This window comes from Haliotis asinina, chromosome 12, assembly GCF_037392515.1.
Source record: "Haliotis asinina isolate JCU_RB_2024 chromosome 12, JCU_Hal_asi_v2, whole genome shotgun sequence".
NCBI classification, from domain to species: Eukaryota; Metazoa; Mollusca; class Gastropoda; order Lepetellida; family Haliotidae; genus Haliotis; species Haliotis asinina.
The window spans coordinates 42,801,235-42,945,413 of NC_090291.1; positions in this window are offsets into that span (position 1 = coordinate 42,801,235).

The following is a 144,179-nucleotide window of genomic DNA, read 5'->3' on the forward strand; positions in this document are numbered from 1 at the left end:
TAAAGGATAAATGCATAACAAAAAGCTTATTAGAGGAAGCAGAGGTAGAACGAGTATATTGAATTTCCTGTGTTGGGCGTATCAGATGATCATTAGTTTCACTCACTCCACAATGCTGTATCTCGGTGGAACTGGGCCCCGTCACGATTGTCGTAAGTCAGTGTTAAAGTGTGGGAGTTACGACTGTCGTAAGTCAATGTTAAAGTGTGGGAGTTACGATTGTCGTAAGTCAGTGTTAAAGTGTGGGAGTTACGATTGTCATAAGTCAATGTTAAAGTGTGGGAGTTACGATTGTCATAAGTCAGCGTTAAAGTGTGGGAGTTACGATTGTCGTAAGTCAGTGTTAAAGTGTGGGAGTTACGATTGTCGTAAGTCAATGTTAAAGTGTGGGAGTTACGATTGTCGTACGTCAATGCGAAAGTGTGGGAGTTACGACTGTCGTAAGTCAATGTTAAAGTGTGGGAGTTACGATTGTCGTAAGTCAATGATAAAGTGTGAGAGTCACGATTGTCGTAAGTCAATGTTAAAGTGTGGGAGTCACGATTGTTGTAAGTCAATGTTAAAGTGTGGGAGTTACGATTGTTGTAAGTCAGTGTTAAAGTGTGGGAGTCACGATTGTTGTAAGTCAATGTTAAAGTGTGGGAGTTACGATTGTCGTAAGTCAATGTTAAAGTTTGGGAGTCACGATTGTTGTAAGTCAATGTTACAGTTTGGGAGTTACGATTGTTGTACCTCAATGTTAAAGTGTGGGGGTAGGAACGGGTTCCTTGAGGAACGGGACCCTGGTTCCATGTCTTTGCTTCTAATAACCTGTATTTGAAAGAGTTACACCTCTTCTTCCTGCATTGTGTCCTTTGAACATCTGAACCCAGTTGCATTCCAGTCACTTCATCATGTTCTTCCCAAACAACAACGTGGCGGATCAATGGAATGCAGTGGTTTACTTTAATATCAGGATAATCTTTTCTCGTTATTTATACAGGGTGGTGTCTTCAGTATCAAATGTAAGTCGTGGTCTTTCAAGACTTCAAAGCACGATTTGATAGAAAGTAGACACTTGAAAACCTTTCCTCACCGTGCTGCAACGCGCCGATTGTGAGTTAGAATCGTAACACGCGTGTCGATACAGATCAAAGGCATATTTAATTTTAATAACAATTTGCAGCCTGATCATGAGAGAAAGACTGAAATACATTTTCAGACGTAGCAATCTGCACATGTATACTGGACAAAAGTAGTTAGGGACATTTGAAAATTCTAGCTTATCGGGATAAGCAACCCGTTAGTGGTCTGACAGAGGAGCTTTTCTTTGCCTTGGCTAAGAAAGATTGAATTCTTGAAACACATTATTGCATCATAACATGCTGTGTAAATAACACAATTATTATGAATGTCAAAAATGCTAATACTAATTAGCCATTCATTTCTTTGTTGACAGTAAACACATTAACATTAATGACAACATATTTTGAGATGGGAGTGTGTCAGTATTAACATCTTACGTCACTCACTCACTCTTGATATCAGTCACTGGTTTCCTTGGATTAGATTTGATTTGTAAAGGTCATGCTTGTCTGCCACAGTAGTAGACTGTTGCATTGGTGAAAATGAACCAATCAACTAAATACATATGAAGCAAGCAAACAACGAACAACGAACCACATTCACTGCTGAAACAGTGTAACTATGTTGTTTATTATGCCACAAATTTAACGAAACGATTTCTTAAGTGTAATTTTGAGATTGTTTATCGTATCATCATCAAACATGTACTGTGTTGAATTCTCCATCATAAGGGATAACTATTTCAATGTAAAAACACTTTCGGATCTTTTTAACACAGTCAATACTCATTTAATTATTGGATTTTTAAGGGAAACTGATTTCCTTGTTGAATTATAATTGATATGTCCTGTAGATAGTTGTATTTTAATGGTTGGTAGTATAGATTAGGAACATTGATCATTAGTGGCTGTACCCTCAACGGGGGTTGAAGTATTGTAAAATAATTGTCCTCCTGAGAGGGTACGTAAGTCCCAAAATTTTCATAGTAAATTTATACTTTCCAGGACTTTTAAGTGTAGTATTTGTGTTATTTTAATTTTGGCTACAAATTCTTACAATCGCCAGCGGCTGAGGGGATGGTGTAAATCCAACTAGGGACCATGCAGGTAGCAAAGGTACTGTAAGTCCCCATGGTCCCTAGTGTGGTGATCTACCTTCTGTTGTTGGCGATCTATAGCCTGTTTTATACTGTTTTGTCCATATAATGATATCAGTTTTACCTTTCCACACTTGTTTTAATGCTAATTGTGATATCCTAGTTGTTTTACTGTCCTTCGTTGACAGGTTTTATGATGGACACAATAGTTGTTTTTATTGCTGAGTGTTCTCGTCACGATATGGCCGAAATAGTGCCGATGTGACGTTAAATAGTAACTCACTCACTCACTCATCAACCATGTAGCTATACGTGGTGATCCTTCCCTAGATTTATATTTCAGGTTTCGCCAGGTACAATAAAGATAGACTTCCTTTATCTTGCAAATATTTCTTCTCTCTGCGAGTGAAATGTCACGCACCTAAATAATCTTCACTTGCCAAACGCGTTTGCATTTATGTTTGCACTGTTAATGATGAACCTTACTTCAGATATTTGATAGGCTTAATTTCACTGGAATTGTCAAGGATGTCATAATGGATGTGAGAATATGTGTGCGGTTACGTTTGTACAGGCGATGAGTTTGTGACATATCTATATTTGTCAAGATCCAGTAACACAAGACGCAGTGGATGGAGAAAAAGACGTGAATTACGAGAAGGTAAGGATTTGTGAAAAATGTTGATAAATTGACATTCCTGCAGAGAATATTTAGCATGTGATATGTTTGGAGAAGACTTTCTCTATAAAGCACAGACTGATGTACGTTTGTGTTTATATTACCACTCTCTGAAAGGCAATGCGTATTCAAAGATTTAGCAACACAAACTTAATCTCAATAAGCTGTAAATCTCCACAAACCATTAGCTTTGATTCGTTTGCTTTACAAATTCAACCACGCAGCCAAATGTATGTCAACACTGCGAAATTACCTAATTACTTGTTTAAACAAAGAGATGCTGATTAGAAACTGAAACTTTAAACATCATAGGAAAAAGATTATTTTCAAAACGGTGTGCTCATCTGCTTACAAAATAGAGAGACTGAAAGACATTTTATTTTTTCCTTTTAGCAATAATCCAGCGATATGACGACGGTTTCTGAACAACCAAACCTGGAGATGAGCACCTATCTAAGTAATTGTGACACGATAACGAGCACTGTCCAATGAAGGAGTCTGATAATCTGCTAGAATAGACCAGCAATATGATGACTACCAAAAACAAATGATCAATATCCAATATAGGACTATAGGAAACCTATATGTAGCCTCGAACTCTATAATTCTACACAGCATTTTCTTGCAAAGTGGGACGAGATTAAGCTGGAGACCTTCTGGAATTCGAACCTGCAGGAACATGTTTAACTTAGCCAGACTGTTAGCGTTGAAAGGTTAAAGGTTTCATATAAGTGACAAAAGTTTGGTTCTACCTGAAATAAGCAATGAAAACCCAATTTTAAAAGGAATTAGACATGTTTGATCACCTTGCAACTGTACCAGTGACACGAGCATATGTCCAAATACACATGTACACATTTCAGTATTAATATTAGTATTGCGTTTGCTTCGGCTGTAAAAATAGAGCTGTTATCCAGTAATCTAGATGATATTGTTTTGGATCCAATGACAGTGTCACATGCAACTGTGCACCATCCTTGGATCCATCAGTAAATGAGGATGTGTATGTACTGTATTTACTTTCTTTAATTTATTATATTGTAATTCGTTAGTTTCTAAACTTTGTGTTAGGTCAACTTGTGACCTCTCTTATTGCCAGGGAGGAGATTCTTCTGAAGAAAGAAGACGGAAAAGGAGATATATTCTCCAACTCAATCCCAGTAGCAGAAATGTATTGTGGGATTGTTATCGCAAGAGAAGGAACAAGTAAAGTTATATCATTATACAAATCCTCATAAAGAGGATTAAAAACGCAGTTTTGAGCAGGATTGGATTCATTTGAATATAACTTTGTAATATAATTTGATACGGCGAAGTTTCAAAGATGGCTCATCGGCCTCGGCGTCTGTCAATGTCAATGGGAGATGTTCTGAAAGATGCAAGACATAGCCTCAGACCTTGGTGATGCACAGAATCTAATAGCTTTAGGTTGCTTTTGAAGGCTCTCCCATGCATGATGGAACCGTAATCAAGTTTCGATCGAACCAGGGATCTATATAAGTGAAAGAGGGTAGTTTGGTCCCCTCCCCACTTTGAATTAGAAACAATTTTTAACAAATCGAGTTCCTCCAGGCATTTGGCTTTGAGGTACTTAATATGTGGCAGAAAAGTCACATGCGAGTCAAAGATGGGACCAAGAAATTTAGCTTCCTTCACAACTTTGATGGGTGGGCTTTGTATTGGCTACAAACATGTATACAGTTAGTTTTACTTTTAGAAAATAATTTAAACCCGTTTTCCAGACACCATTTATGAATTGTGTTTAGACAAATTTGTCTCTTAATAGTTCGCATACCTTTACCACGAGAAGAAGTATTAAAAGCATCCACAAATAATGATCCATCAATTGAATCACTTAAAACCTTCAAAGACTATTTGTTTTAATACTAAATAGCGTGACCGACAAAATACTGCCTTGTGGAACACCCTGATCCTGATTATAATGAGCAGACAGGATTGAACCCATGCTGACTCGAAATTGCCTGTCGGTTAAAAAACGGTGATACAAAGAGAGGCAACATGTTGATATAAGTGATACCAGTAAACGCCTGGGTGAGATTCTCTATGTATCACGGCTACCTGTAAATCAAGTCCAGTGACGACAGTATACTACATCATCGCTGTCGAGGGAGCGATGCCCCATCAGTCATGTCATCATTCTGACCACACTATCCTTCTTTCGAGAAGCATGACCTGCCAGTTAGTCTGCACAGGTCGCCCGGAATTGGAATTGTTAGTGGCGCAACCATACATCATTGCCATCAGTGACCCAACACGTGTACATCAGACACGCGACGTATGATTTAGTTGCGGTTTCTTGTGATATGGTGTAGCTGTCTAGTAGCTGTCTGAGTTTTGACACATCTGATACCAAACTCAGACAACTCCCACGCCTTTGCACATCAATTATGTATTTTGGACGGTCTGATTACATTTGCTCATTGAGAACGCGATTTTAGGCGTTACAACTACATGTAGATAAATGTTACATAATTACATGTGTCAGGGAGACCTGATCAAGATCAGTTAGTAAATTAAGTGTTATAGTAATTGACCAATTTGTAAAACCATTCTACATAGAGCTGTTTTTTTAAAAGTATGTCTTCAACATTAAAGTGCTCAGTTTAACTTTACTTTTTGTAATGAACAGTTTAACATTTTTAATCTAATACAATCTGTATTTTGTCTTGATGTTTCTTGGGTTTTTTGAAGCACGCAATCACTTTGACTGTGCATGTGCTAATGACGGATTGTACCGGTTGTGCCGGAACACGCCTACCTTCTTTCACGAAGCCATGTTATCATCTCCATTCGGTAATGATCCATCACCACATGGCCTCGGTACAGTCAGATTTCTGCATTAAATTTCATTTTGAGAAATTCTTCGTATGCCGTTTACTGTCTGTTTTTGTGCTATTTTAGAAATGTTTTGGGGTTGTGTTTGGAGTGGTTTATAAAACGTTAGTGCAAAAATATATCCAGTCGTGACAGCACTTAGAAGAAAACCTGACTGAGAAGGTAGGGAATAAATGATACGTGTCACTTTTAAAACTTTTTCGATTTTAATTAATAACTGAAGCGTTATATTTCCCTTTAAGCGTTTACAAAAGTAACAACACCAAATATGGTTTGATTAAATGGTAAACAACGTCTTCATAGGTCATTTACTGTGTGAAAGGAGACATTTACATTTTCTGGGGACAGGTGTTATTATTGATGTTGATCCATTTTGTCTCTGTTCTCCTAATGTCGAGAGTCTACACATTCTCCTGACTGTCCACAACAACTCTCATCGTCAGCTGCGCTGTTTTCCATGGTATATTTGTATGAATTTACACTTTCTGAGAAGTGGTGTAGAAGTGAGAAGAAACGTAGTTAATCATTCGATTCAAGATGTTTGCTTTAATGTAGAGACATGTGTGCGTAGGCGTGTGTAGGTATGTGTCTTTCTAGAAGCCCGGACAGATGCTGGATTTCCGAAGCTAACTTAGACCAATAACTTACATTTGAGCATGAATACCCTCTTATAGACAATATACTGACCCCCAAGACGACAGTCCATGGTGTTGATGGTCAGGAAGAGTAACAAGTATCGTCTTTGTACCCTCTTGTGTAGATTCCTTTCGTGTTTTTGCACATATCCAAGACTCAGTATGTCAGATATTCATCTTCATACGTAATATACACTTCAACAATAAAGACTAAGCGACATAAGCAATAGTGTGGAGTGTGATGGCACCTTCATAATGATCCGCCCTTGTATGTCGAATCCATGTTCGAGTGAAGGAACACGTGCACAATGTTTTATAACAACTAGCACTTCATGACTACCTGAACTAAGAGAATGGTACACAGAACAATCACTGAGAAAAAATTGATTTATATATAACATTGACCACAACCGATCTAAGCACGAGCTGGATATGTTCATTCTATAATATACTAAATTATATCAAATTGAACGAGTGAGTGAGTTAATATTTAACGTCACATCGGCAATATTGCTGCCATATCATGACCAAAACAAATTGCATTGCATACCCAAAACATCAGAAACTAAAACCCTGTTGACGAAGAACAGTGAAGTATACCACAGACATCCCATTAAAACTAGTAATTAAATACAGTTTAACTGTAGAGGACAATACAAAATAAAACCGAGCTGTAGATTTCCAACAAGTGAAGGTAGATCACCATACTAGGGACCAGGGGGACTTACAATTCATTTGCTTCCTGCATGGGTCTCAATTTGAAGGACATACAGTTGCCCTGACAACATTCGAATGAGCATTAGTTTGAGCAGATATTGCGTTGAACAATATTCTAGGAATACAACACCCAATGGCATGTCCTTTACAGATGTCGGACGCGATGATCGACCGCTTACACAATTGAGCACACAAGATTCGTTCCAAGATAATTTCTGAAATGGTTTACCATCAGAGTTTTCTTAAGTTAAAATCTTTTAAAACAGTCAGGATCAAGTTCAACTTAATATGTTTGAAATTGTACACGTTGTCGATAGCGATATGTGATATTTTGTAATTCGAAACGACACTAAGACGGCGACTGCATGAACCTATGGTCTCTAGATCATCAGCTGGAAAGCTGGAAGACAGTTGTATTGATAAGCTTTACGGTGCAGAAATTGCACAATCATCTTGTACCAAACGTGTCAAAGATTCCATCAATATTCCATTTACTGCTTCCACAGCATTTTACGGGTGAAATATTCAAAAGCATCACCGTAATATGTCAGGTCTCATCGGTGATTTGGGGGCACCTTCGCTGCGAAGAGCGTAGGACTGAACGTCACAAGTGAGATTACCAGAACGTATGAATCCCAGATAAATATCTTCTTCCACAATGTAGCTGTCGTCAACAAAATTATTGTTTATTCTCTGAATGTGGCGGATTAATCAGAAAGCGAGGTTCTGAAAATACTAAAGTGTCATAACACAACCACGCTGATAGCGAATATGGGCGATGTTCTTCTCGTGCTTGTAGCATAATTTATATACGCTTTCTTCATGGCTCTCCGTAGACAGAATAAATAGGAGTGCCTACTGTGGCTCTGAAGATACAGTTGACTCCCCACTAATGATAGAGTTGACAAAATGTCAGTTTTTTTCCTTGCCAGGCATTTTTAGATTGCCTGTGGTAAATTTGATTCACGTTTGAAACCGATCACAGGGCAGAACGATATCCATCACATTTTGTTATGGTTGTATTTGTATTGATCGACATCGTTCAACGCTTCAGAAAATAACACAATTCTATGACGCTGCCTCACAACTTAAACAACTTGAACAGTTTATAAACTTTAACAAAGACAACACTATTTGTTACAATGACAGACATAAATCATCGCAAGCTGTGTCGTGACGTCATCCGTCCCACAAATATACCTACGTTCTCTGAACGATGGGTATCTTCCCAAAAGGCAGACCGCTTAAACAATTAAAACAACACATTTTATGGTTGGTTGAATAGGGCTCAATGAAGCTTTGCCCTTGATAATAATGGTACGCCACGTATGTTCCCAGAAAAAAAACCCAATAGTATTACGATTATTTATTTAATACTTCATGTTCTGAATTATGATTTTTAAAATTAGGACACATTGGATCAACACAAACGCGCGCACAAACACACACAAACAAACACACACGCACAGACACACACACACACACACACACACACATATATATATATATATATATAAACGGCTTTAAATTGTATACACTTTTGTAGAAAATATAAGCCGCATAAAGACCCTGAACTATCTTTAAATGGCACTACAACTACAAGTTGTAAAGGAGGCCAAGTTCTTGGGCTTAATTTTCGATTCTCATTAACCTTCTTACTGCACATTAAATCCCTTGAAGCTAAATGCCTCAAAAGCACTAGATTTGTTGAAAGTTGTTCTAATTCAAAGTGGGGAGGGGATCAAACTACCCTCTTACCCCTCTATCGATCACTGGTCCTTTGAAAACTCGATTATGACTCCATCGTATATGGTGGAGCCTGCAAAAGCCACCTTACACTTCTTGATTCTGTCCACCATCAATGCTTAAGACTTTGTCTTGGGTTTTTCAGAACTTCACCTAGTGACAGCCTATACGTTGAGGCCGATGAATCATCTCTTACACAACGTCGTATAAAACTGTCTTTACAACACATTACTTAATTATATTTTAATGAATCTTATCCCTGCCTATAACTGTGTGTTCAATCCGCTTTTGAGGATTTATATAACAAATCTTGTTCCGCCTCTAGGGCACAGAATTAAGCCATTTATTTCTTCTGCCGGCATTCAGCTGGAAAGTACATCGCCTTCCCGTCTTCTTTCTTCTCCTCCTCGGCAATTGCTTAGGCCACAAGATGACCTAACATTAACATCATTCAAAAAATAAGAAACAAATGATGACTTGCAATATAAACAAGAATATCACCAATTGAAAAACAAATGTAACAGTTACAAATCCTTATTCACAGACGGGTCCAAGGACGATGGTACCGTAGCTTGTGCCACAGTCATTGGATCCAGAACAATGGCTTCTAGACTACCGGATAGCAGCTCTATTTTCACAGCGGAAGCTAACGCCATATTAACGGTTCTTGAATATATTCAAAGACTCCCTAAACATAAACAATACATAACCTATTCAGATGCTCTTTCTTGTCTTCAGGTGAATAAAAAATTATCATGTAAACATGCACTTTTAATGGAAACTATTGAACTATATAATGATCTTGCTACTGGCCAATACGACATTGGCTTTTGTTGGTTACCCAGCCATGTGGGCATTTCTGGTAACACGATGGCCGACCTTGCTGCCAAGGCAGCACTCAACAAATCTGGGACACCACTTCTTATTCCATACTCTGATTCAAAGCTAGCATTAGAACTTACATCCATGATCCGATGCAGAAAAAGTGGGACACCCTGGCAGGTATAAATAAATTACATGAAATATAACCGTATATTGGTTACACCTACTTGGGTTGTCAGTCCATAAAATCTAGTCATAATTCTGGCTCAAAGCAGCTATAAAATGGAAAGAGTTAAGTGTCACGCAAGTGCATTAGTGCAATAAGTGTTCTTTTTAAATGCGGCTTTCCTATAACCCAGGAGAAAGCAGTGTGTTGTTACTTTTCTCTGAAGTGACTCTGGGTCAGTTCACTAAATAGGGTGGACAGCATGGCGGATCTAAATAGTGTACTCATTGAGTCTGTCTTATGTGAGGTCTGTCTTTTGGGAGTGAGCGTAAGGTCCAAGTCCAAGTTACAGATTCACTTATGATCACTATGGTCATATATAGTGTTCCAGTGGAACATCGTGAGGTGATGTAATTTGAATCTTCGGAAATGTCTTGATTATGTAATCTTTAATGTGTTTTTCTGCGTTATATCTTAAACCTGAATGCACCGCAAGCACCGGACGGCAGGGGATATACATTTGGTGTCATTATTACGAATCAAATATTGCATCCAGTGCAATTTCATTCCTGTCAGATAATTACTTTATGAACAACAACTGGTGCAACATGTAAAATCTTTTCATATGTGGGTACTTACAACCAACAAGTCACTGGAAATCGGTGAGCAGAATTGTGTCCCTTAAATGTGTACGGAACATATGTTCCCTATTCATCATAATTAGTATGTAATGACCCTGTCCTGCTGATTATGTCAAACTGGTAAACGTAACGACTGATATGTATGGTTGCCAGTGAAACGCGATCACCATGGGATACAATGACAATCAATTTGGCACACACTGAAATAGATTATCCAATCCATTGCCGTCTTTCTATATACAACCGCTAGGTAACGTGGACCTATTTTGACCCGGGCACCCAACGGGATACGAGAGAGATGACATATGCATTATGTATGTCTCTAGGTACACAATGTTTCAAGTAAGTCCGTCTCAGTTACATAGCTGTAGACCGTCCGTTAGGCACTATGTGTCCCAAGGGAGATATTTCGTGTGTGCTTTCAAGCTTTTGTGATGAACTATAGGTCAGTTAACATAAGTTTGATCCCACTTGTCACACACATGAAGAGCATGTTAACATGAAAGACCATGTCTTTCTCATACAGTCTACAGAGATAGCTGATTAAGTGTTTGAGTGAGTTAATATTTAACGTTTAATATTTAATAACACATCGGCAAAATATTTCAGCCATATCGTGACGAGAAGATGTTTGACAGTGAAATGTAATATATGTTTTATTATAAACAATCTGTGAAGTAAAAGTCTATCAAAACAATTAGAATATCACAATTATAATTAAAACTAGCGTGGGAAGTTAAAGCTCATAGCAGTGTTTGGACAAAACAATATAAAAGCGGCTATAGATGGACAACAACAAAAGACAGACCACCATACTTCATGGGGACTTGGCTACCTGCATGGACTCTAGGTGTATTTACACCATCCCTGCAGCCGCTGGCGATGGTAGGACACATTCAACAGAACATACTGCGTTTTAAATACTACTTTCCAAAGTTTGGGATTTACGTATCCTCTCAGGTGGGTGTTGGCAGATTGAGGTCGTGACACATGTTTATTTGTTCGAACAGCAGGATACTCAGCCAGATACCCTTACACGCTGTTTGTGTGTTAAATGAGCAAGTGCTACATATATCGAGTTCGCATTACTTCCATATTTATTCAGGAACACCAACTGGATGAGAGGTTCATTGGTACACACCTACAGAGACAAATATCAAATAGTGGGTCGCGAGTTATCGCAGGTCTCGAGGCTATTCATGGTAATATCTATGTACACAGACATGGAGTCAACAGAAGCTGATGATCTGTGACACCCTTTCCTCCATAGGCCTCCGAGATCTGCGCATGCAGATTTATAGGAGACGTGCCTACGCATACGCATACGCATATTGGGTCTTAAATGAGTGAGCGAGCGAGTAAATACTTAACGTCACATCGGCAATATTACAGCCATATCGTTGCGAGAACATACGTGGCATAAAAAGGAATACGTATGCCTATTATGCCTATTATGAAGAGCATATATACATCATAAAAACCTGTCAACGAAGGACAGTAAAACAACTAGACTATCACAGTTAGTATTAAAACTAGCATGGAGACTTAACAATTAATAGCATCACTATTTGGACAATACAGTATATATACAGGCCATAGATCGCCAACAATAGAGGGTAGATCACGATACTATGAACCATGGGGACTTAATGGGGGTACCTCTGCTGCCTGCATGGTCCCTAGCTGGATTTACACCATCCCCTCAGCTGCTGGCGACTGTATGCAAGATTAGGCACAAATTAAGATGACACATATTCTACAGCTAAAAAGTGGAAGATTAAATCTGACTTGAACTGTTTTGGGACTTCCCTCTCAGGAAGACAATAATACTTCAAACCCCTTCAAGGATACAGCCATTAATAATCTTAGTTGCTAATTAACGTCCAATCATAAAATATGTATCTATTTACAAGTCATGTAACAGATCTAATTCTTTTTAAAACGCAATGATTAAATGATACCTAACCTAACTAAAAGATCCTTCATAGTTCGTAATTTAAAATAGTTTTCCCGTGTGATGGAATATTCAACACAGTCCAGCAAAACATGCTTGACTGTGATTCTATCATCACAAGGAATACAAAATGGATATTGGATCTTTAATACTACAAGATTAACTCTTAATTTATACTTCCAATCATAAAGTATTTGTCTAAATACAAATCAGTTAACACATTCAATTCGTTAAAAATGCAATAATTACATGACAACTAATAACATTGACATGCTTGGCTGTGATTCTATCATCACAAGGGATACAAAATGGATATTGGATCTTTAATACTACAAGATTAATTCTTAATTTATACTTCCAATCATAAAGTATTTGTCTAAATACAAATCAGTTAACACATTCAATTCGTTAAAAATGCAATAATTACATGACAACTAATAACATTGACATGATTGACTGTGATTCTTTCATCACAAGGGATACAAAATGGATATTGGATCTTAAAAACTACAAGATTAGCTAAGGATAGCAACCATTTTCCCTACAGATGAAAACTGGTAACAACTGTTTGAGGACCGATTAAGCTACAACAGCTTTGTTTGTATATCAACGGTTTTGATATTGCCAGCAATCGCTTTATTAACAATCAAGGAATTAAAAACAAATGCAGTTAGAAAGTGTCTCCCTTTTCCCCAATTCAACGTGGAGACTTCACATAATTTGGCGAAGATGGACGAAGTGATTTTAGAGTTATACTCCGGATATAAACCCCACCCTTCAAAAAGACCAAGTCCAAATTTGTTGTCATTGACACAGAAAAATAGAAAATTTGACTCAAACTCATGCCCCAAAAAGACGCATGTACATGATCTGGAAAGGCAGTATAACAACTTTGTAAATATAGTTCAATTAGTTTAAGAACTATGCTCCGGACGCGAGCGTCCAAATTGTTGCCATAAAGACAGAAAAAATGAACTGGGTGGGAAGATAGATATAATCAAAATGATTGTAACGACTCTTGTTGTATAAACGTGTTTACTGTTTTCAGAGCTTGCTATTTGACAGACACTGTCACATGACATTGTTGATGTTCTTTCCACTAAATGTACAACGCTCTGTTCAGTGCTGATGTGTGGAATAGTGGCCTGCACTCGACAACCCAGTGGTTAATAACATGAAGCTCGATCTGGGTAAAAGGGATACTATGCAATACATCAATGAAGGAAGGGCTGAGGTTCACTCTTGTTACTTCTCTTAGGCCAAGCATAAGGGTTGTTGAGGACGGCTACTACTCCAGTTACGTAACAATTACTCCGCTCTTTGGATCAGTACGCATTAGTATTTTAGTTTGCCGATCCCCGGAAAGTACACATTCTGTCTAATTGTTTTTCGAAAACAATCAAAGTTGAAATCTAATCACCTTGTTGTTGCAATGCATTATCAAACAGACGTTGTTACAGGAATACGACGATTTAATTTAAATGAGTAGTTTTCTACAACAGAGACCTTTTACTTGACCAAATCTACAGGCTCTGATACGGTGTTTTCGAGGGAGTTCCTGGTCAAATGAACAGTTCATTCTTTGGAAAAGAAAACATTCCAGAAGTTCCTAGAAGTCTTCATGTGACGTTATCTTCAGGCGATCCTGTTCTTAATTGCAACAAGCAATATTGGGCGATTTGCTGAGATTCAGTTCCGGTTATAACTGTATGTTTTGTGCTACATTTTAGTCAGTGTGTTCGGTAACACCTGGGGGCACGACAACCATACAGAGACAAATATTTGAAATGAACTTAAACATTTGTAGGGTAAGGGGAAAGATCTTTATATAAAAAACTGTTAGTGGACTTTAAACATGTAACAGACTCCCATTCTAATTGTGTGTGTGTGTGTGTGTGTGTGTGTGTGTGTGTATATATATATATATATATATTCTGATTCTGATTCTGATTAAAGAGTTTTACACCTAACCAATTCCATTTGTGCTGTGCTTTCCTAGATGAATATCATTGCTGAACGTGAAACACACTTACTCCCTTTGGGTGCAGAAAGGAATAGTCCGAACAAGGTCACATGCATGAGAGAGTACTGGATGTAGAAAATAATCCTCTTTAGTCCGACGACTGTTTTAGCAGTAATGTGGTTTGATTATGAGATGACGATAACGCCTTGATTGAGATCTATGTGGTATACATTCGGTTCCAAACCAACACAAGTGAATGTTCATCCATTTTTCACGTATGCATAAAACACTGATTCATTTATTAGTTAAAACAATTTACGGATTCTAATTCTGAAGGAACAATTGCGACAAAACCATTTCCTTTACCAAAAGACAGCCATGTATTCATAATGCGTGCGAGGTTGGTGCTTCCTGCTTTATCGATACCATTGATTGATTGATTGTTACCATAGTGATTGTTCACCTGAACGCATACACGTCTACCGTCAAACATTGTGAAACGTTGTAGGACATTACAGCACAGCGACCGAAAACTTCACAATCAACCCAACCTGTGCGTAGGATAGGAGGAAGTGTCTTGCATCTCAATCTAGTTATATTACTATGCTTCGTTGATAGGTTTTATAACTTACCATGAATAATTGTGTACAAAATGAATTGTTCTGGTCACGATATGGCTGAAGTATTGCCGACGTGACGAAACATTCCAGCTCGCTCACTCAGTCAGTCAGTCACTCATGATCACTCACTCACTCACTCACTCCACCTCAGGTATCATTGTATTACAGACAGTATTAGATACACTCCGTAATGGCTTCACCGGGGTTGACCTGTCGTGTTTGGACTCGTTGCTTTTAATAATTGTTCAGCAATAACACGGCTACTTATTGCAGAATTTGGTGGAATGTTCCCAAAGTGGCATAAAACACGATTGCTCGATACATCCAGGTGCAATACTGCCATTGTCCAAACGACACAATGTGATGACTTTAACCAAGGTAGTTCTTTTTTCATCACGATCCTGGCGTTGATTGTTATTAGACGATTGCTTTATTCGCTGAATTGATAAACAGAATCATGAAAATACCAATTTCTGAAAAATAAATTACGCTCAATTTATTCCAAATACAATCAAGCCACATCAGCTGCATAACTCTTACCTTGTGACAGTCTTGTCCATGTGCAATAATTTCTGTTACTTGCCCGTCTGCAACTTTGACATTTCTCTCTAGGAGCAGTGTGTCAGTAAATAAGAAATGAGTAAATAGTAATTGAAAACCTCGTTAAAGTTTTATAACTCTGTTATCAACATATATTCGTATCAACAGAAAACACAATAATGTTAAAAAGTTAAATTAACCCCCACAGTTATAGCTAATGCACTTTAGGCACACACACTGATTATCTAAACTATTCCAATACTATAACTGAAGTCACACGGGAGTGCTAATCACCAGTCTTATGAGAGTATAGCCTTGACTGGTATAAGTCGCATGATATTAACACTCATCGTGAGCACAACGTCAGACAAAAAACGACTGAATAGCAAACTACAGACAAATGACCTAGTAAATACTGACATAATTTGTTTTGTACACACAGCTGTGACGCCTACTTTTTTTCTTAATTGTCCGTTGACGACATGCCTTTAACAATAGCTAACTTGTCATCATGGCATACCTTCGATATTGTCGATGCGATTTTAACTCACTCACGGAAAATAACTGGAAACGAAAATGCTAAACCATCTATCAATAAGAAGTTTCTTGACCTATCTAGACTCTACACTGTTCAATAACAATCACTGGAAAACTTATCTGACCAAAAGTTAATTTGATTCCTAATAGTCAATTGGCATTAAACCAAACAATCAAGGGAAATTAATTGGGTAAGAAAAACAGTTGCTAAACCGTCGGCTCAAAACTAAGCACCCTTGAGAAAACCGCCCCATAACAATTTACTAACGTAGGAAGGCATAGAGACGCCTGAAGGTAAATATATGTGATTTTGAGAACTACTTCTACAATGTGTAAGATGTAACTATTATGAGGCAGAGTTGAACTCAACAAAGCAAATGTTCCACTAGTGTTGCATTCAGATGGATCTATTTCGAGGACGCCAAAATGACCTCGAATGCATGAGATATATCTTGATACTTTTGAATGTCAATAAAAACAAAACAAAACAAAAAACAACAAAAATAAAAACAAAAAAACAAACAAAAACAAAACAAAACAAAACAAAGCAAAACAAAAACAAAACAAAAGAAACAACAAAACAAAAACAACCACAAGATAACATATGGCAACTAAAATAAGAAAAAGGTATGTATTTATACAGTTTGAGAATAGAATTCTCTGGCAATGTATGTGGCTATACCAAGACGGAGAATTTAAACTCATTTGACTGTGAATGAACTGGTGCTTTTAACCATCGACAGTTATCACCAGCAGAATGATATTGTATTAAGTGAGTGAGTTCAGCTTTACGCCACACTCAGCAATATTCCACCTGTCCGCCGGTCTCTAAATTACGGATTCTGGACCAGACAATCCAGTGATCAACACCATGAGCATCGATCTACGCTACTGGGAACCGACGCTAGAGCCAACCAAGTCAGCAAGCCTGTTAGTCGTCTTTTATGGCAAGCACGGGTTGCTGAAGACCTATTAAATACCGGATCTTCACGGGTTTGTATCGTATTATCGTGAAACTACATCTTATAGTGCTTTTTATAACCACAGACAATAATAGCGGATTGCTGTACTGTAATCAGGTCTTCTGCATGCAGTCGTGACTAGATAGCAATTATATGCTACTTCTTGATGGAAGAGACGACAGCTCTGGTGGGTGCACGTCTTCATCACGGTACCACCGATCGACAGTAGATGATTCTCTACAGCATAACCATGCTAAATCATGCAGTCATGCGGATTCATTACATGGGTGTGACAACTGTACGATTTTTCTTCTTAATACCGTGTCTACGGTAGTAATTGTTAATCATCATAACACCTTCCCATGGAAATTACAGGTATGGATTAAGTGTCAGCTGTGATGGAACAAAGATGGAACAAAGATTCAACAGCAACAATGGTGAAAGTTCTTAAAGAACAGGATGCCTCAGATACTATTGGTCTCTGTCTGGACCCTGTCGACCTCTATAAAACACGATGACGTGGGAGACATAGACGGTCGTGCTACTATGAACCAACCCTGTTGATGATAGTCGCTGCAAATTACTCTTCGTGTACAAACACAGTGCTTGTAAATGTTAGCGTCACATTGTACTTGAGAAGTAACGATCAGAGAGTACAATTTGTCTCTGACGAATAACGCCTTCTTTGATGTTACCCTCACAAACTGATGATACAGACATATTGATACGAAACCTTCCCTGAGTATTTAACGTGTGATTAGTTTTGGTGTGAATATTGTTTATTTTTATATACGTGAGTCATCTAACATGTTTGCCGCCGTCTGACGTCATTTTAATCAAACCAATCTTTTTTGAAAAATTACATTTGTCTGAGCTCAGGATGTTTTGCCCGTACCCTCATAGACAAAGAGTTTTATCTCTTCTAGATCCAGTTGGTATATTATACATAATTTGAATATTTTTCAAGCGTGTAATCAGATGAGATGTCGCCCTTGTCATGCAGTTTTGAAATGTAGTTTGACTGTGTATACAAAACGTTTGACTAATTGCCATTCTAATTGCCATTGTACAGTTTTAGATGTGTCCAAACATACATCCCTGCCATTGTCTTTCCTGTCAAAGCTAGCATGGACTTATCCATCTATTTCGACGAGTTTCATGCCGAATGTTTGTAGATGCGTGGACATTCCTTTCGAAAGGTTCTACAAACATCCCTATGTTTGGTACCGTGTAGATTGTTTGCCCGGGAACTGGAGAGCACACGTTGTGCTGCAAGGAAAGGGATGCTGGGGGTTTAAAACGTTCTAATGAGATTGGATCAGGTATCACTTCCAGGAAGAAGTTCCAATCGCTGTCTGGGCTGCATGTAGAGGGACAAAGGCCCTAAGCTGCTTATAAACATAATCCGCCTGACTGATCATCTGAAGTACTCGGTATATGTGTATTTGGCTAATGCCAGTAACACACTCCTGAATATTGCACTGCCATATACATGTTTAAAATAGAAAACATACTGTACATGTCGTACATTTGCCTTTGGCGAATCTTTGTTCTTTTGCGAGATTATAAGAAAGGATATGAAGTAACGTCCTTGTCAGACTGAACAGTTCGACACGTCAAGAGATGTTTTGCATTATATTTGAAAACAGCAACATCATCATCAACAACAAGAAGAACAAGACAGCCCTTCCCATATTAATGTATGCATGTGGTAATGTTTCATGTTAATAACAAACAGTGGTCTTTTACAAATAGTTGTTGGGATTTGTGACACTATACAACATACACGGTAAGATTTAACATGTGCATCATGTTACGATAACAACGAAATAGACTTTTGAAATGCTTAGTGCATTAAATGATGATATGTTTTCAAAACGCTTTGGCTTAGTGTAACGTGAATCGGACCAGATATGTATTAAACTCAATCAGTTATTTTGAATTTCTGAAATTTTGCCATGTGTGAGTGAGTTAAAATTTAGCCTCGCATCGGCAATATTGCAGCCATATCGTGATGAGAACAATTTCATTCATGCCAATATTAAAAGTTATAAATTGGGAACGATAAAAATACTACATTATCACAGATATGAACATGAAACTAAAACAGTGTAATTAAAGAAAGCAATAGAATATAATATACGGGTTATAGATCACCAACAACGGAAGAAGTTTACCAAGTACGGTGTCTTTTGTTGACTGCACTGAAAATAAATCGTAAGTTACAGCTGGACACAAGTACTGTTCTCCTCCCATATCAGCTTGGCCAGCCTGAAATGGAACAGCTGGAATCTCTTGCACGTCGCATGCCACCGTAGCCCTAGTAGAAACAGTCTTCAGTAAAGGGTGCTAAAGTTATAAATCGGTTGGATGAAATGACCAATGCCAGAGGACCAATCACTCAGCGGACTACAGAACAGACAAAACTTTTTTCTGAAAGTACAAACCAATATAAGTTTCAGACGTATGATTAGCAGTATCTGTCGGAGCAGTTTTGTGGGATACTTTTTTCGCCTTGACTATATGATTGATGAAATGATTTACGAGAGAACAATGGCATATTTGAAACTAGAAAGGTAATATAGATCTGTGAGGCCAGCTGACGAGTATCAGCTGACCTTTGAGATTACCCGAGCTATTATTTACCGTCTCGCCAAGCCTTCACCCATAGCCTTTCGGTAAGAAGAACCAATTATTGTCTGAAGTATTAGCAGGGAATACGGAAGGTAAATGGCAACCAATAACAATTTCGCAACTTTTATTCAACCAGGTTAGTTGGCATATGTATCATTTAACGAATGATAACAGTGTCTGAGCGTTTCTATTTGTGTCCGTCATGTAACATTTACTTGACAGGTTCCCTGATCAATGGGAGTTTAATGAAATAGCGTTGCCAGAATAGAACACACAATTCGCACTGACTGATATCGCTCGACCAAATTTGTTTCTTAAACATAGTCTTTTCCCGCAGCACGTATTTTATATACATACAATGAAACTGTCTGGTATTGCATTTTCTGATTAGGAATAAACAACGAAATATTGATCCAAGAATGCCGAAAAAAACTTTGGTGCCTCGTGATCTCTTGGTGTAGAGTGTCCAGAATCTCCACCAAAAGCACCTTCTGACACTCTAGGTAGTGCAGAAGACTGCTGTGTTAGTGAGTCGACATGTTCTCCGGAAAGGTCTTGGTGGGTTCGACTAGGTAGCGTTTCTTGCGCTGTTTGGGTAACATGTGCCAGGATTTCCCAAACCCTCTCTCTGCCGCATTTTTATCTTAATCTGTAAAACATAATGAGTGAGTGAGGTAATATTTAACGTAACATCGGCAATATTACACATAATGATAACGGCCGTTTATACAGTGCCTGTGACCGCACATTTGTTCACGCTGAAAGCACTGACGCAGTATTACCCCTGAAACTCAGAAAGGTTAACAGTCATACGACGGATGCCGGATGAACAGGAACAATTCATGAACAAACTGAACTGCTTACGATGAGACCACGTGTCGCGCGTGCTTCAGTATGGGCAGTACAGAAGCCAGAGAGACTATCAGGAGTCAGCCTGGCAAGCACGGTCACCCATCCAAGGACTGTCCTCGACCAACTGTTAGCTTCAACTAATTCGTTGCCTGCTCTCTAAGAATAGGGCCACACACCACACATATGTTACATGTTTCTGTGCTATTTCGACAAGAACATTGCTTCGCTATAGACAAACCATATGTAGTGTTAAACTATATCGGTGATACTCTAGTTATTATACAGTCTGTCATTTGTTGACAGATGTACAAACTCTGGTGCATGTCTTCGCAATTTGCACTGTAGTTACAGTCCCAATATGGCCTAGATATTGCCAAACTCATAATATCGACTTACACCCTCACTATTTATTTCGCCATAAGAGCACAAACGCCTTGTTTAATAATTCAGGGACACAGTTCATTGACGAATATAGTGAAGATTTGAAACAGCTATGTCTAGCTCATAGGCATATTGATAACCAACATGAAGGCCACGGATATCTACTTGCGGAAAAGCAGCACAGGAACGGTACTCACTCAAGGAGGCTCAAAGATGGCATGATATCCATAATAAATCTGACACCTTATAACGTCAAAGAGTTTTCACAGATACTCTGAAGTCATGATCTTTCTTAAAAAACCTAGTTCTGCTTATCACACTCTGTAAGGCATCATGAAATAAGAATGGCATGATCGGTTGTTAGAAATACCGGTACCAAACAGAAAATCCAATTAATGTAGACCAGGTGAGCTGAAGTTTAGAGATCATCGGCACACAGCTAACTGACATGTTCCACAACCATTATTTAAAAGAAACTTTCTAGCCACATAGTGTTTCTTAGACAGGAAGTTGGAGAATTTTCGTTGGTGCCGGATACGGCTTTCAAAACAAGTCCAGACTCCTCCTGGAGTTTCTGCTGAGAGTCAGATCGTCTGAAAAACGAACACTCTGCATAGGGCAAGACAGATCTGGACAACAAATATCTGCATAATGAAGGTTGACCATTGACAGCAGAAACGTGTACATCGGTACGTGTTCGCTAACATGAAAGGTCATCCCTCACCTCTGAAGACTTGTACTGTGTGTTGCAAAAGCACCAAAAATGACAACTTCAAATGGTCATTAAGAGATTGATACAGATCACAACTAACCATGTGAACCATTGATCAGTTACTACCTCTGTAGTATATACTCCCTTACAATACTCCATGAAACAGGTATCACACCTAATACACTGAAGGCACATCCTCACAACTTGGTATATGCGGGATGTATGGGGACTCGATGTATAGAGACGCATGCTCCTCAACTTGGGCATTCCTATATCTAGTGTGTTCTAGAGCTCCAAACACATTCTTCGCCTCTACAAATGACACACTCTGACAAGACATGATGTCGTTAAACATTTGATGGAATGATGAATATATCTACATTACTTGTTTGCATGTCTTGCAACTTTGACAATACCTCACTCATTCTAGCGTGTCTTTGGTATTGAATGCTATTCCCGTTGTCTTACTCTGAGTTGCATATGTATATGTTACCCCCCTGTATCTTCACTGCACGAAACATTACCGATGACCAACGTTTCCTACGTGGAAGCTAAGACTAAACTGTCAACTCGCTAAACATGTAATTGTGTTTGTGAAAGACATTGAACAGGTTGTAACGTTCACTCGGACAACACTTGAGACACATAGTTTGTATTGAGTGATAGTTATTATGGGTCATATTTCGTATCATCGGTAATAGTGTTTTAGCGGCACGCCTTTACGGTAGCGCTTTAGAGTTACCTCCCTTTGGTGTGTGTTTGATAGCTGCCGATCGTGTAGTTTCCATGCTTTGCTGGAATGCACAAGAATCAGTAACTGTGTGTATATATAAAGCTGGTTGTGTTGAGGGTGGTACGACAGGGATACAAGGTCTCTTATTGTAGGTATTGTAGATGTGCATCTGTGATAGAAATGATCGTGACGTCTGACACTCTTCCATATTCTGAGTTACCACTACAAGTAGCCTTTGTATGTGTTTACCACGGTTGTCACAAGAGAGACAATTTCAGCTGAGGTTCTGCCACCATTGCGAACTGCATGAAATATAATTAAGAAATACAGTTCGTTCTACCACCATGTATAGTGCAATAAAGCACACTTTCGCCGTGAACTATTATATCGTTAAAGCACTCCTCGTGCAAGCCTCCTCGTGCTTTAACTATAATGTGCGAAAGTGTGCTTTATTACACTATACATGGTGGTAGAACGAACCGTATTTCTTAATGGCAACTGACATCCATCGTTACGTCGGTTACATTGTGACGTAATGCAAAATAGTTCGATTACGAGGGAGAAACTGGAATGGCGCAATGACACATTGTGACGTAGTGCAAAAAGTGCACATTATCGTCTGATAAAGTATTGTCGGCGCCTTTGATCTTTCACCGAAGCATGTTAGAACATATTTTTCTTGTTATATATGTACAGTACGATATTCATTTGGAGGTTTATTCATCTTTCAGGAGTCTAACTAGGAACAGGAGAGATGAAAGGAGGAGGGAGGCAAGAAAAACCGGAAGGGTGCCCCCACCATCAAGCGTGTACATTATAAATAGAAAGCTTATGAAGTTTACGGCTTGACTTTGTAGGGTTCTGTGTCGGATGAGATGTATGGTAGTTTATAGTAAGTACATCTCTCACAACATAAGAAATGTCGAAAATAGCTATAGCATGTAATGACTATTATGATTATTATGGTCTCACTAAAGTAGTTAAGTGACTTGATAGTCCTGTCTGCATGTGTGTTTATGCTTTTTATTGGAAGAGAAGCCTGTGGTATAGATTATAAAATATTTTCCGAGTCTCTGGTTCCTGTGAATATTTTTTTTCAAGACCACAATCACCTTCCTAAATGAAATGACGTGCATGTTTAATGCAGGTGACGCCGCTGCAAATTTGACTTCAAAGGTATGTAGTGTCTTTCATGAAATGTCCATACGTGAATAAGTGGAAACTCTATTCTACTCAATCACTTGTTCAGTTGTATTTGCCATACTGAATGATACGAGATATTTCTTGCTGTGAAACGTGCGCTGCATAGTATGACATTTTCGTTCTGATAAGGATACCGTTGCAATGACAGGGAGGAGAAAACTATACGTCATTTGAAAGCTGCTTGAAGACTTAGTGTAAAAGAAGATGTTACACACTGAAGGTTAGAAACTGGCCTACATTACCTGCGGGGCCCAACCGTTTACTTAATTCAAGATCTGTTTGCAAAACTGAACTATATACAGTCCCACTTTCTTTAGCTTTGGGTTTCCTTCATCACCAATTTCCAAACGTTATTTGTCTTAATGACATCAATAAGCATTTCTTGCGTGCCCATTGTGATAATGCGGGAACACCGCTTGTTATTTCCTTTGCACATCTAAAAATACATGCACCAATCTAAATAAATGATACGTTGTGGATTAAGCAACATTCATCCGGCGAACTCAAATATTTCTTCACATAACAGCAAATTGCTCAACTGCGTCTGCACTCTGTTTACTTATAACCCAAATAAGGGAATCAGTAAGAGGAAAAAGGTTATGTGCCCCGTATTGATTATATTGATTATGTACAGTAACTGGAAGCCTAAATTGAGCTTCATGATCAAAATCATGTTTTTACTTCTTGGAATGTGATCTGTCAGGATCCATCATTTCACGAACTGTTTTCTAAGTAAACCTCAGATGAAATTTGTTTTCCTGGCTGACAAAGTGTTCTGTGCGTTTGATGATACCTATGAGTTTGTGTGACAATTGACCTATGGCTGATGATAATAGGTTTTAAAACATGTCAACCACGACGTATGGATATGAAGATAAGAAAGTCAGATCTTTTTAAACATAATGTTTTATTAAAGTTATTAAATGCAGCAGTCTTCGATAAAGGGACCTTGTGGTAAATTTAAATGGACCCAGCAAAATAGGCCTTATTGATATGAAAAAATCAAGCAAATCTGTTGAGGTTTTTGAACACATTTTGTATTAAATGCTCCTGTCTCAAATAATTTCTTTGAAATGATGGAAAGTCTTCCCATGGTTGTTTCAGTGATTATGGTGAAAATGTTCCTTACACAACGGTAATGTATGGGTGGACTGTGACCCCGTGTCATGTAGAATAATCTGACTCTTTGTATGACCGCTGGTTAGACCAGACTGTGTTAATTGGTGTACGGACAATTCTCCATCAGGACAATTCCCCTCTAGGACAATTCCCCACATGGCATCTCCCCATCTTGACATTTCCCCACACCTGTCTTTTAACCAGTAGCACGATTCCCTACATAAAATTGTAGTACAACAGATGCGATGGAATCAATCAGTCTGTGTATTATGTGGATTAGAATCGTGTGACTTTTTGATCGATTTGAGAATTCCACCAGTGAGAGAATCATCTACAAATCTACTGCTCTCTGAATTACATATTTATTCACTTAGGTTTGCATGCTGAACACACCGGACGTACTGGTCCGAATATTTCGTCTCACTGCTAGCAGCACAGGAATCACGTGATCGGAGCTTTAAGGTTGAGACAATTAACCGCTTTATCTTCAGCATTGTGTGCGCAGGCCATTTTCCATACCACAGCAACGGTAATTAGAATTACCAGAAAAGGCCATTCTTTGAGTTCAAACAAGTCTGTTTGAAATAGTACAGGATTTTCTGAAATTTGATCATCACAAGAAATACTTACAAAAAGTTTACATTAAAATGAACATAAGTATATTTGCCAACAATTACAAGTACATACATGAAAAACGAAACAATTCAATATGGAATAAGTAACAAAACATCCAATGTCAACCAAAAGCATTCCAAGTTTCCCAGATGTATATTATGAAGTAAGTCCTGATTGGATCGACGTTGTCATCTTGATTTGACACAAAGCAAAATTGTGTTAATTATTAATTCTTACAGTTTCTGTACACCATTTTTGCTTCCATGCGAATAAGCATGTGCATGACTTAATAGCTACCACCATTTTTCTGTATGGATAGGAATCTCTCTGACATATATAAATAGACATAGTTTATCGACTGAACTGAAAGTTCGCCCAGGTTATCCACAATTAGAAGGCACAGCTGTACCAAGGTTGTCCGTGTCATGACAAGAGTTATTCATTGACATGCAAGATGGCCGGTAAGTTGGTGTCGTTTTGAGAGGGGGACAGGGTGAATGTGTCTCACTTAATCGGCATGTCATCTTAGAACAAACTGTTTCCACATAACTGTTTCCTCCTAATAAACGCAAAACAACCAAGATTAGCTGACAGCAAACGCACTGCAAACAGATGACGTTAAGAGACTTAAAACGTAAGACTCCATACAGCAGACACATCAAACTCCACCGTCGGTAGTGCTTCATTATCTACTCTGTAATAGCAGTGAAGTCGCTCTAGAGCTTCAGTATAGTTAATTTCCTTTGTCATCAACACTTACGCTTCATCTTTCTGCTCAAGCTTAGTTGCAGTAACATGGTGACTGCATCGTCACTATTGTGATGAAATGCTATTGGTTTGCGCTAGTAGTTAATGTGTAAGATTTAAAGACAGTATAGTCGTACAATGTACATGTATTGTACATCATGATTTATTGTTTGTCATGATGAGGATTAAACACTGCCAATGTGCTTTAAAATACGAGTTTGTTGAGGTTTTACACACGTTTCAGTACATAAAATATGTTACTATGTGTTAGTTCCCAGGTTTCATAAAAAACGAATCTTCAGGGTATCGAGTCATAACAGCAACTGAAATTGTAGTTCACTGCCAGACCACCAAAAGTGAAGTTTCCAGTGGAAGGTTTCCTTTCCATCTATCCACTGTCATATTGTCATGCCTTCTTGGATATCCGAAATATTTTATTTCAAAGTGTCTTCTGGGACTGCAAATATCTGTAGAATATTTAAAGCTAGTGAATATTCCAGTTCACAGCTATATGTTGTAGGTTGACTGTCGGATGATGTGATCAACTTTGAGGGACATCTTGCTTATTGTCTTCATCATCCTTCTGGCAAAGTACAAGTGACTGATACCAGTATCAGGAGAAACGGGACGAGTAACTCATATCTTTCACTTAAACGGCTTCACTTACTTCATGGTATATTGTACACACACATCGAGTTGATGTTTATCTCTGCAACCACTGGTTTGTAGTTCATTGATCTTAAAACTGAAGAATAACGCAGATTCCTGTATAACTGTATTGTTAGTATTAGCTGTCAAATGGTTCAGACAAATATGTGTTGTGTGAGCTAAAATGTTTTCAGAAGGCTTAGAAATTTTATAATAACGAATGCCACAAGAACCCTCGACTGCATATGGTTTACAGATTGTGTATATGTTATCAAGTTGATTGGTGAAAAGATGAAATATATAATAATGAGAGCCACATGCTCTGCAGATTTCGACAGCCCTGTCAAACACGTACATCCAAAGGGGTACGTTTGCATATATACTTTCTATCATAAAATATAGGGTACGTCTGATACATGTGACTAAAATATCACGGTCTTCATGTATTTTGGTTCCAGGTGGACACCTGACGTCCCCTGACACCTGACGTACATGTGACAGCGGTGGGACAATGCTATGTTACGACTACTGCAATGCACATTGCGATACTGGACATTTGATTGTAATGTGTAATATTGTAATGTTTTAGATGAGAAATGATGGCACAATAATACACCGTAATAGGAACGAGAACGGCTTTCATGTAACTGTGGAAGTGTACCAGCAAAAGAGTCACACATGATTGTGGCTAAACTTGGAACGAACGCTTGGCTACAGCACGACGAGGCAACCTACAACACTCTTTGAATACGCAATAGAATCTTGGATGTGGTCAAACGTAAAATAGGTTGTATTTAGGATTACACTTTCTAGGTGGAGTACCGATGCTGACAATGTATCCATGTGCGGAATCGAACCCGGGCCTTCTGCGAGTCGAAATAGCCAGGCTACTCAGCCACCTCCTCAAAGAGTTAATGTGTTTGGTGAATGAATCTGCTTAACTCTGTATTATTTTGCTGCTTATCACTCAGACATATCCGCCTACATACCGAACCAGTATGTTTTACAAGTTCATCTTTGAGGTAACATTAGGCTCAGATTCCAGTCTGTAATGTATTATTGCCATGAAGCTTTAAACATGTGCTTCCATAAGCATAAACCTTTGCTAAGTTTAAAAGCCCACGATTCCAACAATACTACCCGTCAAAAGTTTAGCCTCACGTGAAGCACAGAAAATAAATGTGTCCACTAACTTTGGGAAACCAACTGCAAACCTTATGCAGATGAATTGCACGAGGAGCATGTGCCAAATTGCTAAAAGCATGTGCAAATATCATGTATGTGAACAGCTGCGTTTTGTTGACAATAATGTTTTCAACGTTATTAATTTGTTTTACAATGCGTCAGTTCATGTGCAAAGAGTACCTTTAAACGGAATGGAATATGTTGCAAAATCTAGCTTAGAACAGTTGGCTGAAGTAAGTGGCTGCATAGTAGTAGGTCTAAACTTTTGATGGGTAGTATATATCATTAACGTTGTTTAAGGATTAGGATAAATTGTGACTGATATCGGCAGTTCGTGAGGAGCTTATTTTGCCCAATGAAATCACCAATCATATATGCACGCTGACAAAGGCAAGTCAAGTTTGAACATCAATGACCAATAAAGCAAACAAATGGCACACTCAGCAAAGGGATTTTGGACAGAGTATTCTTGTATGACATTTGCATCAACATACAAGCATTTGTCATTGTCATTGGCTTTGACATTTGCACTTGGCTACGGATATAGGTTTGAGAAAGAATGCAATCATTCACGTCTTTCCGACAAAAATGCGTTATTGATTAACTGAACAAGAGCATGAGAGACCAAACGTTATCATATCTAAATATGTTCATAACAGCTAAATCATATTTTCAAAATAGCTCATCGATTAATTTTGTCGGTTGGCATAATTATTTTAAGGGCTCATTCAATGACTTCCTCATTCCCAAAGTTCATATCCACATGTTTCTGTTCTTTCAGTGATCGGATCTCCTTTGGTGTTACTGAAGTAATATTCTTCTTCACCCCACCTAACACTATGCTTGGTGCCAGCACCTCATGTTGAAGGAGACGTTCGCATTATTCGCATTGAAGGACGTCTTTAACATTGTGCCGGAATGGTCGCATGGCATTGTGCATTAATGACAAATGTTATAGATAACAGATCCTATTTCTAAAACTACAGTATTTGTTTTGCATTAAATGTGCCGTTATTACTTTTCCACAACATGTTGGCCTGAATGATATTTTTTCTAGTTTTAGCTTTGATGAATACATCATTGTGAGGTATTTGGGCATTTTTGCATTACTATATGAACAGATATTTCATTGTTCGCTGATAGTACTGATACATTCAAGAATGTGGCACTGTTGATTGGTCTACTGTTTATCGCTCTGGGAATGGGGATCGATTCCCGAATTGCGACGAGTGTGTTAAATGCATTGTTGGTGTTCTCCGCCGGGATGTTCCATGAATATTGCTGAAACCATTCCAACTAACTGTATGATATAACTAATTCTATTGCTCAACAGATCAAGGTTGCCCATACCGCCGGTGGCATTAGTATAACTTCTTCCGAACCTTTAGTTCCCTCTGTGAACAATAAACGTAACGTAGGCGTTAACATTAAGAGCATGATGAATATAGTTCTTGTTTGTTATCATTTATTCAACCTTTAGCATTCCCCGTTGAAAGGAAGGAACTGTCTTTCTCAAAGCAGAGATGATTACTTTGAATACACTAACAGTGTCCATGGGAAGTCACAATGCATTCAATTTGGCTAAGAAGGAAATACAATTTCCGTCGAAGAACTGTGAAGTTTGACTGGATTCTTGACATGGGGAAATATGATTGCAAGATGTGGGAGTATTGACATTAGAACCCTTGTCTGGGTCATTGAAAGGTACACGATTTATACTTGGGGATATTGCAGATGCAATTAGTCCTTTTAATGTGATTATTTAATATCGTTAAAATGTTTCAAGACGCATATACATTATAAGGTCAAAGGATTGAACAGACTGCAAATGTTGGCGTTTGCTAAGTCAGGTGTATGGAAGTGATAATTATATGTATGAATTAATAACTTCAGCTATTATAAAATGCAATGAAGGTTTAATAATAGTTCCGGAATTGAATTGACATTATTACGCTTATACTTTCACAGAACTCATATTTGCAATATAGATATCACAGTAACTCTGACATTTTAATGTTGATATCACCCATGACAGGCCACCTGATTTGGTTTTTGTGAAATGTTTACGAACGTTTGTGTCCTGCCATTGTTAGCTTCAGTACGTGTTTTAACAATGTCAGACTTAACTGTCAATGAATCAGTGTGCGCAATACGTTTTGTGCGAGTGCGTGCATTAATAAAATTATAACATGTAGTCTAATCTTTTACTCGTGAAATCTTTTACCATTCTGAATAATTTCCAACTTTATTGTTTGTTTTTATGTTGTTTTTTTTAGTTCTTTTAAAGTTAAACAGATCAGAATCTATGCGTCCAAAATATGTTTTGCGTGTTTTATTATTATTTTTAGCGTGAAAAACGCAGATTTCTGCGTTAACGCAAACATTGGTGCATTGTCTCCGAAGAGAAGGAAAGAGGCCATTTGGCTTGTCCGTTGAGTCCATTGACAAGTACACAATAGAACATCAGTGTTCACGTAAGGTGTGTACAACAAAAAGCAGCAGTGAGATAACGTGGCCCTAATAACATATCGGTTGTAGGTGTAGACAATATCAAGGCAACACACACACAAATTAATCGACAGAATGTCGTGCATGTATCGCCCCAACATGCAGGATCAACACACCCGAAATTAATATTCGACACATAATGTCATTACGCCTTCACTACGATCACATCCGTATGTTTTGTACGTAGTATGAGAAGATGACTGAATATGTTTGATGAAACCATGTTTCCAAAACACATAAGAATACCCTGCTTTACCGAAAGAAGATTAACTCCACCAAAAGAGGTAACGCATGGGCAACACACTGAAAGCACATTTCACTTCACTGATAACAAGTCGTGAAAATGTGATTCTTTAAAGGCATTTAGAAGTTGGCGTACTCGTCCAGGACAAATTTTATGGATAGCAAAATATACTCAAGAAGTTATATATATCATAACATTTGTCCTGTATGTCGTGAAAATACTGAAAACTGCTTGCATCATAATGACGTAATAGCGCATTGCAAGTGTGTGTAATGACTGACCACTGTGATATGACAAGGATTGGTTACAGGTAAGGAAAACATTCACAAGCAGTTACTAATATACAAAGCCAGTTTCTGTTTCATCACCAGTTTGAAACCAATGTTCCATATACAGAATAACATATCACTAATATGACCTTAGTGTTTGAAAAGGGTAACTGTTCGTTTGGGATGAAGAAATGAGATAAGGAGCTAAAACATCACAATTGACTTCAGTCTTGACAATCAACGGCGCACCGGCCAAGCGCTAAATGTTGTGCTTTGTCTCTTCACTGGTATGTTCAAATAAACGTCATTATTTACTAGCAACATATGGCTCATTCAATAGTAAAAGCTCTTCCAAATGAAAGGTAATGTAAGTCTCCATGGTTCCACATATGGTGATCTACCATCAATTGTTGGCGATCTATAGCCCGTGTTTCATACTATATTGTCTTCCTCAGTTTGAATGATTTAGCTGTGCTCGCTAGTTTTATATTCTTAGCTGTGATTCCTTAGTATTTTCACTGCCCATAGTCCACAGGTTTTAATCTTCGAAATGTATTCACTTTTATTGTATAAACTCTTTTCCACACGATATAGGAGAGATATTGCATATATGACGTTACATATATAGTAACTCACTCACTCGCACACATGAAGGGGTATAATATTCCTCATGTGGGAATCACAAGACTTTCATCCTAGGTAACTATGCTTGGATTGTGCTTTGCTGCAGCTATTTTACTAGTACAAATAAGAAGTTCTTGAAAGAAATTGCTAAAAGTCAAAATTGCTAATATGACATTTGCGAGGAGACATGTAAAGAGCGTGTACACTGTAGATATGGACATGAACATTTTAGTGGCTTCTTAATAGACCCTGATTTCTTGGGGGGAAACATTGTAGACAACTATATTTGATGACCGCCATTACTACCAAGACTGGTTCAATCTATACACAACATGTGGACCCATATCGATAAGGGTGATCCATATCGGTGTTCTCAATTAACTTGCTTTGTTCAAGTTACAACAATACGATACGATATGCCATGCCACTCTGAAAATTACCGTAATATGAAAACAAAAACCCACAATATTTGTTTCTCAATTTCAGGGAACTTGTTAGCAATATACTCTGGGGCACTTTGGAAAGGGCATAGATGACAGTTCATGTGTAGCTTTGGTTTATACAGCAGATACTCTTGCTTCAAGTAAAAATGATTTTTGTGCAGCTCGGTGATGTTCATATGGCATCAAGCCATGATTGTGATTTTTGAAATATCTATAGTTGGCCTCAAAGAACAATCAGGGATAACATCAAATTCTTAAAGAAGACTGAAGGGTACAGATGCCGCCAAGGGTACAGATTTACCGCCTAGAGTTGGACTTCCCTGTCCGTATTGAACTGAGTTCCTGTCACTCATTTGAGCTAGCTCATATGCACAAAATGCTTTTAGACGACTAAAGAGTACCGATTTGGAGTAGAATGTGATATGCCTGATGAAATTAAACTGGCCGCTCAGTCGAATCTAATACCACACTGTCAAGACCGTTTAGCCTTAAACAATTTTCGGTGGATGAAAGACTTGTATAAATTTACAGTATGTCTTTATGACAATCTCCCCTCATCAGAGTGTGGCAAACCTTTGTGCACTTACGTATGGTATGTGAGCGCTGGTTTCAACGAAGCGTCAGCTGGTCAGGAGTCCATCATCTGTCATCTTGTAAGAACGTGCTTAATGAATGGACTGAACTAACGCTAATTGTGTGTCCGTATTTGTCGTACCAGAGCCAAGTGTGCAAATGAATGACCCGGAGAACCAAGAACGGTAACTAAAATACTGTCTTTGATTGTGATTTTCTAAATCTGACCTCCTCAGAAACTCCCAAGACGGGAAAGATCATTCATATGAAAAAATATATGAGTCATATATGTCAGATTTGAATTTGTTGTTCCCATGATAATGCAAAAGCCTAGTTTGTACAATTTGGGAAAAGTGTTTTGAGTGTGTTTGAATGTTGATTTCGTATGGACGTTTTGCTCCCAGTTGACAGTATTGATTGAAACATTATTGCAGTGCCTCGTTGATGGAGACCAACGAGGTTAACATCTTTTCAGTTGAATTACCTTCGGTTGTAACCGTTTGTCGGACATTCAGTTTAGGAAAATATGTGAGCGATTTATTTATAAAGAGATCTTATACTAGATCACTTTGTGGGGGCAAACATCCATAGTCAGGCGTTTACGCAAAATTTAGACTGCTTTTCAATGTTATCGATTTAATACTGTTTATGGTTGGCTTCTTGCCTTGGTTGTGTCGGAGCTATTGAAGTGATTTAATGGCGTTCTATGTACAAATATGATGAATAAGTGTACCCTTGCCAACGTCAGAGCAAATTCTCAGATGGAATTAGGAAAAAAATATTTTTCTCAATACTGGAATCAATGGCGCCGTTTAAGTTAAGAACATTCAATGATTGTGCGTTGATTTTCTGGTTTCCTTATAATATCTTTCACGTATTTTTCAGGACCTTGTTCGAGGATATACAGGTGCTAGGTAAAGGAATAATGCTTACTATTGCATTTAACAGGAGTCACATAAAGTAGCGAAGTTTGCATTCAACGTTCGCCAGCTTAAGATATAACCTAGGTTATACGTTTGTGTATCATCCCAGGTGGCAATTCGTCACCGGGCCACCACTGGCCCAGTGCTGTACTAAATGCTGGCCCAGTGCTGCATGCCATCAACGGGCCAGTACCGTTTATCAACGCTGGGTCAGCAATGGGCCATTCATGACATTTCAGTACTGGGCCAGCACTGGGCCAGCACCGGGCCAGCACCGGGCGAGCACCGGGCCAGCACTAAACCAGCACCATGCCTGTACTGAAACTACCGGCTGTACGTAGCTTTTCTGTTACACTATATCGTTTTTCAGCCCCTAACATGCCAAGCTATTGTTCACATTAATGTAATTACCAATACAACAAAGTCAGTGAAAAATGGGCTCTCTCAGTCGTCAATTGAACCAAACGCACTCCGTCGTTTTTATAAAACACGAGTAGTGGAATTGAGCATATCCAAATTGCTGGAAATTGTCTAGAATGCTTAAAATACATGAAAACGAGGTTGAGTGTTGGTATGGACTTATCATCGTTCTCCGCAGTATTAGTTATTTCATGGTGGTAATGACAATGAAGTCGTTAAATGATTTCAATGGTTTATATACAAAAATATACATTGGTATTACATGAATGCTTCCTGAAAGGACTTTCATTTACAATGTGTTATAGAGTGGCGTCACAGCATTCTACTAGGCTTTGCATTCAAGTGATATTGATGAATTAACATCACAATGTGTCGTCATTGGGTGCCGTTACAGTGCTTGCTGCAGTCTTTTTCTTTTCTCGTTCCTTTCTGCCACCATCTCTGTCTGCAGCATTGCGGAACCACAGCTTTATAAAGCTTTCGATTTCAATGTTTGATGCCTTTTGGGTCACCGGACTTTTCCTTGTAGCCTCTGAAATTCCACAAAACGCGCTTTATTAGACAACAATAAAACTCATAGTGACATTATATTAAATGTTGCTGTTGTGTTCATTAACAATAAGAGTAAATGTTGTTTTTGTTTTCTTGGTAAATAGTCGTGTCAGTGAGCAAATGAAAACTGGTACAGCACTTTTATTGCAAAGCAACAGCTGACATCATTCTCTCGTGAATTTTTGGTCTGTTGAAGGAGTAACTTCCCCTCGGCATATTACGAGCGCTTTTTCACTTTCTTTACATCTTGAACTAAATTCTCTTGCACTTTTTATAAATGATAATTTCATTCGAGAGATCCCTTCTGTCTGCAATGTCTTCATTTCACTTACAAAATCTTGTAGATATTGATCTAAATTTTGTGGCTTTGAGTCACCATAAAATAGACCGATCATAAAGGGTTCTCGTGCCTTGGGCCCTTCAATTCTACCCAGTATTGGCCAAAACTGCATTGAAGTGCTTTTAAATACGGGTAGGCCATCTATATTCACTTGTATGGCAATGGATTCTCGCATATCAACATCTTCAATATCACCGATTCGTTGCAAAATTCCATTTGCAATTCCAAAATGGTAGTATTTTCCACCAACAATGTTTTTTATATCATAACTTACAGAGGTACATAATAATGTCCTTGGATCTTTCGGTAGTGACGTATAATCTTTCCGGAGTATTTCCAATAGAGCAGAAAGGGCGGCATGTGGAACTTGATATTTCACTGCCCATTCTGACAGTTTAACACGCATTATGTCATCATCTGTCTCTTTGCTATCATTTGAACTGATATCACTTTGTATGTCAAGTAGTATATCAGGTTCATCTGTATCCTCTACCGGTAGAGGGAACATGTTGGTATCCTTTTCATCTTCACCAAATGAATTATGGATTTGACTAGTTGACTGAACTGCTGAGCTTGAGTCATCATCAAATATACGTGAACCTTCGTCAGCAGTCAGATCCTCAGATCTGTTTTTCTTGTTGTGAATATGTTCATGTGGAGTCGCATAAGAATCACAACTGTTTGCTGCAATAGCTTCTAAATGTTTAGTAACTCTTTCTCTGATTTTACGACGCCTTGTCCAGTTAGAATCGTTCATGGTCGCTTTATATAACCAGTCTATTATGTGTTTCTTAATACTATTGATGTATCATTAATTTCCCGAACTTATTTCATACTACAGTTGATACATGTTTCTATTTATAAATACTCCTATGAGATGAATGATGAATTCAGGATCAAAAGCATGCAATTTTTTTTCCCCAGTACAATTTCGTTATACCGGCCATAATTAGCATAATTAGCATCTGTACATCATTTAAAAGGTTTGTTAGAAATCCAGCTGATGCTTATTATAAAGCTAACATTTATTTAATGCTTAATTATTGGTATGAATTTATATTTATTCTGTACTAATAATTCATAAAGATTAAACAGAACTTGAAGTATGCAAACTGATACAAGAATGTCAAATAACATTCAGAAGAAATGTTGTTCAAACTAGATCTGTCTGTATGAGAGAGACGGTTGAGAAAATGGCACTGAGATATCAAATTACTGAAACAATGTTTTCAAAAGTTAGAAGGTCAATTTCTTGCAGATTTAAAGACTGTGATAAGTAAGAATGGAAGAATAGTTACCTTGTAAGTATAACACTGTTGTTGGTAGACTTTTTCAGTAGTATTACTGACAGGACTTAAATTCTGAGACAAAGAAATACACAACGTGGAGGGAGCACTGAGCGGTCAGAATGGCTGTAGGTGGCAAGCATGGCCAGTTATATTTAGATACACATGGATACAAGGGATATCGCATTTCAATCTCTGCTAGCTAGCTGGGCAAACTGTAGGACACTGGCAGCCAGGCACTGGCACAGTGCTGGACCTGTACTGTATATCCCCTGCCGGCACTGACGGTAGCGGCCAGCATGAAACCGGCAACGGGCCATTACCGTCATGCTGCCTGGGATATCATTCTTTCAGGGCATCAAAATATCTTCTTTCAGGAAGGGTGCGACATTAATTTTGACTCATTCACTCTTTCAGGTAGGATATATTTTTTCGGTATATTTTTACCGTCGATCAGTGACTTTCATTTACCAATTTCATTTTTGCAATTTTGTCCATTTCTGTGCAAATTATCTAGTGTTTGAAGCCAGTGTCTTCATTGGAATAGTGTAAGAATGGTACCAAAGAATGTGTTGCATACGTTACAGCCGTTCGGCGTTAAGTAAAATAAACAAGCATTGTCACTTGAAGTCTTTAATCCGTTTCTTTGGGGTTTTTTTATTACAAAAGGCATGCATTTTGTACCGCTATTATGCATGTCACATTAGGCGCTGATTGGTTTGCTGGAGCTATTTTGAGCGTCACACAACACTGTGCACACATAGAGCACACATACCATAACGCCTGAACTTAATAGATAGACTGGGGAGTTCTTTGGGAAATCAAATGTACATGTATCAGTAAACTTTAGTCACCAGACAGCCACCCTTTGTTCCCTGGATCTTACATCAATGACCAAATGAGATTATAACTGAGATCACTGAAACAATACGATATGCCGTGGTTATATTTCACAGCTTGACAAGCGGAATGTCACATTTAGATTGTGTTAATGGTGGAAGTGGTAGTTTGAAATATCACAGCACGGAGGTAAAAGACTAAAGCAGGTCATGATTGAAGATGAAAAACGCTGGAATTGGTCTTAATGGTCAACAATACAGACCTACTATAGATACGGCTGCGACGTTTGACAAGCTGTATGTTTTTTCATGTGAGTTTGGTTAGTAAAACCAGACGCAAATAAAGGACATAATATTCAGTTTGTATAAAAACCTCAACAAAACTGAAAAGTTACCTTTGACACAAACGTCATTTTACATGTACAGTCAACTTTAAATCTTCGCGAACTCTTTTATATCAAACTTCCGGTGTTTTTCGAAACAGACAGTTGGAAGCTATGTATTCCTTCAATACTCCTGAATCGGTGAGTCGAACATCTGATATATCGAAGCATTCAGGTAGGTGTCTTCGCCTTCGACACATCGGTGTTTAGTTGTATTTTAAGTTTCATTGGAAAGGAAAACATCATTGAAAACATAGAGTGAGTTTATATTTAAATATTCCATTATTTCTAGAAACATCCGGTATAGCAGTTTTCGGAATTCCACTGTACAGCAGTTTAGAGTGCGACCTGCAGTGTCCATTGTAGTTAACCAGACTTATGGATGAGGTAATGAATTAATATATCAAACGCGATGCCAAAGTCACATTTAGCGTGTTCACCTATAACAGTCCATCTAAGTGTGAGACACATAAGTCTGATAACAATGGACCGTGGGTAAAACGTCGACTCGTCATTCTGAAAATATAAATCACATTCTCGGGCAAAACGTTGTTGGCATTAGTTAGTGAGTGAGTTGAATCTTACGCCGATTTAGCAATATCAGGGCTAGACTAGAAATAGGTTTAACAAACTGTACTAATGCGGGGAATCGAACTCGGGTTTTCGGCGTGACGAGGGTTAAAGCACGTGGCTACCCATGAGCCCCTGGTAAGATATGATGGACAATTCGAATTACATATTCATCACTGAAGGATATGTTTGGCGGCAAACGAGAGCTTGGCGAGAGAATATGGGTGAGTGAGTGAGTGAGTTAAAATTTATAGTCACCGAGAGAATATGGAAACCTGTCAGCAGACCATTAATACTATCACGTTACCCAACATTCAACGTTCAGTCAAACAGTGTTTGCAAGGAAGAAGCACTGTGCATGCACGTCTTTCCATTTATCAATAACCAGTTCTCGTTTCTATCCCACTACGTTTCCTCTTCGTCCATTGATTCTAGTTAGATCACCCAACACGCTGTCATGTGTATCCTAGATATACAAGTATAAATGTTGATCCCAAAGATACGGCCATTTCTGCTGAGAGCTACTACTTTGCCAGAGGAAAACTCAATTGTTCAAACATGCCTTGATATAGATTGAAGCCGTAATATTGCTATTTCTAGTTTAAATAACACCCAGTTACTTATTTTGGATGTAAAGTGTGTCACCTTCGTGTTACTGTGGTTTAGGAGGTAAACACTTATGAGACTACTGCTAGATCGATCTTAGATCCGATCGTCGATATATAGACACTGTGAACTGTTTCTGCCTATGTTACTAATGTACCACTTGACACAACTTCAGTGAAATTGCGATTGGAGAATCTGGGTCTCATCTCGAGATGACATATCTTACCCTCCCATCTGTGAATGCCATGTGAAGTCTGTTGGATCATTGCATTTCCATTTTCTTATTAATTCTTTTAAATATCCCAATAGATAACGGACTGACTCGTCAAGCTAAACGCACGGATCTGATACTGTGTATGGACACAGTGTGCAGAGCCCGTTCTTAGAGAGCGTTATTTGATATTGCTGGAATGGAATCGTATCAGTGCAACAGTGTAAAAACGTCTTATCATTTACGTCGATGCCACTCTCATGTTCCCAGAGGATTCTTCATCTACTTAAAAGATATGGAAATAATATCCACTTTGGAAATGGTATAAGTATCGACTTTGCAATCACATTTCGTTATGCAACCCTTAGTAACGTTATGCAACCCTTAGTTTAATTAAAGATACGCAATTTGGTCGACTTTACGCTTGGTGTCTTTCTTGAGGAACTATCAAAACAATCATCTGTAATACTTACAAGGAAAGTACTTATGTGTAGAAGACAGTGCAATCTACGCCGACGTCTTTCAGACTCTGGTTCTGTCACGCTTCCGTGGTCAGGAGTAGTGTTTCGTTCACTTGTCCAACAATTTGTTAGATGAAGGAGAGAATGGCAGATGATTGATCTTCTCGAAGACACCTGGTATCTTTGATGGTGATTTCCAACTGATGCTCGTGATACAAGTCAATACCTTATCAGTATTTCTTATAAACATGGGAAAGGTTTTGTAGCCTGTGGTCACTTAAAGTGGAGACTTAAATGGATCAAAGTGTCTGGGACATAACTTTTTCCGTGCCTAGAATGGCTTTGTTATCCAAAGTGGTATGTACAGCAGAATGACCAGGGCGCTAAACAGCCATCACCGACATGGAAATTACTCCTGTATGAAAAAAACAACTGTTATTCCAGTCAAGCTGTGGTGTCAAGCAGCCATTATTCCTATGAAACGCAATTCAACTGTATTGGATCCAAGTACAAGAGCATAACTACACAAAATTACAACGCTTCAGATGATTGAAAATTTGATCAATAAATAGAAGTGAAAAAAATGACAGCCAGAGGTTTCATGTGTGAAACTGTCTATAATACTCCAGATTACCAAACGTAATATGTTTATTAAAACTTTATTGGTATAGTGTGACAAACCTCTTTCTCCAGGTGGTATCAGACTAGACGTTCCACCCACATGCAATTAACACACAGACTGCACGTATTCTTATGGTTGTTATGGAGCTGGCATACCGTATTGTTCCTAAAGTCTGTCCTACTGACCATTGCTGTTACGCTATTGAACTACGTCATTGTTACTAAAGAATGCAAAGAGAATGCACCAGTTCCTATAGCTGCTGGCATACAGTATTGCTCCCTAAAACTGCACAAAGAATGCACCACTTATTATATCTGTTCTGCTATTGACATACCGTATTGTTACTAAAGACTGCTCAGATACCGCACTACTGAATGTTACTGTTACGTAGTGGAATTCCTTGATGTCCCTCATGACTGCACAGAGACTGTACTGCTTACTGAGGCTGTTACTACCACTGGAAACTGTTTTGGTAGTTCACATTTCCGTGGCGCTGGCGTGTTTAATTGGCAGGCAGTTTCGGGATGACGTAAGCTGTCTTATAAAAAGGTCAACCTGCCAACCACTACAAGTCAGTATCTTACTACTCTCTCACTAGCTGTCAAAACTGTAAGTGCATAGTTTTACATTGACGAATGATTTAAAGAATCGGCCCGACATTTCTAGACAAGGTGGTATTGCCTTCGCGGAATTAATTGGCCCCCCTGACCCACAATAAATTGATAGATGTAACAGAATCGGCACTGAAACGAGAATAGACATATTCGTTCCCATAAAATGAATTTTATAGATCACCAGTACCTCTCATTGACCAGTCCGTCGATGGTTTTAGGCTCTGAAGGTACATACGTGGAACTCTTCCTCTGGAAACTGAACATTCATGTGTCGATGAGGACCGAGTTACAATCTGCTGAAATTTCAAACTGGTATGTAATTAGTGGCTTTGAAATTGCTCAACTAACATTGATTATTCAATGGAAATATACACACGCCAGACCTCCAGACACGGTAATGGAAAAATCGTTCTAGTTAACTGTCGAATGATGTCACGTTATAGGAGAGAAGGTCCAAAGTGTTACTCTCAAACCAAAGGTTGGTGAGTCGTTGTCGTATATGTGTTAACTTTAGCAGTACATAACGAATACATGTATACATGGAAAAATGTTATACTAGGGATGGCCTACCTACATCATATTGACTTTGAGGCGGTCACTGACTGCGGATCTCTAGTTGCGTGGATATTGTATCATGGCTCAACACACCCGCAAGTTCATTCCTGTCAAAACGCTCCTTCTTCCTTTATCATTACACTGTCCCCTACGACAAACATCATTTGTCGTAAACATGGTGACCAAAGATATATTGATAACTCTGCCCACAAATGTTCAACACAATTTTAAGAAAAATGGAGGCAAATATCATGCAGAGAAAATGATAGGTGAAATTCAAGACTTTTAGGCAATGCCAGGTATCCCACAGCGCCACACAGATTAACGACAATAAGCATACGTAAATGCGACCAACCTATGCCTGCTTTTCAAAAGCCTCCCAGCGTTGACGTCTGGTGCACATTATAAGGCCGATTTAATAAACCTTAAGTATAGTGACGTCAAGAGTAATAACTGGCTATTAAGCTGGACATAATGAATCTATTACATAAGTCCCTCATATGTCAATACTTCTTTGGTGTAATCATTACATGAACCTTGATTCTTCCTTGGAGTATTAACTCGCGCCTACCAAAGTACATATGATCTTTTAAATGTAGTGGATCTGAAAATGAGACAGTGTCGGGTTTAAGATCAAGAGAACCACACAGTATATCTTGTCATATCATTCCGACAAGGCAATGATCCTGTTGTGCGAGACGAGTAGCAAAATCACAATGACAAATGGAAACTGTTATCGTAATGTATGTGAGTGAGTGAGTGAGTTTAGTTTTACGCCGCACTCAGCAATATTCCAGCTATATGGCGGCGGTCTGTAAATAATCGAGTCTGAACCAAACAATCCAGTGATCAACAACATGAGCATCGATCTGCGCAATTGGGAACCGATGACGTGTGTCAACCATGTCAGCGAGCCTGACCACCCGATCCCATTAGTCGCCTCTTACGACGAGCAAAGTCGCCTTTTATGGCAAGCATGGGTTGCTGAAGGCCTATTCTACCCCGAGACCTTCACGGGTCGGTAATGTATGTATGTTTTTAAGCATGTTTCAGGCTTAAATAATTTTATTACATTCCTTTTAAGAAACGTCCATCTGCCTCACATCCCAGTGGCTTTGTGATTCTTACAACACCGACTGAATTGCATCCTAACGCTACTACAGATATACCTCGTTCTGATGGAGCATTCAATCGACAATTTCCAGAACTAGTCAAACTATTAGAGAGGTAGGGGCAAAAACAACATGGATATAAATATCGTGTATAGATATCGTCATTGTGATGAATGAGGTATAGCTCTGCAGAATCTGCTATTGCTTGGAGCATGACGTCAACTGTTCCACTAGAGTGAGAGGCAGAAACAATATCGATACAACTTTAGAACTATGGACATGCTTGATTCAACGAATGCCGTCATTGTGATGAGTGAGGTATAGCTCTGTAAAATCCTGCATTGCTCAAAGCATAACATAAACATGTCCCAATACTAGTCAAAGTGTCAGGGAGAGATAGGAAACAACAGCGATGTAGAGTTATAACGAATTGCTGCTACGTGTTTCAGCGAACGGTGATGAATGGGGTAAACATCTGCAGATTCCTCAATAGCTGGGTCCGCATGAAAACGTCTCTCACTTCCTTGAAGGTTTAGACACAAAATACTGAACTTAAACTGATCACGATCACTAAGGACGAACGTTATATGTTACATACAAAAGTCTCATCTAATGGGTGAGTTAATATTTATCGTCACATGGGCAATATTGCAGCCATATCGCTACGAGAACAAGTGATAATGACGTTGTAGATAAATGATATTAGGAACTAAAACCCTATTGACGAAGAACAGTACAACAACTAGCATATATATCACAGATATCCATTTAAGACTATTAACTAATTAAAAACAGTTTAACAATAGAGGACAATACAATGTAAAAATGGGCTATAGATTGCCAACAGCTGAAGGAAGACCACCATACTAGGGACCATGGGGACCTCCATTACTTTTGCTACCTGCATGGACCCTAGCTGGATTTACAAAAATCTCATCTAAGCTATTAAATGAAAAACGCATGTATATTTAGTGTGCACCATCAATTCTCCATTTCCGAGGATAATAACTTTCATAACTCAGGATGAGATTGTGATAACCAGGTAAATAATTTTTCATGTAATTGGATTTTTCTTTCTCGTTTATGCTGTACCATAAAACGAGGATCCTTTGTGAACTCAGTAGAACCAAATCTTATAACATTGGCCAATATTTCCTTGACGTAAACTTAGCACCATCTTTGGTATTTTAAATACTCAGCATCAAACTGAAGTAAAAATGTACAATCTTGAAAATTGAAATTTGTGTTTAAGAAGTCTCATATTCCTCCTTTAAAAGGGATTAGTTGTGTTTGTTCAATCAATGTGAAACACTAGGACATCAATATGCCAAATGAGCCAAATATCTTGAGGGACACGGTGTGTTTTAAAAGTAACGTTAGTCGATAATACGTTATATTGTTATATTTACATTCCTTGTTGTGCTTATCTATACTATTTGGCTGCCAAAATAGGTAGAAGTAGGAGATAATACACGCTTGTTGTTACAGTGAATGAAAGGGTAGGTTTTGCACAGCTTTATTAGCGATATTCCAGTTATATTACGGCGAGGCCCAAGAAAAATAGGCATGACACATTTTTACAATGTGAGAAGTCGAAAATGGGTCTCTGATCACAAGACTATCCCAGTACCATCTTGTTCTTGTAATGCAAATTGGTACGGTTGGGGGTGCTACGGGTGAGGTAGGAAACACATAAGATTTTCGAGAACGCCGAGTGTTTATTGATGTTGATACATATCGTCTTCATAGCTTTGTTGCCTAATAAGTGGATATATATTGCAAAGTCTACTGACAATAAATTGACAATTCAGTAATGGGCCTGGAGTACATTCGTGGTACGTTGCTTTAACATACACGTTGAAAGAACGATACAGCGAATTTTGATACAATGTAAAACATGACGCAATGACTTATGGCCCAATGAATCATTCATCTTGGTACACAAGGTACGATGCGTAAGTATGTACCTATGGAGTTCATATTTGGATTTTTGTGAGTTATTGAGGTAATATGTATCCTCACATAGGCAATATTTCAGCCATATGGTGACGAAAAAAATTTGTCAGTATAGATTAATAACAAAAGAAGTTATAGAACTCTTAATGGCATGCATAAGGTAGCTGTCCTGCTACAGTCCGTCCCCGGTCGAAAAAGCTTTTCCACAAACCTCAAAGCAATAATGTCACCACTATTTGCCTTTTACGTTCGATAGAATCTTTTCCAGCAGACAAACGAGACTGATAATTTGAGATTTCTTTTTTTATTCACTCAAACATTCACAGTTAATGGTCAGCTAGTTTCCGTCCAATTTGAGTGCTGGTCTGAAACTGGCGAGGTACAGAGACTGAAGAAAGCATTGATCATATTAAAGGAAACTAATTTTCGTATTTCTACATTTCGGATATCAATACAGTGCAATGAGCAGCGGGTCTAATGTAACACAAGTAGGTTGATGCATTATGTAAACTCGATTTTAGAACGAAAGGTGTGTAAATATCTTTGAAGAACATTGATAGTGTCAACATAAATGCAAAGTTGATCGATGAAAATCTCAGTTAAAAGTTTTCATCACCAGGTGCATTGTCTCTCTAGCTTAGCTTGTTGGAAGGGACGACTAAAAGGATGGAAGGACCATCTTGGTTCATGCATGTATCCCAAATGCACAGATCAATGCTCATAGTTTAACTCACTTGATTATATTATCTACACCTGATTATAGGCAGACCGCGTTTACAAAGTGTGGTGTTAAACAACAAAGATATATTCTTTTTACCTACTCACTAAGTTAATGAATGACTGGGTTTCCTAAAGACTTGGGCATAGTTGATACTGCTGCCCTGATGTTTGTCATGATTTCACTAATCGGGTACCCTGGTCCAGACAATAGTAGTTTCAGACAACTACACAATAACGCCATAAATCCAGCCTTTTAAAGGAATTATTCCACCATTTATTATCAAATCTAACACCCTGTGTCAATCTGAGTAACGTATTCTCGAGACAAAGTCTACGATCAAAGGAAACAAAACATGCATAACCCCAAGAAAATCTACTCCTATACACTCCTATAAACATCGTCTGATTTATGGCTGCAAAAAAAAAACGGTCGCGCTGGCAGATTCCATTCTGGAATTTATCACCGAAGTGGACGTTATGACAGTCATAGCAGCAAAGAGAGGCAGTTGTCTTTCATCTTTTATTCAATACCTCTTCTCAGACGTATATTTTCTAACTGACTGGCAACTAACAATACTGCACTCTTCAGAAGAACGTCTGTTGTGTTTGCTTTATATCGAAACATATGAATTGGTGTCCTTCAAACAATAGTATTCATGTGGCCAGAAGGCCTCCATCAATATCATAAATATGATCGCATAGACGCTCACCGATGTAAATATGTGAGAAACATTTGGCAGTAGTGGAAGTTTCCGTTAGTAGGATCAGTTGCACATTCCGCCTCGCCGCTGTAGCTTTCTGGTGTTTACAGTCATATTTTGATGATATCCGTTATCATTAAGGAAAGTGAACCTAATCCGATCTTCCTAAAAATCGTATTCTTGTGTGAAAAAAATTTCAACCTTGTGAAATTTAAAGCAGTTTAAAATGCTCTTTTATCTTGTATAATAACTTTACTTTCGACTTCTAATAGAAATACGATCTGCCAGGTTAAGAGTAAAGGAGCGAGTTGTTGAGTTACTGTGTGAGGTGTGACTTAGCGATTCACACGTCACGTAGACGTATGACATTTGTTTCGTATATTGCAGGGATGATTTGATATTGGCGGAACCGAACAACCCACTCTGCTCTTGGCGGAGACATCTTATAAATATGGAAAGGGTTGTGTTGATTTTATTAGATACTGGAGTATAATAAATTCTCAAGTATGAATCTGAATACACTGGTTTGCTCAGCAGTAGGGGCGACTCTCCGATGCATATTTATGTTCATGATAACCACAGGGAAATAAGTGACGAAACAGATCCATTGTCTTGTCTGGGAGTCAGGAAGGCAGAGTGGTCTGATTCCATGGTGATGGAATGGCTAGTCATGAATGTTTTTTAGGTGGAGGAACCTACTTTCAGAAGATCAATGAAAACGTTTCCATGATGATGTGAACATATTTATTAATCACAGTCAAAGAAGTCGTCAAGTCGTTCGCAAAATTGTGAACGTATGTTCTTCCGCTGTGTCCCGTTACAAACAAATGCTGTGGCAAGACATGAAGTGACGTTACGAAATACATTATCCAGGTCCAACCGTTCTGAAGTTCATTTAGAGAAGAAACAGAACACTGGGTGAATGTCAGTCATGCTCCATGATGAAAATCCCGATTTCCTTTGTAACGGGGGCATGTGTTATAACAAAGTTAATATATCCATGTCGTACATGTTGATGACACGAAAATACTGTCGCCAGCAAAATATATTACGTCGTAAAACAAAAAAAGCTTAAAATGAAAGCTATGAGTTCTTTCCATAGCGAAAAGAAATCTCGACTGAGAGGAGAGTGTGCACACGCAAAGTTAATTTTACTTTTTTTCAGCTGACGAGAACTAAGTGCTTAATATGCTATGCTATTACTTAACTTTCTAGATAATCAGAATATACACTGAGAATCTCTTCCGCGTAAACGTTTCTTCAAATCAGTTTCATGGTTTGAAGTGTTGCCTGTCAAGAAGTGAGTGAGTTAAAACTTTAAGTCACTTTGGCAGTAGGCCAGTCATATCGCGACTCAAACTATATTTAAATTAACAATAATGAGCGATAGATTATACAATCCTGTCAACGAAGGACAGTAAAATAACTAGAATATCACAGATATGCATGTATACCTATAAAAGAAATCTAGAACATTTTAGCTGCAAGCGACAACACAACGTAAAGGAAACGGTAGTTAGTGAGTTAAAACTTAAATTCACTTTGGTAATATTTCAGCGATATCCTGACTAAAACTATATATAGATTAACAATATTCAAACATAGATCAAGCAATCCTGTCAACGAGGGGCAATAAGATAACTAGAATATCACAGATATATATGTAAGACTAGGAATGAAATCTAAAACATTATATAATGGAAACAGCATATATTAAGTTGCGAAGTGAACGAAGAAAACGAAGTGTAGATACTTCGAAAATAAAATGCGGTTCCCATCCTTCCCGTTGATATACCTCAAGTGAGTATGTAATTATAACTGGCTTTAGTCGAGTTCATACTGCATTCGTAAGAATAACCGCAGAACATAATTTATACATATTCATCTTTAACTGTCGTTGATACCAAAGATGGTCCGACATGGCATGTTCCCACTGGACATGTTAACGCTCGTTAGTAAGTGTATAAACACATCACACATATTAAAATTCACAGTTTGAAGGAGCTGAAAACATCGTGTGAATATCCTCTCCACCGAAATTACTATGATTGATGGACCTGAACTAGGTAAGAGGCAATGACCTTGTCCTCGACAAAACGTCCCCAGCCTCTGAAGATAGAGATATAGCCGTCTCTATGGTGAACGCGTGCAATGGCAAGTACCAATCTCGGATTGAAGCACATGGTGAACGCGTACAAAAGGCAAGCACCAATCTCGGTTTGAAACGCATGACCTTTGAGGTGGCTTCTCATAAACTACACATCGAATCTAAAGTGGATCTGTCAGTCTAATTAAAGGAACCATAACACATTCCCCGTCATCATAAGAAATCTCCGAGAAAATGTAAAAGAACCCACGGAAAACATTTCCATAATCAAAAGTAATTTCTGCAAAAGAACCAACTATCTTAGAATTCAGACACAACTTCGAAACGATGATCAAAAGGGATGCTGATTGATTTTTACAACCATACATCGTCCACGTTCATATTTCATCTCGCATTGTCTACAGCGCCAAGCATGACTACATACTGTGTACACAGTGTAAGATGTGTTGTATTTTTCAACATACATGTACGTCCCTTTCCAATTCATTTAACATATTCAGTACACGTTGGCCTCATTTCTGGTAGCAGGAAAATTGATATCTCAAAGTTTGAGTGGCACCACGTTAATGAACAGATCGGACGACTTCGTGGTATAACGGAATGTCTGTGAATGACGGGTACAACCGATTTGACAGGGTGCGTTTAACCTTCCTCGAACACCAACCGTCGTCTTTGTATGATGGTGATTCATAATACGTTTTTACAATTGTTGTAGTTGTAAAATTTATGTTTTTAATGTTAGGGCTCGTATTTGTTACACATCTGTTTTCGTCCAACTAGTCCTCTGGAACAGGGCTAGGTCACAGCCGTTCGTTCACCGTTCGATCATGGTTGTACAAAGTTTCATAATGCCTACAGAAAGTCAATCGAGACATCTTGAATGAATTTCGTCTTGATCTACACGGTTTAGGTAACCCAGTACCGATGTAGATATATACCGTGGTGTAGGCCTGGCGAATTTGGCTCTACATGTATGTCGGTAAGCTAACATGCATGTTTGCCTTGGTGTTGGGTTTACCTTTCATTCGCCATTTTATAGGAACCTTAAACTGCTCCGTTAAAATCTCTCTTTTCAGTACAGTTAAACAAAAAAGTTAAATTAAATTCTGAGTTAGAAGTGGTACAGTGTACAGCAAATGCATTGCGGTGGTGGCTTTAGTATTAACGTCAAACAAAAACATTTCTTACGTTTTCAAAATGACTCAGAACAACCCTATTAATCACGCGTTTTCGAATCACAGATCATGTGGCCTCAAATATCAGGCCACAAATAAAAGAATCATGAAGAGTATTCATTATACTAAGGTTTTCGAAGAAGAAACATTTTGCAAAATGAATACGTTTCTGTTCTCTGAAGATTGTGAGAGTCAGTGTTACATCAAAGAAACACAGTCTTGGACAGATGATCTTTTTGGGTTCTTCGTTTTATAGTGACAGACTGCTGACGGCTGAGGGGATGATGTAAATCCAGCTAGGGTCCATGCAGGTAGCCAAAGTATTGTATGTCCCCATGGTTCCTAATAGGGTGATCTACCTTCAGATGTTAGCAATTTATAACCCATTTTTATATTGTATTGTCCTCTATAGATAAATTGTTTTAGGTATAGTTACTAGTTTTACATTCTTGTCTGTGATATTCTAGTTGTTTTACTGTCCTTTGTTGACAGGTTTTTGTAATACACATGTATTCCATTTCAGCGTTTTTTCCCGTCACGATATGTCTGAGATATTGCCGATGTGACGTTAAATATTAACTCACTCACTCACTCACTCACTCACTGGAAATACACTACGGTAATACATTCAGAGCAGATTCGAAATCGAGGCAATCTGTTTGAAATTTCGACTGCAGTGCCACACAACTATATTAATTACGGTCTTGCAGTTCTACAAATATTTAATGTGGAAACTCGGGTGCGAGGTTTGATATGAACTACCGTGCAGGACTGACACATTTGGTTTTTTTTCTAATATTTCATCAAGAACAAGTCTTTGACCGAAGTGGGGTGCATGGATTATTAATAGGAGCTCTTATAATGTTTGTTTCTGTTACCTTTGTTTCTGTTACACAGCTTAAAGAACGGTCGACCCTATGAGTTAAGAAAGTTTAAACAAGGTATAATCCATAGATTGTTTATTACAAACAGGTCTCATTATATCGATCTAAAATTGCAACTATGTATGCATTTCATTGCAGCTGTTTTGGGCCTGTATATGTTTATGGTTTTAGGTGTTCAGTTTTCAGTGTTCAGAGTTAGGTGCGCCAGAAAGATGATGTGTTGGAATCAGAATCTATTATGTTATTCATTAACCACCACTGTTGATATGGTCTGCTCGGAGTCAGTTTGAAGTGTCCGAGTTTGGTATTCGTGCTTAACTGCGGCATGGTATCTCAGTGAGCTTGCATTACAAAACCGGTTTATGTCTAGATTAATTCAAGCAGTCACGCAAAAACATTCGTGCCCGTCGTCATATGAGCGAAACGTTCTTAAGTGTAAAACCATTTCACCTCAGATGACCTCATCTCTTGCTCGGATTCATAATATGCATTTCTACTTGCCCATCTAACTTACCCAGTTAGCGCTAATTAACTAATGACTTTCCTTGTTATCGTATTGTTAACATGTGTTTCAAAATCTATGTTTCCTTGTTTTTCATTTATTTGATGGAGTAGAAGTGTATTCTTAAACGCCATGTTCCTCACACATAGTGAGTGAGTTTAGGTTTACGCCGCACTCAGCAATATTCCAGCTATATGGCAGCGGTCTGTAATAAGCGGGTCTGGACCTCACAATCCATTGATCAACAACTTGAGCATCGATCTGGGAACCGATGACATGTGTCGACCAAGTCAGCGAGCATGACCACCCGATCCCGTGAGTCGACTCTTACGACAAGCATAGTCGCCTTTTATGGCAAGCATGGGTTGCTGAAGGCCTATTCTACCCCGGGACCTTCACAGGTCTCCTCATATATAGCAATTGACGACCAAATATATATTCTCGCCTTTATGAACATCTCTTCTAAACGCCGTTCAAAGACTCAACAAGGTAAAATGTCAGTGACCTAGAAGACTTGGCGTTTTCCTCAGAGACAAAGCTGACACGTCTAGATATATCTGGAATACCTATAAGAGCGGTGTTGACGGTAAATGACTGATACAGGGCTACCTCGGCTATATCCACGACTGTAACCTCTAACTTGGCAAATATCACCTACAGCGGGAGAATAACAGGACGCTTTTCTGTACGGAGACCTAAGCTCATCAAAGCACACACTGTTTAATCAGTTCCTCGGTACCGTAACAATAATCTGCCACTTGGTGACAGCGTGCAAACACAGTGACGTCCGCCTCTACTCTTAAACTGGTCGTGTATGTGTGTTAAACATAGTGAGCAGGAAACCACTCTGTGTCAATGATACAACACTAAGGCTAAATAAAAAATGTGAAATGTTTCTCGGTCATCGGTCACTTTTATTTGTGCGCGTAACAATTTTTTATTGCCATTTAAAAAATGATTTTGACTTTTCTGCTCCCCGATTATGCATTCATCCACTATAAGATGAGCGTCTGTAAGAAGGAGTGTGACTGACTCTACAACTCATTAACACGTGCTAAACTTCCCAAGCTGTATTTCTTAGAGAAAATAATGTGTTACTCCCTCGTCACACAGTCTTACAGGTCTTGTAACTTCTGAAAAAATGCGCTCGAGAAACATTTAATTTTTTTATACAGCCTAATGTAATATCAGCGTGACAGTTCGAACTAGCAGGGCAATACAGGGATGTCTCTACTATTTATACGATTAAAGACTTTAACCTGGCAAGTATAAAATTCGCTAGGGGACTAACATAATGCACTTGCTCCACGCTGATCCTAACGCATGAGGCAGCCAGATAGCTTAATCGACATTGAATGGCTGAATTGTGAATTCTTGCTAATGTACTTTTACATACAAAATATAACCCATACCGTTATTTTGTTTCAGTCACTTTAGACACAGACATGAGTAATCGACGTCAAGATTAATGATTTATCATTACTTTAACAATGACTATATATCTCAATTTTGTATATCTAGAGTGTCGGGCTAATCTTGAAACGTTCCTTCTATGTTGAGTATATGTTCATCTTTCATGAAACATTGTGAATTTTGAAGCTAAAGGGGTTATACTCAGGATGAATCGTATATTCTAACCAACATGCATATCCCGGTACGACAAAGTATACTGATCGCATTAAGATGATAATAATTGTTCGCCAATGACAGTCTGACTTTGAAGCCATGTAAGTGCATACATGTTGGTAGATCAATGTTCACGAGCCGTCTTTCGAACCCACAACCCCAGGCAGAAGCCGTGCTTAAGGGACGCAATATTTTGGCAACTTCGTCATCTGTGTTACGAAAGCAATATCACAGTGGCGTTCTTGCAAACTGTTGCAGATCTTGTAAACCATTGACCACATAGTGAAAAACCCGAGTTTGACGAGTGTACGAATTTCTGTGTACAAGGAAAGAGGAACTAGTGGAAACTATATAATTGACACATGTACCTTGCTGCTGTAAAAATAACATGTCAAAAGCCTATTTACTTACGGTTTGGTTTTATGCGAATGACCTTCAAATAATATTGGCTGGGATTTCCCCTGAGGGTACCATTAAAACAAGAAAGACCTTTCTTTGGAAATCGCTCCGAACCCCATCACTTTAGGTTTGGTTTTACCCTTCCAGTCAAATGGCATTCTTGTATTTGTCGTGACAGCTGCTAGACGGGAGTACTTACGTTGACTATTAAAGTTAAAAGCTACCGACCAGAACGGGGAAATGCACGTCGGAACATCTACTAGTTGCGTGTTTGGACTGATAGTGACAGTCACGGTAGTAACATTAATGTGACGGTGATGTATGACTATTACCTAAACACACAGACGCGTACGCACGCACGCACGCAGGCACACACACATTCATACATACATACATATATACATACATACAGCGGGATGGTGTAATTCGAGCTGGGGAGCAAGGGACCATGCAGGTAGCAGAGGCGCTGTACGTCCCCAATGCCCCTAGTATGATGATCTACCATCACTTGTTATTGACCAATGGCCCATTTGTACATGGTAATGTCTAAATGGTCTCTTTTTGAAAATACATTTTAGCTAGTTTTAACTTTTTTGTGACACCCTAGATATTTTACACTCCGTCGATGACTGCTTCGTTGACTACTTATGTTTATTGTGCATCTACATTTCTTGTTACTACATGGCTGCAATATAGCCGATGTGACGTTAAATTGTAACGCAAGCACTCACTCACTCACTCACTCACTATATTTACATACAACTCGTATCTGTACATTTATATGTATATTGGTGTGTAATTTGCTAACAGCCGAAGGGATGGTGTAAACCCAGCTGAGAACCATACAGGAAGCCTATGTACTGTAAGTCCCTATGCTCCATAGTATGGTGATCTACCTTCACTTGTTGGCAATCTATCGTCGGTTTTCACCTTGTTTCGTTATTTCTAGTTAGCAAGCATTGGATATAATGACTAGTTTTAAATGGAGATCTGTGATACAGTGGTGGTTTTACAGTTTTAATTCTATTTTCCATTAGGTAATTATCAATTTTCTCAATATGGCTGCAATATTGCCTATGTGACGAAAATGAATATCAACTCATTCAAGCATACATCGAAACCAGCTACATGTATTAAAATGTCCCTGGGCTCCTATGTAGCAACCTTTACCTAGGTTAACCTTAACTCCAATTCGTTAACATTGCACTAAATTAACCTTCGTGTTCTTTGAAATAAAATCCTGTACGTATTGTGGCCAATTTCAGGCACATCTTGGGGAACGTCTTAGACCTATGCTGTATTTTGAAAAAGTAGACACTTATCAGATAAAAACATAGACTATCGTGTCAAAACCTTTCAGTCAGCACCAAACGCTGTCTACAGCCATTGCAACGGATCAAAGTTCAATGCCCTGGTGCTAGCTCTTGAAGCACGTAAAAAGAAGAGCCTACTCGACTAATGGGAAGCTCACAATAACCCGTGTTAGTGTACACTACTGTGAAGTTGCAGTGAGACCTTGACAGAACGTACATGACAAAAGCATACCCGGACACATACACATACATGCCTTACACTCAAATCCACTTCCTTTATAGGACAGTTCCATACAATAACAGACAGCCCAAGGTCTACATGCAACATTTCCAAGGCTTCGTATGAAGGGGCTCCCCATCCCCAACACACAGCCTTGTGTGGCTAAGATTGCAGTGGTGCCTTCAGGAGGGATGTGCGTCAGTGGCGTCATGCTCGAGCTCTGCTCACAGATAAATACAAGTTTTAGCCCGATTTATTGCGGTACATATGTTTGAATAAGCTTTTGGCGATGCAGCAGCGTACTGATACAAGAAGGCAGTTTGCAGTAGGTGTTCTACTTAATGGTTATCCTTGACGTGCCAAATAGCGACAGACTACTGTGTCAAATCACCAGACACATCCCTAACTGAGCATCCCTTCAGAAGACAGTGTTCCCGGACCGAAAGTAAAGCCCATATGTCAACAGCCACCTACGTGGTCCAGTTTGGACAGCACTCAATTCGGAATGGAGAACAAAACAAAAGACATGCGCACACAGGAGGATGTACAATATCCGTGGCCAAATATTGAAAATACTTTTTCGGACATTTATCGTTATTACATCTTTACTATCATTTTCTGAGTTCCCTTCAGGATATTCTTAGTTGACGTTTTGTTTTGTTGAAAAATACGCTGACGAGTGCACTAATAGAAATTATTCTTCCTCTTTCACTTAATGGTCACAGAAGAGTCTTCATTCCTAAAACTAAACATATGCATTTCTCAAAACTTGTCACATAAAAGCTTTCCCTTGTTGTGCAAACAGACTGCTCGAAGCTAAATTAACAAAAGTCTCATCACCAAAAGTCAAGGCAGCGTTATGTGATATTTCGTCACTGTCAGTGAGTTTCAAAATGATACGCCACTGTTAGAAACATATCGGATTAACGTTGCGGGAAACAATTGCATGCCCTCAGGTCTCAAATGAAGATTGCTTTAAAGCTACTTTTAACAAATACTTCTCTGAAAAAAACGATTGCACATTATCAAATACAGCTTGGTCAATATCAAATACTGCATGGTCAACTAATCCTTTCTAACTTGTTACAACGCATGCTTCGAACGGATCGTTTTGGACACATAATATCGACTTTCAAAACTGTGATAATTGAAAGTTGTTGTGTTTTGGAGTTATAGTCATCATGTCCCAGACAATATGCATTATACTGAGCATAAATATATCTTTGGTGTACCGATCATAAAGACAAATATTTCATATTTGTACCGAGTATCGTCTACATCCCGTTGTATGGCTTTTATGTCACTTTATCAAAGTCCACGTTTACTATGAACACATGTGGTAATGTGTTCAAATGTAACACATTCATCACCATGGCTGCGTTTGTGGGAAATATGAGAATGCTACAGTTAAGCAATGAGTCAGTGCCTCCCAGTGACAATTTCCTATGCATTACTGGTCAAAGAAGAAAGTTCATGAATACTTCATTGTCAATTCAGTGTCATGGTGTTTTCAGAGCAGAACAGAGTCAGTATGAGGAACAATCACCACGTATAATAAGATAAGTTTGTTATACACAGTACTAAATAAAGCATTTGCTGGTGCAGATACAGATTATTGAGAAAGGGGTGGGGGTGCACGCTACTGAGAAAGGGTGTGTGTGTGAACCGCCCTATACCCCACCCCACCCCTGGATCCGCCCACGTGGGAATCGAACCCGTATTTGCGCCTTACATTTGCATTTATAAAATAGACACAAACACATGACGAGTGAAATAAGTACTGCACCGATGCACGTGATGTAAGGATTGTCGTGGTAGTGGATCAAGAGACAATAATCCCCTGCAGCGGAAGCTAACAAAGAGAGTTATAGATACCACATAGACCGAGATATTTTTCTATCATAGAATTAATGACATTTGTGAAATGACCCACAGATATAGACAGACAGACAGACATACAGATAGATAGACAGACAGACAGACAGACAGACAGACAGACAGACACACACACACACACACACACACACACTTTAACCCTGCCCTGAGTCTTCTGAAATCCCATCTCAGTGCATCACTATAATGAATTAGATTGTTCTTGGGATGTCATATCAGTATCAAATCAACAGTTTCTGTCTCGCAATCATATTATACGTGGGGGAAAATTCATACTCCACAAGTAATTTATGCAAGGTTCAGATGTTTACACCCACAAACGTGTAACATTGTAGAATTAAGATCAAGGTATGGAAATCACCGTAAAATTGTGTAGTTACAGTATTATCGCGTTACGGTAATTTCAATATATAGTGATTAGAAGCAGTGTTTATTGTTATGTATAGGGAAACGGCTTTAACATTTCTAATATCCTACTGTTACCACGACTTAAGATTACCAATTTGAATTATACACATAAAACACTTCGAAAGTAGATTATATTTGCAACAAACAGAGAGCTTAAATTGAATTACATCTTTTCCTCCAAAATTTCTTATTCTTCGTGTTGCTTGACAAATATAATAGCGGACAATGCACAACACATCAATAATGCACAAGACTGCAAAATTATCCTCAAACCAGTCAGTGTTTGAAATCGGCAAACAAAAACATAAATATAATCCTTGAATTCAGCTCGACATGCCGGAGTTCAACAGTGATGTTAATAATACGATGTCATCATGGATTCATGGAAGGATTGTCTTTTTCCTGTGTGAGTTGAAGTAAATCCTTAAACTTAGCTTTGAAAAGAATACCCCTCGGAAATTACAGGGATATTTCCCTGCAAGGATCTTCGAAGAAACTAAGCTTGCAGTAAGGCACAGACCCAGATGTCAAAGTGACATGATGGATATATGTCACTGCATCTCGAGATGCCCTTGACCACGTATTGGTGAATCATTGCTTTGTGTAAGAGTCAAGGCGTTTCCATGTTTTGCCAATTGAACAGTTGACTTACCTTTCATTGGTTTGTGACCGAAAGAGAATTATACACTCGCCCGTTCTCGAACGCCTTATTATTAATAAACACAAACTCTTGATATAGTCATGGTCTTACACTTTAGCAAAGATTGTTCATGGGGTTGTAAATGGTTTTGTAGCTCATATTTCATATACATATATCTGTGGTTGACATTGTCTGTTTTCTCTATAGATCTGGAAACCTTTGTCCCTACGTCTTGCTTCATTTTGACGTGTGTTCATTATAGACGTGAACTTTAATCGTAATATCTCATCGTATCATAGATGACCTTTAATCTTCCATTAATCCAAACCAGAAGGTACACTGACAGAAAGATTACACTGTTAAACATATTTATCATGTCACATGACTCTTGTAGTTCTAGTCATGCGAAGGACCTTTGGGATCGTAAATAAATCATTTAGATGTTCGTCAAGGAATATTATAGATAAAATGTCAACCCAAATCAGATTTGCAGTTTGGTGATTGGCAGAGACTCCGTTTGTTTTACTATCGAAGAACAATGTTTGTCATCAGAGTGTAATACCAGTGTAATACTATGCACTCAAAATAAAGTGTCAAAGTATATGTTGCAACAATGACATTGAGCGCTTTAAAACGTTTCTTCAATTGGTCACAAAATTACCTACAGGGAAATTCAAGGTCGTGTTTCCTTAATCAATGATAACATTGTAATGTGAGTGAAGTACGTTCACCAACCGTTCATGTTTAAGCTGACGTTGTTTAACGTATTCTCAGATTGTGTAACAAAAACGCAAACAGTTGAACTGATGATTAGTTTAAATAATAAGTGTACAAAATAGAAAATCAAGGTAGTGACAGCCTCAGACAAAATGACCTGTACGATCCTACCGCCCCTATCTACATGGACGTGTTCCTTGACAGGACGCTTTTTCGTGTTTGTTTGTATAATTTTTTTTATTAACTAATGATCCTGACGCGACGTACTCAAAACTGTCAAAATGAAAACTGTTCACCAGAGTGTAGGAGATAATCTCACAGTCAATGTTGACTGATGGTTTTGTGCTAGTGGACTATACATAAATGAGTATCAACAAAGCAAATTATCTACAAAAGTGGCACTGGCTCGGTCTTTCGTAAGAGGTCCTTCTGAAAGGCCACATGTTGCGTCTTATTTTCACTTCACTGAGATCAGCAGCCTCTGGCCTCGATAGATAGCAGAAGACCCTTTGTTTCCTGCTCAGAACCACTAAACCCAAAGCGAAGTGGTCAATGTGTAATTTTGCATGAAGATGAAGATTATACGATGAATCTGTTTGGATTGTATGACGCCATGCCAGTGCGTACCCACGATGCCGTTATTCATGACTTGATCCTTCCTTTCAGATGGGAGAATACTGTAGCTGCTTCTCCTGTGATTACCAAAAAGTGATGCCGCCCATCAATCTGAATGTGGAATATTCCTAAAATATAAGCATCTGTCTCTCTATTTCGAATGAAGATTCCCCATTATTCAAGCTTGCACATACACATAATTTTATTCGACCTTAATGAGACCATTATTATTTAGCTGCAATTTTCTTTCTTTTAGCATAAAAAACAAGAAAGCGGTCGTTTGACCCGGCAAGTATAATGCACATTTAGATAGTACCCCCATGCTACGCGTTTACGTGAAAATACGCGTAATAATGTCTGCATGTTTCATTCTGTGATCAGAACACATCAGTTCGTTTGAGACGTTTTTCAGTGTATAATGAACTTCTTTAATGGCCACTCTAGAAGTTGGTGAGTCAAAACTGAAACATACAGGTTTATGGATTACAACTTCTTGTTTATTACTTTGAGCGACGTTTCGATGTAGATTCTTACATCGTTTTCAAGCTAAATGTGAATACAACCAAATAATGAGAAGCTTAACATATACATGGTATGTTGTGACAAACAGCGGATTAACATTAACAATAGCATTTGTGAAGTCCTGGTTTTTGGTTGACAGGACTTCGAATTCGTCGAACTTGATGCGATGACTGGGGAATTTTTGTTGACGATCTGAGAGGGCTGATTTGCTGCCTGCCTTGGCTGTAGAGGATTTGTGTTCTTTTATGCGGGTGTCAACAGGGCTGGAGGTTTCACCTATGTATGAATCACCACATTCACATTTAGCTTGAAAACGATGTAAGAATCTACATCGAAATAAACAAGAAATTGTAATCCATAAAGACGAATGTTTCAATAGTGTATAATGAATGATGTTTCGTCCTTTTAGACATTACGTTATTGATCCATCAATGTTTTTAACTGATTAACGCAAACGTCCAAGTGTATTCTCTTCAAAGTATGCAGACAGCATCAATTTGTAGGATTTGTGGAACATGGCTCAATCACTTGTCCTTCATGAACTTTACTTAAAGGTCAAATGTACGGGTGCAACATTACATCCGAAAATACACAATGACATTACACACCAGTACACACTGGCCCTTGTCATGGTAGCATGAAAATTTATATCTCCAGGTTTGAGGATCAACATGTTTCATGATCAAGCCTTTAACCAGTGCGTGATGTATGGATTTCTAAAATGAATTATGATAAAGCATTTTGGTTTGTAGCACATGGTTTAAACATTGGTTTAAATTATGTGTTACAGCCTAGATTATAACCATTGGAGGGAGTGAGTGAGTTAATATTTACCGTCACATCGGCAGTATTTCAGCCATATCGTGACGAGAACCAATAATATTATACATAACTGTCCATGGTAAAATATCTGTCAACAAAGGACATTACAACTAGTTTATCACAGATAGACATTTGAAACTAGTAATTAACTCTAAAACAGTTTAACTATAGGGGACGATACGTTACGAAAACATGCTTTTCGTGACGAGAAACAATAATAGTATACATAATAGTGAATGGTAAAATATCTGTCAACAAAGGACAGTAAAACAACTAGATTATCACAGATGATATTTGAAAGTAGTAATTAACTCTAAAACACTTTAAGCATAGAGGACGATACAATACAAAAACAGGCTATAACCGCCAACAACTGATGATTATTGGGAAAACGTATGTATATTGCATTAATCATATACAAATAATTATGCATTGTTTATATCTTTGAAGAGCCATGCGTGAGTAAATTACGTCTACAGACTAATCATGCTTTCAACAATACTCAATCTTGGAGGGCACCCGTTTAGTCGTCTTTATGGGAATACCAAATTCGTGGCTAAGTAAATGCATATACAGTGATCAAATGTTATTTCTGTATTGGCACAATTCGTAAATATTATCATCCGAAAGGTCCAAAGTGAATGCCATTATTCATGCCTGGTGGATCTGGATGATTTTGAGGCGGATGTAGTTATTAGAAGTATCATAGCGTTTGAGTGAGTGAGTGCGCACTCAACGCTGCTTTTCATAAGTATTGCAGCTATATGATAATGTTGAGACTCAGTTTGCCGGGCAAACCTAGATGGCAGCCGTTCACCTCTTTTGTTGGGTGCAGGTGGTCAGTCCACATATAAACATGACCCACCTTTCTAACCCACAATCCAAAGTTTTTGCCTTCCAAAGGGGACACTTATCGTGGCATTCTCGCAATCTGGACTCTCCCTGCATTATCACAGTGGTGTCATTACAAACTACATGCATTACAGCTTTTGTTAGGCCACTGACCATACGGACTCCCAAACCATATTTTGACAAGTGCATGATATCTTTGTACAACGTCAATCACAAAGTGGAACTAAGTAGGAACTATATAATGGACTCATGTACTTTTGTTGCTGTACAAATAACAAGTCAAAAGCCAATGTACTAACGTTTCTCCTGGGTGGGAATGACCTTCAAATTACAGAGACTGGGATTTCCCTTGAGAGCACCGTTACAAAACGAAAGACATATTCCTAGGAATCAGCAGACAGAAGTTCTTAAGCAGACTATTAAAGTTAAAAACTACTTTGTGGACAAAAATCCTGGGCCCCGTTTCACAAAACTCTCGTAAGCCTAAGGTCTCGTAACTTTTCCCGTAGCCTTTGCACCTCCTATGTTACAGTATGCCAGGTACAAATGCTACGAGAGAAGTTACGAGACCTTACGCTTACGAGAGTTTTGTGAAACGGGGCCCTGCATGGTACCCAACGCCAAAGTAGTAGAGTTTGCATTTTACTCAAAAAGTGTAATCCTAGTATAATATATGTTTAAACAAAAAAAAAACACGCAACGCCTGACGGTACATGTTATTTCATACGCCATATTTTAGCATGCCTATCACCTAAAAGAAACTAATTCTATTTCCAGAAATACATATCAAACCATAACGTACTGTGGCTAATTTCAGGAACATCTCTTGAGACCCTTAGCTGGATGTTGAAAAATCGCTAATCAGACAAAAGATGGACTTTGATTTCAAGACCTTTCACACAGTATCGAACGCTGTCTAAAGCCGTCTCGACGGATTACAGTTCAATGATGCCTGATGAACCCTGTTGCAAGCGCCGGATTCATCCACAGAGTACGTACTTCATTGCATCACTGCAAGCAGAAATAGGAAATCACCCAGAGGAGTGACAGACCATATCATCGTACCGGAGACAAACAGCAATCTCTTTAATTAAAAAATCCATAAGACAAAAAGATGAAGTCCAGCTAAAAGTATCTCTCTGAAGCCATCTGGGATATTAGTACGTGAACGTTTTTGTGGTAATAGTTGTGATGTCGGCCCATGCAGGAAACAAATGTACTGTTAGTCCCAGTGGTCCCTAGTATGGTGATGTACCATCAGTTGTTGGCGATCGATAGCCTACTTTAACACTGTGTTGTCCGCATTTGAAACGAAATTTTAGAGATTTGAAAGCTGATCTTGATAAACATCAGAAGATCTTTGAAGAAACTGCAGCAATAGTACGCGCAGGTAACTAAACATACCGAAGGGTGGAGAAGGAGTGTGCTTCAATCTATATCTGTTGGAATAAGATTGATAATTCACGTTAGTCTCACCCTTTCTGATCACATACCGTAATCAGGATCAGAACTGACACGGGACTGTAATATGTCTATCACGGCGTTTATTTTTCAGACAATAAGTTTCTAAAAAGTGTAAATTATTCATAAACCATTTTCTTGTGCAGTGGCAGGTTGTCCACAATACTGCGTGACAAGTGAGATTACTTAGAGTTTGGCCTTTAACGCTCAATATCAACCTGGACATGTTCTTTCTTAGAATATGTCAAAAAGTCTTTTCTGCTCTGGGATTGATTATAGTTATCAACTTATCATACACAACGCCAAAGCTAGGAGGGTATCATCCACCTAGTTAGACTCATCATGCCTGAATCTAATTCTCTTTCATTCACAAGTAACATGGCATTGTCGTGCATTGTTCGGGTGAAGGATTGAATTGCACTACATCTGTGAGTGAGGTTTTTTTTACGCCGCACTCAGCAATATTCCAGCTATGCGGTCTGTAAATAATGGAGTCTGGACCAGACAATCCAGTGATCGACAACATGACCATCGATGTTCGCAACTGGGAATCGATGACATGTGTCAAACAAGTCAGCAGGCCTGACCACCCGATCCCATTAGTCACGTCTTACCACAAGCATAGACACCTTTTATGGCAAGCATGGGTTACTGAAGGCCTATTCTACCCCGGGACCTTCACGGGTTGCACTACATCTATGGTGGTGGCTTATGCATGAGATAGCTCTAATCCGCTCATCTCCAGAATACATGTTCACGTCACTCTGACATTAATACTGTATCGAACTAAACGTCTCTCTTTTCCAGCTCTTGGGTCAAGCATGAAATCTGCCATTTATTCTGATATTTATTTTGAATCGAATTGCCTTTGCTGTTTGTGAAGATCATACAGAATAATATCGTCACGGGTATCAGGAACATATATGAGTGAGTGAGTGAGTGAGTTAATATTTAACGTCACATCGGCAATATTTCAACCATTTCAACCATTTCAACCAGGAGAACATTCAACAATGGAAAAGACCATATGTACATTATAAAACCTGTCAACGAAGGACAGTAAACCAACTAGAATATCACAATTGGATGTTTTTTTATAACTAACATGGAAAGGTAAAACTAATATCACTATTTAGACAATACAATATAAAAACAGGCTATAGATCGCCAACAACAGAAAGTGGATCACCATACTAAGGACCATGGGGACTTACAGTACCATTGCTACCTACATGGACCCTAGTTGGATTTACACCATCGCTTCAACTGGCGATTGTTGGAAAAGTTAGCCAAAATTAAAACAACACGAATTCTACGTTTAAAAAGCCTGGTAAGTTCACAAAGACCAGCAAAGGAACATATATGAAATGAGCTCTGAAGATTATACACAGATAATTCGAAATATAATTTCAGATCGTGATACACAAGCATACCAAAAATATGGCCGAATAGAGTCCACTCTGCTGTGATGCTGCATTGAGACGTGGTTGTGACAATCGAGACAAACTATATGTAGACACGACCGTTTCATTACACATTACTGTACCAATGCCTTAGAAACAAAGTCTGAAACGTTTGTACAATAACAGGCAGTAGATTACCTCACAGCTATTTTCCCTTCGCAAAGCGTCATATGAAGAGGTGACACCCTAACATGGGATCTGAGTGGTTAGTATTGCAGTAGCCCGTTCTAACACGGGGGGGGGGGGGGGGGGTGTGGGTGTGCTGGCTTTGCGCACAGCTTACAGGCAAATCCAAATCTTAACCTGTTTTATAGATGTTTGAACAAGCTGTTGGCAATGCAGCAGCGAACCGTATGCAAGGGAAGCAGATGTACAGCATGGGCTGTATGGGGCCAATAATGACATGTTTGACAGGCTGTTTACGAGAAAACAAATGTCACTGTGTACGTTCACGCACTTTTGCAAACTGTCGTCGTTCTCCTATACAGACTAATGACAGACTGGCCTGCCAAATCACCATACATACCCAACACAGAGCATCCCTCCAGCAGAGTGTGTTCTCGGGTGGAAGTTAGAGGCCCGCATAGAGCCAACACCTGCCAGTTTCGAGCAGGTCTCCATACGGAATGGAGGACAAAACCAAAGGTAGAAACACGCAAGTTCTTCATCAATATATGTCACCAAATGTTGAAAATACTTTTGCAGACAACGTGCTTACTTTCATTTCATCAGTTCCCTGTCGTCGCCTTGTTGGTTTGTTTGTTGAATAATAAAATGATGAGAGGACTGGTTGCAAAAGTAATGTAAGTCCCCATGGTTACATGGTGATCTACCTTCGGTTGTTGGCGATCTATAGCCCGTATTTTATACTGTATTGTCTTAATCGATGTCCACTGTCGACAAGTTTTAATCTTCAAAATGTTTTCACTCTTTCGTGTGGAAATTGTTTTCATCACAATATGGCCGAGATGTTGTGGCCGATTTGATGTTTAACACTAACTCACTCACTCATTTTCGAATGGAATCCTATACGCTTGCATAAGCACAACTTAAGTAACTCTGCATAGACTCGTCCGCTATTAATGACCTGTAATGTTGTTACTTTGGCATACTAGAACAAAAAAAACATCTGTGATTTGTGAGTAAGGAGTCAGTTGCTTTGACCAAAGAGCCCTCGGCCTTGAACCCTTTGACACACCAAGTTGATTATTCACACATATTCTCGCTGCACATCAGTAAGAAATAGGCAACAGTCTTCTTTTCATAACATACATACATCAAAGCAAAGCACATGAAAATAAGTGTATAACTTATATTTGTTTCTTTGTGTGGAACAAATCTTTTCATGATGGGTTTGATACGTAACCTCGGCGACTAATGAATGTTGTTTCGGGTTGAAACACTGACATACTGTTCCATCAGTGGTCTTGACGCAAACGTCCCATCTCGGAGATAACTAAGAGTAATTTCTTCCAAGTCTGTAGAAATACCACCTTGATAACGGATTTGTTGAACCTGGCTTAATCATTTGTCCTTTGTAAAACTGTACCTCTACAAACATTTGTGTGTAACGCTTCTCCCTAAAATGAAGAGCTGATGAACATACCACAGCACTCCAATGATGTTTCCCTTGAAGTAAGACACACACAACGGCAACCCAGGTTACACAACGACCCGTCAGAAAGGGACGTCAACTTCTGATATATATTGCAATATTGCAAAGACATCTGACATCAATTTACCATCTCTTGAGATTTAAAAATATGTTTTTGTCCCATGACTGTTAAGCTACGCTCGACCTTGAATATCCACATAATGGTTTTTAGATTAATGACGCTCAAATCACAATTCATCTCACTTGCTGCAATTCATATCCATTTGAAGATAACGCATTAGTGAATCAAGTCATTGAGAAAGTCACTGAAAGAACATGAAAGAAAAAGTGAAACAAAGGCTGCGTCAAAGTCACCCAATAAATTTCAGATCGCAGCAACGAATAAGAATACAATGTTATATATAGTATTTTATGTTTCCAGGAAGGGGTCATTTACTTTCGTATAATCAAATCGCTGACAGAAAACATTGAGGGACAATGTTTCTTAAAGTATGGGAATTAAGGGAAAATAGGCTAGCCTGTAATATACTTCCCTCTGTTACCTCGATCCAGGCTCATGGACACTGTATTTGGCTATCCACCATATGTTTTCATAATGACCACCTGAAGACATTTAGACGTTACTTATTACAGAATGAAGAATAAGGAGTGAATGAGTAAGTTAAAATTTAACGTCACATCGGCAATATTGCAGTCATATAGTGACGTGAAGTGTTGTAGATACACAGTAAACACAAGTAATTAAACAACCAGTCATAGACGGACTGTAAAATAACTAGAGCATAACAAAACAGTCAAAACAAGCCAGAATGTATTTTTAAAAGCAGAAACGTATGTTAAACAATACTATGTAAATATATGTGAAGAACAAAGAGCAAGTCGCAGGCAAGCGTGGTTTAAACTCTGAGAAACATTAAAGGAAAATGAGAAAAGATGAATGAATTGTATGTGTGAAGTGGTCAAGTTGTGACACGAAGCCCAAGGTGATCCTAATGTAATCATGATATTTATGTCAGTTAACTGGAACGGGTTTACTTACATCTATCTTTTCCTGTCTGACAGAAGGACAGAAAGACCGTTTGTCTCAATCTATATCCCTATTTGACAAAGACTAATCGTTCCACCGGAGCATCATTTCGGATTAGTACATTCAGGAGCATGAATGATATAAGACAACACTTATCTGTCACGTAGTTCTAATTCAAAATCGGCGGGGATTGGACTAGACATTGGACCTATCATCAAGTCTACAAAGGTGTAATACACTCCCGTCAAACGAAATGTGAACCTATCATTAGCTATGTTTTAAGAGCAACTTTACGCAGCCTAGACGTTTAGTTACAACACTCTGTGATGTGATAGTATTTTCACTGTCCATCGTCGACGGGTATTTATCGTGTACATATACTCCAGTTTAGTGTTAAATGTTCTCGTCACGACATGGCTGAAATATTGCCGACATGACGTTAAATATAAACTCACTGACTCACTCACTTACTCAGTTACGACACATCTGATCAAGATGGACTTTGCATCTTGTATGGAAAACACGTGGTGCACACAGACCAAAAAGCCATGATGTGACAGGACTAACGAAACATCAACTGCACACGACGTTCTCTCTATATTTATTTTACAAACATTTTCGGATTCGTCCCTACAAGTTCATTGATCAGTTTCCTTAAGACATCCAAGGTTTCACTGTTTTAGTAATAAACATTTTTTTCACAGGTCCTTAAACAACATCTTCTCATCTGCAATTGTAACATGTTTCGGTGAAAGATCAAATGCGCCGAAAGTGCTTTTTATCAGAACACAATGTGCACTTTTTGCATTATGTCTCAAAGTGTTGACGTCACTAGACCATTCTAGTCTGCCCCGTCCTAATCGAACACTTTTACATTACGTCACAATGTAACCAACGTCACGATGCACGTCAGTTGTAATCGCCTCGTACAGCCCGCTACAGTAAACTCCGTTGCATCCCGTTTCTTTGTTTGCAGTTGCGTCACTCAGCTAACATCAGTGGCGGAAACATATCGTTTACGCTTTCGGACGGACAAAATGTCTGATAGTTCAACTCACAATTTTACAGCGACACGGTAACGTTCGCCATGTTTAAATTCCCACAATGCAATCGTGGATTGTCGCTTGACTGGTCAGTTTCATCTGGTGATGATCTAAATCTACTTTAGCAGTAGAAACACGACGTTCACATTGCCCAATACCGTCTACGTTAATCGCAGATGTAACTCAAATAATTTAGAGATGATATTTAATCCGAACGTAAACCGTCACTAAACTGTTATCGTCTAACGTATGGGTCAGACACGTCACAAGAACAGCGAGTCGATTAGCCATCTGCGAGGATTCTTAATTTAGAGAAACTATTTAATCCGAACATAGATTCAAACAGTCATGAAACTGTTTATTGTCTTAACGTAGGGGCAGGCATGTCATAGCAACAGCGCGTCAGCTAGTCCTGTGCAAGCCTATAGAAAAGCCAGTCTTTTGCCATTCACATCCATCGACATTATTTCAGCAATACTGTGACAAAAACAGTTAAAATAATCACATTCAAATTATAAAAATAGCTGACACACAGACACACACAGACAGACACTGAGAGGGTACGTAAGTCCGAAAACATGTTATGTAAATTTAAGTCTTCCAGGTTTTCAATCGTCGTATTCATGGTATTTTAATTTTGGCTAGCATTTCGTACACTCTCCAGCGGCTGAGGGGATGATGTAAACCCAACTAGGGTCCATGCAGGTAGCAAAGGTACTGTAAGACCCCAGGGTCCCTAGTACGGTGATCTGCCTTCAATCGTTGACGGTCTATAGCCCGTGTTTTATATTGTATTGTCTGCCTTAATTACTAGAATGTTTTACTTTTCCATGCTAGTTTTATACCCATATCTGTGATACCTTAGTATGTTTACTATCCATCGTGACAGGTTTCATTCTTCAAAATGTTTTCATGTTTCTCACATGAATTGTTTTCGTCACGATATGACAGAAATATTGCCGAGGTGACGTTAAATTTTGACTCACTCACTAAGAACGACGGGGACTAGTTTTGCTTCCTGCATGGACCTCAGGGTCCCGTTTCGCAAAACGCTCGTAGGCCTAAGATCTCGCAGCCTTTCTCGTAGCATTTGCTCCTCTTATGTTACAGTATACCAGGTACAAATGCTACGAGAAAAGTTACGAGATCTTATGCTTACGACAGTTTTGTGAAACGGGGCCCAGCTTGACCGAAATGTGACTCAGTGGGACAATCATTTTAAGCTGCTGCAACCCATTTGGAGGTGTAGTCACAAAACATTCTGACAAATCACAATTGATTTACTAAAACTACGATGCATCAAGATAATGAATGTGGTCACTTTTGGGGACGTTTTGCGGATGTTTGATTCACAGTGAAATCAGTATTGTCAGTTTCATAGAGTAAGAAGTCTTCTTCTAAGAAAGAGGAAACAGTTTTAACCCGGAAAAACTGAATCGAAACTTTGTCTAAGAATAAATGCTGACTTTCAAGAGACACTCCCGTTACTGCAGATTGAAACATGATACATTGCAAGTTTGTGCAATGGAACTGGGAACCTGGTTTTGTAAGATAAATTCACTATACAGAGCGAGGTAGCACCATTTAATTTCACAAACTCTGAAACTGGTTTTAATGTGTGATGTACCTCAGTCAACTACTTTATCGCTACATGGGCGTTGGGTAGCATAGTGGGTAAAACTATATTGAATCACTCACGTTACCCTTAGCTTACTACTACTTATGTACGCGTGACTGAATTTCATACATAAAATGCATAAACAATTAAGTAATTTGAATGAACTATCCTAGGTGTGTTCTTTAGTTTCCTTATCATGAACTTCACCAAACAATAATACACACATGACAAAACCATTGATCATGGCCACTGCACACCATTCACGACACATCTTTCCTCCCTTTGAGACCAATTATTCATTGACACGTTTGTTTGAAAGGGCATATTACAAAACCGTGCTTTTGAATTTTAATGACGTGAATTAAAAATGAAAAACGTCAAAGTCAGTAATATCGAGATTATGTCTCCGTGGAATATTGGATCCAATTTTGACTACCTGTTTTCCAATTTCAGAAACCCGCTGGCTTTAGACAAAACCTTGCTCGAATTGTTTCCCTGTGCAGCGGAATTACAGTTACGTGGGGCATTCACTTAAGATTACGTGATAGAATGCTTAAGTGGAATAACATCCCTTGTTTCAGAGTGAAGGGATTATTTGTTTTTCCTAGTCCTGTAGCACACAAGGAGAAAATAAAAGTTATTCCTAGTCCTGTAGCACACAAGAAGAATATAAAAGCATCACAAGCCAGATAATCCACAACAAGTAACACGTTGCTCCTTAATTCAAGGCAACGTGCTTGTAAACGGTACCTTTGCAAAACACAGGTATTATATGAATTCAGTGAGAAAAAAATGATCGTCTTCAACAGTGATGTTAAGCATTTCGATGACTAAGGTGAAGGATTGTCTTTTTTCTGAATGACGCGGAGTTTAAAGAATCCCTCAACATTACATTGGAAATGATATCATTTGGATATTACAAGGATGTTTCCCTTCAGGGATAACTGTAAGACTGTGTCTTCAAGAAACCAAGCCATAAGGCAGAGGCACGGGTGGTCCAGTTGGAAAGTTCTAAGTCAATCAGTTGTGACTTGTGGAACATAATCGAAATGTTGATTTTGTTAATGGTTCTGTACTCAAGGATGATACAACAGTGTCATCGAAGCAAATGTTCTCACTAACGATTGGCACTAGCTCGGTTTTTAAGCGAAGTCTGAACAACCACTACATCATGTTTATGCGCAGTATGTGGTGATCAGCCAGGTTCTCAGTGTTCTTCAGTTAGATGGTCTGATATAAGTGAAACACAAGGCATTTTTGCAGGCCAGTACAAGTTTCCAACACGAACCAGTCACTGTGTAATTTTGCATGAAAATGTCAATTATGCAATAAATGTATTTAGTCTGCCTGACACCTTGACTTTCTTGACACGATGTCGTGAGTCATGACTCAATGCTCTCATTTTCATCTTCGTCACACCTGTGTTAGACTCTGAGGTAGGTGCATTTAAGATCACGAATATGTGGAGAGTGTCATGTAAACGCATGATTCAAGCAAGACTTTAGTTTAGAATTTCACATTAAAATGACCCTGTAATCAACATATGGTAGTTACAATATTCCGTTCTTCTTTCTAGGGTCACCAATAAAGCATGGTTGGTTAGACACGTTGTACAGCGACTGGTGAATAATGTTTTCGTCTTGAGGCACTGACATATTGATCTATCAGTATGTTTAACTAACTTAATTTAACTAATTAACGCAAACGTCCAATTGTTGATATAACCAAGAGAAATCCCTTCCAAATACATACAAAAGAGCACCATATAACGGATGAGTGGAATAAGGTTGGATCAGTTGTTTTGGTGCAAATGATTTGCTTGCAGCATTTCACTCACAACTGAAGCACGTATGAAGTAACCAAGGTAGTATACAAGCATAGATGTACGTAGTCCAAAATACACGTTTACACTTACGCACTTAAGTAAAAAAGACATAGCCAAAGCCATACTAAGATTTGAATGCATGCATGAACCATCCCCGAGTAGAAACATTCACATATCTTCACACCAACCCCTGACATGCTTGGCACTATGGCATTTGACTGTAAGTATAAATCTGCCCCAACAGGAATGGTTCCTGTGAATGTATCACAAAACATGGTCATAAATTATAATGATATCGATGAACCATGGCAGACAGTTAACGACTGTTATTTTCGATGAGGTGATTTTGAGTATAGGAGTATAGATTATGGGTACCACAGTAATGGTAACAGTGTATTTCTGTTGGTGAAGGTGATGATGTTGTTCGTCCATCGTTGCTCCCAAATTGTTATGAGAATACTAAAGCTGTTTATTTGAAGAATAAACGAAAAACACCTGTTTTGAAATGATCAGAATCGGAAGTTACTGACAAAAAAAGTTCATATCATCACTATAATGGGGAAAGGTAAATATATAACGTGACACCGGCTCTATTTCAGCCATATGACGTCAGGAGAACACACACACACGCACACACACACGCACACACACACACCATTCCATTTTGTGTGTTACAATATGCAGCACCGGATGCAGCAAGATTAAAATTTTAATATATTTTTAGACCATAATACTTTAAAACACGGAGTATAAGTCCAAATTTAGAAACATGCCATTACTTTTACACGTACATATTTGCAGTTTATGATGCAGAGGAAATAGTTCCATATAATAGTTCCTGAGAGGTCAGGTCACACTGGTAAAGAGATGTGCCAGCTTTAGAGCATGGTATCGCGAATTTTCAAAAGTCCTCACAGTCACGGAAATAGTGTTTGACGGTGAGATATCATTACAGGGAATACAATATACAATCAGGAGGCCCGCCCGTATCTGTTTCAAGCAAGTACTTGTGACGTTCCTTGGTTTCCATTCATCATGTTGATTGGTTACCTGGATGTTCAACGTGGGTAACTTTACGGGATACTTGTCATTGAACAGGTGTTTTTTATTTAATGCTATGTTTTGCAATAATCCAATAATAGATGAAATCACGTCTATCGACACCAAGATTTGGGCCCATGCCGGTATTGTGTGGAAACCGTAGGAGAGCTGTTACTGACCAACTCCTTCCATGTGTGTGTTTTTTATCACTAAGCGTCAGTGTGTATTCTCCCAATGTCGCGTACTTATGGATATGGTAAAACCGTTATATCATCCTTGTCCTGTCCTCATCTCATGCTATTTCAAAAACATTTGTTGGAATAACACGACTTGTCATGCAGGCAAACGCTATGTCAAATTTCACCATTTCATTCTCATTCTGGAAATTCCAGCAAATATGAAAACACACATTATTTATCGGCATTGCCACTTATATACGTTTTCCGCCACTGTGTGAATATGTTCTAGCTACTTGAGATAAACATCATGGATCAAACTCCAGTGGCGTCACATGCTTCGGTAATGACTGCGCGCATGGTTTATAAAAGTACACAAAAGACAACTATGCCGTTGATTAAATTGATTTTAATCAGGTTTGCAATAAATGATGTCGAATAGTACGTTTGGTTAAGTCTGGAGTAAAAGAAGCAACATTTATTAAGATATCACAGGCAGTGATTATGCGTAGTGGATGGTCCATGACATTTGGGGTTCGAATCCCGAATCGTTACATATTTCAACCGTTCAGCATGAGTTGAGTTTGCACTTTTTACTATGTTCTTCATGTGTGAGTACAGATGTTTTGCTAAGTTATGTGCTTTATCATGTTGTTAACACAAAATAACTTCTTTTTCATGCATCGTGTTACAATATATCACTTTCGGTGAAATGGAGAAAAATGGTATTCATGCTCAATAATAGACAGTTTCTGCTAAATGCCAACCTATTTCAATTCAAACCTATCTAGCTCATTTCACGGGCCATGGAGCTAGTGTCATTTAAGTGGATGGAATTGGTGGATCCGTGTTTAAGTGTTTATTTTTGACAATACTGGCATAACTTCACGATGATACAAATGGGGGTATGTTGACTGTAATGTGCATTTTGACATTCTTATTACACAGTGAACTCACATACAGTATAATATTTTCTGGAATCAAATGTCAAAATGTCAAACCAAATCTTGACGCCGTTGTACTGTGAGAAAACTTGTCATCTATGCGTTAGCGAACCTGTCAAAAAGCAATGTAAGTTACCACATTTACACATAACTCCTGGACCACCTTCCACCATTTGGTTTGCAATAGAAAACAAATGTCACTTGTTTGACGTGTGTTTTGTTCCTACATGACCCCAGAACACGAATCCACTGGAAAAATAGATTTTTTTATATATTTTGTTTGATTGTTCCTTGTATTTTTTGTCACTGACGCAAGAAGCAAATAATGTAATGATAAACTAACGTGTAGGTCAGAACATCACGCAGCAAAACTCGAAACAAGAAAACCACCACAAGAACATCTGCACAATTATTATAATTCTTTCATTCCTATCACAAACTCGATGCATATTGGTTTATGTTTTCTTCCTTAAAAAATATCACCAGAAATGTACATTGGTTTTTCTTCAAGATATAAAAGAATGGGTTATCAACTTTGATATCGATTCCCTTGACCATCTGCAAGGTGACACAAATAATACGTCCTTATATTACCCGAATGTAGTACTGTCATCTACGTCCTCCGTTCACGTTGCACTCGTCGAGCCTCACAGGTTTGATGTTTGAAGCACATTCTTCGTGCTTCCAAATGTTAGGTCACTTACAGTCGCTCAAAGAACCAAGCCTATTGGCAAGAACCTTCCAACCTCACTTTTATTTTTAATTGTTTGCCAAGAATTGCCTCCACTTACATTATATTATCCTCGACATGTGGAAGTGCAACTATGGATATACTGTGGTAAGTGTCGTCTTCGTTGAAGAGCTCTTGATGTGGATTCTTTTCATCGCCCTAAACCGGGTTCCACTTAGTGATATAAAGTGATATCTACTTGGAAATATCGCTCGGAATATCGCTTGGAATAACGCGGCAATGAAATAACGTCAAAACGATTTGTAGACCATTACTATGACGTCAGGGCAAAACGACATCATTCTGTCGTACATTGTGAGTTACGTGGGTCTCGCAGAAGTCTTTAAGGGCGGAGTAGGTCATGCGATCGACAATAAATAGTTGGTTTGAATTAAGTGAATTGAATTCATGGAAGAACAGAGATAGGCGCGTGGCACTCGTAGAAGTCTGCACGATCTGTCGGACTCTAAACAAGCCGCACCGGGGCGATAAGATGGCTTCCACATGTCACAGTCCATGGCCTTGCTTGTGGCTCTAATTATCAGCAAAACGAAGCCTATGGCCGTGGTGACTACGGAAAACGCTATTATTTTCTCCCGGCAATGTAATAATGCCACTGGCAACTTAAACCATGTCCTTCACCAGGCGAATCCAGTGATAGCAGGTGGCTCTTGATCCTTCATGGTCTCAATTCCGATGAACCCATGCAAAGTGAAGGTCATTTCTTATATAATGTGTATATCCCTATTTATCTCAGCAAGTGTGACAGCAAGTGCCACGTTTACACTGGTTTCCAATGTACAATACAACTACCATTTGAAACTTTAGGTCCTTAGAACAAGAGGTGATAGGAACGAAATTCTATGAAATTCTATAGTTTACCTTTAACATATATGTTTACTTGCCAGTCTGTGGGGGGCTAGAACAGCCTGTAAGTTAGTCACACTGTTTTAACCTAAAGGACGAGGTGATGCCAAAAATGAGTCGACAAACGCCGCATCCAGCAATATTAAAGCTATATGGCGACGTGATTACACAATGTCGTTTAGAGAGCGGTCAAATGTGACATGTGTTATATTTGGGATTACACTTTCTTAATAAAATATAGCTTCTAGTACATTTGGGTTGAGTCCCATCCGGGATTCGAACACACACCCTCAGACTCAGGCACCTAATCGCAAACACACAAAGTCTAAAGTTATATATATGACTGCGGACTGTAGGTTTGGGCCAGACATTCCACAGTTGGGATGAAATGACGCGTGTAAATCAAGTCAGCGATCCTGACAACTAGATCCCGTTAGCTGCCTCTCACGACGCGCATCTTCACGATATATATTTGTTCACAAGGTAGGGACGGAGAAGACATTGTAAGCAAATGCTATGGGCTGATGTGAATCAAAAGAAAATACGCTCTTTTGTTTGTAAATGGAACGCATATGATCATGTATGCTTGAACGTAGGTATTGTGATCCAAATGGTTCTTCCGTTTCGTGCGAGTGAGTTAATATGTAACGTCACATCGGCAGTGTTTGGTGTGATGACGTGGTGGTACACTAGGTACGAGAGCATGATTCCACATTTGCATTTTGCGGACAGCGGCATCACTATTGGATATTACTGCCGATTGCTCACAGTGAAACTGACACGAATTCTTCTAGACATGGTTCTGATAAATCGTCCAGTCTCAAACTTTTGACTCGTGACGTTCCAGTCATCAGTGAGGGCACCGCGGCGTTTATGGAGTGTCATGGATGGATTTTGACATTGACGTAGAACTCTGCCAAATAAGTGATCAATGGTACAAATGTCATGACCGAGTGGTGGCCATCACTTTCAGTGGATGGTTTCCTGTTGGGGAACCTGATCGACAATCGTGTCATGATGAGCACATGGATTATCATCTTGAAATATCAAACGTTGCCCAATGTGATCTGCAAATGACTGAGGTATTCACCTGGAACTCCAGCTACCATGTTCGTTTTTCAACACTACACAAGCCCTCCACCACCACCACAGCGTACGACACGACATGCTAGGATGTGGCACAGCGCTAGACCTGGTGTCAAATCCCATATAAAATACACCAGGCAGCCGTGTCTTGGGAGAAATATCATATCTTGCTCCCTTTATCTTTTTCTTCCTGATATTTCTTACAATAACGTGTGAAAGTAACAGACTGAATAAGAAATGAATTTTGACAAAAAAAAAACTTTCTAATGCCTTGGACACAGTATTCAGTTAGAATTATCAAAGTACCTTGTAGAATGTCCTAAAATTCTATATACTATCTGATAAATATATAACAATATCTTAAACTGATAAATATATAACAATATAACAACAATCGATGCATTTTAATTTGTGCTGTTTCCTTGAGTTCAAATATCACCAGAAATGTAGATTAGTTTTTCTTCCAGATATAAAAGAATGGGTTATCAAATTTGATATCGATTCCCTTGAAAAAATAGAAAATAGATTATTACAAGATAGTACATTTTCACGGAATTTGCATTCTGGGGGGAGAAATTAGCGTTAGGAATGAATTAGTTTATGTAGAATTAGAAATTAGTGTAGGGAATGTGTTATTTCTGTTAGAGTGCTACTTATATTCAGTTTTTGTTATTATTTGTTTTGCTTATTTTTCGTACTTTTTACTTAACATAATAAAGTATTCTCACTTTATTGCCTTGTGTCATATTATTTTGAAAGAGTTGACCAGTGCCACTGAACCGAAGAAGATTGTGCACAAAAGTTTTCCATCATTTAATAAAAGTACACAACGCAAAGTCCATAATGAAACCATGAACAGGGAAACGCCAAGGTACATTCTATATTAAACTCCTGGGCTGTCAGTGGGCGCCAATTACATATATTAACATTTACCTCCCTTTGGCAGAAAACATATAAGTAACAACAGAAGAAAAAACCCCAAAAAACTACAGATAACAATATATGAGACAATATACACATTTGCCATTACACTCACTCATTGAGTAATCATCAGCGTAATTATCGGGTACTAAGAATGGTTCCAGGCTACCTTTTCGCGCGGACACATAGAATAAATGACACGGGGCCCGCCACTTCCGGTGCCAGATCATTTGTGAGTGATGTCGCGTTTCGTAAACCTGTGGAGCATTTGTTTGAGGTAAACTGATGCGCTCACCTGGAGCTTGATAGTTTAGTCACAAAGCACATGGCGGCCATCGCCGAGTGGAACATCACGTGGAACGTAGTTTGATTCTTGTGTCAAAATACTGGACTATCATCGACAGCTTTTTTAATCCGATTTATATGTGATGAAAACAAGCACAAAGACTGGGTAGAAATAATTCATCAACCTTTCAGATATGCTAATGACAGCTTACTGTATCCCGCAGCGTGAATCGTTTGCCTTAATTTGTCTCAATTTTACACCTCAACGAAGACAGGGTCACATGGCTTGAAAAATGCACACAGTAACGTGAAGGTCTATTCACAAATCTATTTACTCTGTCAAAAGGAATGCGTATAACGCTGCAGTAGTGATATTTAGAAACGCGTCGTAAAACGTCGGCAAGGCTCAAATTTAATGGTGTTATGCAATTGGAAAAATCTTCATTCTGAGTGTAAAATATATATATTCTGCTCATGATATCTGTCACGGCTTTGGTTGGCCTGAGGCGATCTGTTGTTGGCCGCGCTGAAGATGGAATGCATTTCACATTTATGCGTCCTGTGTCATGTTTTGATTTGAATTTGAATAATGTTAGTAAATATAAATAGTTCGGGTGTAGATATGGCTGAAATATACTGACGCTATAGTATGAAGTCACATGCTTGATGTCAAAAGAATCAACATAACCAAAACATGCGAGGAGGGCGTCTTGTTATAACAAACTTAACTACAAACATATTTTCCAGATCATAAATTGTCCTAAATATGTAAAAAACCACAATAATAACGAGTATCAAAATCGTTACTCCACATCAATAACTGTATTAATATGTCTGCGTCCTTTGAATATATGTCCGTCCATGGGCCTTTGACATCCAGTACAGAAAGATAAACCGGTAGACCGCCGTAGTAATGCCGGATCTGTGCAGACTGTGACCTTACACTGTGACCAATTGGCGAAGATAAATCTTAGCACGCTTAATAAGAGTGGGTTCAATATGGTATAAGGGTTTAGACAGTATTGTTTATGAGCCTCTGCCTGCTCAATCAGATCGTGACCGACTCTGGGCTGTCACAGGAAGCCATAGGCGAAGGGTACTGGATGTTTGGCACACTAGGCAGGGATCAGCGTATATTTATCACTGCCTGTTGTCGACACAAAGTAAGAACGAATGGAATTGTGTCATGCACCAAATTCCATTCTTTTCATTTTCCAGTCTTTCAAACAATTGCTCACAATCAATCTGGCGTCTGTGTGACCGGACGTTCCTAAAATGATGTATGCCACTAGTGTTGGCTCGATATTGTCACGGATGAGTGCACTGACGTTAAGAACGTTTGACAAGACGATTAATATCTTCTGTAACACAAAGGAGTTGAATTATTTCTGTTATGTAGAATGCTGTGGTATAACATGCGAATGAGTGAGTTTAGTGTTACGCCGCACTCAGCAATATTCCAGCTATATTGCGGCGGTCTGTAATTAATTGAGACTGGACCGGACAATCCAGTGATCAACAACATGAGCATCGATCTGCACAACTGGGAACAGATGACATGTGCCAACCAAGTCAGCAAGCCTGAATCCCCGATCCCGTTAGTCGCCTCTTACGACAAGCATAGTCGCCTTTTATGGCAATCATGGGTTGCTGAAGGACTATTCTACCCCGGGACCTTCACGGGTCACTTACGAATGAAAGGTGAAAATTTAAAAATAACAAAATATACAGTATGCGTCTGACATTAATACTGACCCAGCAACAAATGGGAACAACGGATTTGGTAGCATCACTCGTTTATGCATCCCCGATATATCCAGGGTATACGTTCCGATAAGTCTCCACTATACCCTGGATGCATCTACGGCTCAGCCCGATAAATTTATTACCTCCCTTGGCTGGCTTTTTATCTAATCAGGTGTATACGCTGGGAAGTTGAGCGAACCAATCACAACTCCCTTTCGCTTTTTAAATTATCTAACTTGGCAAACAAACCATGAAGAGGTTCTCTGAAAGAGGTAGATAGGGTTCTTGCATATATATTTAAAAAGGTTTCTGACCTATAAATTTGTCTGTATGATTTCCCCAAATTGTGAGTCACACGGCGAGCAAACCTTCGCAGTTGTGACTGCTACCTTTGTTGACACTGGCAAGCTCGGTTATAACGGCAGTCTAGCTGATTGGCTACTGTGAGAATGCAGAACCAGCAAAGGGAGAAAATAAAATTATCGGGCTGATCCGTAAATGCGTCCAGGGTATAGTGGAGACTTTGCGGAACGTATACCCTGGAGATATCGAGGATGTCTTTTTTGGGGCTTCTTAAGATGTTTAGAACAGACACCTTTTCCTGCATGTAATCATCATTCTTTTCTGGTGGCACCGTAAGATTTTGTGGAAGAGATAACTTTCTTGTATGTCATAATTATTTTAACATTTTAGCAGCAGTCGGTTGCCTGGTGGTCGGTTGCCTGACCATGGGGACTTCCAGTACCTTTGATGCAATCACCTGACATAAGTGCACCCCTCCACAATAATAAACCCAACCAGTTGTGACACGGTCAGGCAATATATTAGTATTCACTTGATCGGGTCAAGCTGAACAACCTGTGATGCTCTATCTACCATCCAAACTCACTTTGCTACCATGCTACAGTTTAACATGTATACCTACTCATACTTCGAGGCAATCCATCCTTGTTTTGGCCCCTCAACTGAAAGCGCCACGCAGGGTGAAAAACGTTCGTTTGATTTAGTATATCCGTATGGCACTACATGGCCCTTTGGCTCTCTGACAGACACTCCATCCACCGAACAATGGAAGGAGTTGAATGTTTAAACCCTGATGAATGCGCTGATGAATGGATTTATACCGTACGTTCTTAAATTCTAGATTATCATAAAATGAGTTAACCTAGCTAGCATATATCTTTAAAAGTAGAACACTATTTTTGGACAGTACAATATGGGCAAACTGGGCCATAGTTCGCCAGAAACTTAAGATAGATGTCCGGGGACTCACGGTGCCATTGCTACCAACATGGACCTTAACTGGATATACACCAGCTCTTGAGCCACTAGCGTTTGTAGTCAAATCTAGTCATAACTTAAAAAATCCACACTACATTTAATAAATCTGATAGGTATAAATTTACCTTTTAAGATTGTTTTGGGGCTCCTTTTCTGCATCACGAAGACGTCCTGTATCATCTTGAACTGATTGACTTCGTTTCGGTTCAGCACCTAAGTAAGCTCTAAAAATGCACTGCAGACAGATGTAGGATCGATTTTAATGCGCTTAGAAAAGGAACGTCGTGTGTTTTACAGCAGCTGTTATAGCTCAACGTTCCTCGCAGTGTAAAAAGACTACTTACGAAAACGTTTTAACATTTTAGCTAGTATTTCAAAGACGAAATAGTTGGTGTCCCAATTCCTACCAGTTTTGATCCTTATAAGACTACAGAGAGGTAACTTAAAGTGAAATGAAAACCGCGTGTGCTTGTCAGGTTTGACTGACAGTGATGGCAAAGTTCCCTCTCAAACTTTCCACAGCTTCAAAACATCCTAGGGGGTATTAACATGTGGCTTCCCGCAAACATGTATCTATAGCTAAAGCTTTTAATGTAATGCTTTCCTAGAGATGTCTTTCAAGAAATCCCTATTAATATATGATGACCATTCAAGTTGTCCAACCAGCTTGATGCCACGTCCTAAAAAATGGCATGTCGTACTTTCAGTAGATGAGTCTTGCTTTCGGAGTGATAGCGATTTAAAACATTTAAACATATTACAGCCTGGGGTCGAACTTTTCTGTCAGTTGCTCCATCAAAAAATATGAAAGACGAAATTTCTTGAAAGCTGGCGTTTTAAACGAAGCCAACTTGTAGCGCTAATGGTTGTGTGGTTGAAATAATGAGACGACTCTTACACTCCCTCGGGGCACTCATTACACGATGAGCTCGGCGTTTGGGTGCCATGATATTCTTTTGGCGTGAATGAGGGAGTCTCGGCGGAAGACGGCAGCCAATAAGTCACACGCTCAAGGCAGCAAGGAGTTATGCTGTAAGACGATCGCTTATTCAAAACCAGATTACACAGAACACAGACAATGGCAGTGTCACCAGTCAGAACGGATACTTCAAGACAGGAAATGAGCACATTTTATGCCAAATATATGCAATACGATATGACCCTGTCGACTAAAAAGCTCATCAAAACTTTTGCTTTATGTTTCAACGTTAATGATTTATCAATCACGGTACTTTGTACGAAAAATGATTAAATAGCAAATCATGACATGAAAATTTTGCATTGAATAAATATCTGCAGTTTTAAAGGGCATCATCGTTTGCAGTTTGTTTACATGCTAAGTTACGAAGAGGGGTGTTGTGGTGAAATGACTCCTAAAATCACCTTTTCGCTGATTTTAAATGTATTTAAGCGGGAAAGATACATACCGTCCATTGTTCATTGAAAAGACGTGATATTCAAGAACACAAGGGGTGCCATTGGTGAAAGTTCGACTAGGTCGTGGAAATACAACCTCTGATTGTAAACATCATGCCCAAGACCGCTCCTTCTACCAAGAGTAAAATCATGATCCGATCCATTCCTGCACAGATGCCAGTGTGTCCTTTCCGGTATACAGATGTACACGAGTAATGTATTTTTTCTTGTTTTTTCTCTGTTATGAGTGAGTCGAGTTTTACGCCGCACTCAGCAATATTCCAGCTATATGGCGGCGAACTGTACATAATCGCGTTTCGACCAGAAAAGCCAATGATCGACCTGCGCACCTGCGAAAGATGACATGTGTCAACTAAATCCTGACCACCCGATCCCGTTATTCGCCTCTGGCGACATGCATAATCGCCTTTTGTGTCCTGCACGGGTTGCTGAAGACCTATTCTACCCCGGATATTCACAGTTCTTATCTACTATGATGCAATTGTACGACCAAGGAAACACGACTACACAAAACGGCTATTTCTGTAATCAGATAATGAAGCATACGCCTTCACTGGTAAGAACGGCTTCGTTATTGATTCAACTTCTGCAAGACCGTAGAGTGAACACGGAATTTCAGTTGGAATTTCAGATAAAACTTGAGTCAGAGTAAACCTTTGTACATTTTGAATAGCTGAACACAACATCACCAAAACTGCTTCAGCTGACGTGATGGCGTGCCAACAGTGACGTGGTCTACAACATTGAAGGTTCGATTCAGAACGGCCAAAATACTTTCCGCAGAGAAGTGATGATATGGTCACTGAGCAACTTGGTACGTTTTAGAAATTTGAAGATGAAGGTTTCAGATAAACCCGAGGGTGCAAAGAGCAAGGTGTTGCGTTGGTTGGTAACGATTCCGTTGTTCTGCTACCTTTGCCAGACTAATTGTTTGTGTAGCAATTTCACTTTTGCTGTTGCTGTAGAAACAGTTGTCACGAATAATGCAGCCACATCCTGGTTCTTGTGAGCAGGCGAATCTGGGACACACAACCTCCAAGGATACTGTTTTGGTGTTTTACTTTATTCAGTTAGAAGGCATCGTATTGTGTATTCCTTTTCGCCGATCCTTCGCTTTCTGCTAAAAAAATCTCATTGTCAGATTAAAGCAGGATATATTATATATTTTACTTTTACCTTCACTGCTCTTTGACAGCGAGTCCAAATGATCATATAACATACACACTAGTAAGGCCATGTTCTCTGATAACTGAAATCTATGAATGAGGTTTTTATCTCCAACGTGGTTATTTTTTTCAGAAATACGCGATATGGCGACTGAATATCTGTAAGCCAACTGTATTCCTATCATATTTCAAACAATTGACTTTTTAAAGGACGTTTTCACATATCCGTTTCAACAAAATTGCTGAAAGTAATCGAACCTTCTTTCAAATCAGGAAGCGACGTCAAAGCCAGACCTTAATGCGAGTCTCCAATTAAACCAGTTTCAATAATCTCAGTCTGCGTCTTTTAGAAATCTCAACATCTGTTGTCGAGCATCCCAGACAGCGGGTTTCAAAGCGATAACATACACCCAGACCACAAAACCATGAAGCGGAAGGTCTATTATGATAGGATTGATTTTTAAATAGCTGCATCGTTTAAATTCTTATTAGGCGCGTTCAAACGAACGATGTCGAATTACCATGAGACAAAACAGTAACGGGCAAGGTAATGTAATCAGGGTAAATCAAATCTAAATGACCGAATTGCGTCAGAGGTCTGGTGTCGGTTTAATGGATACGTATTTGATGCTCCTACTAACTCGCAGAATTTGCTTTTTCATTAGTTGACCGACAGCAGAGTCTTCTTTTTGTTTCCATTTTAAGTGTCTTCACTACGCACGCTTATACCCACGCTATTCATTTTACGGTTATCCAACACATAACATACGACGCTTCCATTACAGATGGTTGCTCGCCGTACTAACTTAAAACGTCAGCTATTTTGTTTTGAAATAATTCATACCAGACTTATCGGCCCTTTGGAATAGATTACTATGCAAATGAGGGCTCAAATCACACATCAAAACTGAATGTAATTATCTGCAACATCATAAAGTTCGGTGTTATCTGATAAAAGGTCCCGTTGAGATGTCTGAATGTAGAGACTGTCCGTGTTTAGTGGAGTATTAACAACTCTAGCTAAGACCTTTGTCTGCTACATTGTTACAAACCAGTGGGGCGGTGGGTAAAGTGTTAACTCGTCGAACCTGTGTTCGATTCCCCACATGGGTACAATGTCTGAAGCCGAGTCTAATGTCCCTGCCGTGATGCTACTGGAAAATTGCTAAAATTGCTAAATATCACTACGACACAGTGAGTAACATCATCTGGTATTCACAACTACCCCTACATTTTCTCGTCACATTGCAATGACTGTCGTGTTCTAGTTTACGTTCTATTTGGTAACGGTAATTCTGAATATCAAGTTGTATAGTGATTTCATTGGCAATGATACTATTCAGTGTCAGTATACTGAGGTATAGTGAGGCATTACATGTATGTTTCTTTCTGGATCCACCGGTTGGATCCGGGTTGGATTTGCAACCCATGCTTATCGTAAGATCGGGGTTCCGTACATAGCGGACATTGTATCTCAATTGCGAGTGAGTGAGTGAGTGAGTGCGTTAATATTTAACGTCACATCGGCAATATTTCAATCATATCGTGGCGAGAGAACATTTACTGCTGAAATGGAAGATACGTACATCATAAAAACCCGTCATCAATGGACAGGAAAACGGCTAGAATATCACAGTTACAATTTACAACTAGTGTTGTAAGTTTAAACTAATGTCACTATTTGGACAAGACAATATAAAATATGAGCTATACATCACCAACAACTGAAGGTAGATCACCATACTAGGGACCATGGGGACCATGGGGACTTCCTGCATGGACCCTAGCTGGATTTACATCATCCCTTCAGCCGTTAGTAATGTAGGAAATCTAGCCATACATAAAACATCCGTATCTAATAATACCCCTTGGTAAGGATTGATCTTCAGTGATGCATTATATCCTTTGATGCGACTAAGGGGATCGGTTGGTCAAGCTCCCTTAGTGAGTTCATGCATGACACCTTACTCCGACTCAAGTCCGAGATGACAGTCACTGGGTTGTCTGGACCACACACCATTGTTATAAGACCGCCATAATATAGCAATGAATATTCTCAGTGCAGCGGTGACTGCTGATGCCATTGAAAGACGTAATCACCAGCGGCTGAGGGGATGGTGTAAATCCAACTAGGGTCCTTGCAGGAAGGAAAGGTACTTTATGTCCCCACGGTCTCTAGAATGGTGATATACCTTTAGCTGTTGACGTTCTATAACACGTGTTTTATTGTTTTATATTGTATTGTCCAAATAGTGATATTAGTTTGAGCTTTCCACACTAGCTTTATTTCAAATTGTGATATTCTAGTTGTTTTACTATCCTTCGTCGACAGTTTTTTTATAATATACATATAATCCTTTTCATTGTTAACTGTTCTCGTCACGATATGGCTGCAAAATTGAGGAGGTGACGTTAAATATTAATTCTCACTCAGAGACGTAATAAACAAACATGATTTTATTATGGTGCGACGTCTCGGTATGAATCCTTAAACCATTATTAGACCCCCCCCCCCAAAAAAAAAAAATGAAAAAAATATGAAAAAGTAGAAAGCTGCGACGCTTTACCTCATATGATGCAAGGCATTTTATTAGCGCCTCTGTCAACAAGAGGCCAGATGCCGCAATATCAACATCAACACTGTTATTTTATATTTACGTCAAATCCAACAGTTGAATTGTGAATATGTGTCCGAATAATGTAACACCAAGAAATTTAGATGAGACGTCCCAGTGGTTGTTTTATTCAATATGCAAATTAACGGAGGACAAATTAATAGAACTCACATTATTATTACAGTATACTATAACAATTACAGGATATTTACATAGACAACATATCCATGCATCTAGTGCTTGCTCAAGGCGTTGGTATATGGTTCCCTTGATCATTGGATGTCAGTCTCAATGTCACATCGTATTCTCAATCTCAACTCCCTGGGGAGTATTCGTGAAATGCAGTAAGTTAATGCGGTGGCTTGTCACTGTGTGTTTCATAGTGGTATTTCTATCGGGATAAAGGAAGCGCTAATTTCATCTCCTCGATATGCAAAATTCATGGAGTTATGTGCTCCATCAACACTGGCATATATAAATACATTCACTGAATGATATATAATTAAACGTCACATCGGCATCATTGAACTATTTGCTGACGAGACCAAGCTCACATGGTCATACTCGAAAGCATGGTTTTGTACATACATTTTGACAACACAATGCTATTTGCAATATACAACACGGGCTGAAACAGTATTATTCCAGATACAGCGACATATCAGTAAAATATTTGTCCCGGCCGTGCATTTCGAAAGGAGTGATAAATGTATTCCGAGCTGGGTGCTGAAAGAGTTAATGACCTACTCATGGATTGTGGCCATGTTATTGAGGGAGCATTGTACTGAATAGGGGTAATGTGATGTCCCTGCTCAAAACGTTTCATAGTGTTATTCTAAGTCTTAATTGACTAAACATGTTAGCTTTAACATGCTAGTGGTTTTCCCTGGTTTCTTGTTAGATATGCTACGTTTGCATTACTAGTTCAATGCGGTCTTGGTGATTGCCAGATGCACCCATCGTTTATATTGTTCTTTGAATGTGACGGGCCATGTTTCATCCGTGGTCGCAAACCGTTGCAAGAACCCTTCAGGGTAATAGTCAAGACCCACACATCTTTAGATCCACAACTTATGTACAATAACATGTGGGTGCATGCGTGCGTACGCACATGAATGTGTGTGTCTGCATTAATAAGTCATGTGGGTGGTACAACTAGTCATGTGCCTGTGTGTAATAGTACTGCACGTCATGTCTGTATTAATAATTCATGTGGATGGGACAATTATTCATGTGTCTGTATGTAAATAGTACTTCGCGTCCACGAACGAATGTCAAATGGATTTTGAGCATACCTCTTAATGACGAATGCTAAATCACGACATTATAATTGATGTCTGACTCGCAAAGGTTACAAGCATACTTTTAGCCCACAAGCCTTACACACCTACATAATCTGAATATATTTGACATTTTCACTGGTATTTTCACGTCAATAACTAGGAGTGTATTTTTGGATCTCGAGCAGCTATTACCAGCAATGCAATGATGCAACCTCTGTTAGACATGCATGCAGCTAAAACGTCTACCGGTGCGCCCAATGAATGGATACTGCATAGCTAATCCACGTAGAACTTTCTTTTCAAGTCACTTCCTGAGTGGCGCTGACGAGAACAGTGCCCTCTGGGGATATAATACCTTTCCTTGTTTGTACATCCAAATGAAGAGACAAGCTAAATGAAGTTGATACCAGGTCTCGAAGCATTATTACACAATGAATCCTTCCCATGAGATGTGTTTTTGCAACGTCTACAAAATTAGTCATGATCTTTGTGAGGATGAGAGGATTAAAGCGAGTGGGCGAGTAAAAATTTAAAGTCTCATCGCCAATATCACTGCCATAGAGTTACTTAAAAGGATATATCTACTAGATATTGTTGAGTGCAAACTACACAGAGTCTTACTACGTAAGACTAGTTTCAGCAAGAAAGTCAGTTATATTACCACATGATGACAATATTTCAGCAATATCACGACACCTTTGTCATTGGGCTGCCCCACAAAAGCATCAAGATACCTGCAGGTAACAACGAAGTTACGTGTTTGTTTCAAGGAGAGTACTATTTTGATAACGTTTGTAATATTTTGGGCGGATTCAGACTTCATATTATTATGCCTGTGAGTTACCCATAATCACCCATCAACCCCAACACACACGCACACACACACACACGCACGCACACACACACGCGCACAATAAATGTGCTACTTTAACAACCACTCATCTATGTGTCATATTACCCCAGTGCAAGAACATTACATGTAATACACAATCTCACTTTTGTATCCGATTAAGTTGACATATGAAAACCAAGGACTCCATTTCCGATGACTAATCCATTTATTATGATGGTTCATTTAGCACTGTTGACAGCTTGCTTTTCAATTAGAAGTTATCCTAAGTTTCTGAATGTCATCGCGCTTAAAAAATATCTGGTGATCTCTTTTTTTATGATACTGACGTCGGAAAACCGTAACACTGACTTTAGTAGCGACAGGTTGAAAGCCTTGCACTCTCTTTGTTGGTTGGGTTTTTGTAGTTGTACTGTATTTGGTTACTGCTGCAGGCGTATAGGGCACACTTTTCATCACGTAAAGGGAAATGACGGTGGCGGTATGTATGTCATTATTAAGAAATGCTGTAACTGTGCATTTTGGACCTCTCTGTACTTGTATGGAATCATCTAATCTTACACAGAAGAAAAGGGTTTCTGTCAGAGGAGATGCGATGCCATTTACATTACGTACCTTCGGAAAACTTGGGTGACACTCTGACATTCGTCACCAGTCACATATTTCCGTACCTTACAAGCAGGCCTGTCCCCTTCTCGAAGCCTGTCATCCAGCCAAATGGCTCCCGCCAAAATGAATGCGTGTTAGGACACTGACACTTTGATAAATACAATCCTAAGTATTTAATTTAATTGTATACCTTTCGTCTGAAACCGTGGGAACTCGTGGATTGTTAGCATCACATCGCTTGTACACGGATAGCAGAGTGAGTTAGTGAATACACAAATATCCTATCTTCAAGGACCAGTCTGTATTACATGAAAGATCAATTAAATTAGATATATGTTTGGTGACGATGAACAGTTACACAATTACACGTAATTTAAGTTATATTATGCACATTATACTAGTAGTTCAAGAGTTAATCTTGAATGCAACTGTTAATTAAATGTTATTGCTTTGTTGTTTGTTCCTGCACTAGACTGATTCCCATTCAAAATTTTAGTTCCAATGGTTTAGTTGTAATCAACACCTAGCAGCTATCAATATGGTATGTTCACGTGTTTGAGAAAGTTTGACATTTCTGATGCCTCCAGGGTAACACGGATTATTAGAGCGTAAGATTCGTGTGGTAACTGAAGACAGACTTAACCTTATGAAACTTAGAATAAGGTGTATATTTTATTCCGTGACTGTTTTGTCGAAATTCAAATATATTCAGATCACTGCACATGATATAAGTGAAATCCAAGTCGTTCTGAAACATATACATGTATTTAATAACGCATATCGATAATGACGCCCATGTAACCACGAAGGCGTTCATTCTTTATGAAAACGTTAATAAACGACTGCAAATGTAACTGAATTGATTACGAGTTGACATCCTGATTTGATTTAAAACAATCAAGGGAAAGTGGGTGAATTTAGTTTTAAGACGCACTCAGCAATATTCCAAGCAAATGGCGGCGGTCTGTAAATAATCGAGTCTGGAACAGACAATCCAATGACGTGAGCATCGATCTGCGCAATTGGGAACCGATAGCATGTGTCAACCAAGTCAGAGAGCCTGACCACACCATCCTGTTAGTCGCCTCCTACGAAAAGGATAGTCGCCTTTTATGGGAAGCATGGGTTGCTGAAGGCCTATTCTACCCCTTCACGGGTCATCAAGGGAAAGTATTAAGGTGAGTCAGGGGTGACAGGGATTCACATAGTGTTAGTGACATCCAATACTTTACTGACGGCAATAACAGGATAACTGGATAGTCAAACACTTTTCCCCTGTGATCAGTGATTGATTCGTTGCTGTTTAACGCTGCACGAAGCAGTATTCAAGCTATATGACTGAAAATAATCATGTCTGGATCAGACAATCCAGTGACCAACAACGTGGCCATCGTTGTTCGCAGAGGTAGGATGGCATGTGTAGTCCGAGTCAGCATGCCTGACCACCCGATCCCGATTCGTCGCCGCCTATCTAAGGCATGGTTGGCTTGAAGGCTGCTAACCTGATCTTCACGGACTCCCTGTGATAACGAAAACCTTGATAAGATTTACACAAAACGTACGCAGAATGTTTTCCTCACAGTCATAACTCTGTGCGATCGTTTTTTATGCGTGTGTAGGGCTGTAAGTCATTGTGTAAATCTTCAGTTCAATGTCTAGGGAAATTCGGGGAAAACATTGATTACATGAGGCATCGGAGCACGAGCATTTCATTAGGAGCTAAAAAGAATTGTAGTCTGGTGACCTACCTTCTGTTACTGGCGGTCTATAGCCTGTTTTTATATTCTATTGCCCCACACGGTGATGTTAGTTTGAACTTTCCACACTAGTTTTTAATTCAAATTGTGATATTCTAGTTGTTTTACTGTCCTTCGTCGACAGGTTTTTTATAGCATACATAGACTCCTTTTCAGTGTTAAATGTTCTCGTCACGATATTGCTGCAATATTGCCGAGGTGACGTTGCATATTAACTCACTCACTCACTAGAAAGGATCGTGCAGAGGGTGTTTTAGAAAACGACTCGACTTCTTACAGTCATTCAACGAAACTGTCACATAATAAAACGTGCTTATGAATTTATGTACGATTTGAAACAACGAGCTGTCACATTGCATTCGTCTGGAAGACGTGTCTGCTTCTTACATACCCATAATTCTTTCAGATACGGAAAAAAAAATTCTCAAGCGTTTTTGTATCGTCTTAGTGTCGTTGTCGTTGTCAAACCTGCATCAACGCCAATGGTGGACACACACGACACTGAACTGGATTCCCTTCAAGGGCGTGTCAAAATTCCTTTTATCAAAACATAACTTGGCAACAGTAAAACAGTGATTAAGGAAAACGCTACCAATCATTTTATCTTTTGCAGTAACAAATGGCTTGACATCAAGTAGTGCCCAGATACTTTAATCTAGTTGTAGATGTGCCAAGAATTCAAAAGGGTCTCCAAACTCTACAGCATCCGACAGCTGAAACATGACTGATTTATATCGGACTTGTCTTTATTTCTCCATTGACAGCCGTTGTATTCACCTGTACACTGTTAACATTTATTTTCTATTGGGATAAATATCAAGTTTCCAATGGCAACAGGGTGTGCAAACGAATGGTGACGCAGATGAGTCAAAAAGCAAAACTGGTTCGATATAGACACCGAAGAGAAATTCATTTCAGCAAATCCTTGAAACACATTAATGTTGTCTTTAGGCACTATCACAGTATCCTCAGTTACTGACGTCAACGTGCTGGACTACGTTTGCATACGTCTTAGGAACTTCCGATACATAATGGATCATTGTGAACTTTTACACTTCTCCTTGTAACTTCTGTAACCTCCGGAAAGCCGATCCATTTCACCATTCGAAACTTGGCATTAGTTGCCATGCGTCTCCTGGTCAGGTGCCCGCTGAGTGGTTGATGTGGTCGTAACTGCTGCCATAAACAGTTCCTTGATGTAACCCCGAGAAGTAGCTTGACTACTAAGACAGGTCGATATTGCTCTCTCGGACAATTTTGCTGTGTCTGCATATTTGTAGCAGGAAACCTCGAGAGATTACACCACAATTATGATAACATCCGAAACGTATGTTGATTGGATTCTTGTCAGCATTAGAAACACTGACTGAATGTATAGATGAGTATGGGTTTACACTGCATTTAGCAATAAGTACCACTGTAGAGTCAAGCCAAGAGAACCAGGAATAACTAGCACTCATTGTGTACGTCTTATCAGAGCCGTGCCTTTACCTTAAAGAGTGAATTTATCAGCTATTAGCTACCAGAAACAGTGCTTATAAATGTCAACGTGCACAAATGAAAAAGTACTTAACAGGATAATCTCAGAGACAATCTAAAATATCAGTCATATAAATATCACAGATAAGGCAAAACGGCTGAAAGCCGTATCATTTCATAAAGGCCAATTTCTACCACACAGGAGGACCCTTTGTCGGTATGTCAACAGATAATGCTCTTATATGACTTCTTGTCTCTGGGGCTTATTTACACATGTCGACGTATACGGAAAATCATTATCACGAGTGACTACACGAGAATGACCACATAGTTAACACTGTACATATGGCAACTACTTGCATCACCTTGGTTTGCCCAGCAACCGAGGTCGTTCTATTCTACCCGAAGCGAGATTTAAAGCACAAACCACACAATTCAGGATCAGTTGACTCCTTGCCCCGGTTTCTCGAAACAAACATAAGTCTGAGTTTTGACCTACGTTTGAGTTTTAACTCAAATTTGTGAAAATGCAATTCCCAAAAGGAAGTAAAATCAATATTAGTCTCAAACATAGTAGACAATTTGAGTTTGGTGAATAGAGGAATTAAGTTGTTTGAGTAATTTTATCTTCAAATTGCAGTTGAGTAAAAAACTATTTCAAATTTTCCACTCAGTTTGAAATTTGAGCAAAATCTTAAGTTTGTTTCGAGAAATCAGGACCTGATGATCAGATCACTAAAGCATATTATCCTGGTACTCCCTCAAGTACATATCCCTCCCTATTTGTTGAATGAAAATATTCCAAGCACAGAAGCACATGTAATAGTAACATAATTTTATACTCTTGGGAATTACGTCATCCTAAAAATTAGTAATCGTTCTTTGCTGGCTAGGGAACAGTGAAGCTTTGTGTGGACAGACCCTATGAGACGGGATCGGATTGTCAGGCTTCCTGACTTGGGTTCTTGAATTAGAGTCCCAACAATGTCGTTGGCTCACGCTGTCGTTGGTTTGGTTAGTTTGTTCTTTAACTCTGCACTCAGCAATGCTCAAGCTATATGTAGTGTAGAAGAGATGCAGAAAATCTAGCCTGTCCACAGGACTGGCAGATCAAAATTGACCAAGCCAAGAAAGGCATTTAGCTTAGTTTTTACAACAAGAATAGGACTACATACGTGACAGAATCCTCCTCGAGAAAAGCATCCGGAGGAATATCAACCTTTGGCCACAGACCATCGTGATGCACTTCGACATTGTAAGTAACAAAAGTCGTGACCAACACGTGAATTGCAAACACCTCAAATCAAAGGTGCTGTGAAATGGCTTGCTATCTCAGAAAGATAAGTGGTGCCGAGAATAGCTCATTCAGGACTTAGACAGGAACGTTGACTTACAGATACAGACGGCATTATATTGCTCATGACAGCATTTAATAGTAATCCATACATCTATACGCTGCCGCATACGCCGCCATATAGCTCAAATCTTGCTCAGTGCGGCGCAAAACTGGACTGACTCACTCTGCCTCATATGACCCCTTGAACTTCAAACATCACATATTTTCCTTATTATGTTGCTTTCAAAATGGACGATGAAGCAGCCTCAGTCAACACTACAAATTGAAATAGAATAAATTGAAAAATAAATAGTTTTGATACAATGTGAGGAAACATGGTGAAAACGTGTGTCTAGAACTTTTTGAGCTGACATGTTATCGTGAAACGCAACCGATACACGTCAATTAATCGTACGATCAAAAACGTCAATTATAAATAATGTCACATCGAGGTCCAGAATAGGTACCTGATCAACCAAAGAAAGGCCTTCTTCATATTTAATAGTAATGCCTGGTGAAATAGCAAATCCCTTTTCAAAACTATTTGCTATCACAGATTGAAGGTCCTTTTTGTTGAAAAAGGTCTTCATTCTAAACCATAACAAAGCGTTAACAACATGAGAAATATCACCCAAAACTGCATACTTCCCTCCCACAACCAGCCTCACATCATACCACTGAATCAGCCAATCCAACACCTGTCCAAATTAAGCCATTCAATGGGTACCTCTTGAACAAATTTGAATTATTGTTATGCGACGTTTTAACACTTGAGAAAAAGGAAAGAAGTTGGCATACCCCTGCACAACAATTGTGCAATAGTCTTTCTTACCTGCTGTACATAGTAATTGCATTTTCTGAATGAGGGATCAAAATATAGTCTCGTGAATTTAGATAACAGGTTGAAAGGGCATTGCAGATCTTGATGAGAAACAATTTCTCACAGTAAAATCCATTCTGATTTCTGAAACACTATCATGTACCAGTTATTATCAAAACGTTCGAATGCATCCTCCTGCAAATGTTTCCTCTAGATTTGCCATGTACACATGAGCATTCAGTTTGTACCGTCGTATGTAATATTCATTTGCCATAAATGGTTCTCGTTCATATGGAAGCATAAAGACACACGATCATCAACCAATATTTATACATACAGATTCATAAACGTATTATCGTTTTATAAATCTTTTTCGGAAGTGGAGGCAAGAGTAGAAGTCCATTAGTGCAAACACATTCATTAAATCTCTTGCGACATTGATCACAAGGCGTACATAGTTTGGGTGTGCTGAAGTTAACTTATAACATCACTTAATTTTGACACCCTCATTTAATTAAACCTTCTACAAAGCACACTTTGAAATAATGATACACTAGTCTCGGGCATTTGTGAATAATGGTAACGTTAGAAAGTGTGACTGTTTTTCAGGTTCCCATGAAAACAAATGGGACAGTGTACTTCTACTATGAGGTCATTCCCCTCTCTACGTCTGTATAAAATTCAGTTGGGCCTCTGTATTTGCACCACTTGGTAACTTGGATTGATATGTATATCAATGTAAATACACACTCGGTGGCTGACTCGATCGGCGATGCTGCTCCAAACAGTTGTTCAAGGTAGCCCCTGGTGTTTCCAGTCTCACCACTATCTCTGGTCGATACGGTACTCTGTTTCGTCACAGAATACTTACACAGGACGAATAATACGTTAACTGGATTCATGAAATTGTTTTCAGTGTTATTCAGCTCCGGTCGTTTATGACAGGTATTGAATGGCGGTCTGGTGTTTGGAAAATACTGTCTTTTGGGTTGGAACACTCCATTTGTTGAGCATTCTCACTTTCCGTCACTGGTATTGTAAGTCACCATGGTCTCTACTATGGTGATCTACCTTCAGTTGTTAGAATCTATAGCCCGTTTGTATATTACATTGTCCTCAATAGTGAAATTGTATTTTATTTAATTACTAGTCTTAAATTGATATCTGTGATATATATGCTAGTGGTTTTACTGTTCTTCGTCAATAGGGTTTTAGTTCCTAACATTCTTGATCTACAATGTCATTATTACTTATTCTCGTCACGTTATGACTGAAATATTGCCGATGTGACGAGAGATATTGGCTCACTAACTCACTGGTAATGTGTCAATAATTATTGTCCGCTTAAGAGTTGGCTTGCAAGTACAGATATGAACACATGTTACTGGTAGATATTGCGGTGTCAGAGAATTCCTTGTTACACGTAAAGACTCTTTATCAGGAACCTGGCAGAGATTACGCAACAAACGCGGCAACATCCGCAACATATTTATTTTGATTCTTTCTTTCGGTTGTTACTAGCGTTGGAACTTTGATGCGATGAGTGGTCATCTTGATGAATAAAGGATGTGTGTCTGAAGAATGACAGACCTCTTACGGTATTCACAGATGATACAAAAATATATTTGGAATAGAAAGCAGGATTGAGGAACACTATGTTACAGATGTTGTAAAATGATAAATCTCGAGCCTATAAAGAATTAATTCGACGCGTGTTGCGATGAGTACACAAACGCACTATTTGGAAACTTCTGATGAGTGTTAAATATAGTCAATACTTCTTTGAACTTAATGGTATATGGTACATTGACAGTTTCCATCAAAATCTGTCCTGTAATCACAGAATGCAATACCTTTTATCCTTTGTAAAAATTTGAGATTTAATATCAATCGGTAAAGGAAAGAACTGAAGCCCATTGTAAGGAATCGCGGCGCTTATCAAAGCAGTGACATTGTCAGGCCATAGTGAGACATCCTCTCACTCACAACACTGTTCCGCCTTAGTGATCTGAATGGCACATGAACACATAAATTGCACCCAAGGTCAGATCTAAGCGACTGGAGAAAAATAGGTAAGAAGTTTCGTTCTATCTGATTTGGGGAAATGAAGTCGGCGGAAGACCACAGACACAGAGATATCCTAGCCGCGTTGAATTTCATTTGACAAATCCCACAGGTTGTGAAATGTTCACATATTACCGTTCGATCTTACAGCGGCAGAACCTTTACGCCTAAATGTGCTGAAACTCTACACGTGTGCAGTTAATCGCAAGGAACGACTCAATTTGTTAAATGGTTTGGGTTTTTTTCTTCGTCAGCAAAGGATGGGGTAATACGTGATTACATTAGGTTAAAAACTGATGCATAAGGAAACAGCTTGTTCAGCCTATCACATAACCTACTTTTTCTACAATATATGTTGACGCCAAAAATAATAATTGAAACTCCGAAGATTGTTGTAACTGTATTGTATGCTGCAGAAGCCTCTGCCAGCTGTCACAGAGGTTAAATGTTGATAAATGCGACAAAGAACAAATACGCTGACATATGTTCTCTGTGTATAAGTGCATATACCGCATATTCCATTTTGCTATTTTTCCTTAAAATTTAGGTTTCGAAAGAGACAGCTTCAGACACACCCATGTAATTACCTCTATTCTTGTGATTTTCTCCAGTTAGATGCCGGCGGTCTGTAAATAATCGAGATTGGACGAAACAATCCAGTGATCAACAACATGAACATTGATCTGAACAATTTGGGAACCTTTGACAAGTGTCTAACATGTCAGCGAACCTGACCACCCGATCTTGCTAGTCACCTCTCACAACACGCATAGTCGCATTTTATGGCAAGCATATTGAACGTTACTGAAGGTTTATTTTAGCCCGGGCCGTCACGGGTCTCATATAAGATGAAAAGTGTTTTTATAACCGTTCCTGTCGACAAGATATCGTGTTACGCACCTATTACACATGAACACATAACTGGATTAATCGTTAGAAGAAAAAACTATGAGTAAGTGAATTATCAACTACTATCACAATCAAAGCCAAAACCATATGTACGTCCCATCTATTGTAACTAAATACATCAAAGAAACAAATTCTCTATAATTCCAAGAATTTGAATTAATACCACTACATGCTTTCACTAAAATGTGTTTTTTAAAACGAAAGAAAACTGTACTTTCAACATTGACTGTATCTGTTATCTGCTTTTTAATAAAAACGAATCAATATTTTCATCAGATTGTAAAATAAAAAAACACCTCTTTTAATTTGTGTAAGGATCTTCAATCTAGGCTTTATGTGTTTTTCTGAACTGCACATTAATGATCGGAGAGTGTTTCACAACCATCGGTAAGTTATATTTTACTTGTTTCAGAATTCATTGCACGATTCCGATCATATATTCATATTTTAGCAGCATGCCACGAGACTACAAGCGAATGTCATCCCTCAAAAATGCCAGATACTGACTAGCCAGTTGCATTCCAGGGTTAACAGAATTCTCGATACTTCGCTACTTCATCTCATAATATAACAGTCCGATTCACAGCGTGGGCGAAATTCTAATGCTTTCCAGGATTGTAAAAGTGACTGTAATTAAATTTTGAAAACCGCCAGTAAGTTGGTTCGTGTCAAATGTATGATGTCTGTAATATCATTTCCCAGTTATCTGTTTGCCAGGTTTTCACAATATGTCCTGGTTCCCACAACAAATTAAACAATATATTTTTCATATCAAAATAAAATGTCGCCACCATCAAAGGTACACTTCCATTTCTTCACTTGGTTGTGATCTCAGATCGTCCACCCCATGTTTAAAAATTATTCACTTGAAATATGTTTTATTCAACATTTTAAGCGCCACGCGTGGTATTCAGATCGTTCTTCGCCCCCATTACCCCTGCCAGCTTCCGGTTGACCGGGGTGACGGAACAAGAATAAGCAGAAATTAAAAAGAAATACCGTATTGCCTAATTTTACCATGAACCTGTTGAAGTTTATTTCTCATTTCTGTCGTCGCTATTGTTAAAAGTTTCGTAACATTGATTCTACATAAAAGCACTGCCGTCGAATAAACTAGGGGAGGTAACTGTAAGTATCCCATATGGAATAATACCCTCCCGTTCCTTCTCTCCGTTGAAACGGAAGCTGGAAGGGGTAATGGAGGCGAAGAACGGTCTGACATACCACGAGTTGCTCTTACAATATTGAATAAAACATATTTCACGTGAGTAATTGTTCAACATGGGGTTGGAAATGTGAGAGCACAACCCAGTGAAGAAATGGGTATATACCTTTGATGGTTGCGATATTTTATTTTTCGAACCGAAGCGAGGGAAGCACGTGCCAACCTTTGCTCACATATAGGAAGACCGGTCATTTTCTGTCTGCTGCGTAATCCGTTTGACTTACAGTTTGCCTGTGGTTCAGTACAGCCATAAAGTGTAAAATGAAAGATCATAAGGCCATGAAACCCAAAAACTATTTACCAAAGTACAAATGTTCTTCAATAATTTGAGAAAACAGACTTTTATCGTTGGTGATGATGGTACGATACATCAATATTCCAAGAGGCGACTAATTCGTTGACGAACTTTAGACAGAACACGACACAAGATGATATGTCGTGTGATTACATGTCTTGGGTAAACGAATCAGCTTGCGGTCAGTTAAATAAAAGAAACATCTGAAATTCCGGCACTAGAGTCATGTCAATATGACTATTTCACCCAAAGTATAATGTATTGAGAAATGTGGTGTCGGTGAGATATTTATGACATAGCAAATATTTCAGATACTTCCATTTTTCACTTCAGTTGTCCATCGTTTTTATGAACAGGCACTCTCGCAGGAATGTCCATTAATATTCTTAGGGGATGAATGGCTGTTCCTTTAAACAGACAAAATACACCCAATACACTTTCATATAACGCTTAAACTATGTTTAGGCCTTACTAAGTGCTAGCAACAGGTGAAGATCCAGGTTAGAACTAGTCTTCAGTAACTCATGCTTGTCATAAGAAGCGACGAGGATGGTCATTCTTTTTGAACTGGTTGACACATGTCATCGTCTAACAGTTGCATAGATTGATGCTCATGCTGTTGATCACTTGATAGACGGATACAGAGTCGATTACTTACACACTGTCATAATATAGTTGGAAGTATGGCATGACACAAAACCAACAAAAGCTATTGCCCAGTGAGAGGTCATTCCAGAAGTAAACACTGCTACCACAGCTGAGTGCACCCTAAGTACGAAAATAAAGTACATACAGTACAGGGAAACAATTTGTCACTGAAAAAGTATTCATAAAAATAGCTTCATTCAGACTTCTTCGGCGATCTACAGCCTGTTTTTATATTGTATTGTCCACATAGTGATATTAGTATTAACTTTCCTCCCTAGTTTTAATGATAGTTGTAATAATCTAGTTGTTATACTGCCCTTCGTCGACATTCAAGTTTTCATAGTAGACATATATTTCATTTCAGTATTAAATGTTCTCGTCACGATATGACTGCGATATTGCCGATGTGACGTTAAATATTAACTCACTCACTCACTCAGACTTCTTCATATAGATATTACCATTTCGGAAATGCTATGTGGAAGTAAGGAAAGGAGATGACCTCCGTGTTCATCGCATTATGGTTTATGTTACCATTGTGGCATGACTAGAACAAAAGCATTTATTAAATGCGTAACAGTATTAATCTCAAGACGAAAGTAGTTGAAGATTTTGACAAGTAAAGTAGAATAAGCTTTTTACTGGTCCCACTGCTATACATGACATTGCAGCTTCGATCAATGATATGCAAATTGTAGTGGTAGAAAGTGTTACAGTTTTGATATTGATGAGAAACACAAACGGTACACTCCAACACGGTGTACTTTACAGCCAGCAGTTTCGCCTCTGTATTTCTGTTTAAAGTCCCATTGGACCACTCTATTTGCATAATTTCCAAACCTGGCTTTAGTAGTAATGTTTCTGGTGTAATTGCACACTCGGTGTCCGGCTTGATCGGACCAGCTGCCATAAACACTTCTTTAAGGTTGACCCCAAGAGTTTCCAGTCTCATTGAAATGACTGGTGGATGCAGATCGCTCAGTGTCTTTATACCTAAACATTACTTACGCTGTAGTCTCCAGACCCTGTAGTATGTGATTTTGATCCATCGTGCGTCTGAACTGTCTAACTTTAGAAACACTGATGGCATACAGCTATACAAGGCGTTGGGTGGCTTTAAAACTGATGTCGATGTAAACACCTCTCCGCTGTCATGTATATTTGCGTCCTTGCATCCTACTTTGGTAAGGAAATATCATTCCATCACTGAACTAGGTAATATTACCCCGCATTTAACTCATCAATAGTCGTTCCTGGAAACACATCCTCATTACAGGGCTGAGCTTATATTTCTCGTGGCTGTAGAAAGAATTAATTTTTTTGTGCTTAAAATATCATTCGTTACCGTTGTTTTTTCCCGCACAAATGCCTATACATATATGATATTTAACGAAATAAGATATAAACTGAAATGAAAAACCGGAATTGCCTAAAGTATGCGGTAACTTAAATGGCACACCCACCGCTAGGCGATATATTTTGTACGAAAAAAAACATAACTGAATCATATTCAGGTTTTCTATGATTTCATCGCTACTGAAATGTTTGAAGATTACTTCACAGCTAAAGCTTTATGAATACCGTGGAAACGAGGGCACCGATTAGAGAAGATGATAGCTTTTTAATCATCCATGCGTCTGATCAGATTTAGTTGGGTGTAAAACAGCTTCATCCTGTAGTAACTTACGAAATATTATTACTTGTCAATGATCCGAATGATGCTAACTGCATCCAGTTAGATCTAAGAGGTTGTGCAAAATTTCCCAGTTGTTTCGTGTGCCCTAAGGGATTGAATCTGACCGTGTGGACGGCATCATATATAAGAAACACCAGAGATAGTGCTGATTACCTGTCCGATCCGGTTTTAGTGGATGTGTACTGGAATGTGTACTCCAAGCATTTTGAATGTGAAATGATCATCATGCATTTCGACTCTTGCGGTTTTTCGAATTTGATGCATTTCGACACGGCCACCATTTTTTCTCGTGTCTTAGTGATTCAGCCAAGTATGATGTATTTATATTTAAGCTGCAGATTCAGAATGATCAGTGTTGTAAGAATCTAATAACGCCACATCAACAATGCTGCAGCTATTCAGAATAGTCAGTGTATTCGTGGACGAATTAACTGCAAGAATAATATCGTGTTAAGGCGTGTCGGTTCACTTCCAAAAAGTAGATGCAGATAAAATAGCACACTAATTACTTCGACCATGCTGGTCACAGGTAATTAATGAACGTCCTGCTATCTCCTCAATTTTCTTAAAATGTTCTGTGACCCGTGAAGGTCCGTGGTAGAATAGGTCTTCAGCAACCCATGCTTGCCATAAAAGGCGACTAACGGGACAGGCTCGCTGACTTGGCTGACGCATGTCATCGGTTCCCAGTTGTTCCGATCGATGCTCATGTTGTTGATCACTGGACTCACTGGACCGCCGCCATATAGCTGGAATATTGCAGAGTTCGGCGTAAAACTAAACTCACTCACTCATTTACACATTTTAATATTCGTTTGGAATACGGGTGACTTATTCAGTTAAGCTGTGTCTATTGCAGATATAATTTCAACAATTATACAGTTATATCATACCACTTTCCATCGGTTATACTACCAGTATACTGTTCATAGTTATGTTCAGAAATATAAAATAGCTTCCGATATAACTGTCTGGTGACAGTCATCATGTTATACAGGATTTAATAAATCGTTAACATATGGATGCCGTGTTCCTGGTAAAATATTATTCTTATCGGATCGGGTACGCAGGTCCCAAAACTTAAATTTAAACTTACCAGCATTTTGTATTTTTGCATTTTAATCGTGGCTGCATTTCCTGCAATCGCCGGCAGCTGAAGGCGTAGTGTAAATCCTAGTAGGGTCCATGAAGGTAGCAAAGGTACTGTAAGTCCCCATGGTCCCTATTCTGGTGATCTACCTTCTGTTATTGGCGATCTATAGCCTGTTTTCTATATTGTATTGTGCAAACAGTGACATTACTTTTAACTCTCCACACTAATTTTAATGTGATATTCTAGCTGTTTCACGATATGGCTGAAATATTGCCAGTGTGACGTTAAATATGAACTCACTCGCTTTTCAGATCGCCTCAAAGAATATATTTTACGACTTTTCAATATTATTGATAAAATAAATAGTGATGAAATAAAGAATCACTACATTGTCAAAACATTTTACGATTACCATTTTTTCAGTCAAGGGTACAGCCTACAAAACCCGGATGCAATCAACCATAACAACCGTTGCTGTGTGTTGTAGCATACACTCAGTTTGCTGAACGGCAGACAGCAGCGAGTGTGCAGACTCTTGCTGATTCAACTGTTACGCAAATCTGACTGGAATGGGCATCTGATCTAACAATGAAACTTATCCTCCACATAGTGATAGTCACAGAACATACATAACTGATGTTTAAGAGGGGTCTTAGGTCAAGTGGACCTGCTCAGTCGCCGGAGTACTATTTAGATGTCCATACGCTGGTAGTCTATTTCCATGCAACTGTCCACGATCATTCCACAATTCTCTAAACCATTCTCGCTCGTCAAGAGATTGAATACACTCACAATATAATTTAACATGACGCTCAGTCATGAGTGTCATGAACTGAGAGCTGCAATATAGAAAGTAAGCTTCAGACATAATTAACCCAGTTAAATTGTCGAGACCCATGCATAATGACACTTGACAATCTAGAGTCTGTCACAGACTTCAACTTACTCCAAACTAAGTATTCCCGTTGCAGAAAAGACGACACCACCGTCTTTCTCCTCTGAATGGTAAATTTGGTCTTTTAATTCCGACTCCAGGAAAAAATCTGCATGCGTGGTTTTGACAGTTAACGCAGGTAAACTGTTTAATGCCAAACGTGACAGCACCATAGGTCAATATAGGCTGAACTAAAATGTTATACAGAGTATTATAAACATTACAAACCATGGCACGTACTGATCTAAATATGCAAATAGTTACTCCAAGAGCACGATCAGCTGATGGTGCGGTCTCTTCATCTGTAAAGTTTAAAGGACCATTGGGAGATCGTAATCACATTAAAGGTTTTTAAATAATTCAAGTCTTCATGTGCCGTTATCGCCTTATCGTAAACTACCGAAGTGAGATGTTAATGAAGGCCAAGCCCAAGTGTATTAATCCGAATAAGCGACTAGCCTATCCCTCGTGTATTGATCTGGGCAACAGACGCGCTCAGCCCAAGTGTATTAACCTGCTTAAGTGAATAGAATCATTATTGAAACGCCCGCATGTTGAAATGAGCGGGCCACTGTAACTCAAAAATGTCCCAAAATGCTTGACGACTTGCCATTATTAAGTCATACGTAAGTCGGCTCTAGATGTTCAGTCATATTTCTGACTCACATTCGGCACAAGTACTTTTCTTGCCGGCGCTAGCCTTAACAATTGTACCATAAATTACACATGCAGCAATGAAAACATCGACTGGGAGGAACTGTAACGCTGCTGAGCACAGTAAACAAAATGGCAGCATTTAATATGGGCACAGTTCAAGGTCGAATGTGGTCATGCTCAATAGTGACGTCATATGTTCTCTGACATTTCAATATTTGTAAAAAAATGTCGGTCAGTGACATCCGTCGTTTCTTGTTACCAATAAATGCTTCGAAGCATATACCGTTGTTTGATTTTATTTTATTAAAAATTCTATCCATTTCAGCTGTAATGCCCTGAAAAATATCGTTGCCCATATATTACCGCGCGTCTCCGGCTATTTTTACTTCGCTACGTGTTCAGACTATATGACACGCACATTTTTATCTTTTTAACCTGCATACCACGTCGGTTTTTCAAGTCTTTCAAAGGCAAATAAATAGATGTCATCAAAGCATTTTACGTAGCCAACTTTAATAAGACATTCCGCGACTGCTCCAATCTTTGAAGTATATACAAAGGAAAGTTAACTTATGTTTATTGTCGCAATTACATTAGTATTTTATTTGAACTTCGCCGTAGTCTCCTTTGAACGCAGCAGACAGGGAAATACACGATTTCTTGTTTAATAAATGGCTCTGAGATATAGGGAGTCATCTTGTGCGGGATTAATACCTTCACTGTAAGTACATACATTATGAGAGTGCACACCAATGTGTATTTATGTCAGCGTGCTTCTCAGAAACGTTTCATGTCTGTAGAAGTCACTACCTCAAACGGCGAGTGACGACGTTCCCAGAGGCATAAACGTCTTGGTTGGATTGTCAGTCTCTGAAGATTAAAGGGAAGGCTCATCTGTCGATGGTTATCACGGAGACAAAATGCATGAATTCATTTAGGCAAAGCTTACTGAATCGTCAGTGTGGAACCTAAACACTTTGGGCCTACCAGAGCTAGTAATACCATTTCTATTCCTCTGCTTTCCGTCAGAGGGATGAATTGACAAGTTTTTCCTTTGCAAATTGGCTAAGACTCCTTGGTTCCCCTCAGATTTATAGACAGATTAGTTGAGAGTACTCTGCAACGTTCAGCAAGTTAACAAAGAATGAACAATATACGTCATTCCAATGCTTCGACACAGTTTGTTTTTTCTTAAGCTTGTTTTCAGAGATACTTAATAGAACTGTACAAACTTGAAGCTCACTTCACCTCACATGAATGCAAAAATAGTATTCTGGAGGAGGTGTCGCCAACCAGGAACAAAACAGCAAGGTAAAACGAATTGCTTGTTTGTCAAATACCTGTACATGCATGTAGACATTTCTTAATTCATATGCATCCTTCGGCCTTAATTTAAAGAACACAATCCAACTGGTTGCAGTCAACGACCATTCATAACACAGGGCTGGCTGTGACGTAAGTACTTGTGAAAAGGTAACACTATCGAACGTCTGGAAGGTATACGTGTTTTATATTTTATTTCGTTAATGGAAACCAGAAAGTAAGATCAGTTTTCAAAGTAGACACGTTGTCAATCACCAGCTATCAATAAACCCTCTCTTTCCCGCCTTCTGGTGCAAAATGAAACTATAGAGAGGACTCTCTTCGGGGATGTAAAAAAAATTCTATAAGTCATATATTTGCAAGAATCACAACAGACAGTGCGGAAACCATCGCGTCATCAGGCTGCTATCCTCGGTGCAATCAGTAAATAGACTACTGCGCATACTTCCCACGCAAAAAGCGTAGGTTTTTATTTAAATTCCAATTTGAAGAATTAGTTGAAGTCTTATTGTAGGGCGGTAGTTATAACTCATTTCCGTAGGGAAATATGCCTGTGGTGCTGTCTCCTGCTGTTAGTACTATACATTATAACTCGCCCGTTGAAGATACTGCTGTGTAATATTTCCACTTCAATATTACACTAGTGTAATACCGTTTGACGTATGACGTCAAAATGGTTCAAAGTTGTGACGTCACAATGCTAATGTTGATGTCGCGATTTTACTAGACCTTGCTTGACGTGAATGTTGAGAGTCCTCACACAGTAGGCAATTTCGCCGCAGTTTCTGTCAATTTATGTTGGCGAGTAATAAACAGAATACTAAACTCGCTTCCGTGAAATACCAATTTGATTAAACTCGTTACAGATTTAGTACCAAACTCGCTTTGGCTCGTCTGATTCATTAACTCGTTTAACAAAAATGGTATTACACGGAAGGTGGTTTAGCATCCTCTATCTATCTTGAGGTTCCACTGTTACAAGCACGCGTATGTAAATTAATTACAAAACTATGTATGCTATTTCATGATGAAATGTTTGACGAAAATGAAATTGATTATATTGTGTCAGAAAATGCCAAGCACTGCTGTGTCTACAGATACATCTTAATGACAAGACCGGCAGTTATTACTACAGTCACTCTGCGTCACGATTATAATTCACCTTTGTTCTGCGAAGCTCACATATAAGCTAAATACCTTATCAAAGAGGATTAAGCGAGACTTAGTTGTAAGCTGAAGGTTGATCCAGATTATATGAAAGTAATTATAAGTAGGAGGGATCACGTGAGATCTCGGGATTCAGACTTTAAAGTATCTGAAATCGTATCCACAATAAGGAAGGTGAGTGAGTGACTTAATATTTAACGTCTCAGCCATATCGTGACGAGATCATTTAACATTTAAATGTAATATATGCATATTTTAAAAATCTGTCCACGAAGGACAATAAAAAAGCTAGAATATCACAGATGTACATGTAAAACTAGTAATTAAATCTAAAACATTGTAGTTATAATGGACAACACAATATAAAATTAGGCTGTTGATTGCTAACAAATAGAATAGAAGGTAGATACCCACACCAGGGAAGATGGAGACTTACCGTAGCTTTGCTACCTACATGGATCCTAGCTGGATTTACACCATCCCCTCAGTCGCTGGCGATTGTAAGACATTTTAGCCAAAACTACAATAACAAAAATACCACGTCTAAAAATCCTGGTAAGTTTACTTTAACTTTGAACGTTTCAGGACTTACGTACCCTCTCATGAGAACAATAATTTTACAATACTTCAACCCCCTTTGAGGTTACAACCACAAACAATTCACGTTCCTAATCTAAACTACCAATCCTAAAAATACATCTATCTACTGTACATATTAATCAAAATTCATCCATGAAATTTCTCTTTAACAATTAAATGAGAACTAACTTTGGTAAAAAGATCCTTAACAGTTTTGACATCGAAATAGTTATCCCATGTGATGGAGAATTCAACATAGTCAAGCAGGATATGCTTGACCGTGACTCTCTCATCACAAGGGATACAAAATGGAGGATCCTCACCTTTTAACTGGTTTGCATGAGCATATCTTGTGTGGCCAATACGACATCGTCGTAAAATAACCTCTTCAAATCTCGACTGACAGTCCACGTAGGTGTAACCAATATACGGTTTTATTTCATGCAATATATTTATGCCTACTTGGGTGTCCCACTTCGTCTGCATGAGATCACGGATGTAAGTTCTAATGCTAGATTTGTAATCTGAGTATGGAATAAGAAGTAGTTCCACAGATTTGTTGAGTGCTGCCTGGGAAACCAACAAAAGACGATGTCGTACTGGCCAGTATTCGTATACAATTCAATGATTTCAATTAAAAGTGGGTTTCTATATATATTTTTTTATAGCCTGAAGGCAAGAAAGAGAATCTGAATAGATTATATACTGTTTATGTTAAGGGTGTCTTTGAACATATTTAAAAGCTGTTATTATGGCGTTAGTTTCAGCTGTAAAAATAGAGCTGTTGTCTGGCTATCTGGAAGATATTGTTCTGGATCCAATGACAATGGCACAAACCACGGCGCCATGAATGGCTTAATTCTGAGCCCAAGAGGCGGAACGAGGGAAGACTGTTTCTTATACAAATCCTCATAAAGACATAAAAGACACAACTAAATGCAGGATTAGACTCATTAGAAGCTAAGTTTGTAATGTATTGCAAAGATAGTTTTATACGACATTGGTTGAGAGATGGTTCATTGGCTTCGACGTAAAGACTGTCAATAGGAGAGGTTCCAAAAGAACAAAGTCTTAGGCCTTGGTGGTGGACCGAATCAAGTAGTTTTAGGTTACTTTGACAAGCTCCACCATTATGTAGCCATAATCAAGTTTAGATCGCACCACTGATCTGTATACGTGAAGGAGGATAGTTTGATCACCTCCGCATTTCCCAAAGTGCGACAGACAAAATACTGCCTTATGGAACACCTTGATCCTGATTGTAATTATCAGACAGGGTAGAACCCACCCGGACTTGGAATTTTCTGTCATTGGCTATAAATTCAGGCAAACGACCTTGCAAGCCGAAATCATGTAAATCTCTTAAAATGACATATTTCCAGGTTGTGTCATATGCTTTTTCTCGATTAAAAAAGATAGCCACAGCATGTTGTTTATTAATTAGTGCGTTTTTAATAAATGATTCCAAACGCACAGTACTTCTGGTTTTTTTACGGAATATCTGTTATGAGGTTATTTGTTTCCAAGTACCAAACAAGTCGATTATTTATCATGCGTTCAACTGTCTTCCAAACACATCTAGTAAACGAAATCGGACGATAATTGGATGGATCCGTATTGTTACGTGAGTCTATTTTCTATAAATTGTATTATTAATTAAGTAATAATCATTATTGGGTCACAACGTTTAGTGTTTTGACTGGCAATTATTATGGGTCACATTTCGTATCATAAATGTTCACTACTTTTCGTATTTTGGCAGCAGGCTTTAAGGAAGTATTGTAGAGTTAACTCCCTTGATTAGTTGTTGACTTCCGGGAGGATGACCTGAAAAATTTTACGTTGATGACGATGGTTGTATGTGCGCGAACATTCCGGAATCAATGACTGAATATATATAGGGCTGGTTGGTGTGTTGTCCATACGGAAGGACACATTAACTGGAGGACATATCTGCCAATCTCCGTCAACGCCTGATCAACATAATCTGACCGCTCGCTGTTACATTCTGCATGGCTGTTTCTCACTCTCTCCCCAAGACTTCCGTGATTTGACACAATATTGGTGACTCATTACTTTAGAATTGACTCAGTTGTATTGTACATGAAACCTCTATTGTGAATCTCCGTTTTTTCTTTGTATCTTGCCTTTGATTTTCCTGAATACAAATATATTATCTTTGCAGGTGCTTAAGGTTCTTGCACCTTTTGTCACGGCAATTGTTAACCGTAACAAAATTGGGTTCTCGTGCGGGATAGAATTTATATAACATTTGAGACCATTTGTGAAATATATTCCATTTTTTTGCAATTTTGCAACAAGTTAATTGTGGAACCAGCAAAATGTTGTTTGAACTTGAGAATCAGTTGCGGAAATCAGCTTTGTTGCATATTTCTTCACATCTCAAACTAGATGCCAAACCTGCAATGCGAAAAATTCAGATTTTGAAAATTGTGTTGAATCACTGTATTGATGAGGGAGTATTCCAACATGAATGAAGTTTTGGAAATAAGGAGGGGGAATGTCACACAGGGAAAAGTAATGTCCAGTATCGTCCGGCGTTCCACGTAGGACTAGGCTCCTGATGTTGCCTATGACCTCTCGTCACTTTGATCGGTGTGGAATCGGTCCGGAGAGTTCTACTCACAGCCTCTGAGAGTGCACGCTATAGAATCCATGCCGTCCGCCATCTTGGCTTACAACCCAGGGGAGTACTGGTTGAGAATCGCTGCTCTTCCAATATCGATATTGTCGACTACTCAATTATACGTACTTATAATTGAGATGGACTTAGATCAAGTCACTGAATAGTCAGGGTTTAATCACCCGAGTCTTCTTCCTGGAGGGTACGTATCGCAATGATACGTGAGCAGTTTCTTCAAACTGTTCATTGTTCAATTGTAAAACACAAATATATTTCCTGGTATATTTTGTTGTACGATTGAGTCAATACTGATGGTAATGGTCTACAGATAACTAGACAAAAGCCTACATTCAGAATGGTTTCATATGCATTAACTGAGAGATTGTACTTTCTGGCTGATCAGGCTGTGATGACAAGTTATTATGTCATACTCGGTCTTATATAAAGGCCAATACTGTTATACAAACCTGTCAACGCAAGACGGTAAGATAACTAGATTACGACAGATTTCTGCGTATAACTAGCAATTAACTCTAAAACATTTAACCATAGATGATAATATAGATTTTATATAAGATAAAAGAAGGCTATATATTGCCAACGACTGAAGGTAGGTCACCAGACAGGGGACCGTGGAGACTTGCAATACATGTGCTTCCTGCATGGGTCCAAGCTGTATTTGCACCATCCCTTCAGATGTTAGCAATTTACACAGATGTCGACGTACAATTAAGATGTTACGTATTCTACGATTAGGAGGAGTGGAAAGATTAAGTTGCCTCTGAATATTTTGGGATTTACGTATCTTCTCATGATGAAGTTGATTGTATTTGGAAGAGTACATCATATCTAGTAGGGACCGCTGAAAACTATGTACAATCTTCAGCTATATATTAATTACAGCATTTAGTTTGAGACCGTGAGATCGTGTCATATCTGTAATTTATCGACCGGCATACACTATATCTTCTCTTTAATTAGTAGCCCTTAAAAGTTTAGATGCGTACAAACAGGGCTGATGTAGGGCATGTGAGAATTAGTTATGGCAGCCATGCGCTTGTACCGACGGACAGAAGAGCACTTAAATTCACCTCTTCTATTTCATTAGGATTTCAATTACACAACAGCCAATCATTCAAGTTCTTAACTCTTTTCACCTCAATACCTGTCTTACTTTCTCGTCATAAGTGCCACTCAACCCAGCATACAGCCACACCAGTTACCTCACCGTGCTCATAATAACGGATTATACCGCTCAAAATTTGTTTAGGATGATATGCATCATTATCACTGGTCGAGGGGATGCATGGCCTTTTCGGGAATATCTTGATTCACGAATATATAATTACTATGCAAATCTTTTTCAGGAGTTGTCTATCCTTTGCATGTGTTTAAGACTGGTGTCGCCTTTAATGCAGGATTATTTGTGAACGCCACGTGTCATTGCAATTCGATTGTACATCACAGACACATTCCCTGTTATCGTACCTCATGGTGTCAATCACTGGACTGCCTGGTATCGACTGGAATGTTTACAACCCATATTACGGTGTCACCGGTAATGCAGAATGGTTAAAGTGTTCGTTCGTCACGCCGTTCTAAGATCCGGGTCCCCTATGGGTACAGTGTGTGAAGCCCATTTCCGGTGTCCCCGTCGTGATATTGCTAGAATATTGCTAAAAGTTGCGTAAAACAAAATTCACTCACTAATTCGCTCGATCACATGTGCTGGACGGGGACAGTTGTGTTCATGGTGGATGTGCATAAATGGTTTATTCCACGCACTTAAGGATGTATATAGTGGAGTCATCAGCGTAAACATGTCTCACCTTGGCAGAGTACACAATCAAAGTGAAGCCTACATCAGCAGGTCTTCATAATCTTTGTCCAAAGCTAGTCAAATGAAAACCGCTAAATTATGGTACATGTCAGGTATGTGTTCTCATACAAGTGACGTACTTGTGCAAGGGAATTCAACACACGCAGAATGTTACAAGATACCAACCCATGAATGTCCGACTTAGAATTGATCTTCAGTAAGCGATGCTTGTCCAAAGAAGCGACTAACGGCATCGGTGGTCAGGTTCGTTGACTTTGTTGATTGCGTAGATAGATGTTCATGCTGTTGGTCACTGGACAGTCGGATCTGGAGTTGATACTTTACAAGTCGCTGCCATTTATGTGGAATATTCACTCCAGCATCATATCTGTTCCTAAATCCAGATACAAAACGTCTGTCCTATTCCCTTTACTAAAAAGTCTTAATGCGCTCATAAGAATAAGAGTGCAAGAGTGCAAACAATGAGGAAGAGAAGCTGAAGTGGAGGCGGACAGTGGAGGATCAGTTGTGTCAGTCACATGGCTGTGCTGATGGACAGAAGAACCCTCACATCGTCAATCCTAACTCTTACTTCGCTTAAGAAATCGTTCATTCTGAAGCATATTATTAACGGGACAAGGTTTCACCTTAAAACTGGAAATATAAAACAGAGGGAAAACAACCATTGTCAAATGTAAAATCAATTGTGGAAATGAATGACACATGTGCCCTAATGCAAACAAAATATGATTGTATTGATTTAGTCACGATATGGCTGAAATATTGCCGGTGTGACATAAAACGTGAAGTCGCTCACTTAATAGAAACATATGTTGGGTTCTGAGAGTGGAAGGTAATTATGCACTGTAGACACAGCTTCACTGACGGGATTAAGCATTGATTATTCAGTTCGATTATGCCAGTATCACGCGTTGTGATTTCTTTAATTGAATAAAATACAAACAGTTGATAACTGACGGTATAGTTGTAATGATAGTACTGATAACTGACTTTTTTCCGTCTATGCATTTGGTTGAATTCATTAAGGGACATATTGTCCTATTGTTGTGAAAAGGGAAGTAGTTTGTTTCAGCTTTTTTTAAAAATGAATTATTTGATACAATATTGTCAGAAACCAATCACTGAATGTTTTATGTAAATACTGGATATGAATATTTTTATTGGGTGAATGAGTGAGTGAGTGTTGATTTTAGCAAGTTTGAGGCATTAATATTACAGTAGAGATGGGATCCGGCTACACACACACATCTACCCATGTGGCGAATCGAACCCGGGTCTTAACCTACCTTACCATATAAAATGTTATTTGATGGTGCTCAATATATAGTTTGTTGGACGTAAAATGACACATTAGTGTGTTAGTTAAAATTTATAGTCACATCGCATTATTCCAGGAATATCGCGATTGTGAATGTAGTGTATTAATAAAAGCCAAATCATAGACAGAAGTAGACAGTGTGTGAAATAAGTCGCGTCTGAGACGGGTAGCTTTCTGACGGACGGTCTAAATTTACGGTTCGCCGGCCTAATGGTCTGGTAATACGCAGATGGTCTATCCAGTATATATTAAATCCTGTTTGGGCTGGTAACATTTTGGTGTCAGGCTGAGGTTTTGAATTATTTCATATACTGCATTGAAACAATACTTGTAAACCCAACAGTACAATTTATAAATGGGCTTTAGATTGCCAACAACTGGATCAACATTCCACAGACCGTGGGAGCTTGCAGTGCTTTTACTACATGAAACTTACTTCTTGTTTCCTGATATGACATGTTTAGAATATTTCAGTGAGTGAATGATTTTGACAGATAAATCATTTTTGTGTGAAGACAAATATAGACAATGGAACACAGACGTGATTCCGTACGAATACTGTTTTGCTGACAGCACACCATTGTTATCCCCTGCAACGCGTTTTGATTTTTTTCTGGAGCAGAACTCTGAAACCGTTATTTTTTCACCAAACTTGGTACATAGATAGTTTTGTGCCTTACTAATTATAATTACAATATTTGTCTTTTCTTTTTCATGGCAACAACTTTGACTGACATTGGCGGTAGTGCTCTTTTCCGGAGCCAAACTGTCCTTCCACTGGGTGGGTATCAAGGAAATCAACAGTATTACTCTTTTTTCCAAAATCAACATTTCATACACAAACACACACACACACACACACACACACACACACACACACACACACACACACACACGGATTGGATAAGAATTTTGCAATGCTTGCTTGTGTTCGAGTGGTCAGGCTCACTGACATGGTTGACACGTGCTGTTGATCAATAACTTGTCTTGTTCACATACGACTATTTACATAAACAACATACTTACTGGTACTTATCTGGACTGAAAATTGACTCTTGCACTCCAGTTGGATAAGTAAATCCAATAAAGGACGTACTTACAACTGGTTGGCCCTTCAAAAATGATAGCATATCACAAGAAATATGTGGTTGTGCTAACTGGGAGAGAAGACACCGCTATGTAAAGGACAACACAAAGAAAATCTCAGTAATCTTCAGCAACACATTAATCAGATGATGTATTTTATGAGAGTGAGACCATGAATATGTAACAATCTCTCAATAAGGTGAAGTTGGTTGATCGATACACAATCCCCCCTCTTTAATTAGCAGTTCTTAGAATTCATACAAGCGTGGGTGAGAGCGTCGGAGAACCAGATATGACAGTCATGCGCTTGTACCGACTAACAAGACAGCACTTAAGTTCACCAATTGTGTCTTTTTTAATTTTTATTATAACTCTACTGTTCACTCCGCATCTTAACACCTCGGTACTTGTCTTACTTTCTCTTTATGAGTGTCTGTAAATCCCTAATTATAACTCACTAAATTGCGGATACCAATCAAGCACCAATGACGATTTCTTGTTCAAATGTCGACTTTTGCTACTCAAGTTTGCAAGGATCAAGTGCTGACGATACTGATGGAAAAGAGTGACGGATCGTGGTACACATGTACTGGTTAATTCCGACAGGAACACTTTCTACGAGCGTGTTTAGTGTGTTGTTTTAGTGCAATCAGTTTCTTTGCAGTTACATAACAGTTGTCTTTAGATAACAGTGCAACTAGAGGCCATGCAGGTAGCCAAAGTAATGTAAGTCACCATGGTCCCTAGCATGGTGATCTACCTTCAGTTGCTGGCGATCTTTAGCCCGATTTTACTCTCTGTTGTTGTTTATTATCTCTTGTGTTAAATGCTGCTAACTGTGCTATTCTATGTATTCTACTGTCCATCTGTGACAGGTGTATTCCCTATGCATGTCTTTAATAATTCGAATTCTCATTTGAGTTGTTGGCAATCCTCAGCCCTTTGCCATATTGTATTATCCTGATTTGAAATCCTGTTTATGTTACTTTTATTTTTTATTACTGTGATATACTAGTTGGTTTTACTCTCATTTATTTATGAACTTGTAACTACAAACTGTATTGTAAGTTACGATATGGCTGACATACAACTGCTGTGACTACAAACTTTAACTCACTCACTCAAATTGTCGTCACGATATGGCTGAAATATTGTCGATGTGACACTACATTTAACTCACTCACTGACTTAGATAACAGGGTCCTTCCTGACACAGTTAATGGACATAATGGACATTGATCACGATAACTGGAACATGACAAAGGAGGTCAACAAAATCAGGGCCTCACCACTATTTGATTCTTATGACTGTTATGAGTTGCCAAAGATACTTTCAACCAGGATTTTCCCACGAAGTATCCTTGATAATTTTATCCGATAAGAATTACAATTTTATAAATTCGATTTTAATCTAAATCACAAATTTATTAAAATGTTCATATCCATTCATACATCAAAACATGAAATATATCAAAATATATATTATCCTGTTACCTTAACTTTAGTCTATGTTCAGATATTGATCATTCATGAATGCAACATTGGTATACTGCCCACCTAGACAAGTCTGTGAGAATCCCACTCTTAATGCTAAAACGCAGTAATTGTGCCAGCGATGGCCACATAGAGCATATGATTAAGTGTATAACGTTATACCATTACTGAGACAGTTTAAATGATCACTTGGGCCGAAAGTCTCCCAGCATGTCTTCTTGCAGCCAGGCAGACCTTATCAACAGAGGGTCGAGTTTCCGTCACTGAGGAGATGTGCCTGATGATGGGTCTGTGAATACTGTCCGCTGTTACTTGGCATCGGTTCCTTTTTCACCTTCTCAATTGAAATTTTGTTCCTGAGTCTTATGTTGCTGGAACCGGTAAAGGCCAATGGGTGACCGTTTCTTCATATTCTTTCCTTGGCAGTAGGGTAGCCTGGTAGTTAAAACGTTGGCTCATCACGCTGAAGAACTATGTTTGACTCCCCACAATGTGTCAAGCCCATTTATGGTGTCCCCGCTGTGATGTTGGTGTAGTATTGCCAAAACGGCGTAAACCAGACTCACTCATCTTCTTTCCGATCAGCGCACTTACGTTGAACAAGAAGGTCATCCGGTGGATAGTGGTCAATGCGTTGCCTCCAAATTTTGTTTAATTGCCCACATTAGTTCCATAAGTTAGGCGGCTTAGTTCCAACCTGGGTACCATCATTTTACTGCTTGGTAATCTGTGTACAGTAAACAGTGAAAGGTGAGTGAGTAACGCCACATCGGCAATATTTCAGACATATCGTGACGTGAACATTTAACACTGAAATGGAATATTTGTATATAATAGAAACCCGTCGACGATGGACAGAAAAACAACTACAATACCACAGTTTTAAACCTAGCGAGGAAAGTTAGAACTAATATCACTATGTGGACAATACACTATAAGAACAGGCTATAGATCGCCAACAACAGAAGGTAGATCATCATACTAGGAACCATGGCGACTTACAGTACCTTTGGTACCTGCATGGACCCTAGCTGGATTTACACCGTTCCCTTAAGCTCCTGGCGATTGGAAGAAATGCTAGCCACAATTAAAATACAAGCATACTACGTCTAAAAATACTTGTACGTTTAAATTTACTTCAAAAGTTTATGACTTACGTACCCTCTCAGGAGGAAAATAATTTTACAATACTTCAACCCCCTTTGAGAGAAACGGTGAAAAGGGTGGTTTAGCTCATTCACAGTAAGGGCATCGTTGACTTATGTGTTGCACGTAGCCATCAAATTTTGAATATGGGTCTGTCGATCGGAGGAAAAACACATGACACAATTATCTGAATAAAGTTCTTACAAGAAAATTAGAGTGAGTGAGTGAGTTTAGTTTTACGCAGCACTCAGCAATATTACAGCTATATGGCGGCGGTCTGTAAATAATCGAGTCTGGACAAGACAATCCAGTGATCAACATGAGCATCGATCTGCGCAATTGGGAACCGATGACATGCGTCAACCAAGTCAGCGAGCCTGACCACCCGATCCCGTTAGTCGCCTCTTACGACAAGCATAGTCGCCGTTTAAGGCAAGCATGGGTTGCTGAAGGCCTATTCTACCCCGGGACCTTCACGGGTCTACAAGAAAATTAGAGGGGTTGGTCGAGTGGTAAAAATAAAACGTTGCCCTAAGTCAGGATGCAACAACAGGTGACATGTTACCTTTAAAACTTCAGCGTCTTTGTTCAGCAACTCTTACACTAACACATCTCGATATCGGTCTCGATAGAAGGAAACGGTCATGGTTCCTGTTTTCATCAACTTCTCTTGTGTTCTGCAAATTCACCTCAATAGCCAAGTTTTACATTGTATCGTCCATGATAGTTTTCTACTCGTAAAGCTATATACTAATTAGTGTTAGCTCTTGTTGTGATACTTTTGTGTAATTTTACTGGCAGTCGAGGACTGCGTATTTAACTACTTGTATTTATGGTGTATGTACAACCTTTCTCGTCCATACAATGGCTGAAATATTGCCGAGCACTCACCCACTCACTCTGAGAAAGGTTAGTGTTGACTGTTTATTTAGAAATCAGTATTTGGATTATCTGTGTATTAATAATACCGCAATGTGAGTTGTGGTTCTGGAGATTTACAAGTTGATGATGTATGTGAGCGGTATCGCTTTGTTAGCCACGAATGCGACATGATATTGTATGGCTTTTGCTGGGAGGTGATACTGACTGATGTGTCTGTCCAACGTTGGAATAGAGAATCAACTCCCATTGTCTGGTAACCTTTCACACACTGCTGGAAGCACATTTTCTCATATCGAGATCCTTGTTTATACTTCTAGAGTGTCAATTCAAATGACCATGAATGTTACGTATGCATTATATGAGAGAGAGGTTTCTATCTTATTTGACAGTGTAGCCTGAATCTAACTTCGGATTTCGAGTGTCCATTCTCATCTTATGTCTCAGTAAATGCAAAGATACAGTTACTTAAACTGCAATCGGAGAAGGATGTTTCATTTACGGCAGTCGTGATAAATATTGACTCTAAAGTCAGCATCCCCTCATACGATTCAATGTAAAACTGTAGGTAACGTCAAAACAGTTAAAACCGACTCGATCTATACCATTACTATTCATTAATGGAATGTACAAAGTAGTTCTCTAGGAACACTCCACGGCTAAGGACACGCGGTATCAACGCTTACTTTTGTATCGACTTTGGAAACAATTGTGCTGCATGACACGTGAAACGACAAGCTTGAGAAGGAAGACTGCAGATCCTGATGTTTTCTCTCATACATCAGATTCCAAGGTACTGAGTCAGAGTGGATCGCTGAATAATACCTTAAAGGATATCTGAACAACAGCTGTTCCATTCTGTTTGCTACTATAGCTACAGTGCAGAGATGAGAATACGAGTGCAACATCTTGAGTCATTCAGTGAAGACGAAGAGGAGGCAGTCTCAGTTGCTGATAAAATTGTCGATGTAAAAGTCACTGTCTAACTATTACAGTCCGAAAAGCACTCGTTCAGTCTGAAACACATATTGTTGCTGGAACAACGTTTCACTCTAAGAATGGAAATAAAAAAACGGGAAAAAATGTAAAATCACTCGGGGAGAATGAATGACGCATCTCTCTGGAATACGTGATCATCGTGGTAATGGAAACATTTTTTATTTGTTTCCTGGCGATGGTAATTAGTTTAATTGCACTATGGGGACACGTCCATTGACGTAGTTCAGCACTGGTTAATCACTTCAATTGTTGAAACTGCCCGTATCATTCTTTTTTCTTTTTCTATAATTGAATAGAAAAAAAACGTCGTAGATAGTTTACTGGCAATTGGCAGTAACTAGTTTTCGTGAAAGGTAAGAAGTACATGTGCTTGAAAAAAGAGTAATATATATTTTATGTATTTATTGAGAATGTGAGGGATAACGTGTGTTAAAGCATGTTGTTGGATGCAACATAAAGATCCCTGTCTAATACTTTAGTCGCGATATGGCTGAGATATTGAAGATGTCATTTGTTGGCAATGCATAGCCCGTTTTTCTTTGTATTGTCATCTATAGTTAAACTGTTTCAGCTCTCACTACATGTTTTAAATTTGAATCTGTTGTAATCTAGTTATTTTACTCTCCTTCTTCTAATTGTTCTCGTAACGGTATGGCTGAAATATTGCCGATGTGACGATAACTCACTCACTCACTCACTCAAATTAAGAGTAGGAGCAGCTGAAATTCTAACAAACACAGAAAACGTTCACTCGTCAATGTCACACCAAAGCAAATGTCATCACGTTATGTTTATTCATTTGAGAGTGAGTGAGTGTGTGAGTTATAATTGTAAGTCCCTTTGGCAATATATATCACCTATACCGTGGCTAAAGTTATAGATTAATAATAATTAAAGGTAAATTATAAAAATCCCGTCGATGAAGGAGAGTAAAACAACTAGGATATCACACATATACATGCAGGACTAGCAATGGAATTTCAAACATTATAGCTATAGAGGACAACGCAGTGGTCTGTAAATAATCGTGTCGGGTCCAGCCAGTCCAATGATAAACAGCATGAGCATCGATCTACCAACATGTGGCATGATGGCATGTGTCAACCAAGTCAGCGAGAGTGATCACTGAAGACCAATTCTAACCCGGATCCTCAAGGGTCAGTTTCAATGGGTGTACGTTCATCAATTGATAAATGAAAATATGTAATGACGTCAGATAATGAAGGGGAGGGTAAGCCCTGCTTAAACGATAGGATCCACCACTTAAACGATCTGCATAAGCGGCTCGTGTAGCCTAACGCATCACTTCAGCACATTTATCATATGCCAATGCGGCTTGAAAACAAACCAGACAATCATGTGATGGATCGGAAATCCAAGTAACACACATAATCAAAACATAGAGGTCAAGGGGGTAGGGGGACTCTAGAGAACTACCCGCAAGGCCTGCCGATAAAATAGTGAACATTTATGATAATAAATTTGACCCATAATAATTATCAATCAAAACACTACACCGTAAAAAAATCCGTAAAAATTACAGTTGTTTTTACGCGGTTTTCTCCGTTTTTTTACTCATCTGGCCACCGTTATTGACCTTACGGCTGATTTGCTGTTAGTATTACAGATCTTCTTGCGGGTTACGGGAGAAATAACGTAAAGGTGACGTTTTGTACATCATTATGGGATAGCATCCGGGTAACTTCTATCGACGTGACAGGACGTTATTTGCAGCGTGGACCTTTGAAAAAAATCAAAATTGGTTGCATCATCCCTTGCAAAATACAGGTACCGACTTTAATCCATGGAATATAATGTAGGGATATGAAAATGTTATGCTCAATGGTTCATTTTCTTGCCATAGTGTCAATTTCTGTCAGTGTTTAGCGATTTTGCTCAAATGGATGTACACAGTTTTCGTTGCAAACAGTGTTGTTTTTGAACAGTTTCTTTGAAGAAGTACATTACGTTATTCACAAGAATGTTGCCAATATTTCATTTCCATGCGGGATTGATAACTGTTTCCGTTCCTTTTCCACATATACGTCCTTTAAATCACACACAATTAGAGATCACAAAAATCAAGATTCAAGACCCTCAGCAATTCACATCCCAGTATTTCAGTATTGCCAATGCAATGCCCGTATGTGTGATGCTGTCCTTGATTGTGAAAAAGATCTCATAGCCCACTTGAAGTCGCACATTCGCCAGAAAGAGAAAGTGAACTGTCCTGTTGATGAGTGTAATTCCCACTTTGTAAATGTATCCTCATTTTATTCCCACTTGACAAGAAAACACAAACATTCAGGTGTGCAGACACGAATTACGGATAAGGCTGTTAACATAGACAAAGACATCAGTGAGGACATTAAATCAAATGAAATGGGAGACAGTCAAAATCCTGATGTCAGCATTGATGATCAGGAAAGCATCTAATGTAGGTGCCAGTGAAAACCTTGAACACGATACTGAAACTGCATCACAATTCCAACGATCGCTTGCAGTGTTTTACATGAAACTTGAAGGAAAATATTTGTTACCACAATCTTTCATCGAGGATATTATATAAGGGTTTCAGGATCTTCACCATGTTAATCAGTGTGTATCAAAGGGTAAAATGGGGGATATATTAAAGACATACTCCATTTCAGAGGACGTCATTGATGACATCGAGGAAAAATTTTACAAATCAGATTTATTTTCTACTCGTAACCAGGGGCCACTTAGGAATAAATACATGAGATGTTCATCAGGGATATGTTTATCAGAAAAATGTTCTCTTCCAAAACAGTGATCACACTTTTGTACCAAGATGAATTGGAGGTTGTGAACCCACTTGGGTCAGGCAAAAGGAAACATAAACTTCTTAGTATGTATTTCACACTTGTAAACTTTGAGCCACATATTAGATCCAGTATTGATTACATGCAGTTGGTTCTATTGTGCAAAGTGAATGGCCTAAAGAAGCATTCACAAGACAGCATATTTGCTCCACTCATATCAGACTTAAGAGATCTTGAAATAAAGGGGATTGATTTCCCCAGTGGGAAGAAAATAACAGGTAGTGTGTTCTGTATTGTTGGAGACAATCTGGGATCCCATAGGGTAGGAGGTTTCATTGAACGTTTTTCTGGCTCACATTATTGTCGATACTGTTTGGCTTCAAAAGAACAGATACAAGGCTTTGAGGTTCCTCTTAGAGGCCTTTGAAGGACAGTAGAAATGCATAAAGAGCATGTTGGGCAGTTATCTATAGCATCTAATGATGATGTTACTGTGGCCATGTTCTTGGCGTGCAGACAGAATTTGTGTTTAACAGTCTCAAATACTATCATGTCTGTTCACCTGGTCTTCCGCCCTGTTTAGGACATGATTTGTTTGAGGGTGTTGTCGCATTGGATATGAAACTCATGATAAATGATTTTTTGTAGAACAAAAAGTGGTTTTCATTTGATCAAATGAACAGATGCATAGAAAAGTTTGAATTTCTTGGAAAAGATGCCCTTGATAAGCCTTGTACGGTGAGTGAGAAATGTGAGAAGATTGGTGGCCATGCTGTTAAGAATTGGGTGTTTCTGCAACTGTTCCCAATGTTTGTTGGTCATTACATTAAGAACGTTGATGATGAAGTGTGGACCATGTACCTCAATCTTAAAGTGATCGTTGAAAATGTTTGCAGTCAATCAATTGATCAAGCACATATTGTATTTTTGGATGTATGTATCCAGGATTATATTATTCTGAGACGTAAACATCACTTCCTGACACATTACCCAGAAATGATATTAGCTTTTGGTCCCCTTATCAGACTTTGGACTATGCGGTTTGAAAGTAAACGTTCCTATTTCAAGCAGTGTGCAAGGAAATTACAAAATTACAAGCATCTGGATATGACCCTTGCATCAAGGCACAAGTTGTTTCAGTGCTACCTCTCTACAGGCTCCTTACTCTCAAACAGCATTGAGCTTGACAATGCAATTCCATTTGACCCAACTATCTACATTGAAGATATACACAAGGAAGCTGCAGCTAAAACATGCATTCAAACTGTGATTACTCGAAGCATGAGGTTTAGGTACATAGACTACAAAAGTGGGATGGTACTGATCATATCTGAAAATGAAAGAGGTCTGATGATTTAAAGATATGAGTCAATCTTTGTAAAGATAGTGTCCCACATTTCATATTAAACCCACTAACACAGTCGGTACCTATACCTACAATGTGTCTGCATGCTTTTGACACTGAAAGTGATGATACTTTGTGCCTGAGTATCTCTGAACTGTTGGAACCTTTCCCTATAACAGCATATAACATTCAGTCCCATGTACCGGTGATGGAGGATATGGTAGAATCTCCTCTGACAGACGTACCTCGGTCTGAGACAGGGCAGCATTTGTGGAACTATGTGTGTGGAAATACTACCAAATCTTGAAGAGACAGTTCTGAAAAACCTCATGTTGAAGCTGGAGAAGCAAATAGTAGAGTGTATTGCAGACTTTTCTTTCATTGAAGAAAGTGACTTGGATGACATTTTGACGACCATTGCCATCAGAAGGTTAATGAGCACTATTCGGCTCACAACACATTCACCGGGTAACATACCATCAAGTTGGAATGGTGTATCACATGGTTTGGTATACAGATTGTTTGGAATACGGAAATATACTCTTGCAAGGGTAATCGGGTATTGCAACATAAATACATTTCACGCTTGATTTCAACTCAGTGCTTGTCCTGTAGCGTTAATAGAACATTGGTACGTCATACTGATGACCAGCTCTTACCATATTGTCATATGAAAGATTAGGACTCACTTTCAAATGTGAAGCATGTATTGTCCCTTGGAACACAAAGGTAGTAGGCTTACATGTGTTACTTTAAGAATGAGTGAGGCATCAAATTAGAAGATATTGAAATATGAAATCATTTGATACCATGTCCTATATCCTTTTCACTCTCTCATTTGCAGTATTGAGTCCCCCAATGTTTGTTTCATCAGTCAATACATCTAAAGAAACAACACAACTGCCAGGAACGCGTCGCTCAACCCCATCTCCAGTTCACTCAGATCAGAACATACAGTCTCAACCACATGTGAGTGCTGCATCAAGTTCTGAAGTTGGTACCTCCCGTTCCACATACATAAGTCTTACAGACAGTTGCAGAACACTGTTGCCAGGAAGTATTGCACCTCCACCTGGTCCACTACCTCACCACCTCCAAGTCCCATCCATATTGAAATTGGGAATAGAGATCCGACCTGGGCATCAAAGTTTCAATTCCAATGGGATCGTCTACCTGGCGATGTTTTGGGATGTTTAAAGACCAACCAGCGTTTAACAGGAGGTATCAGACTGCGATTTGTTAGAGGTATTGTTGACCAAGTTCGTCAAATTAACCATCGTCCCACACAGAGACATTTGGAAGTTGTTGCTCAAAGGCTTGTGGATATGTATCCTGAAAGTCTTCAAGATAGAATTGAAAACGTTGTTGTTGGGACAGGGCATGGCTCATTGATGATGCAGTTTGTCAACAGAAATTACAATTTGAACAGAAATTGTTTAAACCTTTGTCTGTCACAGACAAGCAAGAGGAAATTGTCAGGTTCGGACACTGACCATAGTGAAGGAACTTTAACTGATGACAAACAGAAGAATTGTCAAAGAGATGCCTATGGATGTGCAAACTGGTCACCTCCAATATCAGATGTTACATATGCTGAAAGTGCTAGAGATGATCTGAAGCGTATTCACACTTTTTGGCAGTTGGTCTTGGGATACCATCGAAGGCCTTATCCTGAAATCATATCCATTACAGCGAGCAACTATCAATGATGCGAAGCCTTTAATAGAGTTAATGGAGATGTGGCCCTTTCTCTTTGAAGTCAGAGGCATGTTTATTCATGTCAATGAGCTTTTAGGAATCAACGTTAAGGATGCAGTCTACAATGCCCTTTTGGATAAAGCTCCCCGTTTAAAGTGTTTTTTTTCCGGGGTGCATTATCGTCAATAAGGACAAAGCAGAGGCATTGTTCCAAGAAGCTGACCGTCAGAGGAAGAAAGACAATGTGAAACCATGGTTTGTTCCTGTTATTCTGTGTGTGGGACACTATTGTGGAATAGAAGAAACTGTACTCTTTCAAGTATATGATGTAAGTTTGGTGTTTCCTATATCAGCAATATCATGATGTTATCATTTGATAAGAGTTTGTGTGAATATATAAACAAAATAGAACAAAATCAGGTGCGCACTTGAAAATTGAAAGATCATTCTAATGTCAGACAGACTATATTAGTTTATTCCACTGTAAAGTGCTGAAAGCATACACAAGAGTCATTTTACTTCTAACCTTATTACAAGACATGCAAGATAACATGACATACTGCCTTCTTACTACAGGACACTGCTAACAAGAAGGAAACTGAAGCAGCTTGCCGGAAGGATTATCCACATCTTGCTGTTTATGGTAAACATTTTTATGATCAGGTTAACAGCAATTGCACGTAAGGTGGTATGGAGTTTTGAAATGAATGTGGAGATTACATTTTTGAAGGAAAGTATATCTCAAAAGAGTGTGCAGCACAGTGCATGGTGTAACAAGGTGCATCAAATATGTGGAAGAGACAATCTGTTTCGCTAAAGAATAATGAGGACTTTACAGGTCCAACTATTCTTGCTTCTACAAGCTACGTATTCTCTCATCGTGGATGGGAGTGTTGTGACAGATCGGATACCTGGTTTTGGCTTGGCTCTGACTGCATTATTTTCTTCCTACTATGTCTTCAACATAGAGTACCCAGCTGAAGCAGGGCCATTACTGGAATTCTTTCAGAGGTATGTTAAAGAGGTTGGATACCGTTGTTTGTGCGCACACAGCATACGACGGAATGTGACAGTAGGAGTGCGTACACTTGCTTCTAATCATCCTTTGTGATAGTTTTGCCACAGGTAAACCTGGGCAAGAGTTGTCTCCTCGTATCAGATTTAATCTAGAAATGCTGTTTCATTTGGAGATAATGTAGATACCCTCAAGCAGCATATCTGTTTGTATTTATGAATATTAATCTGGCGTGATTTACCATATAGAAAGTCGTTTTTTATGCAAAAATCCTTTGGTTATTAAAAATCTTTTTTTTTTCATAGATGAATCATTTTTTTTTTTTCAATTTCTGATTTAAAAAAAAAAATATTTGTGTCAAATCCTTCATGCTGCCTTGCAAATTGATATTCCAGCATTAGTTTATATCACCACAGAAATATCTTTACAAAACACACAATGAATAATAACAGTAAACAATTTACTTTCAAGAGAACATCTGTGACATATTATTACTTTTTACAGATGTTGTAGCAATGGGGTGCCACTTGTCAAACAAGTGTCGTGATGACTTGCTATTTTTATTGCATAATTAGATTTGGGACCCATTTTTCTACAAAATGACACATTCAGCAATTTCTTGACATTTTGATGTCAGTGGTTTTGTACCCAACCTCCAACATCCTTAAAGGTAGTACCGTTAAGTTACAGAGATATATCTCAATAACCAACAACAATTGACTACCCCAGAGGATGTGTATGATAACAAATTCTAACGTTATATTTGTGTATATATGTTTAATGAAAATATACTGTATATAACATTTCTTAAATTTCAGTTGGAATTAATCCAGACCGAGGTTGCAAAACAAAAAAGGAGAAAGCGCACATCAGGTGCCAGTGCCAAAGTATTGAAGCTGATAAATGATCTGTCGCAGTTTGAATGGACGCCATAGAACTTGTAAAAGTGTGATGTGAGAGACATTTCACAAACTTGTGTGAAACTAGTCATATTTTCCTTAACCAGGGTATGTCATTTGAAGATGTCGAACTTCTGATTTTTCAGCTTAATGTTTTAGTGGCAGTGTTCCTTGTGTTTAGAATATTTTAAATGTCCAATTATTTTAGTTTTATAGCTTGATAGCAGACTTCACTCAAAATAGAAGGCATTTAGATTGTGTTACAAACATCTAGGTCATACAAATATCTTACAATGGTATTGATTGATCTTTTCATTTATTTTCTAAGAAATTCTGAAAACAGTGGCATGATATGATGAATGCCTGTAAGAGTCGGTTATGATGTACTTTGAAAATTAGGCGATGTTCCTAACCAGGGCATTTGAAGATGCTGAACTTCTGATTTTTCAGTTTTATGTTTTAGAGGCAATGATTCCTTGTGTTTAGAATGGTTTGAATGTCCAATTATTTTAGTTTTGTAGTTTGCTAACAGACTTCAAGCAAACTGGAAGGCATGTTAGATTGTGTTACAAACATCTAGGTCATACAAAAATCTTACAGTGGTATTGATTGATCTTTTCATTTATTTTCTAAGAAATTCTGAAAACAGTGGCATGATATGATTAATGCCTGTAAGAGTCAGTTATGATGTACTTTGGAACTAAGGCGATATTCCTAACCAGGGTATTTGCAGATGCTGAACTTCTGATTTTTCAGTTTTATGTTTTAGTTGCAATGATTCCTTGTGTGTAGAATGTTTTGAATGTCCAATTATTTAATTTTGTAGTTTGCTAACAGACTTCAAGCAAACTGGAAGGCATGTTAGATTGTGTTACAAACATCTAGGTCATACAAAAGTCTTACAGTGGTATTGATTGATCTTTTCATTTATTTTCTAAGAAATTCTGAAAACAGTGGCATGATATGATGAATGTCTGTAAGAGTCAGTTATGATGTACTTTGAAAATTATGCGATATTCCTAATAATGTTTTAGGGACATGATCACCATATATTTCAAAACAACTTTTAATTTGACCTATTGAATATTTTAGGATTATAGACTGTTAATGATTAAGTTTAGCTTTAAGCTGATATCGTCAAATTACTGATGAAAACATCTTAATCATGACAGAAAATATTACTTTCAGTGCAGTACATGACATGATGATACATGTATTCGTGTTTGATGTCAGTGTATTAGCTGAAATCAGTTAAAAATGAATGGTTTTATGCTTTTAGTTTAGTAACGTTTCTGGTCAGGATCAACAATATTAATAATCTCCCACAAATGAGACAGTGTAATATGTAGGATATGTATCAATAAAGGATAACTACATTAAATGTTATTATATTTTGTTGTATTTGCTGTTATTACTGATGGAATATGCAGCAATCAGCTTTTCTTTGGCCCTGGGTGAGTTCTCACATTAGTGTTTTAACCTACGAAGCCCAAGATCATCAGGACATGATTGACAAGAACCTGTTTCTTACATGTGCATGCACTGGCATATTTTGTATATGCTCCATTGATGCCATTTAACGGTAAGCGGGCCGTCAATTGGATACCAGTCATTTACTGTTATTCCAACGACTACCTGTAATCAAACGATTTTACAGATCTGAATACGGTACAGTGTAAAAACAACATTAAATGCTTGGCAACTCTGCTGCCAGTACTTTTACTGTTGTTTCAACAGGAACTTTTTTTTTACAGTGTAAGAGCTGTATTAATAATTGTATTAATAATACCATTTACAGAAAATACATTCTCGTAACAACCTATATCAGAGTGTTCACCAGAAAAGACGACAGTGATGTGTTACATGTAATGATATCTTTCTACGATTCCTACGACTTTCAAAAAGTATAAATCAATTTATGGAGACGTGAGGCCGATAGCAATCAGACTTATTTCGCATGCATACGTGTCCCTGAACCCAGTGGTACATTAAATGTTTGTTGTAAAACCGTTTGCATAATTAATGTGACTTTATATGTACACTAGTCTACATATTTCGAACTTCAATAATACAAACTGTATGTTCGTCTTTCATATATTGTATCCTCTAAAAATGTAAAACCAACCGAGAAGTCAAGTCGATTGCACTGTATGCACTGCTTTCACGGGAAGTTAGACATTGAAAGAGGGCAGAAATACTATACATAAGCGTACCAGATTTTTAAATGTAGCATTTTATTCTTTTAAATTTCAAATAAATATTTCCTAGAATCGCCATCGGCAGAAGGGATGGTGTAAATCCAACTAGGGGTAGCAGGTAGTAAGGCACTGTAACTCCCCGTAGCTCTTAGAATGTTGATCAACCTTCAGTTGTTGGAAGTCTACACTCTCGCTTTATATTACGTTGTTATATTGTGTCCCCTGATATTAAAACGCTTTACTGTTAATTACTGCTTTTACTTTTCTTTCTGTGATAAAGTAGTTATTGTAGGTCTTTAGATTTGTGTATTTTTTATTCCATTTATAACATCGTGAGGTACGATAATATTGCCGACTATAAATCTCTACTCAGTCACTCGATTATTTACAGTCAGCTGCCATATAACGGAATACATGTATTCATGAGTACTGGGTAAATCTAAACTCACTCACCCACCACTTTTTCCACCGCAACACTTTCGACTGGCTCGAAAGGAAAAACAGTGAAAAAGCTAGGATTGGATAAACGCAAAATATATCTTCTGATGTTCGCGGAAAGGGTAACATGCCCTGTACTACCGGTAGCACATAGTACACACACATTTTCCTTAAAAGACTCTTCGTTAAGGAAGTCTTCGAAAACGGATTTCAAAAGACAATAATCTTCTGATGGTATCCCGAAGGAATACCAGATGTCAGCATAGTAGTATTGACATTTTCTATCAACTGAGTGATGATAATAAAACTTAATATCTGTCCTGCATGAGTAGGATGCATTCATATTCCCCGGTGAAAAAAATGATCTGCAAGTAAGAGTGTCTTACCGTGTGATTTTATAATTAGTTCCATTTACTAACGTGACGCTGTGGGTAGCTTCAAACCAATTACCGTGGTAACGCTGTAATCAGTTTCAAAGAATTAATTTTGTAAATTTAATTACTTCTGGAACCTGCACGGAGAGAGAGGGTTATGAGGGAAAGTTGCTTAACCCTGTGAGGATATTAGCCATATGTTTTTTCGAATCGATATTTACATCTGAAGCTTTGTCGCAAATGAAGACATAAATTTTGGCCAGGGAGTACCACATTCTGATCTTTATCTGGTTGTCTGGCTTAAACATTTATTGGTCATCTGTAACAAAAATCCATGCTTCACCTAAGTTCTTTCTTGTTTGAAAGGGTCGTGTTTGACTGATCAGCTACCGTGTGTTTTAATGCGTTGTCTGGCTCAAACATTGATTGGTCTTCTGTAACAAAAATCCATGGCTCACCTAAGTTCTTTCTTGTTTGAATGGGTCGTGTATTTAGCTGACATTGAGTTCGTTTTACATCTGCTTTCATAGGAAAGACAGGTATTATCAAGTTTAATGAGATGGATTCGAAGAGCGCGTGGCTTAAGATGATGATGGCAAAACCTTACTGAACCCGTCGTCTTCGGGCTCGTTTCATGTCCAAATGAAGATACCATACGCCACTGAATAACAGATACACAAGGTATAAATCGTTACAAATTGTCACTGTTGGAATGGAATTACGATAACCAATCGTCAGAATGATATTTCTTGGACAACTCAACTCGCAAGAAACCAAGGGTGACTGCTGAGACGTCGGGTGCAGTAATGGACAACATTACCATGTGTTCCCAGAGGGAGGGGAACGACCGTTGTTAATGGTATGAAATGTCTAAAAGACGAACATATGTTGGCAAACTTGATGCTTACCATAACAAATCATCCAGCAGATAACAGCAGATGTCATGAATATAATTCGACGACTGAAACACTTGTACAGAGATCTAATTGTCGCAAGAATCATTTCACATCACTGATGTATTTAGCAAATTGCTCTAATCTCACAATTCCAAATGAAACTATATGAACCTGAATGAAATTTAGATGGCATTGTCAATAGTTGTTCTCCGTTTGATGAAACGTCGGTTTTATGCAACATGTTTTATGAGCTTCTCACAATGATGTGCAAAATGTCCAATCCATAACAGACATATTACGGACATATATCTGGCCATGAACCCAGCGACACAATAACAATCAATTTTAAGACACGTCTATTGGACCATAAAAGATGGTGTCTACATGATTTGAATTTTATTAATAAAGAAGGCGTAATGGTTTCAAAGATTTATGGACCAAAACTGCAAATATCAGAGGTCATCAAATCGATACTGTCCTCCTGAGAGGGTACGTAAGTCCCAAACATTCAAAGAAAAATGAAACTTTTCAGGCTTTTAACCGTAGCATTTTCGTTGTTGTAATATTAGCTGACATTTCCCACAATCGCCAGCAGCTGATGGGATGGTGTCAATCCAACTAGGGTCCATGCACGTAGCAAAAGTTCTGTAAGTCCACATGGTTCCTAGTATGGTGATCTACCTTGTTTTATATTATATTGTCTTTTTTAATTAGAACGTTTTAGTTTTTCATACTAGTTTTATATGTGACATTCTAGTATTTTTACTGTCCATCGTTGGTTGGGTTTTATAATGTACACATATTCCTTCCCAATGTTAAATGTTCTCGACACGATATGTCTGAAATATTGCCGATGTGACGTTAAATTTTAACTCACTCACTCACTCAAATCGATACTATACCTTCTGCTTAGTTTCTTTTGAACCGGAAATGGAATTATATTCCTAACCCGCTTTTCTAAGAACATATTCAGAACAGTGGGTATGCAGAGAGTTGACATATTGACTCACCTTAGCTCATCAGTTTGATTTTTCACAAGAAAAGCGGACGAGTCGATTGTATCGAAGGGAGCATGGCCCTCGATGTTTTGTTTAATCCGGTCCATTCCTTGCGAATGTGACCTTATGAGAAATGGGCGTATGACTAATGGCTGCAACCGGAAGAACAACCAAATGGCCCCTCTTCGAACGTACCGCCAAATAGGTGGCACCGTTGGATCGCACAAGTACAACGTGTACACGACTTGCCCACATGCAAGTGTGTATGTTGACAGAACAATGACTGTGTTTAATGTAAGTATGAAATTGCACCGCGGGGCTGCCTAATCTCATTTTTATTGACGACAGTGTGCAAGAGTCTCAAAGTTTCTAGCCCACAAAATGTCTCGCTAACCCGAAATTTGAATGCAGAAACTAAGCAAAATGTCACAGAATGGTAAAATACCACAATTTATCGGGCCATAACGTTGCATTTTTAAAAGGTGTATCACAAGTCGGAGAGAATGACATATTTCACCAGTGACACTTCACTAGCTAGTTGTGGCTGGTCCCGACTGAACATTAACTATCCACGAGTCAGTGGGTATTTCGCACACTGCTTGACAGATGCGTTAAATTATTAACTGGTATGATTGTTGGTGAAATGACGAAGACCTGTGGCAGGAAAGTTTCCTGAGTTCCCCAGGGGGAGCCTGGGTCACCGGACTTCATGTAATGCTGTCACAGCTGATGAAACACATGTACTGGTGTACAAGACGCCATCCCATATGATTCAGTGTGAGTCGAAGATCGAATCCGCGCTCACCCACGTGGACTGAACGTAATTTGATGTGGAGTGAATGAAATATCCTTAAAACTCACTGTTTCAAAAAAGCTTGCCATAACAAAAACATAGGTCAAAAGGATAATAATCCACTACAGACATACCAAGTGCCAGCTCAATATTCTTGTTCGAAAACTGGATGATGACAATACAATTCACACGAAGAATGTAATGTGTAAACACATTTTACCAAAGCCCATGTTTGACTCTGTAATTAGATTCAATTACAAAAAGAAACGTGAACCTTCACAGTGACGACCTTAACTTAATCATCATGCAGTAACGCCGTAATAAGCTTCAAAGTACATATATTGTAATTCAATTTCACCTGGAACCTGCACACAGAGTGACAAAAGTATGAAGAAAGGATTTGTTAACGCTGCGTGCGAGAATGCCAACATTAATCTTCCTACAAATCGATAATTACACCAGAGGTTTGTCGCAAAGACGGGGAAAAAATATTTAAACAAAGAAGCGCCATAGCCTAATCTGTATTTCGTTGTCTGACTTGGACAGTTCCTGGTCTTCTATTTCAGAACTCCACAGCTTCTTCCGTTCTTTACTGTTTGGTTATGTCGCGTTTGATAGATTATCTACAGAGGATTTAATGGTAAAAACTCACCTGAATGACAAACGTGCACAGTGACTTTAAGTACGACTTGCGTAATGCTAGACCAAGTAAAAATGACCTGTGAAGTATTTACTTGACATTGAGTTCGTTTCATGTGTCAATTTACGGAGCCATCTGTCTTCACTGCAATGCAAATCTATCAGGTTTGTTGTAATGGATGCGTAAATCTCGTGATCGAATCTGAGCCACCTTTTCGGTCATGGACCCTTAATATATTGACATCATGGACAATAGCGCAGTTGAGTATAATCATTTCATGTTGACATGACCTACCCACTCCACAAAGATTCAATGACGCCATCCATACATTTCCCCACCTTCCAGGTCGTTCTATGTTCAGATACCAGACACCACTCAATAATATTTACGTAAGGTAGACATCGTAACAACAGACCTGAGTTGAATTTCCGTAAACAGTAACAATCCCAATAGCCAATAGTCCGACTGATATTGGTCAAGAAATCCAATTCGACTGCATGGGAAAATGTTCAGTAACCAAAGCTCTATTTTACTTATTCCTGACAGAAGGAGATTGTGCGTCGTCCGTGAAGATCGTGGTTTAGAATTTGTTTTCAGTAACGCATGCTTGTCGTAAGAGGCGACAGAGGATCGAGAGGTCAGACTCGCTGACTTGGTTGACACGTGTCATTGTAGGTCGATGTTCATACTGCTGAGCACTGGATTGTTTATCTAGAGTAGATTATATGCAGGCCGTCGCCTATTTTATTGTGCATGATATAGGTGCAAGTTGCAGTGTTTGAGATTTAATAAATTACTGGTTTCACATGTATGTCAGTGAAATTATGGTTTTAGCATTTACCTTAATTTATCATTAAACTTGTTTTGGTCATGATAATATTATGGCTGTGAGTGAGTGAGTGAGTTAACATTTATCATCACATCGGCAATATTACCGCCATATCGTGACGAGAACAATCATCAAAGTGTGTATCAAGAAAATTAGAAACTAAAACCCTTTTGACGAAGAACAGTGAAACTACTATTATATCACATATATTCAATTTAAACTACTGATTATATCTAAAACAGTATAACTAGAGGGGATAATACAATATAAAAGGGCTATAGATTGCAACAACTGAAGATCGATCACGATGCTAAGGACTATAGGGACAGTACATTTGCTTCCTGCTTTGGCCCAAGCTGGAATATGGCTGAAATATGTGACTTATAATCGTAACTCGCTGACTCACCTCTACAATATAGCAGGAATAATACTGAGTGCGACGATATACGAAAACACTATCGACACGTAATGCTTCAAGACAATTATATGTTGCCAGTCTGTCTACACTCCATAATATGATAATAACAATCTGAAATTTGAAGTTGATTTTGTTGATGGCGATGTACTGCTCAACGGTACATTGATGAGAGTAAACCTGGTGGAGTCATTCATCAAGTCTGCCCAGAGTGGGTCATTTGTGGAGAAGCTATCTGAGAAAACATTGCATCGTGTGTATATAAGCAGTGTGTCTAACAGAATAGCAGTCCAACTGACTCCTTCGCCTGCATGAAGTCGGCTGGTGTAAAATGTCAAACTAAAGCTTGCTGTTTTGCCTAGGATCTGCCAATTCCCACTGGCAATCGCCAAAATGCGATTCTGAAAGAAAATGTCAATATGAAATGCAGACTTTGTAATGAATATAAGGAAACTGCCGAACACCTTGTCAGTGGATGTCCTTCTTTGGCACAAAACTGCATATCTTGAAGACATAATGGCATGGCTCGTTGTTTTTACCACTGTCTCCCCCATGCCCGTGGCTTGGACGCCAAGGTCCATCCACAGTACGACCCCTGAAAGTGTCCAGAACGTCATGAAAAATGTTGCTTCCAAACCTTCGTGAAATAGGTCCATATACAGCTTCAGAAGAGTTCAACAATACCAATAAACCTGATAATGTCCTCTTTGATATGGACAATGAATATGTTTATATCCCTGATATTTGTCTGTCCCTTTTGACGGGAATGTGATTAGCAAGATTCAGGAACGGTACGCTAAATAGGCTGACCCGTTAATCTGTAATACATACGAATTCTGTTTAGCGCCCTAGATGATTTAGAAACTAAAACAGTCTAAGGCGCTTTACAGAAAGAGTCCCAAATCCTATTGGGCGTAGTAAATCATTTGCCAGACAACGAAGATGTGATGACAAGTTTCGACTGAAGAGACTTTCAAATCCAGTAAGGTTGTTTGTTGATTTATCAATCTAAAGGGAATTTAGGAACTTTTACATAGTGATTCTCAGTGTGCACATAACTGTTTATCTGACTCGACGTCGGAGTTGTGTTACACCTATTGTCGTCTTCTTACAATGATATATAATGACTTGTCGGAAAGTCGATAACAGACAGGAGTATTTCGACTATAAACCTCGCCAAGAACCACATGTCACACCAACAGTTTCTACTGACAACTTTTTTATGTTGGATATGAATAGATGTGGTTTAATGTAAATTTTATCAATTAGTGAGTGACTTGAAATTAAACGTCACCTCGGCAATATTTCAGCCATATTTTGACGAATGTTGCATACACAAGTTATATCAATCAAAAAATGTACTCTCTTCTTACGTACACCCGTGAAGGAGTTGATCCTCAGCAACACATCCTTCTCGTAGGAGGCGCCTTACTAGCTCGGCTGGTGATGCTCGCGGACTTGGCTGACACCTTTTGTCGAATCTCATTTCCGAAGATCGATGTTCATGCATCGATCACTGCATTGTTTGAGCCACACTCGGTGATTTATAGACGGCAGCCATGTAGGTGGAGTATTGCTTGGTGGCGTTTAACAACAATCAGTTTTTTACAATATATTTTTAGATTACAATCGTAAATATGGAAAGTATGCCTCGAATATTGTGATAAGTACTTAAATTATGAGTCACTGGACCTGAAGCTAATTTACAAGCATTCTGGGAAACTGAAATTGAAAATTGCGACGCATTTTCTTGAAATCTGTTTCAAAAGTTAATCGACAGTGATGTTCACTTGCGTTAACGTTGTATATTTAATCGCTTTCTTAAACACATTATGTTACTTAAAAACGATGAAAATTAATGGTAGGGTTACCCTGTATGACTCGACCGAATATGGGATATTGTATCTATGTTTTTCAACCAGATACCTCTCGCTCTGGAAACTGGACAGTGACCAGTTACGGCTAAATATTTGTAACAGTTCCCTTCTTTACTCGAGTAAATGAATGAAAAAAACAGATAACTATGTTTTCAGAAAGTCTTACTCGCGAGACACCAATATTGGGCTAACTTAGGAACTAAGCACTCGACGTCAAATGGTTGCTCCAAATGCGTATTATGTTCTTTTGTCTCGTCCGTGGAGTTACGAATATATCACTGTCGTAATATAAGCTAATGCTCGAGTCTGGAGCGAGATTTATTACCACTCGATAGTGCAATGACTGTATTCATAGACGTGTCTTACAAATGGCAACCTCAGTCGAGAAGAGATAATTATCCTCTAGAGTATTCAACAAATCAATTTGGTCTTCCTGACTGGTCCAATTAAGGCTTCTGCAAACAAATAACGGCTTAATAGAAATTTGATATCTTTTTGAATGAGTTACCCTTTCCCAGTTTTCGTACATATGTATGTGAATACTATTGCAAGTCCCCATGGCCTGGTAGACTTGGTCAAACTGGTGCCATGTTGGGCAGCGAGAGGCGATTAAAATGAAGAAGGAGTACTTGTAATTGATAAGTCTATACCATTCGATCGTTGAACTCGCCACTAATTACAAGTTAGCCTTGTCCAGACATGATCATTTGCGGGCTGCCGTGATAGAACAATGAAAATGTTTCAACGTAGTGCAAATCCCCTTTGTCTTAACTCGTGAAGATTCGGGGTAGGCTAGGTCTTCAGCAACCCATGCTTGCCACAAAAGGTGACTAAGCTTGTCTTAAGAGGCGACTAACAGGATCGGGTGGTCAAGCTCGGCCTGTTTGACGCATATCATCGATTTCCAATTGCGCAGATGATGTTCATGCTGTTGATCACCAGAGTGTCTGGTCCAGAATCGATTATGTACAGACCGCGGCCATGTAACTAAAATATTGGTGAGCGCGGAGTAAAACTTCCCTCACTCACTCATCCATCCCTTTCACTCCCTCTGCTGTCAAACCCGATTAAGGAATTGTATTGAAGCAGTTATAGCAAAGTACTGCAGCACGACATGTATTAATACATGCAAGTAAGGATTGTCAAATTTATTTCAAAGCAATTGATGAATTTTCCGGATTCCATGCCGGATGTCAAAAATCCAGCTGGGGTCTATGAAAAAGTCCTGTAAGTGCCCATTGTCCAGGTGTGGTGACTTACCTTCAGATGATGTTCTCCAGCCTGGTTTGAAAGTGTATTGTCCATAACATGTGTTAAAATCTAAAGCTACATGCGAGTTTTAATTCTCTGTCTTTGATAATCTAGTTCCTTTACTACCCTTCATCGATAGGTATTTTATAATTACGCTTACTCTGAATTTATAACTTTAATTTTTTAAAGTCACGATATGACTGACATAATTATTATTGGCTGTGTGACTGTAAACCCTAACTCACTCTGTGGCCAAAAGTATGATTACAGACAATCGCACAAAAGGTAAGCATGCCCGGTTCTACTTGTAGCGCCATGCCCTCACATTCTGGAGCCAAAGCGGTACATGTACATTACTACCCCTGGAACCTATGTAGTTTCGGCCGAGCAATCCAATCATACGATAGCTAACATGCAGTTGTCGTTTGTGGAACTAAGAAGTATGTATTTACGCAAATTTGTTTTTCTTTTACAAAATAAAATCCTTAATGAATATATATGTAAAGTAACAACAACTACATTAATCTGATATTTGATTTCTTTTGATGGGAAAAACACGTTCATTTGAAGAACGGTCTAGTTTGATTGATTAAATTACACAAGTGCGAGTTTGAATAGTTTTATCATTTTTGTCGACTTTATTTAATTTTTATTCTTTGTGTAGGGGAAAGCATTGAGATCTGAAGACGGGTCATTTATATTTGTGACTTCATAAGAGCCCAATGCGCAAACTTAAAGAGTCCTCGAGCTATCATCAAAGGGCAATATAACAACACAATGTAACACTTGACGTTTGTAATACCTGAGCTGATATCTATCTGAATAACGATATCGATTTTACACATGTAATTGTTACCGGCACAGACAGGCAGCATTGGCATTTGATCGAAACATGTAAAGATACGCAGGAAGCAGTGAATAGGAACAGACAACTCACATACGTCTTTGACTGAATTACTAACTGAAGGCTCCTGTTAGTCAATGATCAGTCGACAAACCTCATTTGTATGCATTGCGTTATTTGCTGAACATGCTAGTGCTGCATGATATGACCAAGAGGCTATGTCTTTGTAACTGGCATATGCACATTTCAGATCATATCCAAATATTATAGCTAAAATACATGGAATTATCATGATACGGACCTCCTATTATCAGAAATTTGCGGGCCGCTGCAAATGATATTGGACCGCTCAACCTTAACGACGGGCCACTATCAGTTCTGTTGTCAAGTGACGTCATAATGAGCTTCGTCGGGCAGTTAATGGAAGACCTAGGGCTTCTGAAAATGATAATGCCCTCAAAAATAGCATTACCCTTATAGTACGACTATGGTAACCTCTGCATCTACGGAGACATCTGTAGCGACGACCGGAATATGGGGTACAGAACCTGTTACATAAGGTGATATGATGGTCTTTGAGTATCTTTTGTTTCTCCATAGATACATCAGTGACCACAATTATGTGATCAGAAGACATTTCCTTTGTTCACGCAAACGACTCAGTGGAAATGATGGGCAATTTATCTCAAACAACATCGCAGCTGTAAGTCAAATATTTTACAGTCGCATCATTTACTTCCTGGCCAAGCTAACCGGTACTGAACAAGTTGTTACATGTAAATGATAAAGGTGTGCGCCGACAGTAATTCCTGTGTAAGCATATATTCCATTGCATACATCTCGATGTCTGCTTTACAGCTTTAAGATACCTGGATGATGTAGGGTCCTTGGCAATTGTGCATGTACCATGACAACGCACCGACATCGGTTTTTCATCAGTTTTGTCGTTGTGTGTATCAGTATGACAAAGCAGGAGCGTACTGATTCTCAGTACCACTAAGAGGAGAACACAAACATAAAAGTTAATCGACAGTGATGTTCACTTGCGTTAACGTTGTATATTTAATCGCTTTCTTAAACACATTATGTTACTTAAAAACGATGAAAATTAATGGTAGGGTTACCCTATATGACTAGACCGAATATGGGATATTGTGTCTATGTTTTTCAACCAGATACCTCTCGCTCTGGAAACTGGACAGTGACCAGTTACGTCTAAACATTTGTAACAGTTCCCTTCTTTACTCGAGTAAATGAATGAAAAAAACAGATAACTATGTTTTCAGAAAGTCTTACTCGCGAGACACCAATATTGGGCTAACTTAGGAACTAAGCACTCGACGTCAAATGGTTGCTCCAAATGCGTATTATGTTCTTTTGTCTCGTCCGTGGAGTTACGAATATATCACTGTCGTAATATAAGCTAATGCTCGAGTCTGGAGCAAGATTTATTACCACTCGATAGTGCAATGACTGTATTCATAGACGTGTCTTACAAATGGCAACCTCAGTCGAGAAGAGATAATTATCCTCTAGAGTATTCAACAAATCAATTTGGTCTTCCTGACTGGTCCAATTAAGGCTTCTGCAAACAAATAACGGCTTAATAGAAATTTGATATCTTTTTGAATGAGTTACCCTTTCCCAGTTTTCGTACATATGTATGTGAATACTATTGCAAGTCCCCATGGCCTGGTAGACTTGGTCAAACTGGTGCCATGTTGGGCAGCGAGAGGCGATTAAAATGAAGAAGGAGTACTTGTAATTGATAAGTCTATACCATTCGATCGTTGAACTCGCCACTAATTACAAGTTAGCCTTGTCCAGACATGATCATTTGCGGGCTGCCGTGATAGAACAATGAAAATGTTTCAACGTAGTGCAAATCCCCTTTGTCTTAACTCGTGAAGATTCGGGGTAGGCTAGGTCTTCAGCAACCCATGCTTGCCACAAAAGGTGACTAAGCTTGTCTTAAGAGGCGACTAACAGGATCGGGTGGTCAAGCTCGGCCTGTTTGACGCATATCATCGATTTCCAATTGCGCAGATGATGTTCATGCTGTTGATCACCAGAGTGTCTGGTCCAGAATCGATTATGTACAGACCGCGGCCATGTAACTAAAATATTGGTGAGCGCGGAGTAAAACTTCCCTCACTCACTCATCCATCCCTTTCACTCCCTCTGCTGTCAAACCCGATTAAGGAATTGTATTGAAGCAGTTATAGCAAAGTACTGCAGCACGACATGTATTAATACATGCAAGTAAGGATTGTCAAATTTATTTCAAAGCAATTGATGAATTTTCCGGATTCCATGCCGGATGTCAAAAATCCAGCTGGGGTCAATGAAAAAGTCCTGTAAGTGCCCATTGTCCAGGTGTGGTGACTTACCTTCAGATGATGTTCTCCAGCCTGGTTTGAAAGTGTATTGTCCATAACATGTGTTAAAATCTAAAGCTACATGCGAGTTTTAATTCTCTGTCTTTGATAATCTAGTTCCTTTACTACCCTTCATCGATAGGTATTTTATAATTACGCTTACTCTGAATTTATAACTTTAATTTTTTAAAGTCACGATATGACTGACATAATTATTATTGGCTGTGTGACTGTAAACCCTAACTCACTCTGTGGCCAAAAGTATGATTACAGACAATCGCACAAAAGGTAAGCATGCCCGGTTCTACTTGTAGCGCCATGCCCTCACATTCTGGAGCCAAAGCGGTACATGTACATTACTACCCCTGGAACCTATGTAGTTTCGGCCGAGCAATCAAATCATACGATAGCTAACATGCAGTTGTCGTTTGTGGAACTAAGAAGTATGTATTTACGCAAATTTGTTTTTCTTTTACAAAATAAAATCCTTAATGAATATATATGTAAAGTAACAACAACTACATTAATCTGATATTTGATTTCTTTTGATGGGAAAAACACGTTCATTTGAAGAACGGTCTAGTTTGATTGATTAAATTACACAAGTGCGAGTTTGAATAGTTTTATCATTTTTGTCGACTTTATTTAATTTTTATTCTTTGTGTAGGGGAAAGCATTGAGATCTGAAGACGGGTCATTTATATTTGTGACTTCATAAGAGCCCAATGCGCAAACTTAAAGAGTCCTCGAGCTATCATCAAAGGGCAATATAACAACACAATGTAACACTTGACGTTTGTAATACCTGAGCTGATATCTATCTGAATAACGATTTTACACATGTAATTGTTACCGGCACAGACAGGCAGCATTGGCATTTGATCGAAACATGTAAAGATACGCAGGAAGCAGTGAATAGGAACAGACAACTCACATACGTCTTTGACTGAATTACTAACTGAAGGCTCCTGTTAGTCAATGATCAGTCGACAAACCTCATTTGTATGCATTGCGTTATTTGCTGAACATGCTAGTGCTGCATGATATGACCAAGAGGCTATGTCTTTGTAACTGGCATATGCACATTTCAGATCATATCCAAATATTATAGCTAAAATACATGGAATTATCATGATACGGACCTCCTATTATCAGAAATTTGCGGGCCGCTGCAAATGATATTGGACCGCTCAACCTTAACGACGGGCCACTATCAGTTCTGTTGTCAAGTGACGTCATAATGAGCTTCGTCGGGCAGTTAATGGAAGACCTCGGGCTTCTGAAAATGATAATGCCCTCAAAAATAGCATTACCCTTATAGTACGACTATGGTAACCTCTGCATCTACTGAGACATCTGTAGCGACGACCGGAATATGGGGTACAGAACCTGTTACATAAGGTGATATGATGGTCTTTGAGTGTCTTTTGTTTCTCCATAGATACATCAGTGACCACAATTATGTGATCAGAAGACATTTCCTTTGTTCACGCAAACGACTCAGTGGAAATGATGGGCAATTTATCTCAAACAACATCGCAGCTGTAAGTCAAATATTTTACAGTCGCATCATTTACTTCCTGGCCAAGCTAACCGGTACTGAACAAGTTCTTACATGTAAATGATAAAGGTGTGCGCCGACAGTAATTCCTGTGTAAGCATATATTCCATTGCATACATCTCGATGTCTGCTTTACAGCTTTAAGATACCTGGATGATGTAGGGTCCTTGGCAATTGTGCATGTACCATGACAACGCACCGACATCGGTTTTTCATCAGTTTTGTCGTTGTGTGTATCAGTATGACAAAGCAGGAGCGTACCGATTCTCAGTACCACCAAGAGGAGAACACAAACATAAAACCATGGCCAAAACTCGTCCAGACAAGTCAACGTTTGACATTCATTGAACATGCATGGGGAATTCGTGAACGGCACCGTCAACAACCACCGAAGTTGATGGAATGAGCCCAGTTGACAATCAAACGTTGATTACACGTACGCGTCGCCGAATCAGGGATCTTTTTTATAATACAGGCGGAATACACGATACGTTAATCTGACCTGCCACGACAAGTACGACTACGATTAATCGCAGACAATTGTCCCTGTCACGATGGAGAAAACATTCGATGTCACTGAAAATATGAAAACATAATTTGTTGTGTCAGCTGTTCATTGAATACTCTGTGGTAACAGTATATTTTGCCACGTACTATATTTGAACGGTGTCTTCTCTTTGGCATTGTCCAATGGTAAACTGTTCATCTCATTAAATGTATAATATTAATAGTAGTGACACCTTTTTACTAAATATCCATTACTTTCTTTTAATAATATACACGATTAAAGATTGTAAAGTAACATATAATTGCCCACAAAATATGCCCCCAAATACCAAATCATATTTTCAGATCTGCACTGTAGCAAATTTTAATCTGTGCAGGGCATTTAGAAGTGGAACCGTTTATCTGATATCAGATAAGATTCTGACAAGTGCCTACAGAAAAGCCAGATTTATGGATGTCAACGTCTCCGAAACGGTAACATTATAAACGTCAGGAACCAATTATAAACATGGGTGATTGATTGATTGAGTGACTGAGTGGGTTAAACGTTAACGTCACAAAGGCCATATTGCATCCATATCGTGACGAGAACAGTTTATGTCAATATTCACCCCGACAAATGTATTAGCTAAAAACCCGCCATCAAAGGACAGTAAAACTACTAGAATATCACAGCTCTTTTTTAATTAAAACTAGTACGCTACAGTAAAAATATACCTCAGAACAACAGTACAATCTAAGAATGAACTATAGATCACTAGCAATTGAAGGTTGATCACAGTACCAAAGACCATGGGGACTTACAATACCTTTGCTACCTACATGGACCCTAGCTGGATTTACATGATTCCTCCAGCCGCCAGCGATTGGAGTCAAATTTAGCCATGAATAAAATTACAAAACTCCTACGCTTAAAATCCTGATGCGCTTGAAATTTACTTTGGGAGTTTGGGGACTTATGTACCCTCTGGAGGACAATACTTTTACAATATATCAACCTCCTTTGAGGGTACAGCTACTAACAATCAAAGTTGACAGTCTAACTTACCAATTTTAAAAACCTTATCTATTTACGAAACATTTATCAAAATTCATTTAACAAATCTATCTCCCTTAAAATTTTAATAAGATGTTGTCTGTCACAGATGCTGCCTCCTGTTTGCATTCCACTCCATGTAGACGTCTTTCAGCCATGAGGTTGTTGGGGACGTGCAAACCTCCAAACACTGAAAGATAGAAATTATGTAGTCTAACTACCTAAGGTGACAGACAAATCGTAAGGGCAACAAAACCATTTTCGTAATCGTAGGGTATCTGTGCCAAACGCGGGTACGATATCTTGCTGACGCAATTGTAAAGCTAGGTCATTGTTCACCAATGAAAAGGTGTTTTGGGGTAGCTTAGTTGTTAAAGCGATCGCTTGTTACTCCAAAGACTCAGGTTCGACACATGCGTACAATACGAGAAGCCCATTTCTGGTGGCCCACCCCGTGATACTGATGGAATACAGCTATAAGCGGCGCAGATAAGCTCATTTACGCCTCTGAAAATTACTGGGGCAATTATAGTACAGATGTAAATTGGGAATTGCATCGGACTGGTGAGTTGTTACGAGAGAGTATTTTCTGTAAATGGTATTATTAATTAAGTGATAATTATTATGGGTCACATTCCGTATAATAAATATTCAGTAAGTTTCGTAGTTTGGCAGCAGGCTTTAATGAAGTGCTCTAGAGTTACCTCCCCTTGACTTTGTATTTTGATTAACTTTTGAATTCCGGAAGGCTGGCCGAGAAGATTCTACGTTGATGGCGGTGGTTGCGTGTGCTCAAACTTTCAGTTACCGCTCGCTGTGTTACATTCTGCATGTTTCTTACTCTTACATTAAGACTTCGGTGTGTTGACATTAAATTTGTGATCCATTACTTTAGAAATGACTCAGTTGTATTGTATATGAAACCTCTCTTGTGAATCTGTATATGTTTGCCTTTGTTTGCTCAATATAAAGTATCACTGAAAATGTCGCATTTGCCAGGGTTATATTTTGCTTTTTCTGAGAGGATTTCTTATACCTTTTGTCACGGCAATTATTCACCGTAACAAAATGATGAGTCAAAAATGGAAGTTTATAGTCACACTGCATTATGTCAGACAGATCATGACTGAAAATAGTAATAAATTCACGATAAATACACAAACCTGAAGGCCTGACTATGGAGGTCATCAAAACCAACTAGCATATCACAGTAATAAGAAATAAAAGTCGCAGATATCTCTAAAGTATTATTTCAAGTTAGGACAATATAACATGAAAAGTGGCTGAAAGAAGATCACCACTCAGATGACCAGAGGACTCACAGTACATTGAATACCTGCCATTGAGGTAAGCGGCCATGAATGTACGACACTATGTATTATATATAAACGTATTACTTGGGCGTTACCCAGTAGTGTTTATGTTTCCTGTGCATTTCATCGTCACGAATGCACAGGTTTGGGTAACATCTTCAGTATGTCAAGACCACCTTTAAGACTTTAGACTGTCTTAGCATAGTCATACACAATATATCACACTATATGATATAATCCATTATTAGATAACAAAAATGAGACATACAACATTACGGATGAAAGTTTCGGATTTATTGCATAGAGCATAGATGTAGGTTCTTACACAGTTATCAGTCTGAAAGTGAATACAACCAGGTGATGAGAGGTGTATGTTATGAAGTGTTCACTGGCCGAGAGGGGGGCATTGGTTTTGGTACCCTCGATGTTTGTTTATATTCCCTCAGCCCGTCTATGTTGCGTCGCTCTGTGTTTTACCCGTAGGTAGTGTCTTAGTAAAGTTGCCACGATGTAATTCCCCTTCTTAATATTCTCAGGGACTACATTGGACGGTTTTATACATCTTATCGCCATATCAATGGCAATATTGTGGATGCGATGTAAAAACATCAACCCACTTAGTCACTAACTCGCTCACTCGCTCACTCACTCATGCGTCGCTCAGTGAGTTTAGTTTTAAGCCACATTGAGCAATATTTTTCTGCAGAAATTCCTGACAGAAACGATTTATGAAATGTTGTATGTGCCTCTTTTGCTTCTTTAATCACTCTAACCCGACAAGAGCACACTGCATATGTTGTATATGGCAGATGCATTATATTTGAAAACGCACATCTGACTTTCAAACATGTACCTGCCATTTCATGAGGCCAGCCAAATATAAGATTAATTGGTGAAATCCGAGATGAGTTATACTGGATTGGATTGTATCCCGGTGCAAAATTAATTGTCGATATATCAAAAGCAGGCAAACATTCAGTCGTTGTGACGGGCAATATATCAGTAGGAAGCCATGTCATCACTACACAAAGTATGGCTCATCGTCGAAACCCATACCAAATCCTCGGATGTGGAGAGCGGCAACAGTATCGCCTATATGATATCATTCTACCATAACTCAAGAAAACACTTTAAACTGATTGGTTTTTCAGGAAAATTCAAAAGGTATCATTTCTGGATTGACGCTCATCTGATTTTAAGTCCGCTTCACTGCACATAAACAAACCGTCTTGCGAGAACTACTTCAGCTTGTCCGCAGTAATGGCGGATCATAACAACGTTTCTCCATGGATTTTAACGAGGACTTTGGAATTTTCCACACTGGCAATTCGAAATTTTTGGCTTGAAAGTGCGTCCTATTTCACGGGCTTCACTACGCACGTATCTACAGCGCTGAGGCACTACTTCAGCTTTTTCATACAACTGGTCAGTGATTGTATATTGTTTTTGAAAGCCAGTATGTATTTACGTTACCACTGAGCCAACCACCATCATCGTTGCTGCGAAAAAGAAGACAGACCATAGTTGAGGAAGCGGAAGTAGCGCAACAGCTTCTGGAT